Raw genomic sequence first — 143112 nt, 5'->3', positions numbered from 1 at the left:
CTTTTTCTTGTCATTCGGGTCTCAGTTCAAATGTCACTTCCTTCAGGCAGCCCTCCCTGACCAGCCAGCCCAAAACGGAGCTCCCCAACCTCCCTCCCCCAACCCCATCCTTTTGACCACTTGACCCAGATTTCTCTTCATGGTGCTGTCAATCTTGGGATGAACGAGGCATATTCATTATCTCACCCACAATATTCCACAGGAGCAGAGGCCACGTCTGCCTGCTGCCCCGTTCACTTACATCTCCGGTGCCTAGAACAGTGCCTGGCACACAGCAGGTGCTTGATAAAGACCTTCAACCTCTCCTTCGGCCAGAATGTGCTTCCAGAGGTGAGGTGGTCATTCTCAGATATCTCAAGAAAATGTTTATTTTTCTGACAAGGAAAATATTGTGTTTTCCATGGAAACGTTTTTTAAAATATAAGAAGAATTACCTAGTTGGATTCTCCCAGAAGCAGAACCTGACACAAGGATGAGCGAGCAAGGCCCTGGAACAGGGAAGGTAGGCGGAGACAGGGAGGAGCCAATTCAGCGTGCATTCATGAGCAGGTTACTGCTGTGGACAACTGGGGTGCAGTCCCACCAGGGACCTCCGGGAGCGAGGAAGCTAGGGTCCTAGTCACTACTGGTTGGGTGCGTGGTGGTAATGCCACCCATGAGGTCAAGCCCACTTCTGCAGAGCAAGGCCTCGCCAAGGAATCACAGGTACTAGCAGTGAGATGATGTCACAGGCAAGGTGAAAGCTAAGGGGATAGAGATGGGCACCAGCCAGCGGGGTCTGCCACTCAGAGTGTCTATCCAGTATAGGACCTTCTTGTCTCTTCTGGGAACCACCTGCCCACCACCCCATCTCCAGGTCACCAAGATGAAACCCTAGAAGCTTCATTTTGGGGACCACGGCCGGCCCATACATTTCCAGCCTATGTGCAAACTAGGACAAAGGGCAGCTTCGGAAAATTAATTTTTTTATTGAGATATCATTCACAGACCATTAAAGCCACTATTTTAAAGTGTACAAGTTCAGTGGTTTTAGTGTACTCACTATATTATATAACCATCACCACCACCGTCTAATTCCAGAACATTTTCATGACCCTTATAAGAACCTCCATGCTCATTAGCAGTCACTCCCAACTCGCCCCCTGCCCCCCAGCCCCTGGCAAATGCTAATCTACTTTTTGTCTATGGATTTGCCTATTCTGGACATTTCATAGAAAAGGGGTCATACCATATGTGGCCTTTTGTGTCTGATTTCTTTACCTTAATGTTTCCAAGTTTCATCTGCATTATAGCATGTATCGCTACTTCAATTTTTTTTAAATACATTTATTTATTTATTTATTTGTTTGTTTATTTATTTATTATTTTTGGCTGCATTGAGTCTTCACTGCTGCCCACGGGCTTTCTCTAGTTGCGGCGAGCGGGGGCTACGCTTCATTGCAGGCTTCAGTAATTGTGGCTCAAGGGCTCTAGAGCGCAGGCTCAGTGGTTGTGGCACACGGGCTTAGTTGCTCCGAGGCCTGTGGAATCTTCCGGGACCAGGGATCGAACCCGTGTCGCCTGCATTGGCGGGCAGATCCTTAACCACTGCGCCACCAGGGAAGTTCCCATTGTAGGACGTGGAGCAGCATCCCCCGCTAGCTGCCAGGAGCAGTGCTCCCCACACCGGTTATGACAACCAAAAATCTCTCCAGATTTTGTCCCGGGGAGGGGGCGGGGGGGAGGAGAGGGAAATCACCCGGGTTGGAAATCGCTGCTAAAGTTGGACTTCCCATTGACAAATAAAGGGTCCCAATCAGGAGGTGGGTCTTAGACTGTGCCCCGGGGACCCGCATCATCTGGGAACTTGTTAGGAATGAAAATTCTCAGGCACCTCTCCAGATATAAGAAATCGGAATCTCTAGGGGTGGGACCAGGTACGCTGGGTCTTAACAAGCCCTCAGGGGATGCTGATGCCCTCTCCAGTTTGGTAGGGGGCTGGGGATGAAGGTTTTAGAAATCAAAACAGTGTTTGAGGTGGGGAGGTCCCGCAATGCTTGTTTGTGGTTGCATTGTCATGAAGTTTTCCCCTCTGGCGCATCCGCAGCTGGTGTAGGCGATTAGGGCAAATTAGCTGAGTTCAGGTGTACTTTTGACTTAAATACCACCTTTCAGCTCCAGATTACCAAACACCCCTTATTTTTACCCCAGGGAGAGTCTGGGAGGCTCCAGAGCCAAAGACAAAACTAAGAATAGAAAGCAAATGGGTCAGCTGACTCTAGGCTCTAACCGCCACTTGGGTTTACCACTGCGTGTAAACCTTAGTTCTTTAAATAAAGAGTGTTTTGGTCTTTGCAGGTAATGAAGAACCACAGATTGCAAAGCCAAGCCAAGATGTGCAACTAGCAGTTACCTCTCACTCTTGTTATCATCGTGGACCTCAGGCTACCATGAATTCAGTTCAGAAATACTAGGGTTCATGAGTTTTCTTCCATGATTCCTAAATGGGGGCAAATCCCTGCCTACCATTGGAATCAAAGATCCTCTGGTCAATAGTGACAGCACTGCCCCATCCCAGGGAGTATTTTCCAGGGGGTTGGGGGCTGGGTTATCACAATGATAAGGACCTTTGGCATCTAGTGCCATGGTTGTTAACCATCTGTTAGAGTGCTCATGGGAACGTAAACTGGTGCAATCACTTCGCAAAATAATTCAAGAGTTTCTTTTAAAATTCAGCATACGTGGGACGTCCCTGGTGGTGCAATGGTTAAGAATCCGCCTGTCAGTGCAGGGGACATGGGTTTGATCCCTGGGCTGGGAAGACCCCACATGCCGTGGAGCAATTAAGCCCATGCGCCACAACTACTGAACCCAAGCACTGCAACTACTAAAGCCCGCCCGCCTAGAGCCGGTGCTCCACAAGAGAAGCCACTGCAATGAGAAGCCCACGCACCACAACGAAGAGTAGCCCCTGCTCGCCACAACTAGAGAAAACCTGCGCAGCAACAAAGACCCAACACCTAAAATAATAACATAAACTAATTTTTAAAAATAAAAAATAAAATAAAATTCAACATATACTTACGATTAAGACCCGGCCATTCCACTCCTAGATATTTATCAAAGAGAAAGGAAAGCCTATGTGCATATTTATACACCAACATTCATACCTGCTTTATTTGTAACAGCTAAAAATTGGAGCAAACCTGAATGTCCATTAACAGGTGAAAGAAGCATGGGCGGTGGTACATCCATATAGTGGACCCAGCGGTCCACAGCGATAAGAAGGATGGACTATCCTTATTCATCCGCGATACAACGTGGATGAATCGCAAAATAATTGTTCGGAGTGAAAGAAGCCAGACGAAAAAAACAAAAAAAGAGTATGTACTTTATGATTCATTTCCTTTATATAAAGTTATTTAAAAATGCAAGCTAATCTATAGTCACAGAAAACAGATCAAAGGTTGCTGGGGATGTGGGGGAGGGTGGGGAGGCATATGAGGGGAGGCATTGCAAAAGGGATCCCATTGTATTCCCCTTTGGGAAAGGAAACAGTTTGGGTGAAAATTATGTGAATTAACTGTCTGAGGGGCAGCTTGAGACCTGGCAGCTTGTTTCTTTCAGCAGAGGGAGAGAAATAAAGAGGGAGCTGTTCAAGATTTTTTTTAATACATCTTTATTGGAGTATAATTGCTTTACAATGTTGTGTTAGTTTCTGCTGTACGACAAAGTGACTTACCTGTATGTATGCATATATCCCCATATCCCCTCCCTTTTGAGCCTCCTTCCCACCCTCCCTATCCCACCCCTGTAGGTCATTACAAAGCACAGAGCTGATCTCCCCGTGCTCTGCAGTAGCTTCCCACTAGCTATCCATTTTACCTTGGGCAGTATATATAGGTGAATGCTACTTTCTCACTACGTCCCAGCCTCCCCTTCCCCCACTGTGTCTTCAAGTCAGTTCTCTACATCTGTGTCTTTATACCTGCCCTGCCACTAGGTTCATCGGTACCATTTTTCTAGATTCCATATATATGCATTAGCATACAGTATTTGTTTTTCTCTTTCTGGTGTACTTCACTCTGTATGACAGACCCTAGCTCCGTCCACCTCACTGCAAATAACTCAATTTCATTCCTTTTAATGGCTGAGTAATATTCCATTGTATATATATGTGCCACATGTTCTTTATCCATTCATCTGTCGATGGACATTTAGGTTGCTTCCATGTCCTGCCTATTGTAAATAGTGCTGCTATGAACATTGTGGTACATGTGTCATTTTGTTCCAGACTTTTGATAGAGCTGAAATCTCCAGCCACCCCACCCACTGCCTTCCTGGAGGTCAGTGGTTGGGGCTAAGAGTTCTAATCCTCCAATCACAGAAACTTTCCAGAGACCAGCCCATCCTGAGGCTGTCTAGGGGCCCCACTCTAAGCTGCCTCATTAGCATAAATTCAGGTGTGATTCTTGTGAATAATAGAAGACATCCCTGTCACTTAGGAAATTCCAACCATTTTAGAAGCTCTGAGCCAGGAACCAGGGATAAAGACCAAATATATTTCTTTTTTTAAAATAATTGTTTTAGTTAATTAATTAATTAATTGGTGGCGTTGGGTCTTCATTGCTGCACAGGCTTTCTCTAGTTGCAGCGAGCAGGGGCTACTCTTCATTGCAGTGCATGGGCTTCTCACTGCAGTGGCTTCTCTTGTTGTGGAGCACAGGCTCTAGGCATGTGGGGTTCAGTAGTTGTGGCTCAAGTGCTCTAGAGCACAGGCTCAGTAGTTGCTTAGTTGCTCCGAGGCATATGGAATCTTCTCGAACCAGGGGTTGGAACCCATGTCCCTTTCATTGGCAGGCGGATTCTTCACAACTATGCCACCAGGGAAGTCCCCAAATGTATCTCTTATTCTACAATAGAGGTTAAATGACTCATCCAAGCTCATGTGGCCATTGTGCTGGCTGTCCTCTGGCCACCCCTCCAGGTCCACTCTGCACCTTCTTCTCTCGGCTCCCAGCCCTGGGAAGGCTGACCTGTGTAGCCCCTGTCCACAGACTGGGATGCCTTCTCATCTCTGGTAGTCTAGCCAATGGGAACCAGTAAGAGAGCAGAGGGAGGGATATGAGTCAGGGTACTTATTCTCCCAGCTCCTTAGCTGTGGGGTTGCAGCAGGCTGGTCTGCCTGGACCCAAGCCATCTCCTTAGGGCTACCCATTCTGACTTCTGGTGACCACTCCCTCTCCTTGCCTTTCCAGGACAGGAAAGGTAACTCAGCTGTCATTGGCCCCAGAGTACAACATGATCCCCTGTACTGCTCTAGCGGCCACCTCTCTGGTGCAGGGACACTGGCTGATACAGAAAATAAGCAGTAGGGACTGTGGCAGTCCAGTGGTTTAGACTCTGTGCTTCCACCACAGGGGGGTGGGGGTGGGCCGAGGGTTCAATCCCTGGTCCCTGGTCATGGAACTGAGAACTAAGATTCTACATGCCTCACACTGTGGCAAAAAAAGGAAATAAAAAGAAAAAAAGCAGTAAAGCTGGAATTGGCCTAGTGTGATGATAGAATTGTCAGGTTTCTTTCTAAAGTGCACTTTGATGGCTAAATACATAGAAATCACATTATTCAACATAGTAAGTCAAAAATAACTTTAAGAATTAAACATAATTTTTTCTTAACACAAAATCAAAACATATTCATTGTAGGGAAATGTGAAAATACAAATAAATGGAAAGAAATCAAGCTCTTGGCCCACAACTTGGAAAACAAATGTAATATTTTCATATATATCCCTCCATTATTTTGTTTGCACACATACATATATACATTTGTTTTACAAAATTAGAATTTTCCTATCTACACTGTTTTTCATCTTTTTTTCCCACCATAAATAGTGATTAGCTACTCACACCTTTATATCCTTTTAAATGGTTGGTTGGCATTGGGTTGTGGGGTAATGTCATCGATCTCAAAGCTAATTTCCTAGTTGGGGCACTTAGGTTATTTTTAATTTTTGTTTCCTACAAATAATACCATACTGAGTTGGGCTGAGGTTTTTTGTTGGTTTTATTTTGGTCAAATCTTTGTGTGCGTATTTATTTTCTTCACATAAATTTCTAAACATAGAATTCATGGATTCAGGTGGCACATTTTAAAACTTTGAACGTGAAAAATCAAATTTCCTCCCCATCTCCACCCTGATTCCAGACAGCCTATGAAATGTCTGTTTCTCTACATCTCCAGCAACACTGGATATTAAATATTTGCTTAAAAATCTCTGCAAATCACTTGTATGACATTTTAATGTAATTAAATGTCTTCTATCTGGAAAAAATAAAAGATCTCTCTTTAAAGCATGAATTCAGATCAAAGAAGTTAAAACTAACCTTCCTTTCAATAGATCTATGTAGCAAAAATTGATATTAGAATTACAACCACACAGCCAAAGTGAAGAGGAAATTGATGCAACAGTCTATTAAAATTAGGGCACATTACAGTGTGGAAGTCTGACAGACACTATCTCCACCAGGTGATCAAAGTTCACATCAAGAATGAGAAATCATGGGACTTCCCTGGTAGCGCAGTGATTAAGAATCAGCCTGCCAGTGCAGGGGACACGGGTGCGAGCCCTGGTCTGGGAAGATCCCACATGCCGCGGAGCAACTAAGCCTGTGAGCCACAACCACTGAGCCTGCGCTCTACAGACTGTGAACCACAACTACTGAGCCCACATGCCACAACTACTGAAACCCATGTGCCTAGAACCCATGCTCTGCAACAAGACAAACCACTACAATAAAAAGCCCATGCACCACAGTGAAGAGTAGCCCCCACCTCTGCAACTAGAGAAAGCCTGTGCAGCAACAAAGACCTAACGCAGCCAATAATAAATAAATAAATACATTTTTTTAAAAAATGAGAAATCACACTGGTAGCAAACCCCATTGACGTGGGCAATGAGAAGGTACTTTACCGTCATGGTTTTCCTCCCCAGAACCCATAACTGTAGCATCATCATGAGAAACATATGAAGGACATTCTACAACATACCTAAGCGGTACTCCTGAAAATTGTTAAAATTGTATTTTTATATACAAAATACCTAAACTGTACTTCTAAGTGGTACTCCTTAAAATGATTAAGGAAAATCATAGCAGCCAAAAGTGAGTATGTCCATCATTGATAAATGGATAAACAAAATGTGCTATATCCATTCAGTGGAATATTATTCAGTCTTGAAAAGGGAAAAAAAGGGCTGATACCTGCTACAACACAGATGAACCTTGAAGACAACATGCTTAGTGAAAGAAGCCAGACACAGAAGGCCACCTGGCGCATGATTCCACTTATACGAAATTTCCAGAATAGGCAAATTCATAGAGACAAAAAGTAGATTAGTGGAGCTGGGGGTTGGGGCCGTGGGGAGTGAGTGCGACGTGGGTGTGTATTTTCTTACAGAGGTGACAGAAGCGTTGGGGGACTAGTAGTGATGACTGCACAATTTTTGAATATACTAAAACCCACTGAAGTGTACACTTTTAGAGAATGGATGTTGTAGTGTATGAATTACAACTCAACTGGAAAAAACAAAAAACCAAGAAAGTCTGAGAAACTGTCACAACAAACAGGCATCCAGGGAGCTATGATGCCTCCATGTAATCATGTGGTGTCCTGGGTGGGATTCTGGACCCAAAAAATGCATTTGGTAAAAACTAAGGAAATCTGAACACAGTATAGACATTAGTGAAAAATGTATCAATATTATTTCATTAATTGTAACATATATACGGAATAAGGAATAAGACATTTATCATGCAGGAAAATCATAGGGGAAAGTGGGTGTGGAGATATGGGAAATCTCTCTACTATCTCTGCAACTTTGCTGTAAATCTAAGAGTTGTAAAATTGAAAGTTTATTAAAAAAAAAAAAAAGGCATACCCAACGGTGATAATTTAGGCCACTTTAAAAAAAAACACAAGGGTTCTTGCCTCTGGCTTTGAGGACTCTGTATATTCTGATTTTGTCGTCAGGAAAACTGCCCGTTTTGGTAACTGAACCCAGCGCTGGCACATTGGATCACCAGGGAAGCTGTTGGCTGAGCTGAGGATAAACACCAGCGATTCTATTCTCAGTAAGTGGGTCTTACCACTAACCATCCTTCCTTCCCCTCTGGTTTGTCTGTATCATGTCCGGGCCTGAATTATCCTGTCGGGATAAGTCCTGATTCCGGGTGATTTTTGGTTTGAAAAATATTAGGAGATTTCAATGGATTTGCCTAAAAATAAAAAATCTTACCTTTTTTTTTTCTAAACAAGTGGCTAACTTTAACATTAATGCCAATGCTTATGACCAAGAAAGTCAGATGATGCAAAGCTAAGCAGAATTTTCAAATGACATGAGACTCTAGGTGACATCCAGCACACTGGTTTGCAAGAGTGCACTGGTGCACAGCCAGGAGAAGCAAGCTATTCGTGCAAAAACACCCAGGATATTGACATATTAAGTAGAAAATAACCACCCCAAACTTGGAAGTTAGGATCTTGTGAAAGTTTGTATTAGGAGGAATTATACTTGAAGAGCTTAAAACTCTAGGGAAAAACAGGGTGGTGGACCTCACATCAGTGAACATTCTGAGAAATCACATAAATTCACTAAAAATGGTATTTTAGCAGCAATAAAAATAGCCCTGGGTAACATTTTCTGCACATGCAGCAGTGCTATGTTTGTTCCCTTTTTAAAAGAAATCCTGTGACCTCTCTCTCCACAAAACCAAGTATTGAGGCTGCGGCCTGAAATATTCTAGATACACTCCTTGGAGAAGCTTGACCCAAACCAATTCAAAAAAAGAAAGCACCCAAGAGCCAAATTCTTGGCTTTTATGAGTTCCTAAGCAGGCTTTTGAAATTCATGGCAGAGACAATAATCTTGAAAGGCAAGGCTTTTTGATTTGCAAGATTTACAAAAGAGAGGCTTTTTTTTTTTAAAGGTCTCTAAACTTTGGTTGTGAGTATCAAAACTTTGGATTCAAAGGCAAATCCCTGAAGAAATTTTGGAATAAAGTTGATGCCATAACAAACAATACATTTGCAAGGGAATTGATGAAAGGTCAGATTATCCTGTCCTTGAGGCTGGAAAAAAAAAACAAAACAAAAACCAAACCCTGGGGAGGAGGAATTAAAAATCGCGGGGCTCTGGGGAGTGGGTAAAACTGGATCGACCATGATCTAATGAACTGATCATTGTTGAAATTATGTTCATTAGTCTCTTCCCTCTGGTTTTGTCTATTTTTTTGAAATTTTGCATAATAAAAATTTTGCTCTTGTGAGTTTTAATGTGGAGACCAGGAAGAAGTTTATTGATATACCTGAAACTAACACAACACTATTAATCAACTATACCCCGATATAAAATAAAAAATTTTTAAGAAGCAAGAAAAAATTTTTTTAAATAAATAAATAAATAATAAATAAAAAGAGGGACTTCCCTGGCTGCCCAGTGGTTAAGACTCCACACTTTCACTGCACACAGCACAGATTCGATCCCTGGTCAGGGAGCTGAGATCCTGCATGCTGCCTGGGGGAGCTAAAAATAATAATAAAAGTAAAAAATAAAAATAAAGAAGTTTATTGAAATTATGCAGGCAAGAGGTGGTGGTGCCTGGACTAGGGCAGCCACGATGGAGAGGAGGGAAGAGGCTGGAGAAGAGGAGTTTGGATTCAAAATATATCTGGTCTCACTGGATTATTGCAACATCTCATGCCTTAAATCCCCATGCATTTTCCCTCCTCCTTCACGTTGAGAGATTTCTGTCCTGGGCACTTGACTTTGAGGAGAAAAGATGCCTTGCGAGAAAAACAATATGGATGGGGTTAGCCATTGGGCTGGGTTCCTGAGAAGGTGCTCTGCCCTGGAATCCCATCTACAGCCTGAGGGACATCAGAAACATCCAGATGCCTGTAGGCTTCAGTCTAGGAGCTGTGGGAACCTCAAATAGTCTTCAATAGGCCATGGCCTGAGCTGATTTTAAAAGTCCCTCAACCCCAGCTACTGCATGGAGCAGTTTGGAGTGGGCTATCTGTGTAAATGGACCAGTTACAAAAAGCTGAAGCACTCCGAGTACTTCATATAAACATGCTCTTTCACTCCTACAAGCAACCTTGTGAAATGGGGATCATTATCCTCATTTTGAACACAGGAACTCCGAGATCAGAGAGGTTGAGTGATGTAACCATGGTCACACAGCGATTACTGTAAAGTTGCCAGATACAATACAACAAAACCTGGCATGGAACATAGTGATACTAAAAAATTATTCACTGTTTATCTGAAATTTAAATTTAACTGGGTGACCTATATTTTTATTTGCTAAATCTGGCAACCTTAATTACTTACCAAGCCAGGATTTAAATCCAGGATCTGGCTCAAAAATCCTGGTCCTTGCTTCAAACTACTGTGATTCTAGGGCAAGAATTTGCTCTGGTTCATCTCCATACTCTGCTCCTGGCCTCACTGGGGCCTGACCAACAGACACATACTCCCTGGCAAGTGTTTATTGAGTGAATATGTAGAAGGACATGTGATGTCAGAGAACTTGGAGGTTTTTCTGGACAATCAAAAATTCCAGTATAGTGAGTCTCCTATAGTGGGTAAGAGCATAGGTTCTGATATCAACTGTCTGGGTTCAGATCCTGCTACCATCATTTACCCACCAGCAGTGTGATTAGGGACAAGTCACTTAAGCCCTGGGCCTCAGTTTTCTCACCTGTAAAATGGGGGTGATAAAAATAGCACTAATAATAGTAAATACTTTGCTCAAAAGTCTGTTTTGAGAATTAAACGAACAAAGACAGTGTCATGCTTCACAGAGAGTAAGACCTCAGGAGATGTTGGCTATAAGTAGAGGTCAAGAGGAATGTAAGAAGTAAGGTAAAGGCTGCAAACCCTCCTCACACTGCCAGGAATACCTAGAGAGTTTTCTTTCAGGGTGAGGACTGTGTTTCCTTCCCTGTTGTCCTTGGCGTGGTCACAGAGCCCTGCTCCCGATAGGGGGCGCGGTAAATACTGATTCAATCAATAAATAGGCCAGGGGAGGAGTTCGTAAGGGGAACATAACTGACATCTAAAAATAACACAAAACTGCACAGGGAACTATATTCAATATCTTGTTATAACCTATAATGGAAAAGAATCTGAAGAAGATTATATATACATGTAATAGAATCACTTTGTTGTACACCTGAAACATTGCAAATAAACTATACTTCAGTTTAAAACAAAATTTAGGGACTTCCCTGGTGTTGCAGTGGTTAAGACTCCAAGTTCCCAATGCAGGGGGCCCAGGTTCAATCCCTGGTCAGGAAACTAGATCCCACATGCAGCAACTAAGAGTTTGCATGACACAACTAAGGAGCCCGTATGCCACAACTAAGGAGCACACCTGCCTCAACTAAGACTTGATATAACCAAATAAGTAAGTAAATAAATAAAATATTTAACAAAAATAAATTAAAAAATTAAAAACCCCAAAACCAAAAGAAAAAACCAAAAACTATATCAGAAGGAAATAATTTGAGGGACGATTCTAGAATGTGACAGTGAGTGAGTCAAAGCATCTATTATTGAAATGCTTGTATTTTGAGAGAAACATTTGATCACTCAGAAAAAGCAAAAATGGTTTGGGGGTGGCAAGCCACAGCAAATCCTGCCATTAGAGCAAAATTAGTGCAGGTCTTAAGTTCCAGCAGTTACAAAACAGCCTGGCTGAGGACAGCCATGCTTAATTATTGTGCCTAATAATTACCTTGACTAATTAGAGCAAAGGTTTTGGAGTACCTTTCTATTCCCAGACATTGAGTCATCAGTGACCCAGAATAAATCATTTCGCTCTATTTGCGTCTTGGATCATCCACACGGAAGCACCCTCGGCCAACCACTTAGGGTAATTCCAAAGGCTTCATTAATTAATATTTGGAAACAGTATAGTTTGTATATGTTGAGACTATAGAAATATGACATCAGTATGCTTTGTATGGTGGGTTCATTTATTTAATTACTCAGCTCTTATTAATCTTCTATTCTGAGCTAAGCCCTGAGGTAGGAACTAGGAGCGAAACAGTGAACAAGAGAGATGGACCCCTGTCCTCATGAAGCTGAGAGTCTAGTGGTGGAGACAGGTGATAACTCTGTAAAGCAACAAATAAAATAATTACAAACTGTTAGGTGCTATGAGGAGAGACTTCCCTGGTGCTGCAGTGGTGAAGAATCCGCCTGCCAATGCAGGAGACACAGATTTGAGCCCTGAGCTGGGAAGATCCCACATGCCGTGGAGCAACTAAGCCCGTGCGCCACAACCACTGAGCCTGCGCTATAGAGCCCATGGGCCACAACAACTGAGCCCGAGTGCCACAACTACTGAAGCGCACAAGCCTACAGCCCATGCTCTGCAACAAGAGAAACCACTGCAATGAGGAGCCCTTGCATCATAATGAAGCATAGCCCCCACTCGCAGCAACTAGAGAAAGCCCGCGTGCAGCAATGAAGACCCAATGTAGCCAAAAAAAAATTTTTTAATAAAATAAAAATTATTTTTTAAAAAAAAGCGCTATGAGGAAAACTAATAGAATTCCGCCATAGATAGCAGCAGGAGGGGTCAACTTTTGATGTATGGAAACCTTCTTAGAAGAGGTGATTCCCCAAGCTGAGACCAGCCAGGTCGAGTTGGTGCTCAGTATGCATGGAAGGCACGAAAGGAAACAAAACAGAGGGGGCAAGAGAAGTAAGTTGTCGTAACAAGCATAGGCTTTCTGGGTTTGATATTTGTAAGGCACGTGCATGTTTGCCCAGCCTGAAGCAAGCATCACACACGTAAGTGTCCCAGAGGCTGTGGATGCTCCTTACATCCTCTCCCTCAGCTGAGCTCACCTACACTCAGCGCTTCCCAACTCGGGGACCCGCATCTCTCCTCTTCTCCACCTGAGGGCGCTCTCCAGCTCAACCCAACACAGGCTCACTCTGGAAATGTGGGGGGAGTTAAAGTTCTGAGGGCTTCCCTCAACCAGAGAGCACAGACCGTGGTGGATAAATGCCTCAGGCTCTCTGCCCTCCATTGAAGTCACACTGACCTGCACCCCACACAGGTTCCCAGGGGAGCCCCAGGGAGCCAGCCCCTGTTGTCCAACATGGTACCCTGCCCATTCATGCAGGCCTTATTCATTCTCCTCCATTCCCTGTCTCACTTCTCTCCCTCTCAGTGCCTCCTGGCATCAGCTCCCAGGGCTGGGATGGGGCACACGATATGTCTAGACGGTAAAATGTAAGGGTGCAGTTAAACTGATGAAGGAATAAACACGTGTGTTCTATCCCTACAATGGAGTAATATTCTGCCATAAAAAGGGATGAAGTTCTGATGCACGCCACAATGTGCATGAACCTCAGAAACATCACAACAAGTGAAAGAAGCCAGACGCAACAGGTCACGTATTGCATGTTTCCATTTATATGCAATGTCTAGAAGAGTTCAATCTATAGAGACAGAGGCAAACTCATGGTTTTCAGGAGTTCAGGAGGAGGAGGAATGGGGAGTGAGTGCTTAGTGGGTACAGGGTTTCTTTGGGGTGCTGAAAAATGTCTTGGAACTAGATAGAGGTGATGGTTGCACAACACTGTGAATGCACTAAAAGTCACTGAATGGTTCACTTTTAAATGGTTGATGTGAATTTTACGCTGTGTGAACTTCGCCTCAATTAAAAACTACTACATTAAATGCTCACACACACACACACACACACACACACACACACACACACACACATACACTGAGCAGCTGTCCCCTCCACTTCCCCGGGCCTGGGAATCCTCAGCCCAGTTCTGGGACCCTGTGTGGGAATTGCCACCTGGCATCTCCTCCAGGGAGGGGAAGCCTCTTTAGTGCTGAGAACCGTGTGGTCCTTCCCTTCTAAAACTGCAAGAAGGGGAATTCATAGTTCTTCACTGAGGCCCTACTATGTACAGGGCCTGTGCTAGACCCTCTTGACCCTCTCTTACCTCAGCCATTTAATTTTTCTTATAACCAACTGATGTTACATTATATATACGTATTTTCTCATTGTTTTCTCCCATTAGGATGTAAGCTTCACAGGGGCAGGAAGTTTGTCTTGGTTATTACCCTATCCCTCTAGCTTGGCACATAGTAGGTGCCCAGTGAAAACCGATCAGGTGAAGGAACATAGCAAGACAGGCATTGGCAATTTGTCAAAAGCTCATGACTAGTAAGTAGCAGAGACTGAACTGGGGGCACAGCCCATGCGACAGGGAACTTTCCTACATTAGCTTCCTACGCGTGGCTGGGATGAGTTAGAAATCTGAAAATTAAAGGCGTCAAAGTGATGACTCATCTCTTAGGCAAAGAAATGGGGAATCGTGACCCGGAGCTGAGTCACTGTTTCCGCTTCCCTCTGTGCTGACTTGCTCATACCTCCAGTTCTTGGCCTCTCTGAGTTCACGGGGATGAGGCCAGGGGCCCAACATAGTCTGGGCCTCCATTCTCATCTTGCATCTGCCCTCTTGGCTGGGACTGTCTGACCCAGATGAAACCACAGATGTGGGCCCAGGCCAGCAGTCTCCATGCAGCTATGGCAAGCTCTGAACAACACTGGCAGTGATGAGACCTTGAAGTCATGCCCAGTATGAGGTTTTCTTGGATGGATGGCACCGGCTGTAACCCCTTCCATACCTGACATTTAAATCTAATTGTTAAAAAAGAAAATAAAGCTTAACGCGAGAAAGAGATGGGTTTGAAGCCAGATCTGCCATTTATTAGCTGTGTGACCTAGGGCTCACTACTTGCCCACTCTGTTCTTCAATTTTCTCATCTGGAAAATCATGTAATAATATTATCTGCTTCCAAGTGTTGGCAAGAGGATGGAACAGGACCTTTTTTGAGTGAGAGTGTTTGCAAAGCCTAAAGAAGGAGGAAAAGATGCTGAGGACTGAACACCCCATCAGGGATGGGAGTGGGGTGGAGTTGGGGCTAAACAAGGTTCTGGGTGTGGGCCCCAGGCTGACCAGTGAGTCAAAGGCTGAGATTGGCCAAGTGGCTTTACCTCTGGCAGCTTCCCCTTCTCCAACTGTACAACAGTGGGGGATGGGGGCTTCCCTGGTGGCATAGTGGTTAAGAATCAGCCTGCCAATGCAAGAGACAAGGCTTTGATCCCTGGGCCAGGAAGATCCCACACGCTGTGGAGCAACTAAGCCCGTGCACTGCAACTACTAAGCCTGTGCTCTTGAGCCCTCAAGCCACAACTACTTAGCCCACGAACCGCAACTACTGAAGCCCGTATGCCTAGAGCCTGTGCTCTGCAACAAGAGAAGCCACCACAATGAGGAACCCTCGCACCTCAACAAAGAGTAGCCCCCACCTGCCACAATTAGAGAAAGTCCATGCACAGTGACAAAGACCCAATGCAGCCAAAAATAAAATAAATAAATAATAAAATCTTAAAAAAAAAAAGAGTAAGGGATGGATCATGCTAAACCCTGCCCTGTCTTACACAGAATTAGAATGAGCTCACACAGAATGAGAACATTCCAGAAAAGGAAGAATGTTAATCAAGATCATGGTTGGGGACTTCAGGGTGGGGGAATATGGAAACTACTACCCTGGTAATCCATGAGTGTGTTTTTGTTGTGAAAGATTCTAACACTCCAGATCTGTGTAGAGCAGACTATGAAGTCCCTCTTCATCAGTTTCCACCATCAACAGTTTGGAGCACACCCTTATAGTCTCTTTTCTTTGCATTTATGTAGATACATGCATAGGGCTAATAGCTAACACTAACTGGGCACTTAACCACATATTGGGCACTGCCCCAAGCCATTTACACAGTTTAATATATTTAATCTTCACAACAACCACATGAGGCAAATTCTATTTTTTTTAATAAATTTATTTATTTATTTATTGGCTGTGTTGGGTCTTTGTTGATGTGGGTGGGCTTTCTCTAGTTGCTGAGAGTGGGGGCTACTCTGTTGTGGTGCGTGGGCTTCTCATTGTGGTGGTTTCTCTTGTTGCGGGGCATGGGATCTACACTTCAGTAGTTGTGGCATGTGGGCTCAGTAGTTGTGGCTCAAGGGCTGGAGAGTGCAGGCTCAGTAGTTGTGGCGCATGGGCTTAGTTGCTCTGTGGCATGTGGGATCTTCCAGGACCAAGGCTTGAACCCGTGCCCCCTGCATTGGCAGGCAGGTTCTTAACCACTTTGCCACCAGGGAAGCCCCAAGGCAAATTCTATTATCATCCCTCTTTTATGGAGGGAGACACTCAGACACAGAGAGGTGAAGTAACTTCCCCAAAGTCACACAGCTTTGGAGAGAAGGAGTTGGGATTCACACCCAAGCAGACTGGCCCCAGAGTCTATAACACGTGACCATGGCATTCTATTGTCTTTCATATATTTTCTTTTTTCCATAAATGGGGTCATACCTTGTGCATCTTTTGCATCTCATTTTTCACATTTGATATATTTTAGAGAGCATCCCACATCAGTTCACACAGGACTGCTCCTCTCACTTTAATGGTGGCACAGAACTCTGCGGTATTCCACAGCCAAAGGTGCTATATTTGTTGACTCCTTGTTGATGGACTGTTAGAGTGTTTCCACGCTCTCATTTTTACAAACAACACTCTTACCATCATCCCTTGAACATATACCTTTGGATCTTTGGGGTCTCATAGCTATTTCAAGAGATTTCTAGAAGTGAGGATTTAAATCTTCAGAAAATATTGTTAGATTGTCTTCCCAAAAGGATGCCCCAGTTTACACCCCATCATCAGTATATAAGTCCCTGATCCAAACACTCTTGCCAACACTGGATGGAAATATCTTTCATTTATTTTGCCACTGGATGGGGGAGGTGGGAAAGTCATGTCTCACTGGATGTTTTTCTTTGCGTTTCCCAGATTACCAGTGAGCTCAGCATCTTTCCTTTCTTTCTTACTTTCTTTTATTGAAGTATAGTTGATTTACAATGTTGTGTTAATTTCTTCTATATAGCAAAGTGACTCAGTTATACACATGTATACATTCTTTATAAGATGTTACAGAAAAACCCAAATGAAATTTTGCCAACCATATTTTTTTTCCATTATGGTTTATCCCAGGAGATTGGATATAGTTCCCTGCACTGTACAGTAGGACCTTGTTGCTTTCAGCATCTTTTCAAATGTGTATAATGACCATTTCTATATTACCTTCTGTGAACGCCCTGATAGAGTTGATAGGGCTGTGCATATTAATGTTTCTTTCTCTGTGTACCCCAACTCCACCCCGTAGTGGCTGTTTATGGCTATCCATCCTCTCCTCTTTCTTGTGATAACAGTCCCTGTGTCCCCCTTTGTGTGGTCAAATTCAGAGGCTTTGACCCAAAGGGAGCCAACAGGTCCATCCCCAGGTCATGGTGATTGGCTCAGGGCAGAGCTCATGGGCCAAGAAGGGCCAACCAGAGAAAACAAGGCTCCAACCTTGACTTCTTTTCCAGCTCTTGGACAGAGAAACTCTGTCTTCCTCTGCATTTGGTTCCGTGACATGGGGAATCTGAAAATACCAGGGAAACCCAAGAGAAGCCAGAAAATGAAGACATCACAGAGATGGCAAGTGAAGGAAGGCAGAGATTCTGAGTCTGGACGGTATTATTATCTAAGCCCCTGGATCCAGACTCATCTAAAGTCAAACCTGAACTTCCTGAGCTTCCTCGTTATGTAAGGGAATGCATTTCTTTGTTTTAACTTTTTTTTTTTTCAAACATCTTAGGTTGAGATTGTTGGACTTGGGGTTTTGTTTTGTTTTTTTTCATTTTCACCTTGCAGTGAGTCCTATTGGATCCACATGTCCAGAAGGAAGAAAACGCAGATTCATGTTGAAACGGAGCAGGACCCTGTGGTCCTTCCCTCCGTGTCCCCCACCTGCCTTTTGTCTCTGGAAGAACTTTAGCCAAAGAATAAGTTTAATCAGAGAAGTGGGGAAAATGCAGAAGCAAAGGAAAAGAGTCCAACAAGACTAAACAATAATAGTTAGTCATTAAGCAAAGTCAAGGATCTTTAGTTCCTCCTCAAGGGCTGTAGATAATATTCTGAGCCACGTCCTGTGAGCGGTCCTGTGGATTCTGAAACCCCCACTAGGTGGAAGACGTTAACTACATGATGACCAGGCTGTAGCCATGACATAAGCTGCCACAATTCTGAGAACTGGCCTCAAGAAATGGAAACAAACCAACCCTGGAACTGAAGAGTGACTGTACTTAATCAAGTGACACTAGTCAGACCACCGATGATGAATTTCAAGATGACTGTCAGAGCTGATTGTGCTGTTTCTGCATGTAGCCCCCTCCCCTCACCTATAAAAGCTCTTGCCCCCTGATTATCACAGGCAGGGAGGGGAGTCAGCCTTTGGACAGGCATCCACTCCCCCACCACCACCCTGTGGCCAGCATCCAAAACAAAGCAAACATTCCTTTCCACTAACCTTGCCTTTTTATTGGCGTTTGAGCAGCCGGACCCCACTCTCGGTTACACTATTCAGCCAAATTTGGCTCTGAAGCCTGAAGACCCTTAGATGTGCTTCTAGACCTGCCCAGGTGTTAAGTACTTTTTTTTTTTTTTTAATGCTAAAGCAAATGGAATTCATGAGCCCCACTGTTTTGGAAGGAAGCAAGGTAGGTACAGAAAAGACAATGCCTGGCCCTCAGATCCTGGGAGACTTTATTTAAAGAAGGAGGAGAAGGAGAAGAAGGAGAAGGAAGAAGGGGAGGAGACTTTGTGATCTGAGCAAACAGCACAGGCGGCAGGAGGGAACAGACGGTCTCATTACTTTTTGTTTGACTTCGGCTTTCTTGCATGCTTGTCGGGGGCGGGCAGGGGCGATAAGTGGGCTGGTGGTGCTCCTTTGTGGAAAGAACCACAGCTGTCACCAGGAGAGGCTTTTACACATTCTGTGAACAACTGTCTTTGAATTCTAATTTTTATTTTCCAAATAAAAATGGAAGCTCTTGAGATTACTCAGAGGTCCTCAGGCTGGGAGAGAGGAGGCTGCTAGCCACTGATAACACCGGCGTTTCACTAGATAGTGAGAGCGGGAGAAGGGCGGAGGGTGAGTGAAAAGAGCTTGGGACTCCCAGTGTCAAACCCTGACTCCCCCACTTACCAGCTGCTCCAGTTGCTATGACTGCAACACAAAGTACCCCCAAACTTAGCGGTGTAAAACAACCATTTACTTTGCTTACAGAGGCCATGCGCCAGAAATGCGGGCAGAGCACATCAGCTACAATGGTTTGTCTCTGCTTATCCTTATCTGGGGCCTCAGATGGAAGATCCAAGGCCAGGGGCTGGATCATCTGAAGGCCCCCTCCCTCACACATGTGGAGGTTCACGCTGGTCATAGGTTGGGCCTCTCCGCGTGGTTGGCTTGGGCTTCCTCACAGCATGGCTGCAGGGTTGCAGGGCCAAGCATTCTCAAATAGAGAGGCAGCTGGAAGTTTATCACCATTCACGACCTAGTTTTGGAAGTTACCTAGCATCACTTCCCGCACATCCCATTCATTGAGGCAGTCACGAGGTCCTGCCCAAGGTCAGATGGAAGAGAAATAGATTCTGCTTTTTGATGGGGAGCAACACGGTTCTGGAAAGGCACATGGGACTGGAAATATGGCTGTGAGCCCTTCTGGAAATTATAATCTGCTGCACTAACTGCATGAGGTACCTGGCAAGTTGATTCACCTCTCTGGGCCTCAGTTTCCTCATCAGTAAAATGGGGATAATGATAGTGTCTACAGTGTAGAGAGAGAATCACATGAAATAATGTCTGTAAAGTATTCAGCACAGTGCCTGCTACACGGCAAGTGGTCAGTGAGAATGAGAAGGTATTTCTAAGAAAGGTTACGACTGAACTTCGAGGCATCTTGGTATGTTGTGGGCTGAACTGTGTCCCCCAAAAAGATATATGTTCAGGTGTTGACCCTGATACCTGTGAATGTGACCTTATTTGGAAACTAGATTTTTGTAGATGTAATTAAGATGTAAATTAAGATGAGGTCATACTGGTTTAGGGTGGGCTCTAAATCCAATCATGGGGGTCCTTATTTAAAAAAAGGCAAAAAAAAAAAAAAGGGGAGGGTGGCCACACCCAGGGAGAAGGCCATGTAACAAGGCAGGAATTCAAGTGAAGCATCTGCAAGCCAAAGATCTCTAAGGATCACTGACAACCCCTAGAAGCCAGGAAGAAACAAGGAAGGATCCTTCCCAAGAGCCTTCAGAGAGAGAATGGCCCTGTGGACGCCTTGATTTCAGGCTTCGGTCCTCCAGAACTATGAGAGAATAAATTTCTGTTGTCTTAAGTCACTCAGTGTGTGGTACCTTATCACGGCAGCCCAAGGAAACTGACAGACTGGAAAGAAGCCCGGAGATTTAATCCCAGAGCTGCCTCTGATTAATAAGTGATGTTGGTGTCTTCTCTTCTGCTCTCTGATTCTGTTTCCTCATCTGTAAGATAAAGGCGCTGGATTTGCTGGTTTCTAACCTCCATTCCCTCTCCCGATGCTTTGATACATATATGTAACAAAACTTCAAAATCCATTGTCTTATGAATGTTCTGGGACTGTAATGCCCATATAAACATATGATAATTATGAAGCTTGATTTTTTTGCCTTTGGAACCTGAAGATGGTTCCCAAACCTTCTTTCTGCAGTTTCTCCCAACTAACTTTGTTTTCTGGTTAAACATTATTTCAAATTAACTTGACAAAAATAAAGTAGGGGTTATTGTTAAGACAAATGAACAAAAATACCAAAGAGCATAAGTTTAAAAAAAAAAAAGCAATCCCTTGGGAATTTCCTGGCGGTCTGGTGGTTAGGACTCCGAAGCTACACTGCCGAGGGTCTGGGTTCAATCCCCAGTCAGAGAACTAAGATCCCTCAAGCCTCATGGTGCCAGTCCCCCTCCCCCCCCCCAGAAAAAAAAGCAATCCCCTTGCAATGATTGATTCCACTGTAATGTGAGAAAGACCATTAACAGTTTGGTATATGTTCTTCTATATATTTCTATACATGTTTGGTAATTTGTACACAATATGTGTTCTACAAAATTGAATGCATGTATGTAGTGGGTGTGTTTTTCAACAGTGAGTTCACGTAGTACGAGCCCCTTTACTACCTGCGGTATCCAGTTAACATGTCTGAGAGATCAGATGAGGGCTGACAGGGCTGATGCCAGGACCACTGCCATGTGCAACTCCAGAGGGCATCTTTGTAGAGGACAGTGTGAATGGGCTGGAGTGGAAGAAGTGCAAAGGATGCCCAGGCCGTGAAGCTTCAGCACTGTGGACAGGGGCACAACTCTCCCCTCCACTCCTGGTAGGAAGCTTATGGTAGATGCAAAGATGACTAAGACGTAGATAGTGCCCTCAGGGAATTCACAGTCTTATGGGAGAGTCAGCTTTGTGGTTGAATATTAATTAAATAATAACCCATCAAGAAAAAAAATAGCAACAACGATAATCATTAATGTTCACTGAGTGCCCCCTGCTAAGCACTTTGTTTGTATCGTCTCAGTTAATGCTCATCACACTGTGATGGAGAGAACCGTGTGATCCTGTTTTAAGGCGAAGAAGCTGAAGCTCAGAAAGACGAATTGACAGGAATGAGTGGCCATGACCCTGCAAATGCACAGGGGAAAACTCTACACGTGGTATTTTGGTGGCAAAAGCCTGTGGCCCGGTATGGCATTCAGCTACCTGGCCCTGGGGGGTAAAGCACATGCTTGGAGAGGGTGTGCCTTGCTATCGGGCTATTTATTCGTGAGCTGCTGCTAAAGCTCAGTCACCTACTTACCATAGCACAGGAGCGGTAAACGTGTGTCTCCTGGCCAGACGTGGCTGTAATGTCCTAGGGGGCCACGGCCGCATCTTGTACGGGCTTTGTGTCTGTGGTAGCGTCTAGAACAGAACCCGCACGTGTTCAGAGGTGTCCCCCTGGCTTGCAGGTTCACGTCCCAGGCAGGACCTGTGCTGGCTCCCTCCCGCCCCCTGCTGTCTGCTTTCCGTACTACAGCCAGCCTCCTCTAACGAAAGCGTATCTGACCCTCCTCGGACGCCCCTTCGTGGATGCCCACCGTTTTTGGGGTGCGGTGAATGCCCTTTGACACGCACCTCGCGCCTGGTTTTCAGGCTCCCCTTTGGGCACGGACCCTGCTCGCCACCCCAGCTCCCTGTTTTGCTCTGATACGTGTACTTGACAGCGTGGCCATGCCAAGCGGCTGTGGGCATCCGCGCAGTCCTCGGGTCCGCCTGTCTCCTGGGACGGAGGCGTTCTCCACAGGAAGGAGGGCTGCTCTCTGCGGCTCCTGGCAGCCCTCCCGGCTCGTCACACGGGGGATCTCTCGTCATCATCACCATCCCTATCAATGGTGGTAGGACATTACTCTGTGGATGCTTTCCCAGAGCTACAAATTATTCCCCAGGAGGCTCTGAAACACAGCCTTGCTTCCTTTGCTGAATCAGTCCCTGGAGGAACTGTGGGAGTGGGGTCTCAGGACCCTGGAGATCCCAGTCTATCACTCCTTCCTTTCTTCTCCCCCTTGCAAAAGTGTCTCGCAACCTGTCTCTGCAGAGAAAGCCAATCCTTGGACAGCTCAGGCTTTTGGCCAGGGCCTGCAGTGTGGCTGTGAAGAACTGAGCCCAAGTCCAAGGTGGAGAAAACCACAGCAAATGCCAGACCTCTCCCTACCTAAGCAAGAAAACTAGTGGGGACAGAATTGGAACCATGTGCACCATCTTAATCTGTCCAGGCTCCTATAACAAAAATACCATAGACGGGGTGTTTAAACAACAATCATTTATTTCTCACAGTACTAGAGGCTGGAAGTCCAAGGTCAAGGTGTTAGCAGATCTGCTATCTGGTGAGGCCCTGCTTCCTGGTTTGCAGATGACTGTCTTCTCACTGTATCCTCACATGAGCAAGAATAGAGAATTCTCTGGGGTCTCTTTTTTTTTCCTTTTTAAAAAATATTTATTTATTTACTTCGTTGGGGCACATGGCCTCCTTAGTTGTGGCATTTGAACTCTTAGTTGTGGCATGCATGTGGGATCTAGTTCCCCCACCAGGGATCAAACCCAGGCCCCCTGCATTGGGAGTGTGGAGTCTTAACCACTGCGTTACCAGGGAAGTCCCTGGGGTCTCTTTAATAAGGGCACTAATCCCACTCAAATGCCCCATCTTCAAATGCCATCACGTTGTGGGGGAAGATTTCAACATACTAATCTGCAGGAGAGCGGGCTGGGCGGGGGAACACCAACATTCAGTCCCTACTAGGCACCTTGGAGGATCTCTCATCACTTTGTGGAAGACAAAGTCCTGTTTCTTGAAGAGACTTGTTAAACTCTGTCATCAAAAAGCTACAGTTAGATGCTCTACATCATCAGACATCAGGGAACTACAACCCAAAACTACGGTGAGATGCCACTTCACACCCACCAGGATGGCTATAATAAAAAATTTTTAGGGAATTCCTTGGTGGTCCAGTGGTTAGGACTTGGTGCTTTCACTGTCAAGGGCCCGGGTTCAATCCTGGTCCAGGAACTAAGATCCCGCAAGCCACGTGGCATGGTTAAAAAGAAAAAAAAAATTAATTGATTAAAGAACAGCTATTTTTAAGTGTATCATTTTAACATATACTTGGTTTTTTTAAAGTTATTAATGAGATATTTTATGGGTTTTTTTCACATCAAGTCTTGAAATCCTATGAGTATTTTATACCATCAGCACATCTTAAGTCAGGGGCCCCACACATTTTATTATTTATTTATTTTTATTTAAATTTGGGGGGCTGCACTTCACAGCACGTGGGATCTTGGTTCCCCGACCAGGGATCGAACCCCACTCTCCCTGCAGTGGAAGTGTGGAGCCTTAACTGCTGGACCAGCAGGGAAGTCCCCCCCACATATTTTAAAGCCCTACATTAACCACATGTAGCTGGAGGCTCCCATACTGGATAGCACTGCTCTAACATATTAGGCCTCGACAGGAAATTACCCCCACCCAGGGAAACATTTGGGAAATTTAAGGGGCTCTTTGTTTCCGCAATTGTTGGGGAGTTCCTGGAATTGAGTGGGCAACAGCCAGGCATGCTGCCTCTCCTGCCGTGCATGGGACAGAGATGCCAAGTGAAGAACTGTCCCATGTCACTTCTGTGACTTTCGAGTCTTCCAGTGAACAAAGGTGGTAAAACAAACCAACGGACAGAAAATCTACAGGCTCTGAGCCTACCTCTCTGTTTTATGTACAATCACAAACTGCCTTTTGTACTATTTTGTTATACACTGAATATGCCAAGAAGTTAGGTACCCTGTAAATCCTAGGAAGATCATGCTTTGTTTGGTTTGGAATTTTACCAAGAGTCATCTACCATCTGGGAAATTCACATCCCCAAATGTGATATCTGTGGGGCTACACAGCACAGCCCTTTCAGTTCACATCTGTAGCATCTGCCTGCTCCTTTACGTCTCCCAGAGCACTTGTGCCTAAGCATTTACCTATAGAAATGCATGTTATTTTATTATAAATGACTTCCTTTATATTGTTCCTTTTTAAAATACAGCTAGGGCATGGTGTTCATTTTTGCAAATTATACGTGGGAATAGGCTACACTGTCCATAAATTTTCTTTCAGGATCGTAAAGTGAGGTTATGAAATTTTTGTATTCAAAGGGAGCTTTGGGTGTAACGGTTTGTCTGCATGATTCAGCCCTGACCCAGCCCAGCTCTTGTGTCGCTCTGAGGGACTGAACTGTCTTTTCACCATCTGGGGTTTCTAGGGCATCTCCTGATGACACACGTTGACTGTGTGCCCCAAGCCCTGAAGGATCGGGGTAAAGTAGTGAGAACCAGATCAAGAAGGGCCTTGAATGCCATCCTAAGGGCTTTGAATTTAATCCTGAAGGCAAAGGAAGCCATTGAACCATGGCTATTTGTTCTTTGTTTTATTTCAAAACTTCCACACCCAAAGTAGCTCTTCAATTCCCACCCCCCCCCATATTTAATAAAGCCTTCATCTTGAAATAATTTTAGAGTTACAAGAGGTTGCAAACACAGCACAGAGAGCTCTCATCCACTTTTCACCTGGCTTCCCCTTATGATAACATCTTACATAAATAAATAGAGCCTATTATCAAAACCAGGAAATTAACATTGGTATAATGCTAACTCCAAACCTCATTCACTTTCTCCAGCTTTTACAGGTATTGTGTGAGTGTGTGTGTGTAATACTACGAAATGTTATTACATGTGTCCAGTTTGTGTAACCACCACCACAATCAGGATATAAAACAGTCCCAACACTACAATGTGTGTTTAACAACTGTGTCACAATTACTGTAAAGGTAATTGTGCATTATTTGGTAAGTATCCACAATGGATCACTGTATAGATTATGCAAACAAGGAAGGGGGGAAAATGACAGGACACTTCCCTTTTTATTTCCTTCCGACCATGAAATTGATCAGGTGTATTTTTTAAAGAGTTAGAGGTAAAGTTTCCACATTTTAGGTAGCTAATATTCCATTAACTGCTCAGTCATATAACCTTGTTTCATCAAAGTTTTTTATCTTTCTCAAAGGACTTCAAACTAGAAACCAAAACATGTGGGATGGCATGACCTATCCTCTTTGCTGTATCTTTTTTTAAAGGAATCTTAAGAATAATTTGTGAAATAATTTTAATAATGATTCAGTACTTAGACAGTGAATCTCAATCTCGACTGCAAATCAGAAATACAAGACTAGAAAGATTCGTACAAACATACAGAACAGACTGGTGGTTTCCAAGGGGGAAGGGGTTGGAGGTAGGATGGAGTGGGAGTTGGGGTTAGCAGATGTAAGCTTTTATATATAAAATGAATAAACAACAAGGTCCTACTGTAGAGCACAGAGAAGTATATTCAACATCGTATGATAAACCATAATAGAAAAGAATATTTTAAAAAAAGAATGTATATATAACTGAATCACTTTGATGTATAGCAGTAATTAACACAACATTGTAAATCAACTATACATCAATTTTAAAAAATTAAAGGGTTTCCCCAGTGGCACAGTGGTTAAAAATCTACCTGCCAATGCAGGGGACACTGGTTTGAGCCCTGGTCCCAGAAGATCCCACATGCCGCGGAGCAACTGAGCCCGTGCGCCATAACTACTGAAGTCCCCGTGCCTAGCGCCTGAGCTCCGCAATAAGAGAAGCCACCACAATGAGAAGCCTGCGCTCCACAACTACAGAAAGCCTGCGTGCAGCAACAAAGACCCAACGCAGCAGATAAAAATAATAAATAAATAAATAAATAAATAAATAAAAATTAATTAGAAAGAAAAAGACTAGAGGGGAATTCACTGGTGGTCCAGTGGTTAGGACTCTGTGCTTTCACTGCCAAGGCCCAGGTTCGATACCTGGTCAGGGAAATAAGACCCCGCACATCTCACTGCATGGCAAAAAAACCCCAAAAAACAAAAAACAAAATCCTTCATCCCGGCTTTATTTTAGACCAATCAAATCAGAATCTATTAGGATAGGGTACAGGCATCAGTCCTTTTTTTAAACTTTTAATTTTGAGATTATTTAAGATTTATAGAAAAGTTGTAAAAATAGCCCAAAGAGTTCCTATATACCCCTTATAACCATAGGGCAATAAGGTTATATGTTATGGAGCCACAAACAACTAATATATGTGCCTACCTCTTAGTTTCGTAAAGATTAAATTTAATAATGTATGTAAGGGCTTAGCATAGCACCTTATATAAGTGCTTGTTAATGTGCGTAAAAAAATGATATACACACATGCGCAGAGATTACAGACTGATAGAGATCCCTTGGACAGCAGCAAGGGGATGGGGTCATCAGAATGTCTTGAGGAGAGGAAAATACAGTGGCTATTGCTCAACATCTAGAGATACTGCTCAGGAAAGGACTGCAAAGTGGTGGCCTGAAATCAGGATTTAGTCCAGGAATGTGTTTTTGTTTGGCTGGGGGAAAAAAATGCTTTATTAAAAAAAATCAAGGTACTATATGAAACTCAAAAAATTGTTTTAACTTCAAATTCCACATTTCCAGTTTCTCTTGAAAACTCCTAAGCTATGGAAACACTGTGCCGATACTTCCCAAGGCAACAAGCAGCTGGAATTCAGTAGTAGCTGCCCCTTTAAAAAGGGAAGGGTTGGGATTCCAATTTGCCACAGTCCCCACTCCTCCCTGTTGCCCTCCAGCTCTGAGGCTGGAATCCAAACACATTTATCATTTGAGCAATTGAGTCGCTGTTTTTCTTTCCGCAGAGCACTATTTCTCAGTACATACTTCTCTATCAAAAATGGGAAATAAAGTTAGAGAGAAGACATTTTGGCATTTGAAAAGTAAACCGATGTACCATATTATGCAAAGAAAGATTACTCAAGGCTTCCTGGCATTTAGTTGCATGAACTTACCCTTTTGAACTTTAGATTCTTGCTAACAGCCGTCAGAAGCTGACAAGCTGAGCTCCGAGGGGGCCGGGTGTGGTGGGGCGGGGGATGGAGAACACAGGAGTTTCTAAGGCTCAATTTGCACCATTGCTACAATTTCAAACGTTAAGGAATGAAAGAGAGCTTTGGGAGGCTCTGAAAAACAGGAGATGGACAAACTGCTGTTTTCTTCAAATCCCCAAACAGCCAGCATTCTTGGCATGCACTGAATTGTATGAGACCAGAGAAGGAATTTCTCAGCAATGGGCATTAAAATCTAACTGCATATTTGATTCAGAGCATTTTCCCCTCTCCAATAAGAAGTTGTTGTGTTAATACTCCTAAGAATTATTGGATTGAAAGGTATATTTTTAAAGAAGAAAGAATGAGTAAGGAGGATGAGGTTAATCATTTATCTGATCACCTAATGTGCCATGTGCTTTAACATACTCTAGGTTTTCTCCCTGTATCTTTCCCTTCCTCTTCCCTGCATTCACACTGAAGTCAGCCTAGTGCTCATTTCCTCAGAGGAGAGACGTAGTGGGGATAAAGTAGGAATAATCTGTGGGGCTTTTGTTTTCAAAAGTCAGAAGCATGTTTTGTGGAATAATATCCAAGATATATTGTGATGTGAAGAAGATGCAGAATGCCTTGATTCATTTGCTAAAGTTTCTGTGTTGGGAAAAAAAGAAAGCAAGAAAGCTGTGTAACCCTAGTGCCAAGAAGGCTTGTTGGAGAAATGGTGGATTTTAGATCTGGAGCAGGAAATGTACAAGGTGAGCATGGCAGCTATCAAAGACTACTAGGGGGACTTCCCTGGTGGCGCAGTGGTTAAGAATCCATCTGCCAATACAGGGGATACAGGTTCAATCCCTCGTCCGGGAAGATCTCGCATGCCGCAGAGCAACTAAACCCATAAGCCACAACTACTGAGCCCACATGCTGCAACTACTGAAGCCGGTGCACCTAGAGCCCATGCTCCACAAGAGAAGCCACCGCAAAGAGAAGCCCCCAACTGCCACAACTAGAGAAAGCTTGCACACAGCAATAAAGACCCAATGCAGCCAAAAAATAAATAAATTAATTAATTAATTTAAAAAAAAAGACTGGTAGGGTCATATCAAGTGGTGTCAGGTGTCAAGTTTAAGACTCTCCTGTAGGCCAAAGAGGGGACAGTTTCAGTATCAATAAGGATAACTGAAATATGTAGAAATATAACAAATATATTTAAATCTATAAATTCATTATCATACTTAAAAAAAAAAGTCTCACCTTGGAGGATGCTAATGAACTGAACTGTCTTGAAATCTGGTAAACAAAAGGAAAGAAACAAGCATCTGTTCTGCCTTCCTTCTCTGAATGGTACCTCAGGATAACCAAAGAGTTGATTTAGGGAAGATTCCAACTAATACAGGAAGAAAGATTAGATTGAATCAGAACCTTGCCACTTTGCAACTTTTAATAAATTAATAATCAAGGCAATGAGCATTACTGGCCTCCAACATGACAAAAAGAGAGACAACCTGAGATTGTGTGCCTCCCAATAGAAATACACACACTACCCTGATGAAGTAGTCTTGCCAAAAAAAATGGAATCTGATACTAAAGGAATAAGAAGAGACTGGGTATTAGGGGACAGTTAGTGGTCTCTGCCACAAGCAAGAGGAAGAACATCGCAGGCAGAGGGAACTGGATGTGGACACAAAGGCTTTCAGAGTGAATGATACTTGAGCTGGGTGTTAAAGACTGAGTAGGCGTGAGCCCGTCAGAGACGACAGCCTGGGTAGAAGCATGGAGCCCTGAGAGATGTCAGCCTTGGGGGACATGATGTCCAGGATGGCTGGAGAATTAAGAGCAAGAGAAGTGTCCAGAAAGGAGGCAGCTGTGTTACACCCTCCCTGTGTTACAGGCAATTAAAGATCAGGGAGGTTAGGAAATTTGGCCAGGGTCAGAGTTTGTGAAGTCAGGACTCAAACCCAGGTTTATAGGATGCTTCCAGGCTTAAAGTTTCCATTTGCTTGGTAGGATTTTTGTTTGTGTTTGTTTTCTTCTGTTCATTAAATCCAGGGCATGAAGTCCAGGCATCAGTTTTTTGTTTGTTCTGTTTTTTTTTTTTTTTTTTAAAGCTTCCAGTTAATTCCAACATGCAGTCAGGACTGAGAACAACTGGGTGGGATGATCCTCCTATATCCCAGCACACTTTCCACTGACTCTAAATTCCCTATTCCTCCTGTCCTGATGGATGTGATTTCATCATACCTGCTTTATTGTGAGCATCAGAAGCTTCTCAAAGGGGACTTCCCCGGAGGTCCAGTGGTTAGGGCTCCGTGCTTCCACTGGAGGGGTCACCCAGGAACTAAGATTCCGCATGCCACGTGGAGCGGCAGGGAAAAAAAAAGTTTCTGGAAGGTGGGGGGTGGTGGTGATGCAGAAGCCAAAGCATATCAGCTGGGCTAGGTCCTCAAGAGAACAAGGCCTGGGCGACTTATTCCCACATCTCTGCATCCCGTCTGCAAGAAAAAGAGCTGAGAGTATTTTCCCTCCTGTTGTTGTTTGGAGTTTTGTTGTTGTTGTTGTTCTTTTGTTTTTTCCACCACCACTCCCACCAGGTGAGAAACAGGAGTCCCTCTTGGCTGAGCAGGGAGGCAGGCAGCTGCTGAGGCCGCCTGCTCCCCGGAATCAGCGCCCAATCCTGACTCTGAAGTAGTCCCGCGCCGACACCACCCACCCCCGAGGCGGCTGCAGGGCGTGGAGCAGATGGAGCGCCGCCTCCGCACGCCGCCCGCAGCCGGCCCTCGGCGGCTGGGAGGGGAAGGGGGGTGGGGCGAGAGGGGGAGCCTGCGAACCTGCTCTCAGCTGCCGTGTGCGCACGCGCCTAATTCCGCACCTTAGGGAGCGCAGGTGGCCCCAAGCGCTCTCCTCTTCTGGACTCAATTCTTCCTTTTAACATCCGAATAAGGATGTCCCCATCTCAGGCAATATGGGGCTCCCGTCTGAAATCTGAGGTTTAGCGAGCTGCAGCCAGCTTCTTCAGGAGCTAATGCCCCTTCTCACGCCCCCAGGACCTCATCTCTCTCTTTTCATTCCCACATCACACGGTAAACCCAAGTTGACTGCGTGGAGCAGAATGTTACGCTGGCTTTGAGAGTGATCGGAGGTAATGGCGACCCAGGGCAGGAAACTTCCTGTTTAAGGCAAGCACCCTTAAGCAGTCTTTCCCTTCTGCGTGAAACCCATCTGAAACGGGCTTAAGTTAAGAGGGAAGCGATTAATTCCCATCACGGGAAAGTCCAGGAGGCGATTTCAGGTCTGGCTGGATTCAGCTCCTGTGCGAGGCTTGGTGCCTTTCCTCTCCCGTCTCTTCCCTCTTCTCTTGTCTCATTTTGTGTCCCCTCTCTTCCCTTTTCTAGCTACAGCTGTGCTCCTCCTCCTCTCCATCTCTCTCTCCATCCTCCCTCGCCCTCCATCACGTCCTCTACCCACTAGAAACCAAGAGCACACACACACAGCAGTTGTGACAACCCAAAATGTATGTAAACATTGCCAAAATGTGTGTGTGTGTGTGTGTGTGTGTGTATCACCCCTCCCCTGACTCATTTGAGAACCACTGGCCTAAAGGGAGAAACCTTAAGCTGCGAGATAATTATGGGCTGGAGCAGTGAGGAAAGGGTACCCGTGGGTCCTGAATCTGGTTTTCTATGAAGATAATATTCCCACTGCCATGTCTTAAGCTGATTTGGTGACAGCCTGCCTGCATGAAATCGCTTATTATCAGTCCCTGAAGCTTTCTGGGTCTGTGTCATTGTTGGTTGTTTATATTTTAATGCTGTGAGACTAAAAGAGATATTTATTTGAAAATGTAAAGCATGGCACAAAACTGACAAGTTTATTTTAAGGTCAAACAAACCAGTCATAAGAGCAGGGTTTGATTGCCACTTCTGCATCAAGTTAGTGGCCTTTAAAGATGCATTAAATTGTCCCTTTGATCTAATAATTGCTTTTTGCTATGGTGATGCCTCCCAGCTGGAACCAAGAGCCACTGCTAACTCCTCCAACCTAAAGAAAAACGTGATTTTCTCAGAGCTGAAGTTTAGGAGATGACAACTCACCCAGAGTGGACCATTTTCTTCCCAGATTTGGGCTGAGGATGACATCTGGCTTCCCTTCTAAACTTAGTTCCTTTTATCTGGCAGCAATAAGCTTACACTCTGTGTTTCCCTTTTCACCCCAGAGTCCTGGAAACAACTAAACATAAGTACAGCACAACTATCAAGTTCATTGACTGTCTCCTCCCTGGCTCCCAATGCAGTCAGCCTGTCTTCCTTTTAAGTGGTTAGAGGTAACTCTTTTTTCTTCATTTTAACGTTTTTGCTTGCTCTGGGTCATAATATTTCAGGAAGGAACCCCTGTGTATCTCACTGGGGAAATGAATAAGTAAATATGTGAATTGCTGGATTTTAATCTCAACCATATAAAGTTGACTTTTTGTGACTCAAAAATAGCTGAATATCAACAATTTCAGATGCTACAATCTAGTATTTATGGGACCCTGGAAAAACCACGGAAGGAAAAATGCACCCAGATTTGGGACACAGATGGTTAGGAGACAGCAACCCCTGGAAGGGGTGTGGTGGTCTAGACCCACAGCTACCTGTAGCAGCCAATTCAGGTGTGTCTTACATTCTTCCTTACAGAACGCAGTTATCAGTGGTTGCTTGGAGATAGGAAGTGGGGGGAGGGAGGAAAGAGTGGGAGGAACACAGAGGGATCCCAGGAAACTTTTGGGGGTGATGGGGATGGATGGTCACTATCTTGATTGTAGTAAAGGTTTTACAGACATATATATATATATATATACACAAATTCTAAATCAAAATGTACACTTAAAATATATGTGCCATTTATTATATGAGGGTGAGTCAAACATTATCTGCACTCTGGTTATACTAAAACTTCTGTAAATTCTATAGCCAGCATGCGGATAATTTTTGGCTCACCTCGTATGTCAATCGTCCTTCCAAAAGGTCATAACCTTCTGCACATTTGAAACAAGTTATAACATTTGAAACAAATCAAAGATTATGTATCACTTTTAAAATATTATAAAATGATTTTGTCACACCCATCAGGATGGCCACCGTCAGAAGAACAGAAAATAACAGCTGCCAGCAAGGATGCGGGGGAGTTGGAACCCTCACGCACTGTTGGTGGGAATGAAAAATAGTGCAGCCACCACAGAAAATAGTATGGAGGTCCCTCAAAAATTTAAAAATATAATTATCCTAAGTTCCAGCAACCTCGCTTCTGGGCATATATCCGAAAGAATTCAAAGCAGGATCGTGAAGAGATATTTGCACACTTATGTTCATAGCACTGTTATTCACAGTAGCCAAGAGATGGGAGCAACACAGACGTCCACTGACAGATGGATGGATAAGGAAAAAGTGATACATGCATACAATGAAATATTATGCAGCCTTGAAAAATAAGGAAATATTATCCCATGTGACAATATGGATGAACCTCGAAGACATTATATTAAGCTACATAAGCCAGTCACAAAAGGACAAATACTGTATTAGTCCACTCATATGAAGTATCTGAAGTAGTCAAAAATCCTAGAAACAGAAAGTAGAAAGGTGGTTACCAAGAGCTTGGGGGAGAGGGATTAGCATTTAATGGGAACAGAGTTTGTGTTGTAAGATGAAAAAGTTCTAGAGATCTATTGCCCAACAATGTGAATACACCACTCAAGCGTAAATTTAAAAATACTATGCATGCATTTAGGTTTACGGCAAGCCCAGCCCCCGGGGCCTCTCACCGTGTCCCATGCTGGAGCAAACTGGCCCCGCACCATTGCCTGGCCTCTGCCCGTAGACTGCAGGCACTGAAGCCAGTTGCACAGTGGGAAAAAAAAAAGAAAAAAAAAAAGAAAAAGGAGGATCTCCCTGGTGGCGCAGTGGTTAAGAATCCACTTGCCAATGCAGGGGACACACTTTCAGTCCCTGGTCCAGGAGGATCCCACATGCCATGGAGCAACTAAGTCCGTGCGCCACAACTACTGAGCCTGCTCTCTAGAGCCCGGAAGCCACAGCTATTGACCCATGTGCCACAACTACTGAAGCCCTCGTGCCTAGAGCCTGTGCTCCACGACAAGAACAGCCACCGCATTGAGAGGCCCGTGCACCACAACGGAGAGTAGCCCCCACTCGCCACAACTAGAGAAAGGCCCCCCACAGCCAATAAATAAGTTAATTAATTAATTTTTTAAAAAAGACAAAAAATAAATAGTTAAGGGACTTCCCTGGTGGTCCAGGGGTTAAGACTCGTGCTTCCATTGCAGGGGGAGTGGGTTCAATCCCCGGCTGGGGAACTAAGATCCCACATGCTGTGCAGTGGGATCTTACTTTGCCCCACAATATATACGCACATATATATAATAAAAATATAAAATAATAAAAATAGTTAAAATGGTAAATTCAATATTGTGTATTTTTTGCCACAATAAAAAAATGAATTTTTAAAATAATCTCAAACTGGAAAGAACACAAATGTTCACCATCAGGAGAATGGGTAAATAAATCGTGGCACACCCATGGAAAAGAATGCTGCTCAGTGCGATGGGTGATGCCTTAGAGGGCCAGGGGAGGGAGGGTGGGAAAGAGTCGCGGGAGGGAGGGGATATGGGGATATATGTGTAAATACAGCTGATTCACTGTGGTGTACCTCAAAAACTGGTACAAGAGTGTAAAGCAATTATATTCCAATAAAGAGCTTAAAATAAATAAATAAATAAATAAAAAGAATACTACTCAGTAATAAAAGTGAATGAACTATTGAGACATGCAACAGCTTGGCAGAATCTCAAAATCATTATGCTGAAGAGAAGCAGCCAGACCACCCAAAGATCGATAGTATGATTCCTCTTATAGAAAAGTTTAAAATAAGCAGATGAATCGGGGCTTCCCAGGTCGTGCAGTGGTTAAGAATCCGCCTGGCAATGCAGGGGACGCGGGAAGATCCCACATGCCGTGGAGCAGCTAAGCCCATGCACCACAACTACTGAGCCTGTGCTGTAGAGCCCGTGAGCCACAACTACTGAGTCCGAGTGCCACAATTACTGAAGCCCACACACCTAGAGCCTGTCCTCCTCAATGAGAGAAGCCACTGCAATGAGAAGTCCGTGCACCACAACGAGTAGCCTCTGCTCTCTGCAACCAGAGAAAGCCCACATACAGCAACGAAGACCCAGTGCAGCCAAAAATAAATATAAATAAATTTATTTTTTTAAAAAAGCAGATGACTCTACAATGACAGAAAGCAGATCAGTGGTCACCTGCAGATGGGGCGAAAAGGGGAATGAGAGGAAGGGGGGATCACAAAAGCCACCAGGAAACATTTGGGGGTGATGGAGAGGTTCACTGTCCTGATGGCCATGATGGTGTTACAGGTGTATAGATATGTCAGACTAGTCAAAATGGACACAAAACTGTGCCATTTACTACAGGTTAATTATCCTTCAAAAAAGCTATGATGGAATAACTACCACTTTTTCAATGCTCATCAAGCACTGTTGTCATTGCTTTATATACAGTGTCGATTAACTCTTACTGCAGCTCCACTTTTCAGATAGAAAGACTGAGGCACAGGAAAGTGGAGGGACTGCCGAGGGCCACACAGCTGATAGTAGGTCTGTCTGGCTTCCAAGTTCATTCTCTTTCTGCTCTCATCACCAAGCACGGTCCTCTGCCATACATATTACAGCTAATCTTCATTATCGCTCACCACAAGAAACAAGCCATCTCAGCAACACACTGATGTGATGGAGGAAAGCAGTGAGCACTGTGGAGGTGAGATGAGGGACCTCTAACCCTTTGCTGCTCCAAGTGTGGTCCAGGGACCAGCAGCATCCGCATCACCTGGGCAGGTGTTAGAAATGTAGAATCCCAGGTCCCACCCCAGACCTACTGAACGGGAACCTGCATTTTAACACCCCCCCCCGCCATGATTTGAATGTGAATTAAAGTTTGAGAAGCATTAATCTAACCTAATCAGGGGTGAGGCAGGCTGAGGGGTACGTGGGGATCAGAGAAGGCTGCCTGGAGGAGACCACACCTGAGCTGGACAAATGAGTAGGAGTCACCCAGGTGTGGCAGAGATGGGCTGGCTGTTCTCCAAACTGCTTCTTCCTTTCAGGCAGGTCCACATTCCAGGGCCTTACAGTTCCGTGGGGGCCACGTGACCGGGTTCAGGCCGGCGGAAGGTGAAGAGAGGCCTTCCGCACCATTTGCAAGCCTGGCCCAGGGAAGCCTCCAATGTCTGATCACCCTGCTCTTTCTCTGTTCACCAACCAAATGGAGAGGACATTGAGGAGACCAGAGCCATAGGATGGACCGAGCCTGGGTCCCTGACTGATGGGCTGGCTCTCTAGCCAGGACCTCCCACAAATAAAGTTCTATTGTGTTAAGCCCCTGAGATGTTGTGTTGATTTACAGCAGTTACACTATCCCCACTAACACAGCAGTTAAAAGGGAGGGTGAGCTTTTTTTGTTTGTTTGTTTTTATTTTTTGGAAAGTGGACAGAGGTGGGAACAGGCTAGATCATGAGGGTGGTTGAGGCCGTGCTAAGGAACAAGGATTTTCAGTGATTCACAAGTTTTTGGGGGTGTTTGGAGTCAGACACCCCCTTAGTAGCTGACCACAGTTATAGACCCTCTTTCTTCCCAAATACACACCATCAAACAGATTCTCTTTCTGAAGCCTGTAAGTGGAGACTCAAGTGGTCTGTGGGTTCCAGATTAAGAAGTGCTTCAGATGATGGGGAATCATTTTAAAAAAAAGACAGTCATTGGGGATTCCCTGGTTGTCCAGTGGTTAGGGCACCTTGCACTTTCTGCCGGGGGCCTGGCTTTCCTGGAGGGCCTGGGTTCCTGGTCAGGGAACTAAAAGCCCACAAGCCATGATGGTGCAGCCAAAAAACGAAAAACAAAAAAAACAAACCACAAAAAATGAAAGAAAGAAAAGTATTTCTGGTAGTCAACTAAGGATTTTTTTCCTTACTCACGGGAGTCCATCTGCAATTCTGTATGAAAAACAATAATCCAACAATGAGATACCACTACACCCCTATTAGAATGGCCAAAATCTAGAACACTGACAACACCAAACGCTGGTGAGGATGTGGAGACACAGGAACTCTCACACATTGCTGGTGGGAGTGCAAAATGGTACAGCCACTTTGGGAAACAGTTTGGTGGTTTCTTACAAAACTGAACATACTCTTACCGTATGATCCAGCAATCTCACTCCATGGTATTTACCCAAAAAAGCTGAAAACTTAAGTCCACACAAAAACTTGCATACAGATTTTTATTTTTTTTTATTTTTTAAATCTTTATTGCAGTATTATTGCTTTATAGTATTGTGTCAGTTTCTGCTGTACAACAAAGTGAAAGAGTCACATGTATATGTATATCCCCATATCCCCTCCCTCTTGAGCCTCCCTCGCAACCTACCTATCCCACCCCTTTAGGTCTTCACAAAGCATCAAGCTGATCTCCCTGTGCTCTGGAGTAGCTTCCCAGTAGCCATCCATTTTACATTTGGTAGCGCACACAGGTTTTTATAGCAGCTTTATTTGTAAGTGCCGAAATTTAGAAGCAACCAAGACGTCTGTCCTTCAGTAGGTGAGTGGATAAATACTATTCCAGGCAATGCAATATTATTCAGCACCAAAAAGAAATGAGCTATCAAGCCATGAAAAACCATGGAGGAAAATAAATAAGCTGCAAGAATATATTGTAGAGCACAGGGAATAGAGCCAATAATTTATAATAAGTTTAAGTAGAATATAATCTATACAATTATTGAATCACTATGATGTACACCTGAAACTTTTATAATATTGTAAATCAACTGTACTTCAATAAAAAATAATAAAAAGAAAAATTTTGAAAAGACATGGAGGAAACTTAAATGAATATTATTAGGTGAAAGAAGCCAGTCTGAAAAGGCTACATACTGTATGGTTCCAACTATATGATGTTCTGGAAAAGGCAAAACTATAGAGGTGAAGAAGTTGCCAGGGATCGGGAGGGAGGGATGAGTAGGCAGAACACAGAGGATGTTTCAGGCAGTGAAAGTACGTTCAATGATACTATAATTATGGACACATGTCATGAAACATTTGCCCAGACCCATAGAAAGTACAAGTGAACCATAATGTAAAGAATGGACTTTGGGTGATGATAATGTGTTCATGTCACTTCAAATGTAACAAATGTACCACTCTGGGAGGAGGGGGTGGGGTGGGTAGGGAGGGAGGCTGGTCTGGATAGTGGGAGAGGCCATGCATATGCAACAGGCCATGCATATAAACAAGGGGGTATACGGGAAATCCCCATACCTTCCCCTCAATTTTGCTGTGAACTTTTTTTTTTTGCTATGAACTTTAAATGGCTCTAAAACACAATAAAGTCTTTTTTTTTTTTAATGAGAAAACAAGATTCCTTTTATAGCTAACATGGCTGGGACACATTTATTGGATAAAGTCACCCATGGACTTCTGCGTTTTTTCAGCGCCTTCTACTTTTTTAATTAATTTTTATTGGAGTATAGTTGATTTACAGTGTTGTGTTCATTTCTGCTGTACATCAAACTGAATCAGTTATATATGTACACACATCCACTCTTTTTTAGATTCTTTTCCCACATAGATCATTACAGAGTATTGAGCAGAGTTCCCTGTGCGATACAATAGGTCCTGGTTATCTATTTTATATATGGTAGTTTGTACATGTCAGTTGCAATCTCCCAAGTTATCCTCCCCTCCCCCCCCGCCCCCGCCGTCATTCTTTCAAAGGAGACGTCTGGCTGGGATCCATTCTTCTGAGTTGTCTCTTTTATTTACCTGGTAGTGCAAGGACAGGAGAGTCTGAGTTTTCTGCACTCGCTGGGACCCAGCTCCCAAATCTCTGCTGAGAGGCCAAGCGGCTCTTTTCTCCCCATGGCCACTAGAGGGCGCAAGGATCCCGAGCAGCGGCTGAACCTCGGCACAGCCCAGGCAGCTGGGGTCAGCGCGGCAGCTAGTGATGCCGCCCCGGAGCCCCTCTCCGCCCGCAGGGGGCACGAACAGCAGGCTCGCCAAAGCCCCGGGACTGCAGGTAACACCCCCACCCCTCTCCCGCGTTAGAGCTTCTCTTGGCGTCTAATCCAGCCATGCTGGTGGCAGCCTGGGGTGGCAGTGCGAGGAGACACAGAGGAACACCTTCGGGGGGCGGGGGTGGGGGGAGGTTCGCTCCCCCTCCCTGAATTCTGCGTTCCTGAGCCTTGACCCCACGGAGCAGCCACAGGGCAGCTTGAAACCGTCCCAGCCCCTCTCCAGACGGTCGGGCTGTGTCTGAGAGCACACAGGTACATCCCAGGCTAGAATATCCCTGTAGTGAGTCAGGCTGCGCTTCCAGAACAAATCTTGGTTTTCACTTACTGTAAGTGATCCTGCTTCTCCGATGAGACTTGAGAGCAAGAGGAGGGAAAGGGCCGGAGTGGAGCCATGAGGTTGCTTCAACCAACAGGACGGCCTCCGATGGCGGCCACAGCAGCAGCAGCAGGGACCGACCTAGGCCTCTGAGTACAATCTAAGGCGCCTTGAGGACACGTGGCACTGGGAAGTGCAAAGGGCCTGGGGCTCCGGAGTCAGACTTCAGTTCAAGCTCAGCTCCCTCATCTACCAGCAGCTCTACTTACCTTCCCTCTCAGGGCCTCCGTTTCTTCCTTTTGAAAATGGAGGTAACATTCAAGACAGTGATATGGGGTAATGATTCCCTACCACCCATCCCATTCATTTCAAAATGTCTTGGCTACTTTTTTTTTCTTTTTTTTCCAGCCATGCCGCACGTGGCATGCGGGGTTCTATTTCCCCAACCAGGGATCAAACCCATGCCCCCTGCAGTGAAAGCACGAGGTCTTAACCACTGGGCCACCAGGGAAGTCACTATCTTTGTCTACTTTTGGACAACAATGGCAGAGCTGACTAGTTGCAAGAAAAAACATGGCCAACAAAGCCAAAAAATATGTCCTGTCTGGCCCTTTGTAGAATAGTTTGCTGACCCTGGTGTAAGTCAATGGTTCTCAACCCTGGCTGTACATTTGGAATCATTTGGAGAAGATGCCCAGAGCCCTGGGACCCACTCAAAGGCCTTGTCATTTAACTGATCTGTGGGTGGACTCAGGGCATCCGTATTGATTGAAAGCTACCCAGGCAGTTCTGTTGGGCAGCTAAGATTGAGAACCACTGGTCCAAGGCAGTCATGGAAATTCTGTTCTCCTTTAACAGGAATCGACTTGGGGATGGGAACCAGCTCTGGCCAATGAAACATAATGGGAAGTCCACTGGGGGTGGGCGGGCGGGGGTTTGGGAAATCTTTCCCACCCCGACATAAAGATGAGCGTAAGTGGCTCTATTTGCTGCTGACTCTCCCTTCCTGCTGTGGATGCTGCTGTGTAAGGGCCCGTGGAGATAATTTATTTTAATATCGGAAGAAAAACGTGAGTAGAATCCTGTCTGCCTGTGTTTGCCTTTGTACCAAATATCGCAAAATAGCTTTTTTTAATGAAAGAAGGTCCCACGAAAGTTATAAGGTGACCCTGACAGTGCCTGACACAGAATAAGCCTCAATGAATGTGAGTTGTTTTTATCATCCTCAGGATTGTTTTTATTATTGGCAACAGTGGGCGTGGTCATCAGACCAGCCTAGCCAGACGGAAGGGTAAATACAGCCAAAGTAATACCATGGACCCACAGTGCTGAGTGCTGGGCGGTGAGTGTACCCACCCCGCTTTGTCCGGAAGACAATCATTGTCTCCTCTTATCCACCCAACATCCCTATCAGATGGGTATTATTATCCCCATTCTGCAGATGAGGAAATGGAGACCAGAGCAGTTAAGTAATTTGCCCAGGGGACTTCCCTGGTGGTGCAATGGTTAAGAATCCACCTGCCGATGCAGGGCACACAGGTTCGGTCCTTGGTCCTGGAAGATCCCACGTGCTGCAGAGCAACTAAGCCGGTGCACCACAATCACTGAGCCTGTGCTCTAGAGCCCATGAGCCACAACTACTGAGCCCACATGCCTGGAGCCTGTGTGCCACAACAAGGGAAGCCACCGCACTGAGAAGCCTGCACACCACAACTAGAGAAAGCCCACACGCAAGGAACAGAGACCCAATGCAGAAAAAAAATTTTTTTTTGCCCAGGATTACATAGCTAGAGGGGAGGCAGGATTTGAGCCCAGGTCTGTGAGATGCCACAGCGCATATCCTCTATGTGCTAATCAGAAAAGAGAGAAATCCTCAATGACAGTTACGGGCATTTGGGTTGGATCAAACAGCTGACAACACTGGGAGGTTTTTGGAAAGGAGCGAATGGCATTTCGGGAGCTGGATTTGGCAGTAGTGCTTAGGGGCTTGGTGGGCTGTCATATTAATTCCAGGGAACGTTTGACGCGGTGTCTGAGATTGTTCAAGGCCCTAGCCACCCGAAGGGTTCATTCTTTCTGGAAACAGTCCATCTGGGTCATACACTGGTTTAGTATTAAAAGGAAGTTAGGGACTTCCCTGGTGGCACAGTGGTTAAGAATCCACCTGCCAATGCAGGGGACATGGGTTCGATCCCTGGTCTGGGAAGATCCCACATGCTACAGAGCAACTAAGCCTGTGCGCCACAACTACTGAGCCTGCGCTTTAGAGCCCGTGCTCCACAACAAGAGAAGCCACCGCAATGAGAAGCCCGTGCACCGCAATGAAAAGTAGCCCCCACTATCCACAACTAGAGAAAGCCTGCACAGCAATGAAAACCCAACGCAGGCAATAAATAAAGAAATTTTTAAAAAATGAAGTTAGAGGTGCTGCCAGCCCAACGATGATCTGGAACTATCTCTTTTAGTACCTTGACTTCGTGATGGGAAAAAAATGCTACAAACCCCACTCATTACCTGCATGATGGCTTTGTTCGAAATGATTTGGCGCTAACAAACATTGATCTATTAAACAGACACTTACTACATGCCTAGTTTTTGCCAGTAGTCCACCAGGTAGTGGGAGAAAAGACTTACAAGTCTCTGCCCTCTCAGAGCTTATATCTGAAGAAAGGAGTATGTCCCCAAAGAAACAGATAAGCAACTCAAATAATATTGATAACAGATTATGACCAGTTCTGGGAAATAAAGAAGAGGTTGCTTTTTGGAGAAGGAACAGGGGTGACTCGTTGTCCTCCCATAGTTCTTGTTTCTTTTAAAGTCATAGATCCCCCAGTCTGTAGCTGGTCACGTGGCCATGCAGCATTTCCCGGGCTCCCTTGCAGCAGGCATGGCCATGTGACTGAGTCCCGGCCAATGGGATGGAAGCTGAAGCGATGTTTGCACCTTACAGGAAATGCCCTGAAAGAAGGGGTGGGTGGGAGAATGCTGGAGCACCTGTCTTCACCATATAATGAAGGTCACGCACAACAGAGCAACAAGGTAGAAGGAGTCTGGGTTCCAGATGCCATGAAGCCCCAGCCCAGCCCAGCCCAGCACGGCCCACTTTCAGGCTTTTAGGTGACAGAGACGTAAATGCCTGTGCTTAGAACCCAGCTAAGGGGAGAGGACTTACCCTGGGTGGGGTGGTTCAGGAAGGCTTCCTGGAAGACAGGGCATTAGATGGAGGCCATCCAATACAAACATAATGCAAGCCATACATGTGATTTCTAATTTTCTTTTTTTCTCTGTTTACCATAATTTATTTAACCAGAACCTTCCTTGTATCCTTGTGGTGAGTTCCTATATCTTGCTCTTATACACAATGACGCAATGAATAATCTTTAAAAAATATTTGTCTCCAAGTTTTTCCCAGTTTTATTGAGGTGTAACTGACATATAAGATTTCTAATTTTCTATTAGCCACAGTTTCAGAATAAGAAGAAAAAGGTGAAAATAAAAAATATTGCTTTTTCTTTATTTTTTTTAATGCTAAGTCTTGGAAATCGAGTGTCCACTTGATACTTACGGCACCTCTCAATTCAGACTGGCCCCATTTCAAGCGCTCAGTAGCCACGTGTGACTGGCTCTTGAAAGAGTCAAGGAGAAAGGCTGCAAAAAGCATTTTATGCTAAAGAAACCAGGCTGAGTACAAAAGATCAGGGTGGGGAAGATCAGATCTGAGAAATATAAGTTCTCCCTTGATACAGTCTTCAGCAAACACAAGATTGGCTCAGTAGGGGGCTGGCACACTTTAACTAAAACCTTTTTTTTTTTTTCCACTCTATTTCCCCCAACACTTAAAAAAAATTTATTGAAGTATAGTTGATTTACAATGTCTTGTTATTACCAGGTGTACAGCACAGTGATTTAGATAGATAGATAGATAGATAGATAGATAGATAGATAAATTTTCTCTTTCAGATTCTTTTCCCTTATAGGTTATTGCAAAATATTGAGTAGAGTTCCCTGTGCTGTACAGCAGGTCCTGTGGGTTATCTGTTTTATTAACTAATATCTTGAAAGTGTCTTGATACCAGCTTTCCCTTCTTCCCCTAGTGAGTGTAATGCCAGGGTCTTCCACAGTGAGTGATGAGTCAGACTTTTTATGTTCAAATCTTTGCTCTGTTTCATACTGCTGTGTGACCTTCGCAAATTATTTAATCTCTCTGTGCCTCAGTTTTTTTCATCCCTAAAGGGTGGATGATAATAATAGGACTTGCCTCAGAGGTTGTTGCCAGGAGTGTATGTTAGGCACTTGAAACAGTGCGGGGCCTGTGGTGGGCGTCCTTTAGACACTGGCTGTACACTTGGAATGGATTTCAGCTCCTAAGTTAATGCTGTGCAAGAAGAAACAAGTAGGAGATGAACCTATTGCCAGCTGGGTTTCCTGAGTTTCAGATAGGAGAGGAGCGAAGGGAGGTGAATGTTCCAAGAATGCAATTCATTTAAAGTCACAACATAAGGAAGTGGGTGGTGGTGTAGATACAAAAGCAAGCTGGAAAAAGTTAGCCAGCAAGAAAAATAAGCCAGGAAATAAATGGGCACAGAAAAATAATGGCCACTGTTTTTTGCCTCCCTGCTATGCCCCAAGGTTTGGAAGCTCTAATGCCTAAAGGAGCTAGGCTGACTTTGCAAAGAAGTGGAGCAGCCTGAGTGTAAGATGATAGAATATGGTGAGGTCTATGGCAATAAGTTTCTAGGCTCAGCCGACTGAAGTCGGTACTAAGGTGCCTTTTCTCTATTTGACAGAGTGAGTATTTACAGTTGATACTTTATCAAATTGCTTGGACAAGTTGCTTGGACAAATAAAAGAGCATTTACAGTTGAAACTTCATCAACTTGCTTGGACAAGTTGCTTCAACCTTCCGTGCCTCAATTTCCTCATCTGTTAAATGGGGACAATTGTAACTATTTACGAGAATGAACACAGGTGAATCTGAACAGTACTTGATATGTAGTATTAGACATTCAACAAGTGTTATAGACCATCATTATTGTTGCCATTGTCATTAGTTGCATTGCAGAAGCCGGGTGGTGGGGCATGGGTGCCCTAGCCAATCCTTTCACGGTGTGGTTAAAGGCATTAGCATGGAAGTGAGACCAGACCCAGATCGGCCACTTACTAGCTGAGTGACTCATTTACATTACAGAACATCTTTGAATTCAGTTCTCTCAAATGTAAAACGAAGGTAAACATTTACATGCATCAGCGAGATGTTTTTGGCTGTAAGGAACAGAAATTTATACCAACCATAAGGAAATGTAACATCTCACAAAGCAAAGAGCCCAGAGGTAGGGGGGTCTTCAGAAATGGTTAATCCGGAAGCTGAATCTGGTATCTTTTGAGGACCCAGAAACTTTCCATCTTTTTATCTGGGGTTCAGCTTCAGGCTAAGGTTGAGTTTCTTTTGTGGCTACTGGATGGCTTCCGGCTTCTCGTGGTAATTGAGGCCACGTGCTTCGTTGTTCATATCCAATGAGCAGTAGCGAGGCACCCCCGATCACCGAATAAAATTCCTTCCTTTTGGTCTAATTGGTCCAATTTAAGACTGAGAACCCATGGGGGGGGAGGGGAGCCTGAAGCTCATTGGCTTAGGCCTGGATATCTGAACCAATCACAGGCAGTGAAATGGGATTACCAAGTTTAGGCCAATCAGAGCCCACTCCCGGAGCTGGGGATGGGATTGGCTGGCCCTCAGTCAGGTGAGCTACATGGATTGCTGGATTTCAAGAAAAGCCAGACTGGATGCCGAGTAGGCAATGAGCAGTGCCCCCCGCACTGCCTCCCAGGGTTATCAAGAAGATTAAATAAGAAAATGTCTTTCAAATACTTAGCACGGTGCCTCACACCTATTATTAAACTCATCTGTGTTGTTAGTGAGAGCTGAGTTGAGTGCAGGGAATTGCTAAATTGGTTTCCAAAGGAGAGAACAGAGAGTACTGGCAGGATTGATTTTTTTTTTTCTTTGTACAGTTAAAAGAGAAACAGTATAAATATTCTTAACCATTTGCCAGCTGTCAGGTGCCTTGTAGACAGACTCCGAGACCAATGCAGTCATGAGGTGGTGCTTGAGTTTAATCTGATATAACATCCTTTGACTTCCTAGGTGGCGCAGTGGTAAAGAATCTGCCTGCCAATGCAAGGGACACGGGTTCGAGCCCTGCCCTGGGAAGATTCCACATGCCACGGAGCAACTAAGCCCGTGCGCCTTAAAAAAAAAAAGAAAAAATAAACTACTGATATAACATCCTGGAAATAAAAAATAGATGCAAACACATGAAATGACTGGTCTTAAGTGAGTCTGCAGGTCATGAGCTTGAGTTTTGGGGGCCCTTACTTATCCCTTCCTAAGCCCTAAGTGTAAGATGAAACAATGTTTTAGGTGTTGCGTTTACAAGTCATCCCTTTTTTTTTTTTTAATTTGTTTATTTATTTATTGACTGCATTGGGTCTTCATTGCTGCTCGTGGGCTTTCTCTAGTTGTGGCGAGCGGGGGCTACTCCTCGTTGTGGTGCGTGGGCTTCTCATTGCAGAGCATGGGCTCTAGGTGTGTGGGCTTCAGTAGTTGTGGCACACAGGCTCAATAGTTGTGGCTCACAGGTTCTAGAGTGCAGGCTCGCTAGTTGCGTGTGGCACACGGGCTTACCTGCTCTGCGGCCTGTGGGATCTTCCCAGACCAGGGATTGAACCCGTGTCCCCTGCATTGGCAGGCGGATTCTCAACCATTGCACCACCAGGGAAGTCCCAAGTCATCCCTTTTTGATACATTAGATCAGCATGTACTTCCCTGGAGGTCCAGTGGTTAAGAATCCACTTTCACTGCAGGGGGTGTGGGTTCCATCCCAGGTCAAGGAACTAAGATCCTGCAAGCTGCATGGTGCCGCCAAAAGCAAAACAAAACAAAAACAAAAAAATTGTGTGTTCGCAAACTATAGCACTTGAGGCAAATCTGGCCTGCTGTTTGCTTCCTAACAATCTTATAATCATAATTAAACTTTTTTTTCCTTAAGGAGGGCCACTCCAGAATCACATAAACTGGTGGCCCCATGAAATGTGGCTTTCTCCTTTGAATACAAACCCAAACTTATACAACTCAGCTTGAAGGTAGTTGATGGGTAAAAATCACTGGGAACTTCAGAGGTGGGTAAGAGCTCTCTCTTTCTCTTTCCTTTTCTCTCTCTCTCTCTGTTCTGTGAGTTGCTGCCTGGCTTTGTTTTGCATGGGTGTTCTTGCCATATAGCAGAAACAATGACCTCTTGTGGCTTCAGACCCCCGGTTGAGCAGGCCCATTAAGAAAACTTGCCTCTAACATCTGTCAATCCATCCTAGGGAAGATTCTGATTGGCCCAGCATGGGTCACATGCCTATGTCATGAGCCAATCCAATGGCCAGGGGAATGGTCTATTCTAATCAGCCTGAGCCACCCGCAGAGAAGGAAGGGAGGGCATCCCAGAACCACATGAAGTTCTCCCAGAGGAACTGGGAGAAAGGGAGCTGGACACATATAAGGGTTAACCACCCAGTGTTACACTGAGGAACTGCGACCATTCACTGCATCCCCATCATGTTGTTACTGTGGGTAGTGACCCAGAGAAGGGACACTTCAGTTTACACAAGGTTACCCTGTATTTGCACAGCAGATCAATCAGTATTATGAAATCACAGACTTGATATAAAATAATCCTACTCCCACATGCCCTGGGGGTGTTGGGCAGGGGAGGGAGAAAGTGCCACGTTTATCGTCCCTGGATATGGACTCATCATCTTGGGCTTTATGACCCAGAAAAATGGGAGAGGCCTGGAGTCAGACTGTCTAGCAGGACTCTTTTAGGGCTCATCAAAGGGATTTCTTTTAATATACCCACAGAGGCTCCTCCTTGTGGAAGCTTCTCTCCGTGTTGCCAGAGCTGCTTTCCTAGAATAGCTACAGTTCAGGGGGTGGAGGTGGGTATATTCTCATCCATCAACTGCAGAGAATCCAACGTCATTTTTCATCACTACCTCCAGGGACTCCAGCACCTCCACACCACTCGCCTTTGTAAACTGGGGATCATCGGAATCTCACTTCCCAGAGGTGTGTGGCAAAAATGTCTCCCTGTCAACTCAGGAGAATGACAGCTGTAACCAAAGGCTTCCTCCGTTGTCAGGAGTCGGCTGGGGCAGGAATGCAACCAGCTTGAGCAAAAGGGAGGGCTTGCTAGAAGGATATGGAGCGCCTCGCAGAACCTAAAGGCCCAGGAGGGTCCAGAAATGGAAAGCCATCAGAAATGCAGACCGGGTTTGCATTTCAAGAGCCTCTTGGCTCGGTTTCTCTCTGCAGGTTGCATTCATTCTTTCTCTCTCTAGCCTGACTTCCTCTGCTCCTGGGCCCCTCCAGGGACTGTGGCAGCTTCAGAACTCAGTCCTAGCCAGTGTCTTTCTCTCAATCTCTCTATGTGGCTGGTAGAGGAGATAGGGTGGCCACAGATGGTTAGGCAGGTTCCGCACTGCACAAGGGCCCCTGAGCAATGAAGCACCTGGAGGGTGAACCCCAGTCCCTCCTGTGTTCATCAAGCCATTCGTCCAGGCTGAGGGCTGCATCCACTCACAGGGAAGGTCTTTTCTAATTCTGCAAAGCTGTTGGATGGATTAGTGATGTCCAGAGCAAACTATTACCTGGGCTCATCCTCCAACTGAAGCCCTCAATTTCCCTTCAAGGAACTTCTCTTTCTCGGCCACTTGCAGCTTGGCTGGGTTGTTGATCAAGGTACTAAAGGGTAAGAATATGCGGGAACTCGACCTGTCTTGGAATCTGAATCTTTTAGCCTGCTCACCCTGCAGCAGTGTCTGGAGAGACTGTTGGATTCTGCTTCCTGGATCCCAGGGCTGCTCTTGTCCCTTACTGGGGTCTGTGATGTTCAGCTTTTCCTTTGATTCTCTGATCTATCCTCTCTCCTTCCAACAAATGTCTATGTTTTGCTTAAGATAGTCAGAGTGAAGTTGTATGTTGTCTAGAACAGAAGAACCCTAACTTATAACAATAAGAAACATATATTGAGCACTTACTATGTGCCAGGCACTGTGCAAAGCACCTTATGTGTAAATTCATTTTCTCACTACAATGGCCTGTGAGGTAGGTACTATTGTAATTATTCCCATTTCATAGATGTGAAAACTGAGGCCCAGGGAGGGGCAATAACTTGCTCAGGACCACTCAGGTGTTAAGGAGTGGAGCTTGGATTTGGATTCAGGCAGCCTGGCTTCAGAATCCACATTCTTATTTAGTCCCAATTCCAAATTGGGAGAGAATTCCAGAGAAAGGATTCCCCTTTGCCCAAGATGAGTCAGATATACAACCCTAGGCCAATAAATGGTGCAGGGTGCATGCTGCACACAGGGCTGCCAGAGACTCTTTGCTAAGGGTGAGAAGGGTGGCATGAAGGTGGTTGGTGATGTTGTCCAAGTATTCCCCGTTCCCCTTTCCGGGGCACATGGTGGGGTGGCACTTCCTGCCCCCTAGTGGGTATGTGGGGCTCTGCAATTTGCCTGGCCAATGAGTCGTGAGTGGAAATGACTGTTTTCTGTTTGTTTGTTTGTCTGTTTTTTAATATTTATTTATTTGACTGCATCGGGTCTTAGTTGCGGCATGTGGGATCTTTTGTTGTGGTATGTGTGTTTCTCTCTAGTTGCGGGGTGCGGGCTTAGTTGCCCCACTGGCATGTGGGATCTTAGTTCCCTGATCAGGGATCGAACCTTCATCTCCTGCATTGGAAGGTGGATTCTTAACCACTGGACCACCAGGGAAGCCCTATGACTGTTCTTTTAGCAGCTCCCATTCTCTTCGGCACTGAATCCAGCCGTGTTAACCCGGGCCCCTGAGTCCAAGGAATAGAGTTTCCAATACCTGACAATGGGTGTGTAGCATGAGTAGGATGTAGACCTTTCTTATTTTAGGCCACTGGAGTCACTGGGCTCTGGAGGTCTCTTACTGCAGCGGTGCCCAACCTATCCTGACTTCAAGGAGTCAGCTTCAAAAGATGCTTAACTGTGCGAGTCATCACGCTCAGCATCAATGCTCTGTGCCAGTATTAGTTTCCAATGGCTGCTGTAACAAATTACCAAAAACTTAGTGGCTTCAACAACACAAAATTATTATATTGCAGCTCTACAGGTCAGAAGTCTGACATGGGTCTCTTAAGCTAAAACAAAGTTGTCAGCAGGGCCATGTGCCTTTCGGGGGGCTCTAGAGGAGAATCTGTTCTCTTGCCTTTTCCAGCATTTCTCAGAGCCTGCACCTGTTCCTTGGCTCAGGGCCCCTTTTCACGGGTCCAGTAATTCTCACCATGTCACATCTCCAGTCCTGACTCTTCTGCTTCCCTTTTCCTTCTTTTAAGGACTGTGATTACATTGGTCCCACCTAGATAATCCAGGATACTAATCCCTATATTATCTATCTATTATTTATTTATTTATTTATTATTTTTGGCCACATGCTTGCTGGATCTTAAGTTCTCTGAGGAATCGAACGTGGGCTCTAGCAGTGAAACCACGGAGTCCTAACCACTGGACACCAGGGGATTCCCCCTAATCCCTATTTAAAAATGTTTTCTATTTAGGCCTTTAAAAAAATAACATACCTAAGCATCTATTTCTGGCTCTATAGACTTTAGCCAGCACCTCCTGGTGTCTGCTGCCCTAGATGGGAAAACAGAGCCTCAACACTTTCCGACAACCTTCTCCCCTGCCCCCTTGTCTCTCACCCCCTTCAGGGTCCCTGAGTGGGGAGGCCCCGCCCACCTCCTGCCTCTCTGCCTCCACCAACGCCAGCTTGAGAAGGGCCTCTGTTAATATCCTCAGCATGGTGGTCTCAAGCTGGGGTGCACCTGGGTACATGTGAAGACTTCAAGGAGAGAGAGACGTATAGTTTGAAGGAAATCAATTTCTTTCCTCTAGTTGATCTCCCTAATCTGTATTTTAAAGTCACCTGATTAGCAACCTCAATTCTCTCTTGGCATGTAAGGTAACAGATTCATAGATTCCAGGGATCAAGATAAGGACAATGTTGAGCGGTCATGATCCCGCCTACTTCCTTCTGAGGAAATCACCAGCGGGTCAGGTACACATCAGATCTCCTCCTTTCTGTTGGTTTCAGACAGAGTCCAGGCTTTGTTGGCTGCCATGAGCCCCGCCACATGGAGTGCGTGTGGCCGTCACAAACTGGAAGAGACGAAGGTAGGTATGACCGCTCTGAGACGTCTCTGACTCCTGCAGAGGAGAGAGGGGCCACCAGGCAGCAGTGCTGCTGCCACATTTCCTCCCACCCAGGCCAACCGGATCTATGTGTCTGAATCCTTACAGCAGGAAATCTGCCCTCCTCTGGGTGGCGCCATGCTGAAAACAAACATGGTACGTGTTGGCTCCACACCATGGTCCTGACCACCCCAGCCCCTCCCTGCTGTCAACAGCATCCTTGGAGTGGAAGGGACATCTGATAGAGGTCTCTGTTTGCAGCTGGAGGAAAAGGCAAATGAGGTCTCCATGCCAGCTCCACGGCCTGGGGTGAAGGGTGGGGAGCAGGATGGACTTCCTGTTCATGGTGCATTCTGGAACCTGCTACCTATTCAGGGCATCTGGTGTATGAAGCCAGCATGGATGTGAGGCACTCAGACAGGCTTGAGTTCAAATCCCAGCTCTGCCTCTTACTACCTGTGTCACTTTGGGTGAGTTATTTTGTTTCCTCCTCTGAAAAATGGGGATGATAATTATAGTACTGTCTCCTGGGAGTGTAAGGAGGGTAAACATGCAAATGTGGATGCAAACATCATGTAAATTTTCCTAGTAGGTCCTAAATAAACGTGTGCTGTTGCATTTACTATTATCTCAACAGGAATGATAAGAAATGAAGAGCTCATACATTTTCCAGACCCAGGTGATCCCATCATCTGTTACAGACTGAATAAAAAGAGAGAAAAATTTGCCCTGAAGCTATTTATTTTTAGTTTATTCTGGTTTTTTTTTTGGCTGAGCCCAGCAGCTTGTGGGGTCTTATTTCCCCGACCCGAGGATCAAACCAGTGCCCCTGCAGTGGAAGCTCAGGGTCCTAACGACTGGACCACCAGGGAATTCCATAGCTATCCTCATTTAAAATAAAAATACCATATTGTTTCCCTAGGGTTTCCCTAGGGGTGGTCCAAAACTCAGCTCTATCAGAGTCATTGTGTGTGTGTGTGTGTGTGTGTGTGTGTGTGTGTGTGTGTGTGTGTGTGCGCGCGTGTGTGTGTTTGTCTGTAAGGGGCTGGTGGAAACTGAAGATGCTCAGGCCCCAGCCCAGCCTGACTGAAAGTGAGACCTAGCAATCTGCATCTTTAAAAAAACACTCCAGAGACTTCCTTGGTGGCATGGTGGTTAAGAATCCGCCTGCCAATGCAGGTCAGTCCCTGGTCTGGGAAGATCCCATGTGCCGCGGAGCAGCTAAGCCCGTGAGTCACAACTACTGAGCCTGCATGCCTAGAGCCCGTGCTCTGCGACAAGAAGCCATCACACTGAGAAGCCCTCACACAGCAACAAAGACCCAGCACAGCCAAATAAATAAATAAGAAATCTTTTAAAAAAATAAAAATAAAAAATAAAGAACATAAAAATTTAAAAACACCCCAGGAATTCTTGTGCTTATTACATTGAAAACTGCCCTCTCTTTGTAGAGAGCCTCTGGAGGGAGAAGAAAATTGCAGTCTGTTGTTTGGGATGTCGTGAGCATCTTAGCATAAGGCAGGCCGGTGGAGACGGGCATGCCTGCTCTCTTTCCTTTCTGGCAGCGCTGCCGCCTGGCATCCCTCTGATGGCAGGTGTGCGGAGCAGAAGCTGAGCACTGGGTGTGAATCCACTCCTGGCCTGCCCAGGAGTAAATGGGTGCTTCGTGGTTTCTACTCTGGCAGTTCAGCCCATCAAAGTCACAGCTGGTCCCTCTGGCCCTGGTGAAAAGGCTGACCTGTCATCAGGCTAAAAAGATGACAGCTATGGAGAAGCATCAAAGAGAAGGCGGGCAGAAGGAGCAAGCATCCGCCCTACTTTCCTGCAAGCAGCAGGCTTGTGTCACCTACAGGTGGCAACTGGAGTGAGGGAAAACCCTGCCCCAGTTTCTCCTTATGAAATTTTTATTCCTTGCCCCACCCTTCTTCTGGGAAAACATCGATTGCTCTGGCTTCACCTGAGTTTGGCATTGCATGGAGGTCAAGAGTGTAGACTCTGGAGCCAGGTTCAGTCCCTGGTTCTGCTGTGTGACATTGGGCAAGTTACTGAACTGCTCTGTTCCCTCAGTTTTCTCATCTGTAAGATGGGGATCACAGAGCCTGCATTCCTTGGATCAAGGTGAGAATTGAATGAGTTAACGTATGTCAGGGGCCCAGAGCACTAGCTGCCTGTGATACAGCAAATGAGAAGTAAGAGTCTCTTGGTACCATTGTCAATACTACTGCTAATCATAATTAATAATGTTCTCCAGGCACTTCCCAAAGGCATGAGCCTGTGTGACAGCTTTAGGTGCACGATACGACCTTCATAAAAACTCAGTAGAGGGAGGGAATACAGGGATATGTGTGTAAAAACAGATGATTGAACTTGGTGTACCCCCCAAAAAATAATAAATAAATAAAATCTAAAAATCAAACAAACAAACAAACAAAAAACTCAGTAGGGCCAAGTGGGGAAAGCAGGGGGGCTTGGGGGGAATGAATTGGGAGATTGGGATTGCCATATATACATTACTAATAAGAAAAAAAAATCAAACTATATACTTTAAATATATGCAGTTTATTGTATGTCAATTGTATCTCAATAAAAGTTCTTAACGGAAAAAGCAAAACAAAACAAAACAAAAACTCAATAGGGAACTTCCTTGGTGGTCTAGTGGCTAAGACTCTGTGCTCCCAATGCAGGGAGTCTGGGTTTGATCCGTGGTGACGGAACTAGAGCCCACATGCCGCGACTAAGACCTGACGCAGCCAGATAGATAGATAGATAGATAGATAGATAGATAGATAGATAGATAGATAGATAGATAGATAGATAGATAAATGAATATTTTTAAAGAATAGGTTCTGGAACAATCAGATAGAGGTAATGGTTGTACAACGTTGTGAATGTGTTTAGGGCCAGCAAATTGTGAATGGTGCACTTTCTTTCTTTCTTTCTTTCTTTGTAGATTTTACTTTATTTATTTATTTATTTATTTATTGGCTGCGTTGGGTCTTCGTTGCTGCACACGGGCTTTCTCTAGTTGTGGTGAGTGGGGGCTACTCTTCATTGTGGTGTGCAGGTTCCTCATTGCAGTGGCTTCTCTTGTTGTGGAGCATGGGCTCTAGGCACACAGGCTTCAGTAGTTGCAGCACATGGGCTCAATAGTTATGGCCCACAGGCTTAGTTGTTCCACAGCATGCGAAATCTTCCTGGCCCAGGGATTGAACCTGTGTCCCTGCATTGGCAATTGGATTCTTAACCACTGCGCCACCTGGGAAGTCTGAATGGTGCACTTTCAAATGGTTAAAATGGTAAATTTTTATGTTATATAAGATAACATGGGAGCTATTGTGATCACTCTTTTACTACAAACGAGAAAAACTGAGGTCAAAGAGCCCATGTGCTCACCCTGGGGTCCCAGAGCTGGGAGTGGCTCAGCCTGGATTTTACCCCAGGCTGCCGGGCACTGCTGTGGACACAAACACCCTCTGGGCTGTGCCATTTCCTCCCCCTTGTCCCTTCTTCCTCCCCTCCTTTTATTCTTTCATTCAACAAACATGAATTGTACCCCTACTATGTGCGAGGTCCGTTACCAAGTGCTGTGGATTCAGCACACGGCAAGGGAGACGGTCCTCAAACACTCTCCTAAAGGAATGTGCGTTTACCACCTGGGCTAGTGCTGAGAAGGAAAGTACTGGGAGAGAAGATGATAACTGGTCAGGGGAGCTTGGGGATGTCATCTTGGAGGAAGTGACTGAGTCAGGAGTGAGAGACGAATAGGAGTCCTTGAAGGGAAGTAGGAGAAGAACCTTCTCAGCAGGGGAAGCAGCCACGTGCGCAAAGGCCCTGGGGCCCGTGTGGCTGGTAGGGAGAGGGTGGGAGAGATGGAAGAAGCCAAGGGTGGAGAGGACCATAGGGGCCCAGACACACAGGCCGCCCCTGGGGAAGTTTCGCCTTTGTCCTAAGACTAATAGGGGCCTTTGAGGGGTTGAAGTCAGGGAACGTGATCTGATTGGCCACGCCCAGGAAAGCCCGCCTCTCCCCAGCCTTGACATCCACCAGCAGCCATGAGGAGCCCCAGCAGTCCTCCTGCAGGCCCCCTCCACGCCCTCGTCCCTCACACCATACAGGGCCTTGCCTCCCCTGCAGCCCTCTAACTGTCCTCTCCCCTAGCCTGCCCTCCTCCTGGCTTTATTCCTGCCATGACTCTGTGTATTTCACTTCTCAACTTGTCTCTCCCCCAAGGAATGAAGGATCCTCAAGGACTTTTGTCTCCACGGTGCCCCCCGCACCCCAAAAGAGCCAGGCATACAGTAGGTGCTCAATAATCAGGCACCCAATCACTGCAAGGAATCCTAATGCCACGTGCAGATGGGACAGGAGCAATAGTGGCGGGCCAGTGGGGATCGGCTGCGGGAGTCTGGGCGGGGGTCCCGGTGCCTGGGCTGCAGAAAGAATGGGAACATTGCAGAGCGGTCGGGAGCACCCCTAGAAAGGCTTCTGAAGATCGTCTTGGCCCAGGAGAGGAGGACAGGTTTCCTTCTCAGAGGAGAGATGGCCCAAGGTCAGCCTGGGTTTGAGAGGAGCACTGAGATTAGAAGCCTAATCCAGTCTCCACCCAGCAGGCCAAATCTGATCGCATCCCCGCACCCAGACCTCTCTTGTCTTCGGGCTGCTCAGAAAGAGCCAGAAGCCAGCCTCCAGGTCTCTGCCCTCAGGGTCTTTCCTGGCTGAATGCAGAGTCTCTGCCTTCTCCCCCATCTTGGTCTAGCTTCAAGGCTCAGCGTCAATGCCAAGTCCTCCCAAAAGTGGGGGCGGGGGAGGGGCGGAGGGGAGATAGTGGAGGGGAAGGGAGAGGAGAGCAGCTGATCCTGATTATATGGTCAAAACACCAGAATGGGACTTCCTAGGTGGCGCAGTGGGTAAGAATCCGCCTGCCAATGCAGGGGACACGGGTTCGAGCCCTGCCTCAGGAAGATACCACATGCCGCAGAGCAACTAAGCCTGTGTACTGCAGCTATTGAGCCTGTGCTCTAGAGCCCATGAGCCACAACTATTGAGCCCATGTGCCGCAACTACTGAAGCCCATGCGCCTAGAGACCGTGCTCTGCAACAAGAAAGGCCACCGCAATGAGAAGCCTATGCACCACAATGAAGAGTATCCCCCGCTTGCCACAACTAGAGAAAGCCCGTGTGCAGCAACGAAGACCCAACACAGCCAATTAAATAAAAAACAAACAAACAAACAAAAAAAACACCAGAATGCTTTAGATTCATTCATTCACCAAACTGCTTTTGAGCCCCAATCACATGCAGGCTTGGGGAGATGGAAAGGAGGCAGAGGAAGTTCTTTCTGCTTCGTGGAGCTGACAGTCGAGGGGGGAGATAGACATGACCTATCAGATTATAACAATTATGATTACTACTATGATTAGTATTCTTCTGGGCAGTCTATATAGAGGTGAGCTGACCTCACTTGACGTCAGAGTCTGAAGGAGATGTCACAGTCCCAAGGAAACATCCTAGAAACACAGGGCTCCCTGCCCGGCCAGTGTCCTTGTGACAGTGACAGCCAGCACTCGGGTGCTCTGTGCATTGCTTTGTTTCATCGGCAGAGTGACCCCAGGGGCTGGCATCCCTATCTCCACTGCTCAGAATCCAAACACGAAGGCACAGTGGGGCCTCCCCCTGACAGAGAGCGGGGCTGGCGGCCAGAGAAACCAGGGCTGTTGAATGCTTGCCTCTTACGGCCCCTCCTTAGAAGGTGCTCCCAGACCACCATCTCTTACCCTGCCTTCCTTCTCTTCCTGGCACGTAGCCACGGATCTATTTTTTAATCCGTCTCCTCCACAAGAATGTAGGGCCAAAGGAAGCTTGCCGATGACTCAGCCCCTGCTGGTGCACACACCCGAAAATAATTGGATCTAGAAAGAAATGAGTTCGGTTGACTTTGATTAGCCCTTTAAAATCATATCAGTTCCGGGATCTCGGCTATGGACAGAAGTCCTTGCTAGACTTACTTATTCACATGCTTGTTCCCAGGGCTGAGCACAGTGCCAGGCACATAGTAGGTGCTCAGTAAAGGCCTGTTGCGGAAATGAATGGATGAGTGAAAGCATTGGGGTCTTTCCTTTCGCTGCTAAATTATACCCTCACTGTCCACCTTCTCCTCCTCTCTCTCCTTCCCTCCTGCCTTCTTGATCTCCACAAATTTCAGGTCCCTATTAAATGTCATGCACTTATGTGGAGCCTCAGATGAGAAACTAAGAGTGACACGAAGTTCACAATAGTGGGTTCAATAGGCACATTATTAAAAATTCCCTTTAAGATCATGTACCAGGGAATTCACTGATTGTCCAGTGATTGGGACTCCACGCTTCCTATGCAGGGGGCGTGGTTGCATCCCTGGTCCAGGAATTAGGATCCCACATGCCGCACAGAGCAGCCAAAAAAAAAAAAAAAAGGTACTAAACACTATTTTGTTTAATTAATGTATTTTTCCCTTTTAAAAAACATTTATTTACTTTTATTTGTTTGGTTGCGCTGGGTCTTTGTCACGGCTCACGGCCTCCTTAGTTGTGGCATACAAGTCTTAGTTGCGGTGTGCGTGTGGGATCTACTTCTCTGACCAGGGATTGAACCCCAGCTCCCTGCATTGGGAGTGCGGAGTCTTAACCACTGAGCCACCAGGGAAGTCCCTAATTTATTTTTCTATCCATTGTTTTTTTTCCAGCTTTGGTACACTTAATATACAAAAATTGCACATATTTATTGTATACGTTTTGGTGAATTTAGACACACACATGTACCCGTGATGCCATTGCCACAGTTAAGGGACCAAGCACATCCATCACCCCTCGAAGATGTCTTGTGTTCCTTGCTTTTCTTTTTCTTTTCTCTTCTTTTGTAGTAAAAACACTTAACCTGAGATCTACCCTCTCAACAAGTTTTTAAGTGCATGACACTGCAGTGTTATCTATAGAACCTAGGTTATACAGCAGATGTCTGGAACGTTCTCATCTTGGAGTTATACCAAAGCTGGAGCGAGGAATAATCAATTCTTTAGGGGTGGTGGGGGGGGTGATGGGGTAGAGCCTGGAGAGTGGGGTCAGTGGAGAAGGCTTCAGAAAGACCAGAAGGCTGAGGAAGTCTCTGAGGGACTTCCCTGGTGGTACAGTGGAGTTCCTCGTGCAGGGGGCCCAGGTTCGATCCCTGGTCAGGGAACTAGATGCCACATACATGCTGCAACTAGGAGTTTGCATGCCACAACTAAGGAGCCCACCTGCAGCAACTAAGACCTGGAGAAACCAAATAAATATTTAAAAAAAAAAAAAAAAAAGACTGAAAAATGTCCAGAATTTCATCTCCCGTGGGCCATGGAAATTGCTGGAACAAAAGTCTAGAGGTAGAGAGAGACAAATACTGTATATTATCACTTACGTGTGGAATCTAAAACACACAACAAACTCACAGATAAAGAGAACAAATTAGTGGTTGGCAGGGGGTATGGGGGTTGAGGCAGTGAGAGGTACAAGTGTTGGGTGTAAGATAGGCTCAAGGATGTATTGTGCAATACGGATGACATAGCCAGTATTTTATAACTGTAAGTGGAAAGTAACCTTTCAAAATTGTTTTGTTTGTTTGTTGTCTGTTTGTTTGTTTGCCATAAGATATGTGGGATCTTAGTTCCCAGACCAGGGGTCAAAGCCATACCCTCTGCACTGGAAGCACAGAGTCTTAACCACTGGATTGCTAGGGAAGTCCCTGTATAAAACTTTAAAAATAATAATAATAAAAAAAAAATGCAAAAAGAAAGTACAGAGGTGACTAACATCAGAGGAACCCCAAGGACCTGAGGTAGCTAAGTGTGAGGGATTTTGCAGGGAGTAGCAGTTTGTCAGGCCGGTGAGTCCTTTTTAAAGTACTTACAACTCAAGTAGCTGCCTATTTAACTAATGGTTATATCTGCAGCGGATTTTACATCAACATTAGAAGGGTTTTATTTTTTACTTTTATTGAGGCATAATTTACACATCATAAAATTAACCCATTTAAAGTGCACAATCCAATGATTTTTAGTAAGTTTACCAGCCTTCACTGTAATCTAATTTTAGAACCTTTCCATCACTCTCAAAGGATCCCTTGGGTCCGTTTACAGTTAATCCCCTTTGCTCCATCAGCCCCAGGCAACCGCTAATCCACTTTCTGTCTCAATGCCTTTGCTTATTCTGGGCATTTCATGTAATTGGAATCCTACTCTATGTGGCCTTTGGCATCTGGCTTCTTTCACTGAGCATCAAGTTTTCAAGGTTCATCCGTATTGTAGCCTGTGTCCGTACCTCATTCCTTTTTATGGCTGAATAATATTCTGTGATATGGCTAGTTTTATTTATCCATCCAGCTGATGGACATTCACTTCTTCCCGTCTTGGGCTATTGTGAATAACGGGCCTAGAACTGCTGACCCAAAGATCCATATGGCTGCATGTTCTCAGGTCCTTTGGGTAGATACCTAGGAGTGCACTGGCAGGTTGGATGTTAAATTTGTGCTTGTTAAAAAACTGCCAGTACTGGGACTTCCCTGATGGTCCAGTGGGTAAGACTCCACCCTCCCAATGCAGCGGGCCTGGGTTCCATCCCTGGTCAAGGAACTAGATCCTAAATGCTACAACTAAGACCTGCTTCAGCCTAAATTAAAAAATAAATAAAATAAATAAATAAATAAATATTTTTTAAATGCCAGTACTGGGACTTCCCTGGTGGTCCAGTGGTTAAGACTCTGTGCTTCCACTGCAGGGGTGGGGTCTAAGATCACGAATGCAGCATAGCACAGCCAAAAAAACCCCCCAAAACAAAAACAAAAAACAAAAACAAAACCTGCCAGTACTGTTTGAGAAGTGTTTTTTTAAAAAGTTTTGCAGGGCTTCCCTGGTGGCACAGTGGTTAAGAATCCCCCTGCCAATGCAGGGGACACAGTTTCGATTCCTGGGCTGGGAAGATCCCACATGCCGCAGAGCAACTAAACCCCTGTGCCACAACTACTGAGCCAACAAGCCGCAACTACTGAAGCTCGCACGCCTAGAGCCCATGCTCTGCAATAAGAGAAGCCACTGCAATGAGAAGCCTGCGCACCACAATGAAGAGTAGCCCCCACTCTCCACAACTACAGAAAGCCCATGTGCAGCAATGAAGACACAGTGCAGCCAATTAAAAAATATTTAAAAATAAATAAATAAAAAATAAAAGGATGGAGAGGGTGTCTTGCCCAGGCGAGAAGGCCTCCCAGCTAGATGGTAGTGGAATCAGGACTACAGTGAAGCCGTCAGCCTGTGGAGACCATATCCTTAACCACACACTCACTCTCAGAAGCCCTTTGTTCATTTCAAAACTTGAAATCAACCCTCAGTCACACCCTTCTGGAAAAATCCCAGGCAATGAAATCTTTTCCCATTAAGCAGACTCTTTTTTCCCTTGTATTTCTTTTATTTTTTTAACCTTCTTTTGATGTTTATCTTTGTTTGTTTAGTTGAAGTATAGTTGATTTCAATGTTATGTTAGTTTCAGGTGGACAGCAAGGTGATTCAGTTGTGCACACACACATATATATGTATACATTCTTTTTCAGATTCTTTTCCTTTATAGGTTCTTACAAAATACTGAGTAGAGTTCCCCAGAATGTCTCTTTTAAAAGAACAGCCTCAGGAAGTGTTGAAAGAAATGACTAAAGTTTGCAAAAACCTCCTTTGTCATCTGGTACTAAAATTAAGGTTAACTGGAGTTGGAAGAAAGAGCCCATTGGATACCAATTTTGATCAGCCTGTATATTAGCCATTTAATATTTTGGAGCATTTTTCATATTTTGTATAGAACATATAATGTGGTTAGTAGATTTTTTTTTTTTTTTAAAGAAAGCAAATGGTTTCAGATTGGTAGTTTGAACTAAGACGGTGCGATCGTGACAAGTTGTCTCTCTGCCCACCACCTGTCCCTGTATTAGAACTATTCACGACAAATAGTCATTGGGTGTCACCTATACACATAAAATTAGGCTAGAAGCTAAGCAAGGCGGCGATTGAAAACCTTTCACGTCTGTATTCAGAGAACTTATTTTTCAGGGTCCTGCATACAGCAGGTGCTCAATCAATGCTTGTGGGATGAGCAAACGCACGCATGAAAGTGTGAGAATTTAGCCCCTAGTAGTATCGATCTTTGGCCTTTGCTGAGGCCACCCTTCGCATCAGGCGTTGTGCTAGGCACTGGCTATAAACCCAAACAGGTACCCTCCCGGCCCCCGGGGGGCCCTCAGGCTAATGTGGGGCAGCCTAGGCCTCTTGTTAAAAAATTATGAAGGATTTCAAGTTAGCAACCAGTGTGGAGGCCTTCTGGGCACCAGCCCATGCGCAACCACACAGGCTGTATGACCCTGAAGGCAGCCCTGTGTGAGGTTTATCTACACGTGCAAACCTCTGAAAGGACTCACCAGAAATGTTTCCTGCTGTCTAGGACTTCCCCGGTGGTCCAGTGGTAAAGAATCCACCTTCCAATGCAGGGGATGTGGGTTCGATCCCTGGTCAAGGAACGAAGATCCCACATCCCAACTAAGCCTGTCCACCACAACTATTGAGCTTGCCCACCTCAGTGAGAGACCCCACTTGCCACAAGCTACAGAGCCCACAGCACTCTGGAGACCTCTGTGCCACAAGTAGAGAGAAGCCTGAGCACCACGACGAAAGATCTCACATGCCTCAACGAAGATCCCACGTGCCACAACTAAGACCTGACACAGCCATAAATTAAAAAATTAAAAAAAAAAAAAATTAAAAAAAAAAGAAATGGTTCGTGCTGCTTGAAGGGGCCCAGACAATGTCACTTCCATGCTCAAAAATTCTTTGTTGAAAAAAAAAATTCTTTGTTGATACCCTGTGTCACTCAGAGTAATAGCCCAGGTCCTGACCCCCAGCTGCCAGCACACCCCACTCCCTACTTCTTGGCTCTCATTTACTCTCCTAGCTCTCTCCACTCACACTGTGCCTCCTTGCACTGTTTTGTCCAGTAAACCGTGCACAGACCTGCCCCAGGGCCTTTGCACTTACGGTTCTCCCCGCAGCCTCCTGGCTGGCTCCCTTTGTGAGGTCATCTCCTAGCATTCCTAGCTGCTCTGGTTAAAGCTGCCACTCCCTCTAATGCTCTACCCCCCTCCCCAGACCCCCTAGTCCCCTAATCTCCTTTCTGTTTCTCTATAGTACCTGCTACCTTCTAATAGACTTAACGATGGACCTGTTTTGTTTCATCTTGCCCCCCCCCCCACATTAAAATGCAAGCTCCTTGAGGGGAGGGACTTGTGTGTGTTTGTGTCTTTTTACTCTCTGCTATGGCCCCAGCGCCTGCAACAGCACCTGGGCTATAACAGGTGTTCAATAACTGTTTATTGAGGGAAGGAAGACAGACTTCCCACGTACAGGCAGATGCCACAGATCAAGCCTTTGAATTAAATACTGTGATTGGTCCCATATGAAGAAACGGAGGCATGTCAGGGAGGCCTACTGTCAAGCCAGCTGGGATAACCACTGTAAGCAACCTTGGGATTGCAGGGGAAGCTTTTGCTTTTCTTTTGATGCCTTTCTAGACTATTAGCACTTTGATTTTTTTACCATGTGTCCATATACTTTCCATTTAAGAAAAAAATCTAAAATATATGTATGACAAAAATAAAGAAAAAAGAAAAGAAAAAGAAAAAATCTACAGTTTTGTAAAGGGGTTGCACTCAAGAGCCTGTTGTTAATTTCCTGGAATTCTGTCACTGATTTCATGGGGTGGTGCCTTGGCATACAGGAGGCCCTCAATACATGTCTGTGGTGTGAATGGAGACAGATTGCATACTCAGCAGAGGGAGAAAAGGATAGACACAGATTTAAGAACAGTTCTGGCAACCAGTTAAGTGTAGTCATGAAAATGTAGCAGATAGCACATTTTCTGATGGAGAGAGCATACACACTATTTTCTTAAAACTTTTTCATTGAATTATAAAATAGTCTGTCCTCATCATTCATGCATTCTGTGTTTGTGAATTCACTTATTCACTAAAATATGTTTGTAACCCCTAAATGCATACTCACGGTGTTTCTGAGGTCATTGACAAATATCTGAGTGGCCCAACAAGCACATCCCCAGCTGAAGTCAAACAAGGCAACTAACACCCTGCTTTTTGTTTTAGCTCTGATACTGAGAACCAGTGTCCTTTCACGTCTATGTAATGCCACGTTTTTTGCACATTTGTGCTTTTTGTGGGTTTTACTGTTTAACCTGGCCCCTGAGCGTCATGCCGAGGTGCTCCCTATGTTCCTAAGTGCAAGGTGTGATGTGACTTGAGGAGAAAGCACACGTGTTAGAAAATCTCCATCAGGCACAAACTGTAGCGCTTGCGGCTGGCCCTGCATTCAGTGTACGTGACACAACAGTGTATGTTAAAGAAGGTGCCTTTAAAAAATAATAATAATAATGACAGTGCCTTGAAACAGAAACACACAATTTGGCTGAAGCTCCATGAAACCGTTAGATCTAAGTAGATGAATAGAGCTGTGCACCTGTTTTGAAAGTTTAAAAAACAAAACAACAACAGCAACATAACCCAGAAGCACACATAAAACAAGGTTATGTATTGATTGCTTGACGAAGATGAGACCAGAGGCTTCCAGGAACCCAGCCCTGAATTTTCCCCAGGAGCAATGGTTCAGTTTTACCAATTCAGTGTTTGTGGTGATGTTCTTTACAGAACATAACTATCGAGAACAGTTGGAATCCATTTACATACAATCCCCTCATCTTAAGTGTACTGCTTGATGACTTTTTTTTTTTTAATGACTTTTTACATATGGACCCATCCTGCAACCACCATGGAGACCAACATCAACTAATAGAACATTTCCAGCACCCCAAATGTCCCCCCCATGGCCCTTCCCCACTCCCCAGCCAGTGGTAACCATGATGCCAAGTTCTAGCGCCATTGATTAGGTTTGCCCCCTCTTGTAGTTCACGTAAATAAAATGATACATGTTTGTGAGAGTCAGTCACGCTGTCACATCTCAATAATTTGGTTTTTCTTTTTTAATATGTATTTATTTACTTTGGCCGTCCCAGGTCTTAGTTGCAGCACACAAGATCTTCATTGCAGCACACAGGATCTTCATTGCAGCAGGCAGACTTTTTAGCTGAGGCATGCATGCGGGATCTAGTTCCCAGACCAGGGATTGAACCCGTGCCCCCTGCATTGGGAACTTGGAGTCTTACCCACTGGACCACCAGGGAAGTCCTAAAGGTTTTAATTTTAATTTTATTTTTTTTTGCCACGCCACAGAGCATCTTAATTTCCCAACCAGGGATCGAACCCTGTTCTTTTTTATGGCTCTACAGTATTCCATGATATGATTATACTAAAAATAATTTAACCATTCTCCTGTTGATGACCACTTGAGTTATTTCTACGGCTTTTGTTGTTGGTGTTAGTATATCCTGTTGGTGTTAGTATACCCATTCCCAGCTAAATAAGATGTTCCCAAAATGCATTATTAAAATATTCCCAGGGACTTCCCTGGTGGTACAGTGGCTAAGAATCCACCTGCCAATCAATTCAGGGGACACAGGTTCAATCCCTGGTCCAGGGGGATCCCACATGCCACAGAGCAACTAAGTCTGTGCACCATAACCACTAAGCCTGCACTCTAGAGCCCACAAGCCACAACTGTTGAGCCCCTGTGCCACAACTACTGAGACCCATGTGCCTGGAGCCTGTGCTCTGCAACAAGAGAAGCCACTGCATTGAGAAGCCCATGCACTGCAAAGAAGAGTAGCCCTGCTTACCGCGGCAACTAGAGAAAGCCCGTGTGCAGCAATGAAGACCCAATGCAGCCCAAAATAAATAAATAAATAAATTTATTATAAATAAATAAATAAGTAAACAAATCTATAAAAATATTCCCAAACACCTGTATGACAACTTCATAAGGATTTCTGCAAAATATAAAACTTTTAAAATTACCTGATTATTTCACATTAATGAACTCATTAACGGGAGCTTTGTGAAGTATGCATCAATATTGCACAGTATGTGTGGCATGTACTCATATTATATAAAAGTATGTTTCCTTTATGCAAAGAACTGTAATGTAATTACACTATAATGTAATTAAACAATGAAATAATGTGTTCAGGCTATAGGGATATTATCTAAAGTGGGCCTGATTCTGTAGCCCCCAACGTACTCAGCAGAAGCCAACTCTGGGACCCATGAAGGGCTAAGCCTTCAGGGAAAGAATGGATGAGGTGAAATGCAGTGTTTATTTATTCATTTTAATTTATTTTATTGAAGTATCATTGAGGTACAGTGTTGTGTTAATTTCTGCTGTACAGCAAAGTGACTCAGTTATGCATATACATATATATATTCTTTTTCATACTCTTTTCCATTATGGTTTATCACAGGATATTGAATATAGTTCCCTGTACTATAAAGTAGGACCTTGTTGTTTATCCATTCTATCAATATGAATAATAGTTTGTATCTACTAAGCCCATACTCCCAATCCATCCCTTCCCCTCCCCCCAACCCCTTGGCAACCACAAGTCTGTTCTCTATGTCTGTGAATCTGTTTCTGTTTCGTAGATAAGAGCGTCTGTGAAATTCACAGTGTTTAAACAGTAGACACTGGTTTGGACCATTACTAAATTGATTCTATCATCTATCTTATCTGTCTATATCTACCTAGCTGACAAAATGTCATATCGAATATTTGGAGTGAAAGTCCAAATATGAAAGGGTTTTACACTGTAATTCAATACCAGGTAGAGACTTCAAAATTACTTTAGAGTAGTCCTTCTTTTGTTCCGGAACCACACCTTGGGTAAACCTTTAAGTTATGCAAATGAGCAAAGATTCCAGACCCTGCCTTCGGATGAGCTAGGGGTGGGGAAGGGGTGGTGGTGAGAGGAAGCCTATAATAGGCTGGAGACTGAGAAGGGTAGGACCAGATAGGTCTCTTTCCCTTCACTGTTGGCTCTCCCAAGCTCAGGAGGCTCTTCATGTTCCCAGAGAACTTACTTTCTAGAGATTTGCCATGCCATCTACATCAAGGCCACCTCAGAAACGGAAACGGAATCCTGTGTATAGCCGGAGGGCCAAAGGGACATACATCCCCCAATTCCTGAGAGAACTTCCCCAGAACACCCCCAGCACCAGCTTGGCCTGCAGATGGTTCCTGGATGCCTGGAGGGACACAAGACAAAAACAAGGTACATTTTCTAGAATCACGTTTTCCTACTTGATTGTCGGTTCACAAGAAAGCTGTTGATTTCAGGGAGGTAGATCTTGCTGTGGGTCACCTTATAGACAACTGCATTGCCTTCCATAGCTGGTTAGTTTCTTCTCCAGGGGGTTTTAGGAGAAGCGTGTGATTTGCAAATAAGTCTTTGACCTTCTCCTTTGCAGCTGAGCCTGTGTCTCATTCTCTTGCTTTTTTTGGTGTTGTTCCTTTGGAAGTTGATTGAATTGACCAAAATGGGGTTGGGTCTTTGAGCAGCTAGTGGAAGGATGGGTAGGGGGGCAGAGATTAACGGCAGGGTGGAGAGCAAAGGGGGAGCTTTATCATCTAACCAGAATGATGGCTTAAAAGCACTCCTCCACAGAACCCAGGCTCCAAGATGGGCACAGATGCCCAAGTGTAGTCATAATTACCTCTGAAAATCCCTTAAGTCCCTTTTGCTACCTTTTTAAATCCAATTATCTTCCAAGGTAGGAACGAGATTACCTTATTGAGTACAGCTGAATTTACTGTTGTATTTAGAAATGTCATAACATTTCCCCCCTTCAAAAAAAAAAACCTTCAAATCTGGAATCACACCAGTCCAGAGGTGAAGTCACATAACTTAACATGAAAATATTGAGCATTTGTTCTGCCTCCACAAACTTGTAAGATCCTTTTCCTCCCTTGGCTTCACCTGAAGCTCCCATCCCTTTGTAATCGACATTCCGAACCACATTTAAACACTCTCGTCAGCTTCCTTCTACGTGTTTTTTGTGGTTCCCCATGCATTGGATGCCCTTCCTTGCTTTACCTGCACAGAGAATTCAACCCACAGACAGCGAGAGGGTAGTGTGCTGAGTGTGTGGTTGAAGTTGGGAACATTGGAGGAAGGTGCAGGGTTTCACCTTAGCTGGTGGGGCAGCTACAAAGCTCTGGCTAGTTCCCACAGCTGCCACAGACATCCGGGCTCTGAGAAATCTACAAACCCTATGAATGAATCCGTTTGTTCCTTTAGGCAATATTTGAGTCTTTCCTGTGGATTCTAACTTGAATGAGGTAAGGGCAGTTACTGCCTTATGGAGGATACATTCCGGTGGAGGAGGCAGTTTTTTAAATTTATTTTTTGGACACACCATGCAGCATGCTGGATCTTAGTTCCCAGACCAGGGATGGGAACTAAGATCCAGTGCCCCCTGCAGTGGGAGTACCGAGTCTTAACCACTGGACCTCTAGGGAAGTCTCAGACTTTTTTTGGAGGGGGTTAATCTACATTAAAAAAAAAAAAAATTTCAGCTCACATTTATTGAGCACTTATGTGAACCCGGCCCTGGGGATGGGGCCCTGCCTCATCGAAGAAACTCACATCTGGTAGGAAAGAGGCAAAACACATAACATGTGTTGTTGTCAGCACTTTTAATCAAACTGCAACAATGGCTGTGAAGGAGAAGTGTAAGGTACAGTGATGTGGTGCTACAGGGGACCTTAAGAAAGTGAATGAAGTCACCTGGGGCAAAAGTTGTTGGAGGCAAAAGGATTGGGCACCTCCAGAAAGGCCCGGAGGCCTTCAGATTCAAGGTGGGGTGGGAAGGCTGGCAGGGAGGGACCAGGTGAAGCAAGGCGGGGTTTTGAAGTTACTTAAGGGAGTGATCCCATTAAACTGCATTTTGAAAGGATGACACTGGCTGCTGGGTGGAGGAATGGCTTAGTGGAGAGTGCCTGGATGGGCCTGGGGATGTCCTGGGGAAACTGGGATCACCTTTGGAGGGTGGAGAGGGAAGACAACAAAAGAAAAGGACAGGAGGGTGAGAAGAAACATTGGCCTGAACTTGGGCAGACAGGGATGGACAGAGGCGGGGGGGACTCGTGTAGGAGCTCTTAGGAGGCGGGATAGAGTTACAAGTGGGCAGAGAGAATAAGGCCTGATGGACAGACATGGGCTTGGCCCAGCCAGGAAGACAGCTACTTGGAGGGCGCCCCAATGAAACACCTGCACGGTATCCAGCACTCTATTGCAAGCCGGACAGGCACAGTGCTAACTGAGCCCTTACGTCCATCAGTTCAGTTAATCCTCATAATAAGCCTCTAACACGGTGCTGCCAGCAAAACTTGCTGCCGTGATGGAAATATTCTAGACCGGGGTTGCCCAAGACTGCAGCCGGCAGCCACCAGTCCCACATGGCAATTGGGCCTTTGAAATACAAAGGACTGAGGAGCTGAACCTCTAATCAAATTTTCAAATTTAATTTTAATTAATTCAGGTTTAAAAAGTGATGCTTGATTCTGTAACTGGAAAACTTTTATGTGGGTTTGAAATGACTTGAATATGTGGTTCTACTTTTTTAAAAAAATTAATATATTATCTTCAAAGGAAATTTGAAAATACACAGAAGTAACCGTTTAAACAGCTCCTGATAACATTTTGACTCTACTTTTTCAAAGGCAAATTTCTTGAAATCTAAGTGGAGATCAAGTATTTCCCAACAAAATTTTAACATCTAAGTTGAGATAAGTTGTAAACGCGAAATATATGCAGATTTCAAAGCTTTAGTAAGAAAAATGATGTAAAATGTCTCTTTATTAGTCCTTTATGTCAATTACCTATTGAAATAAGCTTGGATAAATTGGGTTAAATGAAGTACATTATGGAAATTATCACCAGTTTGGTTTTTTTTTTTAATTTTTTAAATATATTTTTAATTGAGATATAACTCAAACCCATTATTCACCCTTTTAAGGTGCATATTCACACCCTAAAATCTACATTTAAAAAAATTACAAAGTTGTGCAACCACAGTTCTAATCCCAGGATATTTTCATCGCCCCTAAAAGAAACCCAGACCCAATAGTGGTCACTTCCTATTCCCCTTCCCCCAACCCCTGGGAACCATAATCTACTTCCTGTCTGTGGATTTGCCTGTTCTGGACATTTCATATAAATGGAATCATACAATATATTGTCTTTTGTAACTGGCTTCTTTCGCGGCATATAATGTTTCCAAAGTTCATCCACTTTGTAGCATGTGTCAGTGCTTCTTCATTCCTTCTTATGGCTGAATAATAGGATAGAGACCACACTTTGTTGGTCCTTTCAAGAGTTGACAGATATTTGGGCCACTTCCACTTTTGTTGTGAGTAAAGCTGTTGTGAACATTTTATTTTATCTTTAATTTTTATTTTTTGGCTGCATTGGATCTTCATTACCTCATGCAGGCTTTCTCTAGCTGTGGCGAGCAAAGGCTACTCTTCGTTGTGATGCGTGGGCTTCTCATTGCAATGGCTTCTCTTGTTGCGGAGCACAGGGTCTAGGCACACAGGCTTCAGTAGTTGCAGCACATGGACGCAGTAGCTGTGGTGCATGGGCTTACTTGCTCTGAGGCATGTGGGATCTTCCCGGGCCAGGGATCGAACCCGTGACCCCTGCATTGGCAGGCAGATTCTTAACCACTGCACCACCAGGGAAGCCCTGATGTGAACATTTATGTACAAGATTTTGTGTGGACCTACGTTTCCAGTTCTCTTGGATGTATATGTAGTAGAATATTTGGGTTATATGGTAACTGTTTAACTTTTTGAGGAACTGCTTTTGAACTTTTTGAAATGTGACTTATAGAAATGTAAAAATTGCATATATAGCTCATATAATCCTACAACCGGCTTAGAAAGTCCCAAGCATTGTGATGAAAGGTTGGAAAGAATTTACACTGAAGGGTGTGATGGGGAGGAAAAGGCAATGCTGGGCAGAGGATACCCTTCTGTAACTTTTATATTTTACTTTATATACCTTCATCATCTCTCTTGATGATATGTGCCAAAGCCTGTTAACTGGTCTCCCTGCTCCAGGGCCAAATCTCCATCCAGCAGCCAGAGATATTTTTAAAAGTGTAAATCTGATTATGCTATTCCCTGTTTTAAAATGCTTCAATGGCCTCCCTGTGTCAGTTATATCAAATGTAAATTCTTTCCCATGGCCTGGCACTCATTTGTTGCTCAGGAAATATTTGTTGAACAAAGAATGGAAAATATTTTGTCTTTTTTTTGTTTGTTTCAAATCTATATTTTTTTTAATTTAAAGACATTTCAAATTGAAAAAGGTAAAACACTGAAAAACTTATTTTTCAGGGCAACATCCCATGTGCAGTATAAGTCCATTTTCCTGTATCTTCTCCATCACTGGGTATTCATCTTTTTAATTTTTAACTATTGGACAATTTGCTGGGTGAAAAAGTATCTTGCTTTTAATTTGGATATCTTTGTTGATAACTGGGTCGAGGAAATTCCTCGGTGGCGCAGTGGTTAAGAATCTGCCTGCCAATGCAGGGGACACAGGTTTGATCCCTGGTCCAGGAAGATCCCACATGCCATAGAGCAACTAAGGCCATGGGCCACAACTATTGAGCCTGTGCTCTAGAGCCTGTGAGCCACAACTATTGAGCCCATGTGCCACAACTACTGAAGCCCATGCGCCTAGAGCCCGTGCTCTGCAACAAGACAGAAGCCACCACAATGAGAAGCCTGCGCACTGCAATGAAGAGTAGCCCCCCCCCACCGCTCACCAGAACTAGAGAAAGCCCACGCACAGCAACGAAGACCCAATGCAGCCAATAAATAAATAAATAAAAATAAACATTAAAAAAAAAAGAATCAACCTAGGCTTTAAAAAAAAACATAACTAGGTCGAGCATCTTATGTTTGTTTATGGTTTGTTATTTGGCTTTATGACCAAATTAATGATTATAAGGTTACTTTTTTTTTTAAGTCTCTGTTGAATTTGTTATAATGCTGCTCCTGTTTTTTTGGTTTTTTGGCTGTGAGGCATGTGGGATCTTAGTTCCCTGACCAGGGATTGAACCTGCACCCCCTGCCTTGGAGGCCAAAGTCTTAACCACTGAACAACCAGGGAAGTCCCAAGCTTACTTTGTTTTTATCTAAAAAGTATTCTTTCCCACATAAAGGATCTCCATCCTTTGTCTATGCATGAGTATTTTTTTCCCTATTTGTCATTTGTTGGGTTAACAACAATAGATTTTTTTTTTTAATTTAGCCATGCCACTCAGCTTGCGGGTGGGATTGAACCCGTGCTCTCAGCAGTGAAAGTGTGGAGTCCTAACCACTGGACTGCCAGGGAATTCCCAACAATAGATATTAAAAAAAAAAATCTGCTAGAAGAAAATGCGTGCTTGCAAATAAAACTAATTTAAAATACAGGTTAAAAAAAAGATCGGTGTGTTTGTTAGGAACATGGTTAATAAAGAAGGATAAATAGTAGCTGCTAGTTATATGGCAAGTGCTATTTTACCCAGAGCATCCTTTAGTCCCTGGGGTCGGCAGTCTTTCTTTTGGTAAAGGTTCAGATAGTAAATAGTTTGGACCATATAGTCTGTCCCAACTAGTCCACTCTGCTGCTATAAGAGCCATAGACAATAAATGAATGGGGGTAGCCCTATTCCAATAAACCTTATTAATGGATACTGAAGTGTGAAATTTCGTAACTTTCACACACCACGAAATACTATTCACTGCTTTTTTTTTCCAACCATTGAAAAAATGTAAAAACCATTCTTAGTTCTTGGGCTATACAAAAACAGGAAGTAAAGCAGACAAATGTGGCCCACAGGGTATAGTTTGCCAACCCCTGCTTTATCCCTTTTGAACTTGACTATAGCTCCGTGAGGTGGACAGGGAGGCACGATTCTCCACTTTCAGTACATGCAGGGGCAGGTTCAGGGAAATGAGGGCATGGAGCTCAGGCAGTCTGGCTGGGTCCCGCCCCATCACACACGGATGCTCAAAGGAAAAATCAACGAGAGCAAACAATTTGATGGACGCCAAAAGCTTTTATTCAAATCCAAATGGTTATAGGTTTTAGAAACTCAAGATTTTAATGAATTTAAGTTTTAATGACTCTACTCTAGACCAAATACTTTGAAAAAGGAATACCATGTCCCTGTGAGAGTAGCTATTTCAACACACTTTCCTTGCCTGAGTGGATCCCATCAGTGCTACCAACCTTAAACACAGAGGGTGGGATTTTAAACAACCAGGATAATTGGAGGGCCGTGGAGCCCCAGGTTCAGAGTGTAGACAGACTTGGAATCCTGGTCCTATCACTTATTTGCTGTGTGACTTTGGACAAGTTGCCAACCTCTCCTTAAAAAGATCATCATCTAGGCTTGTCATTTTCAGTGCAAATTTGAATCAATGCCATGAAAATAGGGGTTGTCTCAGTTTTTGTCTGAACGTGAAATAAGACCCCCCTCAGGCCTCCAACATTAATTTAAGGCTCCAGTAAACTCAAGGCGCATAGGACCAAGAGGCCTGAAGCACCCACAGTTTGTCTAGACTCTGACCACTAGGGCAACCCCACCTGAGTAGGTAAACAGAAATACCCGCCCTCCATTGTCAAGGGTAGTCTTGAATGATTAGCTTTAAATGTTGCCAAGTCTTCAGGAACACAACTTGCTCAGAAAACATGGAAGCCTGGAATCCATCCTACCCGGCTGTGTAAAAAGTGGAGTTAAAATCAGGAAAGTAGCTGGCACAGAGTGGACCAGGCAAAACAATGGTTATTTGTATTAGTTCAGTGGCAGAGTATTAATTTAGGAATTTCTTGGATGTGGGTTTTGAAATATTGACAGGCCTGCCTTGGTGAGGGCAACCTGGTGTGAGTTTTTTTTTTAACCATTTATTTTCTTAAATTAAATTAATTTAAATTTTTGGGGGGCTATGTTGGGTCTGCTCACGGACTTTCTCTAGTTGGGGGGGGCTACTCTGTTGTGGTGCATGGGCTTCTCATTGCGGTGGCTTCTCTGGTTGTGAAGCACAGACTCTAGGCTCTCGGGCTTCAGTAGTTGTGGCACATGGGCTCAGTAGTTGTGGCGCACAGGTTTAGTTGCTCTGCAGCATGTGGGATCTTCCCAGACCAGGGATTGAACCCATGTCCCCTGCATTGGCAGGCGAATTCTTAACCGCTGCGCCACCACGGAAGTCCCTGCTGTGACTCTTAAGACCTCCTGTGGAGTGGTGTTGAGTGAGGCTGCCAGAGTGGAAGTCTTTTTTTTTTTTTTTTAATAACAGCTGTAGTGAGATATAATTCACATCCTACACAACTGCTAGGTGCATAATTAACTCCGGGGTTTGTAGTGTGTTCAGAGTTATGCAACCATCACCATGGCCAATTTTGAACATTTTCATTTCTCCCCCCCAAATCCCATATCCACTAACGGTCCCTATTCCCTGTCCCTACAGCCACTGGCAACCACTAATCTACCTTCTGTCTCTATGGATTTACCTATTCTAGACATTTCATGTAAATGGAATCAGACAACATGTGGCCTTTTGTGTCTGGCTCCTTTCACTCAGCATACTGGGTTTTTTTTAAATTAATTAATATACTTATTTATTTTTGGCTGCGTCGGGTCTTCGTTGCTGTGCACGGGCTTTCTCTAGTTGTGGTGAGCGGGGGCTCCTCTTCGTTGCGGTGCTCAGGCTTCTCACTGCAGTGGCTGCACCACCAGGATAGTCCCTCTAACGCTATCGTTTTGATGTGTGTTTCCTCCAAATATTATTATTACAGTATTATATGCACATGATTTAAAAAAAATTCAAACAGTTCAGCAGGAATCAACAAACTTTCCATTAAGGGCCAGATAGTAAGTCCTTTTGGCTTTGTGGGCCATATGACCTCTGGTCTCTCTTGCAACTACTAACTCTGCCTTCGTAGGGTGAAAGCAGCCACAGACAATACGTATATGGGTGAATGCTGTGTTCCAATGAAACTTACTTTCTTTAATGTGAAAAATTAAAAAACAACTCTATTGGCATATAGTTGATTTACAATGTTGTGTTAGTTTCAGGTGTACAGCGAAGTGAATCAGTTACACCTACACACATGAGGGTGAGTCAGAAATTATCTGCACTCTAGCTGTAGAGTTAGCCAGAGTGTGGATAATTCTGGACTCATTCACCCTCATGCAGCCACTCTTTTTTAGATTCTTTTCCCCTATAGGCCGTTACAGAGCATTGAGTAGAGTTCCCTGTGCTGTACAGTGGGTCTTTACTAGTTATCTACTTTATATACAGTAGTGTGTATATATGTCAACCCCAGTCTCCCAATTTATCCCTCCCCCTGCCTTACCCCTTGCAATAAAACTTATTTTTGAAAACAAGTGCTTGCATATTTGGCCCATAGTTCACTAATTCCTGCGGAAAAGTAAAGTAAAAAGTAGACATGGAATCCCCCCCAATTCCTCCGAAGAAACTACCGGTGATTTTCTTGTGCGTAGCAATATGGCTAAAAGCACAAAAGTCAAGTTGTTATGTAAAGGCGAAATAAAACAAGCCAGGTAACGTCATAATTTCTGGTGAAACCAAAAAAGCCCAAACGGCTATCCACGCTCTTGAGTGCCTTGAATGTAACAGAGATACAAACATATTTGGTTTTGAATTAATAAAGCGAATCAGAGTCGCTAAGTAACAATAGAAGTGACCTAACATAAATGGCTCCTACGTTTAGGGTAATGACCAATTAATAGGTGTTTCAAAAATGTTTGTTGCATCATTCAATTAAAAAACAAACAAACAAAAACCAAAAAACAAAAACAAAAACAAAACGCCTGAATGACAGTCATTCCCCTAGGGAATCGGAGCAGTTCAATTTAAATTTGGCCCAGCTAATTAAATGCAACATTTGAAGCAGGGCTTTAGCAATCATGTCGATGTATTAATTGCAGATTTGTTTTCTTTGTCCTCTTCTTTTCAATTTCTACTCTTAGAGTATCTAAGAATTTAATTCTGTATTAGTTGTATTTTACCACCGCCCTCTTGCATTCGCTTTCTTGAGAAGTCACTTCAAGTCAATAGCAGAATTAACCCCCGAATAATAATAAGTAAAAAAAAAAGTACAGAGTGGTTAAATTAGGACTCGGCTAACAAGGTCACTCTTTCTCTAGGACTCGATTTTTCTAATTGTGAGGAAAAAAAATCTCAATAACACCAAATCCTAAAACACATTGTTCTCTGCCATTTAAAGATACTGTTGTTGTTTAAAGAAATTTAGAAGGCTCTCTCAAAATGTAGATACTTGAAGTATAGACAAGAATTTCCTTTCTGCTTTACTTTGGTAGAATGGTGGGGAGGAGCAGAGATTATTTGTGAACAAAAACTACCCTCTAAAGAAATATGGCAGTTATTAATATAGGATATGATCTTTCTGTGTTGTCTTTGGAAGTTCTGGACAATTAAAAAAAAAAAAAAAAGGTAGAACACTCACCAGGGTGCCTGACATATAGTAAATGTTTAATAAACGTTGTCCCTTTTTTGTGTGGAATTTTCTTTAACACAAAAGGGGCCTCGGTGTTCTTAAGCTGGTTTGCTGCCCTCAGAACCTGAGACTTTCCCTATCAACCTTGATATCAGATGCCATTATTTTAATTAATTTAAATTCCCTGAGTTCCCACCTGGTAGATAAAATCCAGTTGCTGCTTGCAACAGTCACTGCACTCCTAAGAGTGGTGCATGAAATCTGCCTGTTGCCAGCATGTGTTGATTCAATCAAAAATATTTCCTGAGCAAGAGCCATGGGAGGAAGGACCTACTTCCTGACCGGTGGTAGAGCCCAGTAGCTTAGCTGTGTCCCGTGTCTAAGTGTCCTAAGATGGGAGAGACGGGTTCCGAGAAAGGGCATTTCCAGCTGGAAGGACCAACCAGCCTCACCCACCAGGGGACCTAGGTCGCTGCCTTAAAGCAAGGTTTCTTTTTATCTGCCTCAGTCCAGACCTTGAGTATGGGATCCAGGAGAGGCCCTCCTCTGAAATTTGTTGAATGAATAAATGACCTTATGTGAGGGTAAATGAATTTTACATTTAACACACAGATACCCTCCGCCCTCATTTTCAAATGTCTTTGAAAATAATTTTCCAGGTCAGCAGTTTGTTTTTAGGCTTATTGGTAGAAAAGTAAGTTGAGTCATTGAAAAACACAGTGCCAGTTCTGGAGGCATTTTTGTTTGTCACAGCTGCTCCAGGCCTCCGGTGGGTAGACCAGGGATGCAGTTAACCATCCTACAGCGCACAGGACATCCCTAAATGGCCGTGGTGCTGAACCCACCCAGAGCCAGGCACTCCCTGTACTTGGGGGGCAGCTCACAGACTTGACTTCTGTGACGGGTAGAGCCAAGCGTGAATTCCATTTCCACCATCTTCTAGCCATGCCTCAGTTTCCCCATCTGTAAAATGAGAATAATAACGCTTTCCACCAGAATGTAAAGCATGGCATAGCAGTTAGAGGCATATGATATGGGAAGAGAGGATACCCTGGTTCCAATCTTTACCTTGTTATTTTTTTTTTTATTATAGTAAAGTACACAGTATAAAATTTACCATTAATGGCATTTCATCCATTCACCATGTTATGCAATCATCACCGCTATTTCTGGAACATTTTCATTACCTGGCCCCCAAAGCCCCATTGCCATTAGGTAGCCACGCCCTCCACCCCCATATCAGCCCCTGGCAACCACTAATCTGTTTTCTGTCTCTGGATTTGACCATTCTGGATATTCCATATAAATGGAATCATACAATATGTGGCCTTTTCTGGCTGGCTTCTTTCACTCAGTGTAATTTTTTCAAGGTTTATTGGTGTTGTAGCATTTATCCGTGCTTCCTTTTAATAAATTTATTTATTTATTTATTTATTTATTTATTTATTGGCTGCATTGGGTCTTCATTGCTGCACACGGGCTTTCTCTAGTTGTGGTGAGTGGGGGCTACTCTTCATTGCGGTGTGCAGTCTCCTCATTGCGGTGGCTTCTCCTGTTGCGGAGCATGGGCTCTAGGTGCGTGGGCTTCAGTAGTTGTTGCACATGGGCTCAATAGTTGTGGCTCACAGGCTTAGTTGCTCTGTGGCATGTGGTATCTTCCTGGGGCAGGGATTGAATCCGTATCCCCTGCATTGGCAGGTAGATTCTTATCCCCTGTGTCACCTAGGAAGTTCCCCTGGCTTCCTTTTTAATGGCTGAGTAATATTCCATTGCAGGATATACCCCCTTTTGTTAATCTATTCATCTGTCCATGGACATTTGAGTTTTCACCTTTTGGCTATTGTGTTTTGTGCTGCTATGAACATTTGTTTTTTATTGCCAAGTAATATTCCATCATGTGGATGTACTAATTTGCGTAGCTAGTTGCCTGTTGATACACATTTGGGCTGTTTCCAGTTTTGGGCTATTTATTACAAATAAAGTTGCTATGAACATTCACATACATGTCTTTTTTTTAATTAATTGATTTATTTTATTGGCTGTGTTGGGTCTTTTTTGCTGTATGCAGGCTTTCTTTTAGTTGCGGTGAGTGGGGGCTACTCTTTGTTGTGGTGCGCGGGCTCCTCACTGCCGTAGCTTCTCTTGTTGCAGAGCAAGGGCTCTAGGCGCATGGGCTTCAGTAGTTGCAGCACATGGGCTCAATAGTTGTGGCTCACGGGCTCTAAAGCACAGGCTCAGTAGTTGTGGCGCACGGGCTTAGTTGCTCCGCGGCATGTGGGATCTTCCTAGAGTAGGGATTGAACCCATGTCCCCTGCATTGGCAGGTGGATTCTCACCCACTGCGCCACCTAGGAAGCCCTGCTATGAACATTTGTGTACAAGTTTTTGAGAACCTATTTTCCATTCTGTTGGGGGTCATCCCCACGAGTGGCATAGCTGGGTCACTCCTATGCTAAGTCTATGCTTAACCTACATTAAGAAACCCTTCCCTTGTTTCTTATTACCTCTGAGACTCTGAGCACCTTCCTTCTTTGCGCCTTGGTTTCCTCTCCTGTGAAGAGGGGTGCATGACAGTTTTATTTCACAGGGTGGTGGAGAGGATCAAACAAATGAGTTGCTGTAAGCCCTTGGCAGGGTGCCTGGCCCGCAGAAGCACTCAATAAACACGAGCAATTACTATTGCTCTTACCTGGTGGGGGGGATTAAGATACTCAAACACAAAGCATGTTACCTTGCTCTTTGAGGAGTTACTTATTACTTGGTTTACAACTCGTGCTAAGAAAATTCTGTCAAGAATGTGTATAGTGTGACAAACTTCTAGACTGATGTTGACCAAATACAGAGTTGGTTGCCTTTTATTTGTTTATTTATTTTATAAATTTATTTTATTGGCTGTGTTGGGTCTTTTTTTTTTTTTTTGCTGTGCACAGGCTTTCTTTTTAGTTGCGGTGAGTGGGGGCTACTCTTCATTGTGGTGTGCGGACTCCTCATTGCTGTGGCTTCTCTTGTTGCGGAGCATGGGCTCTAGGCACGTGAGCTTCAGTAGTTGCAGCACATGGGCTCAACAGTTGTGGTGCACGGGCTTAATTGCTCCGCGGCATGTGGGATCTTCCTGGAGCAGGGATCAAACCTGTGTCCCCTGCATTAGCAGGTGGATTCTCAACCACTGCGCCACCTAGGAAGCCCCAGAGTTGGTTGCCTTTTAAAACAAAGGATGGTTCCTGAAGATTCTGCATGATCAGTGCCTCTGAAAGGTGGCCTGTGTGTTTTCAGCTAACGTGGGTGAGAAGAGAGTGTAAACACAGTCATAAAATTCTGAGATTCCTGGGACTTCCTTGGTGGTCCAGTGGTTGGGACTCCAGGCTTCCAATGCAGGGGCTGCGGGTTTGATCCCTCATTGGGGCACTAAGGTCCCACATGCCACAGGGCATGGCCAAAAATTAACAAAAAAAAATTATGAGATTACTGACGCATGCTTTAAGTGGGGGAGGGGCATTTCACACTGCGGGTGCCAAGTGAGTCTCTTATTAACATTTTTCTATTGTGGTATTTCAAGCCAGACTGCTTGGGTTCAAATTTGGGCTTCTCTGTTACCAGCTGTGTGACCTTGAGCCAGTGACTTAAACTGGAGCCTCAGTGACCTCCTCCATAAAATTGTTATCAGAGCACCTGCCTCATAGGGTTGCAGTAACAATTACATGTGTTGGGTAACATGTGAAATGCTTTAAAAAGCCCCCACCTGACAGTAACTGCTGTTTAACTGAGCACTTAAATTTTTTTCCCCAAAATCACGTAATTGAAAACATCCTGGGGCTTCCTAGGTGGGGCAGTGGTTAAGAATCCGCCTGCCAATGCGGAGGACATGGGTTCAATCCCTGCTCCAGGAAGATCCCATATGCCGCTGAGCAACTAAGCCCGTGTGCCCAAAAAAAAAAAGAAAATATCCTATTGTTCCATAGTCTTACCTTTTAAGAGGGTCTGACCAAGATGGGTAGCAGTAGTTTGTCTAACTTTCCTAAAGAACAAACAAGCAAACAAACAAAAACAGGAAATGAACGCACCCAGGTTCTCACTGCCTCTCATTACTGCATCTTTATTTGTTATTTATTTATTTGTTTGTTTATTTATTGGCTGTGTTGGGTCTTCATTGCTGTGTGCAGGCTTTCTCTATTCGCGGCGAGTGGGGGCTACTCTTCTTTGCAGTGCACGGGCTTAGTGTGGAGGCTTTAGGTGCGTGGGCTTCAGTAGGTGTGGCACACGGGCTTAGTTGCTCCTCGGCATGTGGGATCTTCCTGGACCAGGGATCAAACCTGTGTCTCCTGCCTTGACAGGCAGATTCTTAACCACTGTGCCACCAGGGACATCCCTGCATCTTTGTTTTTAAACTTTGAGGCAACCCAGTCATACTAGCAGAGCATCTTTTGTGAGCTGTTTTAAAAAAGTAAACAAGACCCCAGTATCTACAGCACACCTGGCCAACCACGAGTAGTCATTCAAGAAAAGAGCCTGCTTTAAGGGCATTAAGGTTTTGCCGGCTCACAGCCCAGAAGAATGTTGACCACGTGACTTAATTGGCCACCCCCGTGGTCATTTTTGCCATTTGTTTAACCTCGGGCAGCCCTGTCCCTGGCACTTAGTGGGTACTCAGCCTGTGAATAGTTTTGGGTGAAAGGATGGGGGTCAGGAATGAGGAAGGCCTGGGGTCTCATCTCACTCACTCTCTCTTGCGAGAACCATTTCACAATTTCTGGATGGGAAAGTAGTTCCTTAACAGCCACTTTTAGTAGAAACTGCCCTCCCCATTCCCCTGATAAGAACCTTGAGTTCAAAGAGGTGAAGTCAATTTCCCAAGTTCAAGTTTGCAGGACCCCTCCCTGCCCACCCCCCATGGAACCTGGATCATCTGGTTTGCATCCTAAAGTCCCTTACCCTCCCCAACTGCTTACAGCTGCTCGACCTTGGCCAAATGTGTTATCTCTAAGCCCACATCCTCACTAACCTTGATGTTGCGGGGTTATGTTGTCTTTCCAGGTATGGCGTATAGCTTAGTTTTACTGAAAAAAAAAAAAAAAAAAAAAAAGAGTGCCTGTTATTTCCCATTTCTTCTTTGACATTTCCATTAAATTATTGTAGACCCTGACCAAAATACAGCTTCCAGGTAGAAAAATATTTTGGGTCTCAAGAAGAAAAACCGACCAGCTGTTTATATGCCAAGTCATGTCACGGGCCTTGGGAGCAGCAAAATATGTTTTGCTCAGAGAGTAATGATAGGGTGGCCCCTCCCTACTTGGCTCTACCTAATGACAAGGCAGCTGGTCCAGCGGTTCCTGTCTCCCCGGTTTTCTGTCTCTTCCTCTGGTCACTGGTTTCAGAACCAGGGTAGGGGTTGTGAAATTTTTAAAACTTGGCAGTGATTAGAAATAGTGCCCTAAATCCTCTTGCCCTTTGGAGTTCTCCAAACAGAACCTCTGAGGCATCTTGGCATTAAACCTCCCAGGAAGCAAGCATTACGCAGTTGATTCGCTTCTTCTGCAGAGTTCTTCCCCAAGTACCCCTTCGGCGTGCAAATGGGTTTTATAATTCCACCAGGGGAAGAAGAAAATGGGCTAGTACAACCCTCTGGAATAACTGAGTCTGGGTCTTATTGGTAGGCCTCAAAGTGCACTGGTCTTGCCTTTTTTTTTTTTTTCCCCTTTGGCACCCAGCTTGTGGGATCCTAGTTCCTTGGCAAGGGATAGAACCCAGGACCCTCGGCAGTAAAAGCACAGATTCGCAACCACTGGACTGCCAGGGGATTCCCGGTCCTGCTTTTCTAGTAGCTGTGGTGGCCTAGGAATGACTTCTCCACTGTCATTCACTCTTCTGTGAGAGATGGGCAAGGCAGGAAAAGAGCAAATAAGTGCCGTGTGTTTGTTTTTTATTGCTGTGCAATCAGTTATCACAAACTTAGAGGTGGAAAACAGCACCCGTGTATGATCTCATAGTTTGCTAGATCAGAAGACAAGGCCAGCTCCAGTGGGCTCTCCTCTTGGGTTTCACCAGGCCAAAGCCAAGGAGTGGGCTCTCTGACAGATCTGGGGAAGGACCACCTCATTCAGGCTGGCAGAATTTAGTTCCAAGGCCCTGTTTTCAGGCTGGTGGCTGGGGCCGCCCCCTTAGCCTGCAGTGGTTACTCTCAGGTCCTTCCCATGTGGCCTCCTACAGCTCACTAACAGAGAACCTCCTCTCACCTCTCACATCTCTGCCTTCCTCTTCTGCCACCAGAGAAAACTCTGCTATTAAAGGGCCAGTATGATTAGGTTGGGCCAAACTAGGTGGTCTCTCTACTCAAACTCAACTGATTAGCAACCTTAATTTCATTAGTGTGATAGAACACAGTCCTAGGAGTAGCATCTAGGTTGAAGGTCATAGGACCTGCGTAGAACTCTACATACCATGCTATGTAAACAATTATTGAAAATGCTAGTGGGAATTCTCTGGCAGTCCAGTGGTTAGGATCAAAAGGTGCTTTTGCTGCCAGGGGTCCGGTTCAATCCCTGGTCAGGGAACTAAAATCCCACAAACTGCACAGCACAGCCAAAAGAAAAAAAAGAGAGAGAGAGAGAGAGAGAGAGAGAAAAAGAAAATGCTGGTAAGTACTATGTAAAAGTAAACCAGGTCCTGGGATGGAGTGAGTGGGTGGATGGGTGAGGAGCCTACTTGAGACAGTCTGCTTTGCTGGTCTCTCTTTGTATCAGCCTCTGACTATGGCCCAAATCTGTTCTATCCCCACCTCCCTAAGTGGCCTCCAGGCTCTCGTACCATCTCCACACATGTCTACCTCTAGCCCAGACTCCTGTTGGACAAACTCCTTACCACCTCCATATGGCATATGTCTAACAGGCATCTCAAACGTAACACAGCCAAAAAAAAAAAGCAAGCAAACATAAAAATAAAAACAACCCCACCCCCCGACTCCCTAAAACAAAGCCAAAAGAACCTTACTCTTAATTTTACTTCCAAACCTGTGCCCCCTCCAAACTTCTCCCCCACGTCAGGAACTGGCATCATCATTCACCCAGTTGCTCACGCCAGAAATCTGAGAGTGATGCTGGATTCTTCTCTTATCCCTCCCACCCAACTCCCGGTTATCAGCAATTTGACCTGCCAACATACTAACCTGTTTTCTCCATCCCCACTGCCACCCCTCCCCACCCCCAGTCCACTCCATCTCCATCTCTCATCTAGACTATGCACAGCTTCCACTTTGGTCTTCCTCACTCATGCTCATCTTTTGGAAGATACCCTTTCAGAAAAAATTAGTTTTGTTGAGATCTCACCAATACCATATAATTTACCCGCTCAAAGTGCACGATTCAGTAGCTTTTAGTATATTCGCAGAGTTGTGCAACCATCACCAGAATCAGATTTAGGATATTTTCATCACCCTGGAAAGAACTCTTGTACTTATTAGCAGTCACTCCCCAAATTCCTTAACTGTCCAGTCCTTGATCTATCTCCCGTGTCTATATGTTGATTTTCCTGCTCTGGACATTTCCTGTGATTGGAATCGTACACTATAAGATCTTTTCTCTCTGGCTTCTTTCACTCAGCACAGTGTTTTCAAGCTTCATCCATTCTTCTTTATTGCCAAATAGTACTTTATTGTATGGGTATACCACCTTTAATTTATCCATCGTGCAAGGTATTTATTTTACTCCTGTGTTTTTTAATTCCCTGGTTGGTTTTGAATCCAGAGAGGAAGATAAGGTTGGCCAGTGTGGAACCTGATAGGCACCTTTATCACTCCCTGCCACCCTTTCCTCTGCCAGAGCGGTCCTTTCTGCCCTCCCCCAAGTCTCTAGAGAGCTGGAGAGAAGGATTCCTTTGCATCTGAGAACTGTTCATTAGCATTTGTGAGAATTTGTGTGAATAACAACACCTCTTCAGAATCTGGGGATGACCCAGGGGCTGGGAGTGATTCCTGGTGAAGTGGCTCCTTCCCTCTTGTCTGCTCACTGCTTGGGTCCAGCAAGAAATTCACTGGTGGGAAACCTTCAAGTGTATGAAATGCCTGGGGGGGGGAGGGGGGGGCGAGGGGGCGGAATCTAGTCACATTTGAATCATACATTCGTTCAACAAATATGTATTGAGTACTTGCTATGTCCCAGGCATTTGGGATACCGCAGTGAACACTCTCTTCTGGGTGGGCGGGTGCACAGTGAATAAAGTGGAGAAAACTGGAGGAAAATGCAGGGACAGGAGACAGAGAGAGAGAAAGTGGGACAGGAATCACAATTTCTCGGTCATTTGAGGGCAAAATTATATCCTCCCTTGAGACGGTCCCTTAGAGGTACAGATACGTAGAGATGTGTATCCTTTTCCTCCATTCTCTTTTTCATTCGCGGTTCTCATCAAAAAAGTTGACAGCCGAATCACCGGTCTCTCAAGGATCGGGAATGACGGAGGCCCTGGGTGAAGGATCTTAGCCAGATTGGGGTGACAGGAAGGGAATAAATTAATGCCAAATGAAGAGCTATTTGGGTTGGTTTTGAGGGACCGAAACCTGGTTTCTGCTGTGGGCTAAAGTGAGAAAAGAAGTTCTCGCACGCGAGGTACCGGGTGAGTAAATTACAGATCTGTTACAGGGGGTAAAGAGTAACAGTGCCAGCAGGCGCTGATCCGCGCCGGCCGCTCGCTCCGATCGCCGCCCTCTTCCCCGGTCCACCGGCCGTATCAGCTACCGGCCCGGCGTCACCCGGCTGCGGGCAGGGTTTCGGCCCCTACCCCCGACGGCCGCTGGGGCTCTCTGGGTGACCAAACGCCCGGATGGGGCACCTGCCGGGCCACTAGCCCCGCTAGGGCTGGGGCACCCAGCCTCCCACATCCGAGCGACCCGGGGCCCGGACCGCGAGGCTCCGGGCGGGGACCGAGGACGGGCACCCGGCGAGAGGCCGAGGCGGGCCGGGCGCGGGGCGCGGGGGGCGCGGCGCCGCGGGCCGCGGGCGGGCGGGCGGACCCAGGCGGCGGCGGCTGCGGCGGGCGGGCCGCTCCCTGCTCCGCCTCCCCGCTCCGCCCTCCCGCTCCCGCTCCGCCCTCCGGCTCGGCGCCCGCCCGCCTGCTCCCTGCGCCGCCCGCCCGCTCTCCTCGCTCGCTCGCTCTCGGGCCCCCCATGCGGATGTGACATTTCACGCCGCCGCCATTTTGAGAGCGAGCCGAGCCGAGCCGCCGGGCGCCGCGTCCGCTGCCGGAGCCCCGACGACGACGCCGAGGAGGCGGAGGCAGCAGCGCCCCGAGCGCGGCCGGCCCGTCGCCCGCCCGCGCCGCCGCCGCCGCTCCCGCCGGCCCCAGGCCCCGCAGGCCCGCCGCGGCCGGCCAGGCCTCCCGCCCGCCGCGCCCGGCCTGAGGCGGGGCTGACTCCGCGGCCCCCGCCCGGCCGCCCTCCGCCCCCGGCCGGCCCGCGGCCCCGCAGCCCCGGCCCCGGCGGCGGGAGGCGGGCCCCGCGGCGGCGGCGGCGGCGGCGGCGGCGGCCGCCGCAGCGAGCGACGAGGCCGCCCGGCCCGGCCTGCCGGCCGCCCGCCCGCCTCGGCGCCGAGATTGGGCGAATCGCGAGCAAGTACGTGCGCGTCTCCCTGCCGCCGCCGCCGCCCGCCGCGGGCCGCCCCGGGGCCGCCGCCGCCGCCGCCGACGACGCGCGGGAGGAGGAGGAGGAGGCCGCCCCGCCGCCGCCGCCGCCGCCGCCGCCCCGGCTCTCCGCCGCCGCCCGCCCGCCGGGCCCGCAGCCCCGGCCCCCGGCCGCAGGGGAGGCCCAGGCCGCGGCCGACATGAACCACCAGCAGCAGCAGCAGCAGCAGCAGAAAGCGGGCGAGCAGCAGCTGAGCGAGCCCGAGGACATGGAGATGGAAGGTGAGGCCCGCGGGCCGGCCGCGGCGGGGCCGGGGGGCGCCTTCCATTGTGGCCGGGGGGAGCCGCGGGAGCCACGCGAGGGGCTCGCCATCTTTAACCAGGCCCCGGGCGGCCGCGGGCCTCGGCCTGGCCGCCCCGACCCGGCCGGCCCGGCCCGGCCCGCGCGAGGCTGCACCGTCATGCCGGGCCCGCGGGCGGGGGGCGGCCGGCGGTCTCCCGCCCGGCGCATTGTCCGGCCCGCGGGACCCGGGCGGCCTCGCCGGCACAAAGCGCCCGGAGCCCGGAGTTGTAAATCAGGGCGCCCCGGCCGCGGGGGGACGCGGGCGTCTCCGGGCTGCCGGCGGCCGCCGCGCGCCCGGGTGGGGAGCCGGGCCCCGGGGACCGTCCCCCCGGCGGGGCGTCTCGGGGGCCTGGCTCTGGCCGCGCGGGTCGGGGAACCGGAGACCTCCTGGGGCTCGGGGCTCGCCCGCACCTGCTCCCGCGGGCTCCCCCGGAGAGCCCGCCGGGGCTTCGCAGCGGGCCCCCCGGTCGCTCCGTAACAGCACTTGCTGGCGTCGGGCTTCATTTGGAAACACCTGCAAGGGGCGCAGATGTTCTCAGCCTGTGGACACAGGCCCGGAGTTCGGAGCCAGGCGCTCTTCGTTTCGGAGTTAGAAGTTTCTTGGGCAGCTTGGTACCTGGCCGTGTGCGGTGCGGTCAGCCTCTGGCCAGGTGTGTGTTTGAAACTACGTGAAAGCTCCCCCGCCCCCCCGCTACCTACCTCGAATCCAGCCTGACTCCAAAGGTAACTTAATTTTCTGCCCATGTGCCAGCAGTTTTCTAGGGTATCCTGCTTCGAGATACAAGGGCTTGGTAATAGAGGTTTGAGGTAGAAGCACTGGACGCGAAAGAGTCTTGGGCTTACGCAGCTCAAGCGGACTTGGTGGTTGGGAGACATCTTTTATTTTTAGTGGCCCCAAGTACGTAAAAGGGCAAAGTTGAAGGAGTCTTAAAAAAGAGAGTCCTTACCTGTATCGAGGGGGGAAGGACAAGTAGGAGTCCAAAGAGGGCCCCTGAATGAACGGGGCATCAAACGTTCTGTCCTTGTTTTGCTTTTAGCCAGAGTTCTTAGGGTGCAGAAATGAATGCGGGTGCTAAGGAAGCTCAGGTGAAGCACTTGTCCTGTGGGGTGGCTACACGTGTGGGGTGCTGCACCATGGTTGGTAGGAGCTCTTAGTTACCGTGCCTGGTCCTCCCCTGTGAATAACATACTGCCGGTAATTGGATGTGCCCTGAAAAAAAATGGCCCGCAAGATAGCAAAAGGCAAAGTGGTAGAGATGCCTGCAGAGAGCACTTCCCACTGGTACTGAAGTGGCCAGGAACAGGGGATGGGAGAGCCCAGTCCACGCCAAGGACCTGGCTCCTGTCTCACTTTGCCCCCGCCAAGGCAGTAACTTCATAGAGCTTTTTTCATGTGTCATTAAACCAACTAGTTGAAGGAATACGTTGCTAAGAGAATTTTGTATGTTCCTTTTATGCCACGTAAAAAGGGACTGCTTTTCAGTTTCCTTTTCAGATATCACCCAGTTAAGACAAAAAATCCAACAGTGCCAGCATGTCCGTGTCCCACTTATGTTGCCTTAGCACTTTTTAAGCATTTTGAACACTGGTGAGAGCTGATCAGCCCGGACCCCACTGCGGAGTGTATTTCTGGTACAGTATTGAGTCTCTGGGGAAATAGTCACGTCCACAGGTTCCAAGGGCTTTTCTGTAAGACTGGAGAGCATTGAGTGGGGGAAGAGTTTTCAGAAGTCATGCATGCTTTCAAGACTGCTTTATTTTCTCAAGGAGTTTTGTTCTCATATCCAAGTTTTTGTTGGAAAAGTCGCCCATAAAATCATTAATCTTGCAAATTTACTGGCATCTAAAACTGGATGGCAAAGGTTGTAGTTTATTACTGCCAGTTCTGTAAACTTGTTTCTTTTTTATGGGCCTCTGTCCCAGATTCATTATGGGCTTTTTGGTTGTTGACACCGTTTTTAAACCCACAGGTGCGTGGTTTAAAAAGCTGCCCATGTCTTAGGCAATCTTTTTCAGCCTTTCTTAGCCTTCCCACTCCTGAAATGTGGCGCTAGGTTTATATATTGTAGTTTAGGATCAGAAAGAGCAAAAGAATCCTTCCCATTAGAGAGCGAGAAAGGCGGGATTTAGTGACTGTCAGCTCTGCTTGGCTTACCATGCTGGGCTCTGCCAGTGACTCTCACCGGTTTGGTGTTCGCCTTGTTGCCTGTAGGCTCAGCAGCTGGAAGCTGTCAGGGCTCTGATCAGCTTGAGGAAGGGAACCTCTGTGGTGAGGAGCATCTTGCCCGCCCCTTCCGAGCAGGGTGGTTTCGAAGGAGCCAGGGAGACTGGTTTGGTTGGCGGTTTTTCCTATTAGGTCTGTTAGTTTGCTCTCCTGCTCTGCTTTATAAGGGTCACATTTGCTTTCGACTTAACTCTGTGTGGCCCTTGCCTATCTGCTGGAGAATAACGGTGCTCAGGAGTAGTTATTTTTAAAATGTTTTGAGCAGTTAGGAAAGTTATGAAGGGTGAACAGCAGAGAGGGAAAAGATGGGGGGGGGGGTATGGTGGCAGTTCAGTGGGGTCGAGACCACATGCTTCCTTCCTGTGAGGCCTGTGCATGTTTTCAGGTTGGGAGGCAAATAGCACCGTGGAGGTGGTGGCCTTCTTCCGCCAGGAATGAATTTGCTAGGCAGTTTATTCACCCTCTAACTCGGAGGCAGTACAGGCCGAGGGGCTGCGGGAGGGACCTGCACTGGCCTTTGCCCTCTTGGGTACTTGAGAGGTGATAATCTGGTCTGTTATGCCCCCTCCAAATCAACAGGAAGTTTTCCCGAGGCCTGGCTTCTGCTGCCTAGGCTGGCTGCACAAGTGTCAGTACCTCAGTGTGTGTTCCCTGGTGTGGTTCTGCCGCCTGTGTGAGCAGTCTCTGTTCCAGAGTGTAATCTTTGAGACTAATGGGGACAGACAGTTTTGTTTGACTTTTGTACAGCACTCAGACCACTGCCATCAGGACATCAAGCTGGGGGCAAATCAGTGAGTCGCCTGCAGTTTCTGAAAAGAATGGATCCCTGACTTCTGTGTTTTTTGTTTGGGGGGCAGCAGTGGTAGATTTCTTTTTCTTTCAAACTTGTGTGGGTAGATGGGGTTTCAAGTTACTTTTCTGCTAGAGCAGGTTTGGGAGTGGAAAGTGAGTTCTCTTGTACACGTGCACCCAAATAAACCACACCTGGGCATTTTATTGTATCTAAAACATGTTTGCTTTCCACATAGCACTGCAACAAGACAAAAGTCAAGTAACATGAGAATATTGATTTTCCTCTCACATCAGCTTTGGTTGGTAAAAACTCTACAAAGTGAACATAACTTGGAGAACCCAGAAAAAATAGATGCATAGAAGAAATTAGGCCAAACCTAGAAACCTCTGACTCTGATGTGAGCCTGTCAGGTTTTGATGGGATTGGAAGTTACTCTCCACAGGCATCCGCCCTCCTGATTCTTCCAGGCTGCTGATTTTGATTATCTGTAAACAAAGGATTGATAACAGCACATAGGAAAAAAGTGTATTCCTTCACCTTGGGTTTCTTTTGGGGGGGTGGGGCACGCCGGGGGATCAGTTTTGTGGAAAGGGAAACAAGCCATTGAGTTAACTCCTGGTGCGGCAGTGCAGTGAGGGGAGAGTACAGGCTTAGCACCAGGCCTGAGTCTTTGCCATTTAGTTGGTGTGACCTCCTGCAGGTCGCTTAAACTCTCAGTGCCTCAGTTTCTGCATCCTTGAAAAGGAGGTCTGTGGTATCCTGCAAGGTCATTGTGAGGGTGGAGGCACGAAGCATGTATGAAGTGCTGGGCACAGTTGGGAGCATGAGTGTTCAGTCATGGGGTTGCACCTGGGGCAGGGATGGGTACAGGTTAGTCAAGCATGGCGCACACAGGTGGGGCAGGTTGGCTTTCCGTGGTTCTGCAGTAATTATATCCTAACATGGATTAGGAAGAAAACTGACCAGCCTCAACCTAAGCAGCATTGCTTATGAAATCCTAGGCTTGATGTGCCTACGTAGATATTCAAGGTTACTGGTATAATGTTTTAAGAAAACTTTAGTGGGTAATAAAGGAGTGGATAGTAGGTTTGGTGTGTTGTGACACTGCTGCTGAAGCCTGGTCAGCTTGGTGGCCTTCTGATGAGTGTTCTTGCTCTTGCACGAGTGTTAGAGCATCTAGTCATGAATTTGATGAGGTTGCCATTCAGGTTGTAGCAGGGAAACCAGGTCACACGAACCTCCAGTCTTTGGGAGTCGGCCCTGAATTCTTGTCTCTAAATCCCACATCCTGTTACCAAGCCCTTTTGGTTTTCCACCCGCCACCCTAAACGAGGCCCCTGTTGCCTCATGCTGGAACTTTGCAATAGCCTTCTTACTGGTCTCTGCTTCCACTCTTCCTGGACCCCGCAAGGCTGCCTTGTCACTGCCCTGCTTAGAAGGACTCAGGTGTGCTGCCTTCCTCGGGCTCCTCAGCCTGCTTTGTGCTTCAGGCTCGGAGCACACACCACACTTGTGCTGCATGGGGTACAAGTCCAGCTTTTGGGCCCTGTGCTTGCATAGGTAGTGTCTGCTTCTCCTTGAATGCAGACAGGGCAGAGACCCCAGGAAAGTGGTTTAGAAGCCGCTCAGATGCCAGCTTCGCCCTGCACTTTCTGGTGGCCTCAGCCACCTGCCTTGCCCCACGTGCTCCCCGTGGGGTTGCCGCTGTGCATGCCTCTTCCTCACCGCTGGGCTGTCTGTGCTGAAGGTGCCCATCTATGTTCCTTTTTTGTTAAATGTATTTGTGGGAGACACTCATTCAGGAAACAGCAGTTCTAAGGCAAAACAGTAGTACAGGAGGTGGCCGGCTGGCAGAGTGGCGTGTGAAAGAGAATGCCGAAGCCATAAACCAACATCGCTTTGATAGCTGCTCATTCAGTTTTATTGCTTTTAACGTAAGTTGCTCCAAGTGGCATTTTTGACCCTTTTGCAAGGAAAAGTTCCTTTTCCAGGCAAGGGAGTTGATGGACCTTACTGAAGTTTTCTTTTGAGTATTTTAAAATTTGTTATTGTTTCTGGTTTTTTGCATGAATAGTATGTAGCCTGGATATTTCTGCTTGATTTCCAAGGCAAAGGCATTTTACTCTGGGGACCGAACTGTAACAAGATATTTCTTGACATGTACTGTGACAGTTAAATGTTAAAATGTCACCTGCTTCATAAACTTCTTGTTCTGAATTAATTTGGACTTAGGAAAGTCGGAGGAAGCAGGATTTTAAGTGTCATGCGTAGGCAAGAAAGTCAGTTATGCCATTTTGGTAGTAAGTTAACACATGGCTCAGCTAATGAGAAGTCAGATGTGTTGAAATTCTCTTGAAGAGACGCAGGCCTACTTCTGAGCGTTGGTGATTTAAACTTGGAAGTTGGCAGTGGAGGTAGTTAGAAAGTTTGTTCTACAGAGAAATACAGTGGCCCGGACAAGAGTGGATGCTTCCAGAACTTAATGATGACACTAGTGCGCACTAGCAAGAGCCAGGGAGTGGGGAGGAGGCTCTGCTGCGGGGGGTGGGGGTGGGGCACGCTTTGGGGAGAGGTGTCATTGTCTGTGGTGTTGGGCCCAGCAGACCACACCAGGGGTGACGGGACTGGAGGACTTGCTGTACAGGCTGAGCACGTGCTGTGTTGTCGCCAGCACAGTGGCTGGGACCACTGTTGTGCGGGCACAGCTGTTAATATTCAGAGATGCCCAGGTATCCTGCCAAGGAGCCCAAGTCAGCAGATCGACCGGGGCTTTATCTTACCAAATGTGAGTGCTGTATCAGAGTCTCAAGGTGGTGGTCCTCCCTTCTTTTTGAGTCCCTTGACAATCTGAAAGATAAAGAGAAGGAGGTTCCATCATGTGACCACAACAGTTCCACGTGATTATCCTGCCTAGCATAGAATATTTGAAACCCAGACCCTCCCTTGGTTTTGATTCCATGCCAGTGACTAATTGGTTTCCCTGACATCCTGATACTGGGAGGACAGTGTCCTGTATGAGGTGCCAGCCCCCAAAATATCGACCAGGGGAAGGTCTAGCTCTTGCAATAAGTTGTTGGGCTGCCCTCTGCTTTGGAAAGGGGTTGTATGAGATTGTCAGGGTGACCTGGAATGCAGAGCCTGATCACACCCAGGGTGTGGCCACCGGTGTCTGGGTGGCCATCTGCCTTCTTGACTCCCTCCTGCCACCCCCTTCATGATACTTTCAGAAAGAGTGAGGGGGCTTTTCTCTAGGGCTGAGCAAACTAGGCTTATTCACCTAGCGTTGCAAGTATATTTCATCAATATGACTTTGGGGAATAAATTACATTTCAAGGCTCTTAATTGACCCTGTGCAGTTGCTGTTTTCAAACAAGCACACGTAATGCTCCTTAGCCTGCTTACATGGTTATACATAGTCCAGCTCCTCTAAAATAGTGTAGGGCAGGTAATTTCTTTTTTCTTATTGAAGTATAGTTGATGGATAGGTAATCTTGCTTTCTTAGAGATGGTCGTTTATGTCAGCTCCGAGGAGAAATTATTCAGTCAAGTTGTGGGTGAGCACTCCGCCAAGAGTCTCATACTTTTCCTTTCTGTCTGTAACTTGTAAGGACAAGAGGGAGAACGCAGATAGGGGCTGGAATGCCTGGCCTGCAGAAGGTCCTCAGGAGGAGCTGGTGGAGTGAGGTTGCTGAGCCCTCACCCCGCTCCCCGTGGTGGCCAAGGGGCTGCTGCTCCTCCTCTGTGTGACGTCCTGCCTGTGCTAGCCAGAGGACTGCCCCCTTCTCAGGAGCGCTCCGGCTCGCCTGCTGCTGCTGCTGCTGAGAACACACTGAGTCTGTTTTCCCGCTGAGACCTGTATTGCTTGGGGAGGCCAACCCGTTTTCTTACGGGGGCAGGGGAGAGGACGTGTGGGGTGGGAGGTGCTAGGGGCTTACCCTGCACTGTGCAGTAAGGTAGCCACCAGCCACATGGTGGCAATCGCATTCCTTAAGTGACGAGCCACGTTTCAAGTGCTCGGTTGCTGCCCGTGGCTGCCTCCCTGACCAGCAGATACAGTGCATGTCCGTCAGGGCAGAAAGTGATAGTGGCCGGAGTTCACCTAAACAATCTGGTTGGATCCTTAGCTAGAGGGTGTTTCTGGTAGCATTAGTGTCACATTGGATGCTGGAAAGATACAGCATGTCCTGGAAAAGCTAAATTAAAATGAGTGAATAAACAGTTCCTGGGCAAATGCTACAGAGCAGGCTTTCTTCGGTTATTTGTAATGAAGAACCATTTGTGTTTTTTTTCCTTTAATTTCCAGTCCATTGTGTACAGTTTCTTTCTGTATTTTGTAGAAATGCAGTGTAAACAAATTATTTAAGAAATGAAGTAAAATACACATAAAAAATACAAGCCCCAGGTTGTTATTAAATTAAAGTCAAATTTCAACAGTTATTACTTAGAACAAACATAGAAAGATTTGCAGAAACTGTACATGTTCATTGAAAGTGTGTGTAGGCCATTCATGTAAGGAAATGTGCTGTTGCACTTGTAACTGTCATTCCACGTGGTAACTGACCAGTTTGGGTGAAATAGCATCCCCCATAGTGAAAAGCTTACCTGCACGCTTGGAAAGAATGCAGCATGCAGAGGTTTTTAAAGTAACAAATAATCTTGCTTCCTGGTTAGGTGGGTGGCATCCCTGCTCCTCATAGAGAATGTTTATCCAAGTCATTTCAATGTTTGTTTTACTAATATGCACTTGAGCCCAGTGCTGCAGAGAGATATCCCTGAGATTGGGAGCGATCTTAAAGCAGTTTTCCAAAATGTATCTGTAAACAGTTCCAACTCTATCCTATAAACTAACATCTAAATTATGTTTCATTGAAAGAAATGGGTTCTGGGTTATATTGATGTGGGTTGCAGTTACCCAGCTAACCCTAAAATCTTACAGACTGTACCAGGGTCCTGTGGGACATGTGGCACCACACTCCAGCTTGACGGCGCACAAACTGGTCCGTGCTAGGGTGTTGCAGGAAAGCCGGCTCTTCATTTCGGTGAGGTCCACAGAGCACACCTGCTCGCTGGCTCTGCTCAGGCACCTTTGGTTTTGCACCAGGCCTCACGGCTCACTTCTGACTCCACTGCACCCTCATGGCAGCAGGGCTGTGCTTCCTGTACACTCGCAGAGCCTGGTGCAGGGAGGGCTTCTGTTCATCAGATAGACATTTATGAGAACCCTCCCGACTGGCAGGTGCAGTGCTGGCGCCCCCTGCACTTGAGTGAAGGCTCTTGGTAAACACATGCAGGGGAGGGCTGTGATGGAGCGGTGGAGGGGGTGGGAGTAGGCGCTGTGCCACTGAGGAAGGTGAGGACTGGCCTGCCGTGGGAAAGGGGTGGGTTATCAGAGGCTTCACGGAGGAGGTGACACAGCGAAGTTTGAAAAGAGGGAGCGGTGGTGTGCTCAGAGGCAGGAGGTGTAGGACAGCGTCGTGGGCTTGGGATCTAGGGGGAGAGGATCTGTGATCCCCAGAATAATGGCCCACAGAGATGTCTGTCCTAATCCCTTGGAGGCTGTGACTGTGTTACTTACCTGGCAGGGGACTTGGCAGGTGTGATTAAGTTCAGGCTCCCTAGACAGGGAGATTATCCAGGTGGACCCAGTGTAATCACAAGGTCCTTAACCTGAGAAAGAGGGAGGTTGGAGTGGTGTGATGTGAGAGGGCCGGTGCTGGCATTGAAGATGAAGCTCAAAAAGGCCAGGAGGCAGATTCTCCCCTCCAACCTCCAGAAGGAGCCCTGCTGACGTTGATTTCAGCCCAGTGAGGCTCATTTTGGACTTCTGACCTCCAAAAATATAAAAGAATAAGTGTGTTGTTGAAGCCAATAAGTTTGTGCTAATTTGTTCAGCAGCCAACAAAACTAATAAGCAGCAGGTGGGTGTCCAGTAAACTGGCCTTGAACCTTAGCTGCACAGAGACTGGAAGAGCATGGCAGCTACCCCTGGGCCAGGCCACTGGACATGAGGGTGTGCCGGTATCAACTCCTTGGCTCCTTATCCCAACTCTGAAAGAGATGTAGCATCACCCCATTTTATAGCCTAGCAAAACAAGACACTGAACAAATTAAATAACCTACCCAGGGTTGGTGGCAGCAGTGGGATTTGAACCCAAGCCATCGGGCTTCACAGAAATTTGCATCTCATCATAGTCAGTAGACACTATTGGTCATGAAAGTTACTGCTTTTTTTATTTAAACCCCGCTGCTGCCTTCTCCCATGGTTCTTAGCACCCAAAGTGGCAAGCTGCAGTTGGGCTCCTTAGCCTGCAGGGTTTTGTGTGGTTCACCACATGCTTTGAATATAGAAGGTAGCTCACTGCCGAAATCAGACAGGGCCACCTTCCACTTTGGCAAGTGGAATATGGTGGCAGAAGCAAAATAGAGATGTTTTGAAAGGTAGATGCTTGCCTCCCTCCTTTGAGAATCAGGTATTCAGTAACATGATCCTGAGCTGAAATGAATCATCCCTAAAGCAAACCTTTTAGGGCTCTGGGCGTATGGAGAGATTTAAACTTGAGAAGGCTCAGGCTTTGTCGGTCAGGGCTCAGGGCGCAAGCATGCTGCATTTCAGGGGCCCCAAGTTCTGTGGAGCTACAGGGTTAGACCTCAAGGCACCTCGTCCACTCAGGTCCTCTGGTCACCTCACCCCCACAACCCTGCCTCTGCACGTGAGCAAAGTGAGGCTCCTGCAGACCAACACAGATGCACCAAGCTGGCTGTACCCCTGCTCTGTCTTGAAGCCCCGACCAGCTGCATTCCTCTCCTCCTCGTGTCCTAAATCATCTGTTTCCTTCTTAAGACAGCAGCTTTCACAAGGTGGAAGGCAAACAGGGTCAGAGGTGCCAGAGCCTGGGATTCCTCCACCTGGGGTAGGGGTTGGAAAAAAATGAGGTGTCCTGAGAGGCCAGCCAGTCTCCTGGCTCCGCTGACTTCTAGCGAGCTGTGTGGAGCTGTTTCTGTAGCACATCCTGAAAAGCTTTCTCATGGGCCTCTTTCCCTGACAGTGAGTTTTAAAACATGAGATAGATACACACACACACAGCTTTAACAAACTGCTAATGCATTCATCGCTGGGTTGGTGAAATTGAGACCTTTAAGTGAGTGGCTTTGGGGGGTGTCTGGAGAAGATGTAAATAAGTGAGGTAACTCGTGGGCATCCTGGTGGCGGGGGCAGGGGGGCAGAATGCAAATGACTCACAGAGGTGACTGATTCAGCTTCAAGATGTGTGGCGGCCAGTCACACAGATTCAGACACTGCCATGCGGCGTAAGGACAGGCGGTCGTGGTGGTGTCTGCGGTGGCTGGGGACTCCTGCAGGAGGCCCAGGTCGTGGGGATTGTAATGTTACCAGCATGGTCCCTGGGAGCTGTTAAAAGTGTTCAGGATTACTCTCAAATTGTTCATTAATTACCTTGGGGGCTAGGCTATGGGGAAGAGGGAGAATTAGTATTACAAATCTGCAAGTTTTCTGTTATGGCCAGTATTTCCTTGGGAATCAGAGGCTATTATTTAAAATCTTGAAATTTCTATTTTGATGAAGTTAAGTCCTATACTTTTGAAAGCCTTTTGTTCTTAAAATATTGGTTTCATTTGGGGTATGTTATCAGAGGGCTTTTGGTCATGTACTTTTGTTTTAGAGCAGAAAGTGACTATTGTATGCCCTCCTCTGCAGGCCAAGAGACCAAGTCTCTGGGGGAGATGAAGTGATTTAAGTAAGATGAAGTGAACACTCAAGTCCTCCGTCTCACCAGCCTGATTTCAGGGCCTCGATAGCCACCTGTGGCTCGTGGCTTGCCTTTTGAGCTGCGCAGCTGTAGAAGTCTCCATGTCACAGAAAGTTCTAGCGGCCAGTTGCTGCTCTAGACCTAGCCTGTGAACTGGATTTAGCTTTGCCTTTCTAGGAGGCGCCTTGGAGACAATTGTGTAGAATAACAGAAAACCAGACATTTTCTTCTGTGAAAACCTAGGAAGAAGGTTTCCCAAACTGGCTCTGCGCAGTGCATACTCGCCCTCACCTCAAATCCTCGCCCTCACCTCAAATCCTCGCCCTCACCTCAAATCGCTGCTTCAGGTGCTGGGCGGGGGTTACAGAGATGCTGAGGTGATAGGTGGCTTTGCAGAGGAGAGTCAGCAGGATGCAGAGGGGTCCCCTGAGCATGTAATTCATGCAGGATGGAAAGTGACGAATGCCGAAAGAGGTGCAGAGAGGGAGAGGGCTCTGAAAGTGGGGAAAGCCGTCACATCTGGCGGTGGGTGGAGGGGGTGGTTAGGATTTGAATTCTGGGGGATCTGAGGTGAGAGTGACAGAGGTAAGGCTTTGGGTAGATGAGAATAGAGGCCCCTTTTCTGATTTCTGCCCATGTGCTTGGATTGTCATTATAATTAACACTGAGCTGTGTTTCTTTGCTCTCCTCCCCTTTAGACTTTGAGGCCGGGGTGTGTTCTATTCTCTACACCCTGAACAGCAGTTTCTACCAGATAATTGACTGCATTGCATTTTTATATTTTAGTTTCAATAGGACTGAAACATGCCACTATATGTTTAGTGCCCACTAACCTTAATTTTACCTGCTTTGGTAACCGTTATAGTGTTAGATTGGCATCTGTGCTTGTCTAATAAGTCTTTGTGAAAAAATGTTAGTAGCCACCATGAATTTTTAAATAGCAACTAACATTGAGATGATTCACATACATCACAATTTATTATTTTTTTAACCTATAACTACTGTTAAATTTTTATTGAATCAATATGCTGTACACCTTAAACTTGCACAACATATATCACAATTTAAATCAGCCATTTACAGCATACAATTCACTGGATTTTATTATATTTACAGTTGAACATTGTCCTTACCCCAGAAAAGAAATCCTCTGTTCATATTAGGGTCACTGCCCGTCTCCCCCAGCGCTCGGCAACCACCAGACTACCCTCTCTTGGCCTGTTCTGGACATTGCATCTAAATGGTCACCCAGTATGTGGCCTCTTGTGTCTGGCTCCTTTCTTTCTGTAGTGTGTATCAGTGCTTCATCCCTTTTTATTGCGGAGTAGTATTCCATCCTGTGGAACTTCACCATAGTTTATATTGGATCAAAAAGATGCGCAAGTCCTCCTGATGCTGTGATGTGTAGTAGGTTTTATTCAGTATTGTTGAAAGGGACTTGGAACTTTGTTGTGAATGTGATTCTCCACCAGAGTAAATGCACTGGGTGGAGCAGGGTGGAGCGGCTGAGGCGCAGTAGAGAGCAGAGCTGGGTAGAGGTGTGTGTTAGATTTTCACCACGCACAGCTCCCAGAGTTGCTGACAGTCCGGTGTCTCGGAGTCTGGAGCTGGAGCTGAAGGCCATCTGGCACGTGGGCTGCAAGGGAAGATGAGTGGCAAGTGGGGTAAGCAAGGCTAGACTGTATCCCCACGGGCTTCTCTCCAGTTCCAGGTGCCCATCCTCACAGATCTAAGGGGCCAGAAGGCAGAGAGACCCCCGGGCATAAAGGGACGTGGGGCTTCTTTTCCCCACCCTCCTAATTGCTGGCAGACTGTCTCCTGACTGGGAGCTCCGTGGCGAGGGGCCTGTGACTCCAGCCTAGCTCAGGTGGCACAGAACTACCAATTGGCCTGGCCTTTAGACTGTCACACTTCTTGTTGTCAGGATCCTGGGACAGTTTTGAAATTGGTGAGAGCCCCAAAGAGCTTCTGGGTAGGTGGGTTATAGCTATCATTATTTGCCCAATTAGAAATTAGAACAATCATAGTTATTCATTTAAAAATAATAAACCAGTACATGGTAACACATTTAACATACTTTTTTTTTTTGGCTGCGCCGCTTGCGGGATCTTAGTTCCTCGACCAGGGATCAAACCCAGGCCCCCAGCAGTGAAAGCACTGAGTGCTAACCACTGGACCACTAAGAAAGTCCCAATTTTAACGTACTTTTTATAGGAAATATTTTCTAAAACAGAAATTTAATGAGGAATGGCATTGTTCATAACATTTTGCAGATTTCTTTCTTCTCTGGCTTGATAGAAGACAGCTGGATTCTCATATCTGCTTCTGCTGTTAGTTGCAATGTAAATTTGCTGGAAATAGAGAGAAAACCCAGTCTTAAGAGGTATATACTTAACAGAGGAATAGCCTTTTCAGGTAATTGTGGCAATTCTTTCATACTACATCAAAATTTGGTAGCTTCTTAAGGTTGATTACAGCATGCAGTTTGAAACCCTGTGAATGAACTTTTCATGCTCTAGGACATTGAAATTCATTGGTTCGTCTTGTACTTTGAATGGAGCATTTCTAATACCACTTGGTCATTTGGAAAATACACCTCTTGTAAACGTTGGCATATTTCATTATATAGTTACATTAAAAAGTCCTTAAAACATCACATTCATGTGTGTAACAGCCTACAGCTGTTACCTAACTGGGGACAGGGTTGTAGTTATAACTCCAGAAAGGTCACTGGCACAAAGGGACCAGTGACCTTTATTCTGTATGTATGAGTCTTACTTACTACTTGGCAGAGGGTGAAGATGGTTGGATGATAATTAGCAAGTGGCAGCCTAGTTGTCCTAGTTGTCCACAGCAGCTAATGCCATGGGGACGGGCAGCAGGCAGTGTTGGGTGGCCCTCTGCAATGGGACATTGTACTGTGGTCTCCCTCACACTTACAGGTGTATAGAAGATGGTCCTATTAAGATGAGTAACAGATACTTTGTGAGAATTCAAGGAGAGAATACTTAAACCAGAGGTAATTTGTGATTTTGATTATTTTGCTTTCTACTCCTCCATCATGGCCAGCATTCTACTTATTTATTCTGTTTGTATCTTTCCCCCCATTTTCTCCATTTTCCAATAACTTGTGTGGAACAGTTGGAACTCAGGCATCTGTCTGAATTTAAATGTAGCTTACAAAACAGCACACCTTATTTATATACGTGAGCTTACTGGAGCAGAGTGTGTGTCTGACCTCCCATTTTCCTGGGTTTTTGATGTTTTGACTCCCTCTCCGCCCAAAGAAAAGGAGCTATGATGCAGACATTTGTGTGCAAGACCACCCAAAGGTCCTGGGGCAGAAAGACTCAGACCTGTATCTTTTATGCTGTCTCAGTTCTCTTTTTCCAAATGGTGAAAGAGCTGAACCCATATCCCAAGGGAGTGCTTATTTCAAGTGTCTGTAAATCACTTTTTATTCTTCTCCCTGCCCTACGGCTGTTTTTTCCCTTTGGTTTTACATACACTAAACTTGCCTTTGGAGTGAGCGACTCTTTCAGCACAGGTGTAGGTCTGTGTAACCACTGCCCCAGCCAGGACCCAGAACAGTGCCTCACGCGGTGCTGGTCGTGTCTCCACCACGGCCATGCTCTCCATCCCATACAGGCTTGTCATTTTGCAGATGTAAATGGAATCGTACAGTGTGTAACCTAATCAGTAGTTGCTTTTTTTTTTTTTTTTTTTATTACTGGGTTCTATTCCACGGAGAGACATCTGGGTTGTCTCCAGTTTTTGGCAGTTACAAATGAAGCCACTATGAATACCCATGTTCAGGTTTTTGTGTGAACACAAGTTTTCATTTCTCTAGAAGAAGGTTGGGTGAGGTGTGCTGTGTAGGAAACTGCCCACCTACTTCCCAGGGTGCCCGTGCCCTCTCCCACCGTCCCGCTGTCCTCATCCTCACTAGCACTTGAGTGTCAGCAGTTTTCACTGTAGTCATCCTAGTAGGTGGTAGTGATTTTAATTTGCAGATCTCTAATAGCTCATAGTCACACCTTTTTATATATGTTTATTTGCCATCTCTATACCCTCTGTGAAGAGTCTGTTCAAGTATTGGGGTTTTCTTTTGTTTTCTGTCAGTAACAGTAAGCTCTTTATATATTTGATGTAAGTCCTTTGTCAGATAGGTGATTTGCAAATATTTTCTCCCAATCTGTAGCTTGTCTGTTTATTCTCTTAACACTGTCTTTTCGGAGAAGTCCAATTTATCAATTTTCTTTTATGGATCTCGCTTTCAGTGTTATGTCTAAGAATTCTTTGCCATGTCGCATATGATTACTTCTAAAAGTTTTAAAGTTTAAATGTGTATTCACCTGTGGTCCATTATGAGTTCGTATTTGTATAAGGTGTGAGGTTGAAATTCCTTTTTTTTTTGGCCTATGGATGTCCAACTGTTTCTTTACTGTTTGTTGAAAAGACTGTCCCGTTTCCATTGAATTACTTATGCCTTTGTCAAAAATCAAGTAGTAATGTTTACGTGGGCCTGTTTGCAGACTGTCCTGTTCCCTTGATCTTGGTCTATACCCCTTTGCTAACACAGCACCATCTTTTTTTTTTTTTTTAATGGAATGGAAGGTAAGAGTTATTTTTTAAATTAACTATTTCATTTTTATTTTATTTTTGGCTATGGTGGGTCTTCGTTGCCGTGTGGGGGCTTTCTCTAGTTGTGATGAGTGGGGGCTACTCTTCGTTGCAGTGCACAGGCTTCTCATTGTGGTAGCTTCTCTTGTTGTGGCACATGGGCTCAGTAGTTGTGGCTTGCGGGCTCTAGAGTGCAGGCTCAGTAGTTGTGGAGCATGGGCTTAGTTGCTCCATGGCATGTGGAATCTTCCCAGACCAGGGATTGAACCCGTGTCCCTTGTATTGATTGGCAGGTGGATTCTTAACCACTGCGCTACCAGGGAAGTCCAACGCAGCACCATCTTGATTACTGAAGCTTTATAATGAGTCTCAAAATTCCTCAAACTGCGTTCTTTTCAAAATTGTTTCACTTACTCTGCTGGGATTTTGATTGGAATTGTGTTCAAACATACCAGTTAATTTGGGGAAAACTGATACCTCACTATGCCCTCCAGCCCTTGAACGCTATATGTCTCCTGCTCCTGTGACTTTACCTGGGAAACTAGTCTTCCTCCCAGGAACTTTCAAGCACTTTCTTTTAGAAGGTCTTGAATGTAGGTGTTCCTTGATAGTCCGGGTGGGTCCCCTCAAAAGGAGGGTAAGGCCTGAGTGGTGGTCTGCTGGGGAAAAAACATCAACCAGAAGTAACTTGGTCCTCTGTCTTAGGCTGTTCTGTTTGTGGCTTTGCACAAATAAAGGAACTCATTCAAAATTGGCTATGCTTGACTAGTTTTTAAAAGTTTTGATTAGCACAGAGTATGTTTAAAATCTCTTCTCTACTTCTGACCCCAATCCTCAGCCTCCAAATTTCCTTGTCTCTGTAAGTAGTACTAAAGAAAATCCAGGCATTTAAGAGAGGATGCTGCGATTTGCCAAGGTGTGAAAGGACCTTTAAAGTCACAAACCTTTGTTGTGGGACTGTTTGAGGATTCCCACTCCCTGCAGCTCCCAAACAGGCAGCTGCCGCACCCTCCTACTTCTGGTACAAGTTTTTGTTTTTTAAGTCTTGAGTTTGTTACAATATTGCTTCTGTTCTGTGTTTTGGGTTTTTTGGCCCAGAGGCATCTGGGATCCTAGGATCCCAGCTCCCCATACCCCCTGCATTGGAAGACAGTCTCAACCACTGGGAAGTGCCTGCTGTACAACCTTTATGGGCTGTTTGAGGTGATGTAAGGACTTAGGCAGTACTTTGGTTGTACATTTTTGTATCATGATTTGCTTTGCTTTGCATTTATGTGTGGTTTTACCTTTATTATAAAGGCAATATATAGGACTTCCCTGGTGATGCAGTGGTTAAGAATCCACCTGCCAGTCAGTGCAGGGGACAGGGGTTTGATCCCTGGTCTGGGAAGATCCCACATGCTACAGAGCAGCTAAGCCTGTGCACCACAACTACTGAGCCTGCACTCTAGAGCCCACGAGCCACAACTGTTGAGCCCACGTGCCACAACTGCTGAGCCTGGTCTCTACAGCCCGTGCTGCACAACAAGATAATCCCCAGCTCCCCACAACTAGAGAAGGCCCTCATGCAGCAAAGAAGACCCAACACAGCCAAAAAATAAAGCATAAATAAAATTTTAAAATTAAAAAATATATATTAAAAAAAATTCAAAAAGGCCTACCAACCATTGTGCCTCTTTTAAAAGGGAGGGGGCAGGTAATATATATTCACATTAAAACAACAGGAAAGGGGCTTCCTAGGTGGCGCAGTGGTTAAGAATCCGCCTGTCAATGCAGGGGACATGGGTTCGATCCCTGCTCCAGGAAGATCCCACGTGCCATGCAGCAGCTAAGCCCGTGCGCCACAACTATTGAGCCTGCGCTTTAGAGCCCGTGAGCCACAACTATTGAGCCCAGGTACTGCAACTACTGAAGCCCATGCGCCTAGAACCCGTGCTCCGCAACAAGAGAAGCCACGGCAATGAGGAGCCCGTGCACCACAATGAAGAGCAGCCCCCACTCACCGCAACTAAAAAAAAAGGAAGACCGCGCACAGCAAAAAAAAGACCCAACACAGCCAATGAAATAAAAAAAATTTTTAAAAGTAAAAAAAAAAATAAAAAACAAAGTGGAAGCAAGAGGGCAAGAAAGACTCCATCCCTTGGTGAACAAACACTGATGATGGGTTCTGTCCTGTCCACGTGTATAGCTTCTTTCATTCTGTAAGGACATCCTGCTAATTGATTCCTCTCTTGGTGGACGTTCTCCCTTAACATAGTTTTATTTTCTTTAAAACTACATGAATTTATACACATAAGTAAATTTTGTAGATAAATTGATTTTTCAAACACCAAAATGTTTAATATTTTTTGAGAAATACTGCAGAAAATGGAACACTAACACCTGCCTCCATCGTTTGGTGTACACACCATTTACTATGCAGAGCCCTCAGACAGCTGTGATTTGTGGAACTATTTATCCCCACTCAAAATGGCCCATTTCTATCCAGTTCTTGTCCCCCCTCCCCCAAATATGGCTTTATTGAGATTTCATATACCCTGGATTTCGCTCATACAATTCAATAGCTTTTAATAAATACGTTCCCCAGTCACTGCAGTCAGTGTGTCACGCCACAAGCAAACCCCGCCCTCCTTAGCCATCACCCTTCCAGTCTCCCTGCCAGCTCTAGGCAGCCGCTGAGCTGCCCTCTGTCTCTGTGCTTGTGTCTGCTGTGGACACTGTTTATGAGTAAATGGAGCCATGCAATCATAAAGCCCTTAGAATTAAGGGGCATTTACATTTTAAGTTTTTCTCTGTAAAAAATGGTGCTTCAGTGTAAGAAATATGCTTGTGTACATCTTTGGGGGCATGTATGCTTATTTTCTTGGAATGGATATCTAGAAATGGCATTTTGAGTGGAAAAATATTTCCAGTATTTCAAAATATTGGCATTTCCAGTATTTTTCACTGTTAATCTGGTAGATGAGAAGTGGTATCGTGTTAATTAGGGAAGTTGAGCAAATTTGTTATTTGTATTTCTTAAGAATTTCTCCTTCGTTGTGGTTGCACTGCCCCTTCCTGGTTTTAGGATCCGTGTGTTCTGTGTGCTGATCCTTTGGCTGCTGTGGGTTGCTGATACTTTCTGCCTCCATCCTGTAGCCTCCATGCAGCTCCGTCTCTCCTGGGCTTGCTAGCACTTGTTTTTCTTTCCCACGAGTGGGCTGCCCTACACAATATAGCAGATGAGCTCGGACGTGTAAGAAAGCAGCACGGACATGATTCCAAGCTCCTCAGTTGTGCGGGGTGTACACCCCTCTCCGCGCCCGGCCAGTGTTCACACCAGTCATGGTTTGTGGGACAGACGTGATGGCAGTTAACATGATCCTCTAGGGTACAGATGATTTTTACATAATGAAGCCAAACTGAAAGCCCCAAACAAATAGTTTTATTTAAGGAACACAGATTTATACGTGGCCTTCCTTGGGGCTTTATTTTCATATAACTAATTTAAATCAGGATTATTTAAGAGTATAGAGCTAACTGTTAGGTTTCAACACAGTGAGTCTACTTTGAACCTTCAGACTCTCCCCAAGGCAGGGCCCAAGCAGTCCTGGTTTGGCAGGGCAGGACCACCACCCACAAGTGGGCTTTCAGCTCTCTTCATGGGGCAGGCTTGGAGCCAATTCGTTTAAGAATCAAAATAAAACCAGAACACAGTTGTGGTATTGATTAAGTCACAGTTTCATTGTTAATATGACCAAAGGTATTCATAGAGTTACCGGAGGCAGCCCTGCCAACGTGGCAGGGGCAAGAGAACACAAAACCACACGTCACCCACATCCCGCAGAGGACAGCAAAGGAGCTTCTGATGAGACCCTGCTGCCTGTGATGATTAGGACAGACTTGATCAGATGGGTGCCTGGGGCTGGCAGCCAGGGTCCAAGCACCAGGACCATCTCAGTTCTGGCCCACCTGTTTTTGACTGTCACAGTGCCTTCAGGGCTGCAGGTAGTTTCCTCTTTGGTGGGACACATGCTTGTTGTGAATATTGGGGGAGTTTTAAGGCCCTGCCCACCCACTGCCTGGGTCTCATTTCCCACCTCCTCGCTTGTCCATTGCCTTGTTCCTGGTCACTCTGGAACACTCTGGAATGTGCTTCTCCAGGACCTCTGCCCGGCTGGCTCCCTTCACTCTCTGGTCCTGGCCCGGATGTCCAAGGCCTGTGGCTCTGTTGTCCCCTCTGTTGCATTAGCCTCTTGTCTGAGGGCTGCTTATCTGTTCCCTCCTGAAGCCCAGGTGCAGCCTGCTCTTGAGACATCAGGACATTTGGCAAGTTGGGGGACTCACTTCTGTGAGAAGAGGGCACCCAGGGCTTCCCTCTGGCGCAGTGGTTAAGAATCTGCCTGCCAATGCAGGGGACACGGGTTCGAGCCCAGGTCCGGGAAGATCCCACATGCTGTGGAACAACTAAGCCCATGCGTCACAACTACTGAGGCTGTGCTCTTGAGCCCATGTGCCACAACTACTGAAGCCCGCACACCTAGAACCCGTGCTCCACAACGAAGAGTAGCCCCCGATCTCCACAACTAGAGAAAGCCCGTGCGCTGCAATGAAAATCCAATGCAGTCAATAAATAAGTAAATATTTTTTAAAAAAAGTGGACTTGAAAAAAGTGTAATTCAAAAAGCATTAAAACTTAAAGAGGGCACCCAGCGTCAGCTTCTGCCTCCCAAGTCAGTCGCGTGTGGAGACCAGTGTTAGGAAAGTAGTCATTAGAACGTTGCCCTCGTTACAGTAATTGTGGGCAAGTAGGGTGTGCCTCTGGGGCGGCGGGGCGTGAAAGCCTTGTAATGTGATAATGGGTCCGAAATGATTTTTTTGAAGCATAGTTGCTGTTTTCCACTTCTCAGAAGTTTACAGAGGGAGTGAGGGCTGGAGAGCATTTGGGCCTTCCCTCATGGCCCACGGGCATCGTGGTCCTTGTTTGGCGGTGGGGGGTGGGGGCGGGCTGCGCTTGTTGGCACACGGGCCCTACTGCCTGGTCCACACCTCCTCCTTTACACCCAGCGGCTGCCAAGGGTGGTAAACCTGGGCAAAAGCAGAGACAGCCAGACCTGCGATTTCGCTCCGCGCCTCTGTATCCTAGGTTACGTCCAGCTTCTGCGCAAGGACTGGATCTCATCCCCAGCCTGTGTGAGGCCCGGCTTTGCCTGAGAATCTCCCAGAGGGGCCTGGGGTTGACACAGAGCCATTGAGTTCTCCCACAGAGAACTGGGGGCATCCAGAGTTGTTTCCCAGTGCCCACGTGGTTTTGCTTTCTTGGGGGCAGCTGACACCTGTGGGTCCCTGCTTTTGTGGAAGCCTTCCCAGTCCCCCACCGCCCCCTCCCTCCCTCTCTCCTTCTAACCAGCTCAGCTTCTCAGCAGGGCTTAGTAGAAGCGGTGCGTCTTCTGTCTCGAGTTGTTAGCTGTCTCTTGGCTTCTTTGAGCTTAGAGCCAGGTTTTTTGGGGATCAGAACATTGGGAAATCAATTGTATCTGAATTCTTGAAAATAAGTGATGGTGCTGGAAGAGTTCTCTTGAGCAGCGTGAGAACTTGGTGCAGGAGGTTCTGCAGGGCCACTTGGTAGTGGCTTTGTTTTGGTTGTGTGTGTGTGTGTGTGTTGATTTTTTATTTACTATTTATTTTTTGGCTGCATGGAATCTTATTGCAGCACGCGGACTTCTCTATAGAGTGCACAGGCTTAGGTGTCCCACAGCATGTGGGATCTTAGTTCCCTGACCAGGGATCAAACCCACGTCCCCTGCATTGGAACGTGGATTCTTAACCATTGGACCACCAGGGGAGTCCCGGTAATGGCTTTGGATGTGATGTTGTTCTTTGCCCCTGGGAAAGAGCACTACTGGTGGGGGCTCAGTGTGTCTGAGAAAGATGACCTGGTTATGCAGTGTGCCACAGGACAAAATCATAGTACAGTTATTTGCGTGTAGTCACTCAGGTGGCCCAAAAGGGGGGTGGTGGTGGCTGGGAAGAGTCACCTAAAGGGGGGCTGGTTGAGAAGATCGTGACATGTGGTATGTAGTGCTATTTAAAGTCAAATCCACGTACACATACCTATGTGGATCCTGAATGGGGGTAGCTGTCCTTTATGTAGATGTTGTGAGTAGTAAGGTGCTTGTACCTTGTGCATGTGTATATACACGAACATTGGGAATGGCTTCATTCTGCTGAGGCTCTGAGGCAGGGAGGTCATTATTTCCCTTTATTCATTGCTGTACCCCTTGCCTTGCTTCTGTGAGCATTTCATTCATTCTGTAAAATCCTGAAATAAAAATACCTGCCTCTTTGCTCAGGACCTGTACAAAAGTGTTTACAGTCGCTTTGTTCGTAACACCTCCAGACTGGAAGCAGCCCGGATGTTAGCAGGTGAGGGGTCAGATGGTGGTATGTCCTTGCCGCAGAGCCCTGCTCAGCAGGATAAAGAGATGAATTGTTGACATGAGTCTCAAGGGAATTATACTGAGCGTCAGAAGGTGCTCCATAAGATCACACACCATGTGTCCTTTCCTGTAACATTCTTGCAGTGGCAGATTGTGGCTGTGGAGCAAACTGGTCATTGCCGGGGTTTGGGGCGGGCACAGAAGGGAGGTGGGTGTGGCTGTAAAAGAGCCACCCGAGGGCGCTTGTGCTGGAGTTCGATATCTTGACTGGGGAACACACAGACCTCACATCAAGAAATGCACGCAGGTGAGTAGGAGGCGCAGTGTATTGTCACTCTCCTGGCTGTGATAGTGCACTGTAATTCTGCAAAATGGTGAGAGTAGGCTTTTTTTTTTTTTTTTTTTTTTTTGGCATTTTAAAAGTATTTGTGGCTAAAGAACTTTTCACAGCATTGTGCCTCTTTGCTCAGGACTTCCTTCTTTATTTCTTCCTGACTAGGGCCTCTGGATTCATTCAGGAGCGCCATCTAACTTGTACTTTCTCCCAGTGGGAGCATTCTTCCTTAGGAAAGAGCCACTCCTGTCTTATGGAGGAAAAGTAGAGAGTAGCCACTCCAGAGCCTTACAGGCCCGGATTCCTCCCGTGGCAACATCCCTCCCAGTCCAGCCGGAACCCTGGGTGCATCTGTAAACACCCCCACTCTGCCTGATCCCGGGCTCTGATCACTGCCTGAGAATGTTTATGTAGCACCCAGCACTTAATAGGGGCCAGTGTTGGGAGCAAGCGCTCACTCCTTCTCACAAACCCAGTGCTGCGCCTGCTGCTCCTCCCCCAGCACAGACCCAAGCCCTCTCTGCCTGCCCCCTCCCCCCCAAGAGTTCTGCTCTGTGCACCTGCCCAGCGTCTGTGTGGGAGACTTTCTTTCATGTCTCAGCTCTAAACTGCCTTTCTCTCTGCCTTTACTTACGTGAGAATTTCAGACATGCTTGTGTGGATGCTTCATGTTGACAATTTTCATGTATCAGTTTAATATCAGCTATATTCCTTGCCTCTTAGGCTTGAGGGTTTCTTATGATGTCTTTTTTAAAATAAAAGGGTTAATTTTTAGATTTACAGGAAAGTTAGTAAAGTGTGTTCCCATGCACCCCTCACCCGGTTTCCCCCCCAGCAACTTACATCAACACGTAAGGGAACTAGTAACTCTTCTTCCCCCACACAGATACTCTCTGTTTCTGGACCATTTGCGTTTTGAAGGTGATCGCCTAAACATCTTATATGTTTCTGGCCCTAATTTTGTGGGGAGCTTTAAAAAAAAAAAAAAAAAAAAAGAATGCTGAGGGAGAGCTTCTGGAGATTCTCTGCAGTCACTCTGATGTGACTGAGAGAACCTGCACGCCGCCCCCACCCCCGCCCCCCGAAGCAGACTCTGCTGCAGAGCCATGCACGCATGGCGGGGAACCACAGGCTTGGACAAGAAGGTGACTCAGGAGCTCCAAGTGGGGGCCTTATGCCGCTGACGATTTCCAGAACCAATATCGCCGTTTCTAAACCGTCCTTCTGCAGTGTATTTGGACTTGCAGAAAAATACCAGTGTTCTGTTTTACCTTGATAACCACTATTTTATGTAGCATTCTTTACAATGGGCTCAACGCCAGGAGAGAGGAGAGGAGGAGAACCGAGCAGAAGCCCATGGGTTTTGACTTGGAGGTCAGGGTAAACGGGTAGAGTGGGGTTTAAGATGTGCTGGTAAGGCTCTGCCTGACCAATGCAGGGACCAAGTGCTGGCCTGTGGCCTCTGTGGTAGTCGTGTGTTCTGCCCTTTTAACCGAGCGCTGGTTTTGCTCACTGGCTTGTATCACTAGCTGGGAATCTTGAGGAGAAATCTGGGGGGGGACTGAGTGGAGAGTGACTCTTAGGCATGGGTGGATCCTCCTGGCCCAGCTACCTCCTGGTGGCAGCATATGGACTCTTAGTTGGAAGACCATGAGGTAGGTTTTGTTGGGGTTGTTTGGTCCCCTCTACCCTGCCTTTTGGGGAGAGGTTTGAGAAATCTTTGTGAAGTGACATAAAACACCAAGGCCAGCAAATTGGAATTTTCTGTTTTTCTCATCCAGGAGTGAGATTCAGGTGCCAAATCAGCACTACATCATTTCTATAGCAATTGGCCAGTGTTCTCTGGGTCAGGGGTTCTGAGTTGTGACATCACAAACAGAAGTCTATGGGAAGAAAAGCTGGATGTAAGCACAGGCATCCTCAGTAAAAGGGGAGGAAATACAGGCTTTGTAACTAAACAAGGGAGCCTTTTGTGTTTCTAAAGTCACTCTTTAAAAAAAGGTATTTTGTGCCATATATGTATGTATTAAAATATGCCTCTCATACTTATCACAAGGTTGTTGTCAAAAGGCTTACCAATCATGAGTAATGGAATTGATCTTCTATTGTATTTCTGGGTGTCATGTATATATTTCAGAATGATAATTGCTTTCCTCCCCTCCTTGACATTTAAGTATATCAGAGACTTTTTTGTCTGAGTGTTTGAGGCATTCCATATTGTCATTGGTGTTTGCAACCATTGTGTGACAAAAAAAATTAGTGTTGTAGTTCATATTTGGCCAAATGAGAGTTAATACTTCTGGGAAAATTCCAACTAGGCAAGATATAAAATTCAGGAACAGGATCACTTTATATAGAGTGATAAATATATGTACATGCCAATCTTGCACTTCTTCCTTGATGATAAAGACAGCCTTATCATTTAGAGTATTTCTAGTGCAGAAATACTAGTACAGACTGTGGTATCAGGCACTTTCATCATTTAATTCTGGTCCAGGGATTTACCTTGTCTTAATTAAATTTTTAATCCTCTTGTTGAACTAATTCATTTATGAGGAGCTTTTTTTAACTGGATATTCAGTCCCTTAGGAGCTAGACTTGAGTTGCCAACTTTTTCTTCAAAGGTCCCGTGGCAGCTGGTTGGGAGGCCCTGTTGCTGGACAGGTTCCTCATATATATGGGCCAGTCAGGGGCTTTCTGCATGCAGTTTCACAGCCACCGGCCTGGACCACTGTCTCCATGCCTGTGATGGGTGGGAAATTGGTCAGCCCAGCAGGAGTGTGTACCCATCGTGTGTAAAAGGTGGGACGTTGCTCTGGAGAATCTGGTTCAACTGTAGATCTACCTGCCTTGCCATTTAGAGCCAACTACAGAGAACCCTTTGTGATTTGTGCATTTGTGTGTTATAAACCATGTTTTACAGCTCTTGGCTGTAGGTTGGATTTGAACTGAGGAACTAAATTAAAAGTACCAGGACTACGTCAAGCAAATTAAGATGTATAGTGCATTCATGTGATGTGTGTGTGTCTGTAGTGAAGAATTACTCTACTCCGGAACCTCTTACTAGTTTGTGTTCTCCCAGTGTCTATTTATTGGTGTGAAGGGAAATAAGAGTTTATATAGTCTTATTCCAGCATACTCTCTTTTATAGCAAGAGTTGCCTATGATATCTATTGGTTGGTATCTTAATTCTTAAAAATTTAATGTAACTCAGGACATTTCTTATAGGTACACTGAAAACCTTTAAAAAAAAAAACTGCTGCGTAATATTCCAGTGGTGAAATGTGCTTTTTATTTCATAGGCCTTCATGGGGGTTTTCCTCATAAAATACTTTATATGATGGTTTGAGGTGGTTAATATATATTTTTATATATTTATATATACATGCATACGTTCACATGTGTGTGTGTGTGGGGGGGGGGTTTGGCCACACTGCACAGCTTGTGGGATATCTTAGTTCCCCGACCAGGGACTGAACCTGGTCCCTTGGCAGTGAAAATGCAGGGTCCTAACCACTGGATTGCCAGGGAATTCTCTGAGGTGGTTAATTTAGGAGGATAAATGTGGAAATTTCTGTCAAAGCACCTTGATGTTTCATTTTGCTTTCTAAGTATCTAAGTTTTAGAGCTTAGAGTTCAAGCTAGCTACGCAACAGGAAAAGGAATTTTTCCTTTCCCTACTTCCCTCCCCCGGTTTTTCTGTCAGTATGTCACAGTTGAAGGGTCAGTTTAAAATTTTATGTTTTCATAAACAGCTTTTAACACAGTTAATTAAGTTTGTATTTAATAAAACAAAAAATATCAAGATGGACAGTACTCTAAATTTGGTAATGCCTGTTTCTTGGCTTCCAAGGATTTCTGAGGTGTGTTTTGAGATGCTTAAGAGGGAAAAAAGGATGGTTTATATTCAGGAATTATTTGAGAAATGTAACCTGACAGTTGGGAGTTTTGGAGCTTGGCGGGGTTGGGGGGTGCTATCCATGGTGCTGAAGCAGACCGACGGCTGGTCCAAATGGTGTAAAAGCTCTGCATATTGGAGTCCAAGGACATGTCTATGTAGTTATTTAGAAAACCACATCTCCTGTTTGTAGCTGAGACCCTTAATTTCTGTTGGAGTGTCCGATTTGCCATGGGAAACCTGACTGTGCAGGCAAATGCGGAGCAGCATTAGTTGCAATGAACTGTTTTGAGATGTCGGAAGGACAGGATTTAAATGTGCAGTATGGCCATTTTGGCCATTAGAGGCTACTTAAATCCTAAGTCCTGCCAAAGGCTTTTTAAAATTTTTCTTTTAAACCACGGTACTATGTCTGTAGGAAGATTGTTCTTAATGAATAAAGAGGGGTGAGAATGTTACAGTTGGAATTTACACCTTATATTTGCCAGTCATTGGTTAAATGTTTTGAATCCCTGCTTCTGATTATATGTAAATGTTTTTCGAGCCAGATTTCAACATGCATTTTGCTAGTTTCTTGATCCTTTCCAGGATCGTTGTCCATGCCAGTCCTCCCAGGGACCCCTTTTCTACCTTCCCCCAACCCTCGAAATGCCATTCCTGATTTTTGTTGTGGATTCAACTTCAGTCATACAGTTAGTGTCTGGTAACACTTTGAGAATGAGTTTGTTTTAAGGCACATATATCCATCGTGAGAGGTTCTAATGTACACTGTTTTGTGTCTATTTAGTAAACCCTAAACAATATTTTCTCTAGGATTGAGTTTTAATGAGTAGGAAACTTATTTCAGAATAAATATCGGGACTTCCTAGGTGGCATAGTGGTTAAGAATCCGCCTGCCAATGCAGGGCACACGGGTTCGATCCCTGGTCTAGGAAGATCCCACATGCCATGGAGCAACTAAGCCCATGCACCACAACTATTGAGCCCATGTGCCACAACTACTGGAGCCCATGTGCCACAACTACTGAAGCACATGTGCCTAGAGCCTGTGCTCCGCAACAAGAGAAGCCACCGCAATGAGGAGCCCACGCACCACAACAAAGAGTAGCCCCTGCTCTCCGCAACTAGAGAAAGCCCATGTGTAGCAATGAAGACCCAGTGCAGCCAATAAATAAATAAATAAATAGTAGAATCATGATATCTATGTAAAAATAAAATACACAAAATAAATAAATATTGTGAATGGGGCAGATTGTTGTGAGATATAATGTGTTTTCAAGTCCCATTTAGCATTTTGAAAGGAACAAAAGTTTATATTTAGTAAACATACTAGTAAATGCCTTTTGGGTTATACAGTACAATTATTTTGGCACAATTGGAACTTACTAGTGACTGGAAATCATCAAAGTACAAATATATTTTTGTTTGTTTAATCCAAGCCATGAAGGTGAAAATCATGAAATTTCTTTGTTTTCTTTACAGCTGGAGATACAGATGACCCACCAAGAATTACTCAGAACCCTGTTATCAACGGGAATGTAGCCATGAGTGACGGTCACAACAACACAGAGGAAGACATGGAGGACGGTGAGTACTGGGGCTGTGTTGGCTCGTGTTGGGAAACAGGCATTTCTTCCTTGAACACTTCTGAGTTTCTTAAGAGTAGCTAGTTTTCAGGAGGTTGTATCCGAGGAAAATTTAGGAGCCTCTTTTGGTTTTGAATTTCAAGATTGCCTACAAATTTCAAGGTAAGTTGGTTCTCCCCAGCCTAGGAGAGAAGGTTGAAATACAGAAGGTTGTAATAGACAGGTATTTGCTAAGGCCTGCAGTTAATTTTCCAGCCACTCGTAGTATTCAGAACACAAGTATATCTTACTGTCCTTTCCTTTTCATCTACAGCACAGTACTTCTAGGTGCTAAAAGGTGGCTTTCCATTGCATTCTTATTGTAGCAAGTATGTCAGTTGTTTGTAGGTGATAATCCCTCCTTGCTTGGGTTAGGTGCGAAACCAGAATCGAGCTTTGGGCTTCATCCCCCAGACTGACTTTTGGTCTTTCTCTTCTCTGTGGAAAGTGTATGCATTTGTACGTGCATGGACATTTTGTGCCTAGGAAAGCACTTTCTTTCGAGGTTATTTCTTCATTATAACTTATCAGACTATGTGACCTGTGCCTTTGCCAGGTCAAAATCATGAGAAGGTAGCAGCCAGTAATCACTGTGCAGCCCCTGGAATCTTGCAGTATAATATGAAACCATGTTCTGTCAAAAGCATGTCCATCAATCCTCATGAGGGTTGTGTCCTTCCCAGGGGTGTAACGGGGCAGTTGAAAGAAACCATCAGTCACGGGCTGCACCACCAGAAGGACTGCTGTTCAGACCTCCTGCCAAAAGTTCAGCCTCCATGAGAAACTGCAGCCGTAGTTGAGAGTTCTCTCACAGTGCGGTTTATCCCTGGCAGCTGGCTGAGGCAATATCTGAGGAAGGTAAAGAGGCGTGGTCTGACCCGCTGCTTTGTTACCTGTGGAGTGCGCTTTCCACTGCAGAGGAGGGCAACGGTGTGGGTGTGGTCTCCCGGTTGCTGGGCTCTCGGTTTTATTCAGAGTGCAGTTGGGAAGGCATGACCAGGTCTGATGTTCCAGGCACGCGTCAGGGATCGATTCTAGTCTCTCCTGGAGCAGTGTGGCCCAACCCAATCAGAGGCGTCCCATCTGGTTTCCACAGAGCAATTTCATACTCATATTTCCCCAGGTGCTTTTTGGAAGGGGTTGTCTTGTGCCTCGTTGGATGCCAGTGTGACCCATCACCCCCCCTCCAGTCGTGACAACCAGACATGTCACTGACCATGGTTGGAGGTCTCTCGCGGGTCCCAGATAGCCTCATTTGAGAACCAGTGTAAGGAGATCCCAAGGTACATAAAATCCCTTTCCTTTTGAGGCAAATTTTACTAAATTATTAGTAGTAAATAATGGTGCTATAGAACCTAAAAGTGGAAATGCTCCTACTGCGAATTACCAGATGGAAAAACATGTTACAGGAGAAAGTAGAAATGGTCTTCAGTAAGCTTCATTCCTGGCCTTTTGAAAGGCCCAGGGGCAGGAGAGTGACAAGATCGTATCTATGGCGAGGGGGACGGGGGGAGATGGTTCTGGTTCTAGGAGTAGAAGCCTTCGTTTGCGGCAGCGTTTTCCCAGCAGTGATAGGTACACTTAATGAGACGCTTGATGGCAGGATATGTGTGTTGTGGAGAGTGTTCAGAGTGCTGAGCAGTGCTGGGTGGAGCAGGTTTCTTTCAGTACTTCTGAGCTGTCAGCCTCCTAACGTATTTCTCCAGAAGACTTCTTGTGTTAAAGATTCCCCAAGCCTCTGAATATTAGAACTTTTTACTGAATCTCCTTTTAACATCTTAATGTAGGGAGGGCACACGGTATGGAATCTAGGGGTTACAGAGAGGCCTTCGTACTGCAGGGAGTTTTTTACACAGTAGCTGAGTGGCTCACAACACAGGTTGGGAGAATGTGGAGTTGAGGTAGAGAGCTATTGTTGTGGATCTAGAGTGTTGGTACCCGTGAAACAAAAGTTCTCTCTGGGGATTAACTAGGATTTGCAAAGACTTGTATTAGAACAAATAATTGAGGTTTGATACAATTACTGGAAGAGCGCCATTTGGGGAACCCACTTTTCTGTTTAAGAGACCTAAAGGTGGTGGGTTATCAAGTTTTCTGACAGGTGTGAGGGCAGCAGGTAGCACAAACTCACCAGCCTGTCGTTTACCATAAGATGCTGGAGTAGGTAAGTCAGGGCTCTGTGGTGTTCAGGCAGGTTAGAGTCTGTTTGGATGAAACACTGATCCTGCAGGATACGAGGTATCCTTCATGAGCCCAAGTGTACTACTTTTACCAAAAAAATGTTTTGTTTTGAAGCAATTATAGATACAGAGGAAGTTGCACAAGTAGTACATGGGATCCTGAGTACCTTCCACCCATTTTTTCATGTAACTCCTTAAGGGAGGGTCACCAGGCTGGCCCTATCTGCCAGAGATGGGCTTCCTGTCTGCTTCTCTTGTATAGACCCTCCTGTCTTGACCTGGTATTTAATATAGGTTTTCAATTGTGCAGTTAGTATGAAGAGTTTGGAAGCAGCTGTGCTCACCTCTGTACTACCAGCACCGTACAGTATGAAGAGCTTGGAGCCATGGGGTGGTGACATTTTTATTCATATGAAATCTTATGTTAAACTTCCTAATTAGCATATTTTGGGAGATAATCCTGTGCCTTGAATGCCAGGCAGAATCTCACATGTAGTGTGTGATTCAACAAGAGTGAACTGCACACAGGGGCCAGTGTGGCGCCAGGCTCAGGACCTGGAGCCTCTGCCTTGCAGGGCTGGCGTGCTCCTGGATGCATGCCACGCTGGGCTCACCGGCATGTGGCCCTGTGTAATGTTAAGATTAATTGAGGAATTCGACTAAAGTGTCGGGAGGAATTTATAATGTGTATCATTTTTTTTGTCTGTATACAACTCTAATCCTCCGAAGTCCTGCATGGTGACTGACAGTCAAGTAGGTGAGTTAGGAGAGAGGTGGGGCCTTGTGACATGATGTCTTTATTAGGTCCCGGGAGTGTATCCTGTCATCCCTGTACAGCAGGCTGGTTTTATTGGAATCTGTGTTTGGTCACCTAAATTCTAGGATGGCATTTTACAAACTAGAGACAGGGTCACTGTGCTTAGTGTCCACAGATCTTGGGGACTGAGACACCTGGTGCTCACTTAGTAACACTTTGGATGAGATAAGCCACTTAACCTCAACAAGCCTCAGTTTCTTCATCTGTACAGTGGGGATTAAGTAACACCTGCCCTTGCCTGCCTTGTGGGGTTTAGATGCTGCTCAGATCTGACCTGTGTGGCTGTGGAGGAATGGCCCACTTTTCTCCTCAGCCATCCTGGACCTCATTCTCTGCAACAAGTTTCTTCCCTTTTCCACGGACTCATCTCTGCAAGGGATGCGGGTAATAACTGCCCCTTGAGGAGGCTTGAGTGCACAGCGCCCCCATCCAGCTGCTCTTCCTTTGAGGGCCTCTCTGCTAACAGCTGAGCCGGATTAAGGGCAGTAAAAAAAAAGGTGGGCATGGAGAGCCTTTAAATGAAGATAAAAGCGCTGTTACGCATCCTTTTGGGCTATATTTCTCTGGTAAAGAATACTACCCTCTCATGAGGACTGATGGACATGTTTTCTTAAGAACAAATTCAGCCACAGTGGAGGCAGTTCTGTGTGTGGAGAAGTGTGCACCGCAGTGACGAGAGTGAAGCGTGGAGACACGGGTGGAGGGTCAGGGATGTCAAGTAGCACCTGCTTCTCGGCCAGGAAAGGCCTTCCTGTTATTCTGCAGGCCAGGTATGGCCCTTGGCCCCTGGGCCTGTGAACTGTCCCCAGTCTGCCATGAGATAGGCACAGAGAGAGGAAGCGCTTACAAACTTGTAGCCGTTTGGCCTTCCTGCAGCAGTTTTATTATGTTTTATAGAAATGCTGGCCCGTAACAGGTTGGCTGGGTGGTCGTGGGCTGGCTGCTCCTTCCTGGGGAGAGCTGGAGAAGCGTGGACACTGCTGGGTTTGACCCAAAGCCTGGGTCACTTGAATAGTCACCAACAGAAAAAGCTGGAATTCCGAGTGTGACTTTTAGTTGAATTCTTATCAGTGCTTTGCCTTTTATTGGAGGAAACTTTGATTTCTTAAATTGGCCTTTGGTCTTGCTGAGTAAATTTAACAGTTCATTCTATTCATGTCAAAAGGAATACCAGTTTCTTCATTCTTTTTTTCAAATAATTCCCCTTAGAGAATCTAGCCTGGTATTTCACCAAAATTGTGACCTAATGAAGTTAACGTGTATTTTTAGCTCACTTCCTAGGCATCTTCTTATCTCTAAACAGTGCCACGCTTCCCGGGAATGGCCATCACCCACTCCTCGGAAGTTCTTGTTTGCCTGCAAATTCATGTCTCTTCTTCACACTGAGCCCAAGTCTCAGGCCCTTTTCTTTTCTTCCTCAAGTCCTGTCCTTGAACAGGTGTGACGTGAGACGTTTTATTCCTCTTCTCCAGTCTCTCCACTCACTGCGGATGGCTTGGGAATTGAATAGAGTAGACATTCTTCACCACACTGAGCTCTGGTGGGGAACGCAGGTGTGTGTTGCTAGCCCTCTGAGTTTGGGACTTCATTTACACAAACTGTGTGTCATCTCACAGCTTTAGATTGTTACTGAATTGGAAATGCTATCCTTGCCCCAAAGGGTTAGGTTTTAGCAGTTGAGTTGCCGTTGTCTAGAACGTTTATCCCAGGTTCGTGCTGCTTTCAGTGTTGTCTGACGATGGCCTGGGCTCTGTAATTGACAAAGCGTTTTCTTGCAGACACGAGTTGGCGCTCCGAGGCAACCTTTCAGTTCACTGTCGAGCGCTTCAGCAGACTGAGTGAGTCGGTCCTTAGCCCTCCGTGTTTTGTGCGAAATCTGCCATGGAAGATTATGGTGATGCCACGCTTTTATCCAGACAGACCACACCAAAAAAGCGTAGGATTCTTTCTCCAGTGCAATGCTGAATCTGATTCCACGTAAGACAGTTTAAATGATGCAATTACAAATCCACAAATACTTATATAATACATTATTGGAAGCCAAATTGGCCTCTTTGAATTTTGGATTTCTCTTTGAATTTCCTTACTGCCTCTACTTAGTCATTTGATTTTAAATTAGATTAAATACATTTTCCTCTTTAAAATTCACTGGTAGGTATTATATCTAAACTAGGAAAGGTGTATATTTTTCTTGCAAATAAAAAACTGATCTTTGTGTGTTAGAATCTACCTGCCTGTGGAACATGGAGTTAGGGCCTGTCTGGACCTAGCTGAGTGCTGAATTACCAGGTTTAATTCTTATTCTACCAGTAACTACCAGAGATGAAAATTGTAGTTAAGAAAAATTCTTCAGGCAGACATTCCCACTGTGTGTTAACCAGTTTCTGTGGGTTATTCAGAAAGTTAAACTTAAAAACCAAACTATGTATTTCCATCAGAAGCACGATTGAGAGATTGTTTCAAGGGATCCCAGATCACTCTGTCACCCTTTCTCATTCCACATGCACGAACCCGCGGGAAAGCTGCCTCCTTTGACCACGTCTCCCTGCCACCCGATTGTGGCTCTTTGCACCCTCGATGACAATGTTCCCCAAAGGACCCTGGCTCCAGCTGTTCTGCCGAAGCTCCAGGGAACCCAGCTACTTTCACTTTCCTCTTTACTTGAGTGTTTAAGAAGCCAATTTTACGGAGCAGTCAGGGCCTTAGCTATATTTTTCCTCCCTGTGTTCTGTTCACATTATGATCTGATCTGATGAGTATTGGGGCTCGATGGATTTTAGTCTGACAGGTGACTTGAGCCTGAAGGGTAGTTTGGGAAACAGCCCGCAGCCCACATCCAGTTCAGGCATCCTGAGCAAGCAGCAGCCCTGCAGGGACAGCCCTGCCCTTGCCTTCGTTCTGATGAGTCTGCAGTCATTTCAGAGTTCATCCGAAACATTCCTTTATAAAAGCTCCACTTTAAGTTGGTTTCTAAACATTTTACACGTTGATTCAGAGGCCCATTTGGGGTCTGCCCCAAGCGACCGCACCTGCAGTCCTTCTCGGGTGGTGGTGTCCTTGCTTGGAGCCCCCTCTGCAGCCCGGCCCGGGAGCCTCATGGCACCTGAGGGGGCAGGCATGATGGCACTTAGTCGTAGAGCCTAGAGCTTTAGGTCTGTTCACCTGAAAAATAGCTTTATCATCACTCTTCTATTCAAGTAATAGCCATGTTAAGGTGCTAGAAGTATCGTCTGACCAAAGAGCTATCGTCTCTTGTGAAATCTAAGAACAGCATTTAAAGTTCAAACACGTGTATTCACTCCAGACTACATAGGGGCACACCCAGGCCCTCTTCACTTCTTTCTCCACTAAAGATAATATGCGTCCCCTATTCCATCTAAAAAAAATAGAAGGGGAAAATATGGGCCGTTTGGTGTGCTGTTTTAAAAATTGTGTGAACGTCAGGTAAACCTGTCAACTGAGGCTTAGCTTGTCCTCCCTGCACAGGTCTTGGTCGTGTCACGCACAGGCGGTGCTGAAGATCATAAATTACAGAGATGACGAGAAGTCATTCAGCCGGCGCATCAGTCACTTGTTCTTCCATAAAGAGAACGACTGGGGGTTTTCCAATTTCATGGCCTGGAGTGTAAGTAACAGTGTGCTTAGGCTGGATAATCCACATGTTGGTCCTTGTTCCTAATTCTTGATTCTTTGAATCCATCTGTTCATTTTAGAATCAGAATGTTTGCTTTGTGAGTTGGGTAGGTAACCGTGAAAATGTGTTTTCTCCGGTTTCCTAGCTCAGGTTCTTAGCAGCCAGCAGGACTCAGGTCTCAATGTTTTGGTCAAACATTGTGAGGTAGTTTGTAGCTTTCCTGATAGGCTAGATGTCCTTTAAAATAAATAATACCAAGGCAGGTATAGTGCGGGGTGCTTTCCTGTAGCTCGTGAGTTCTCCGGTCAGCTCGTTTGGGCTGCTTCTGCAGGGGCAGGAGCCCGTGCGGCTTCGGAACACCCTGCTCAGCTCTCAGCGGGCCTCTGGGACCCTGCGTGCCCAGTGGACACTGAGGCCCAACACCTCCCGTTCCTCCTGGAGGCATCCGGACTTTCGCTATTTTTATTCAGAGAACATTGTTTAAAACAAACCAGAGCACTGCAAAACTGGAAGCACAATTTAGGTGTTTTGAAAAAGTAGCGTTTTAATCTATTATGTGCAGGGCACTAGGGTAATTGTTTGGAATAAAGAGAGCATTCGTGTGTTCTTATGCAAGTTGGATATTCTTTTTTTTTTTTTATAGGAAGTGACTGATCCTGAGAAAGGATTTATAGATGATGACAAAGTTACTTTTGAAGTCTTTGTACAGGCGGATGCCCCCCATGGAGTTGCGTAAGTTTTCCTTTAATTGGGTGCTGTTAAGAGATGTCCTGTGCTGTAGTGAAAGGAACAGAGGTGCATATAGTCAACAGATGAGCGTCCTCTTTGTGCTCGCCCGTTGGCACACGGACCAGATCAGCGGACATGTGTGCTAGCCTCACGTTCGTGCCTTGTGTACAGGCACATTTCTACGTGCCAGACACTCTGCTGGGCTCCAGGAATAGAATTGTGAACAAGGCAGCCACGGTTTTCTGTCCTCAAAGAACTTTGAGACTGGTTGGGCAGAGGAGTTAGTAATAGTAACCACAGCAGCAGAGGCACTTGTTATTGGGGGTGGGGGGGTCGACCTGGGAGGAGAGGTCTCTGTCCCTGGGTCTGGAAGGGAGGTCTGTGTGCAAGAGCACAGCTTTGGCCTTGAGGAATATGTGGGATGTCCTTGGTTGATAAGGAGGGACAGGGGAACTGGAGGTGGGGAGAAGGGCGTGAGTAAGGACCCCGGCAGGGAAGTTTGGGATGGGCGGGACACCAGGAAGGTGTGAGGAAGGCACTGGTGGCTGAGACAGTGTGTTGGGACCAGGTTGTAGACGAACAGGCCTCTTAAGGCCGAGGAGTGAGAAGTAAAGTGCAGTCTAGGTAGGAAGGAGCCATGTACAGGCACCACTGTCTGCTCATGTTTTTTCTTTTCTCATGTGGCCCTACTCTGGCAAGAGTGTGAAGGCTGACCTGGGTGGGATGGGCAGTGGGCAGCCCAGAAGGGCGGTTACTCAGTCCAGGTCCTGGCTAAGGTGGCCTGTGTGTGGCACTGGGAGTTTTTAAAACAAATAAGACTCATTAGTTTTCATTTTAATTGGGTTGATGTCAGAGAAACCTGACTTTTCTTGAGTAGCCTTTTTGAGACATATACTTGAACTGTATTCAGATATCAGGAGTGGGGGGCAAAAAGATGGTATTCCTAGTTAAATTTTTTGTGGTTTATTTCCCGTCATTTAAAAAATGTTCTCTTATGCTTATGATACATCTCTTGACTAAAAAAGTAGATTGGGTTTCTCAGACTTACCAGTCAAAACAGGTATCTTGGTTCATTCTTACTCACAAAAACCTATTATCCCTGGCATCAGGGTCTTGCTGGCCTGACCTCACAGTAAATGTCTAGCATTGGTCACACACACATTGGCACTGTGCATAGCAGGAAGGGCATGGCTCTGGGAAGGGCTGTTCTGCTTCCTGTTACTTTTGGGGGTGAGGGGGTACAGACAGTTAACTCTCCTGAGCAACCACCTATGTAACAGACTAAAGAGAAAGGGCTCTAGGAGGTGAGGTCTGGACCTGCCGGTAAGCATGCCTGTCCTTTCTCGTTGTGTGATGCTGCAGAAAAGAGGGGTTTCGGCTGTTCCCGTCTTGTGCCGGCTACATGTGTGACCTAAACGTGTGTGTGAGGCAGCCGCGCCGGGACTCTGTTCGATAGAAGTAGCCTTTGATTATCTGGGCGTGCTGCTCTGGGTAGACTGTGGCGCTGTCAGCAGGCAGCGCTGAGGCTGCCTCTCCAGCGCCAGGCTCAGTTCGCACTGGTCCACGTGCTTGAGCAGACAAAACTGATGGCCGTTGGAGGGAGCTGTGTGATTAGAACTGCTGGCCTGGCGAGGACTTACTCACTTGGAGGCGGGTGCTCAGAGGTCAGCCCGTGTCAGGATGGTGGGAAGGAGGTGGTGGTGCAGAGCAGTGAGGTGCCGGCCCCCAGCTCCATCACCCACACACGCTGCTGAAGCAAGGAGGTGTCCGGTGCAGTTTTCCCTCAACCTCAAACTGATCTTGTAGGTGGGATTCAAAGAAGCACACGGGCTATGTCGGTTTAAAGAATCAGGGAGCGACTTGTTACATGAACAGCCTGCTGCAGACTTTATTTTTCACAAACCAACTACGAAAGGTAAATGGATGGCATTTCTCTCCCTCAACCTTCCACCCACCCTGTTCTCTCACGTATTAAGGGGCCAGCACAGCCCCCTCGCCAGACTTGTCTCCTGCTGCGTCTCCAGGGAGGGCCCTGCTTTACGCTTATACATAGCTTTGTTCCTCAGTGCTTGGACACTTGTGAAGCTAACTTGGGTGATAAAAAGTTTCCTACAGCCAACAAACCTAACTTTACTGGGCTAAAAATAATAAAGCTTTTTTTTAAAATGTGAAAGTCATTAGCAGCAACATTTGAAAAGTTTTATATTAAGATTGGTTAGTTGAAAAACTACTGGCCGGGAATCTAATTTTTCACTTATTATAAAACTTATAAAAAAATATATAAAATCTAACGGAGGATAGTTATTTGTACTTTAGGAATGTCGTGTGAGCAGGGGAGCAGTGCAGGTAGCGCACACTCCTGGTTGTGGGGAGACCGCTGGCTGGTCTGCTGGCATGTCCTTTTTGCACTGTTCTTCCAGGCAGCGCTAATTACCGTGGTAGGATTATATCACGGGGATAGCTGAGTGTGAATAATTTTAGTAGCATTGAAGTTTCATCAACTCTTGTGTTCACAAGTCATGGTAACTTAAAAAATGTTGCTCTAAGAAGTATGAAATAAAGTGGTTCTCATTGGATGGTGAGCTATAAGTAACTTTTAAAATTCTTTTTTCACTTTCTTGTAACTTCTAGATTGTCTCTAAAGACTTTCATGATTCTTAAAAGAACTCTCTGATCCTTTGGGGGGATAGTTATAAAAGCCCTACCCAACTACCATAGTCATTGCGGTGTTAGAAATGATACTTTCACATAAAATTCCATTTTTATTTCTGAATCAATTCTTTTAGGCTGTGTACATGATGCCAACAGAGGGCGACGATTCATCCAAAAGCGTCCCTTTAGCATTACAAAGAGTGTTCTACGAATTACAGCACAGTGATAAGCCCGTAGGAACAAAGAAGCTGACCAAGTCCTTCGGGTATGTATTGGGAGACCTTTCCATTCTGCTGCTCAGAGGCTGAGTTAGTGGACGGTGAAGGGTTGAGAGCAGAGTGCAGGCACTTCATATCCCTTGGTTGACCTCTTTGGAAATGGGGGCTTCTAGAATTTTGCTTGAGAAATAATTCACCGCTTAGGTTTACCTGTTAAGAAAAGGGTACGTGTGGTCTCCAAGCTTCTGTACATTTACTTGCAAACACGACCTCCCCTTACAGTAAGATGTTCAGAACAAGATAAACTTGGGAACATTTTGGTGTCTGGATAGAATGCAATTTGTCTTTGAATTATAATCTTCTAAAAAGTTAAGAAAAACGACTGATTATATGGTTAGGTTTTTTTTTTTTTTTTTTTTTTTTTTTTAAGTCTGAGTTGCTTGTTCATTTACTCTGGTTTGAAATGTGGAAGTTTAACTATAAATTCATTTTCTCTTTCCAAGGTGGGAAACGTTAGATAGCTTCATGCAGCATGATGTTCAAGAGCTCTGTCGAGTGGTGAGTTTCCCACCTTAATTGTTCACTACTTACATGTCATATTTTGAAGCACTGTCAGAAGTTGTTAGCAAGTAAAACCTCAGACCTGCTTCAGTCACTGTCATTCCAGGTACGCCCATCTCTGTTCAGGACCAGAACTAGGCTAGAGAGAAAAGGCAGCATGTATCTAGTTTAAAAGCCAGAAAAACTGAAAAATCACGTGGTCGGGAAATGTGAGGGGAAACGTGGATGTGCATAGTAGTGGGTACTGTGCTTTTAGCTTGTGAAATCAGCGTAATCTGCCAGATTTATTAATCCAAGAAACAACAGATTGGCTTGAGTAGCTGTCCTGGTGATCCCACTTCACTTTAGAAGAGCGACTTCCATTCTTGCTCTGTAGCACCGACCCCTCCTTGGCATGGAAGTCCTGGCCGAGGCAGACCTCTGTGAGGGTGACCCTCCCCCAAACCATCTCTCGTCACTAGCAAGTGCCCACTCTTCCAGTTGTGATGGAAGACTCACAAACACACACACACACAACATGGAATGGCTATTCAAGGTGATTGGCTGGGCAAGGTGTGTTTTCTTTTTTGCAGCACTAGCTGGATTGAATCCAGTTCATTAAATATCCATGGACAAACCAGTCAATCCTGTTGACAGGCTCAACCTCATTAATCTCTTGGTATGGACCAATACGCGTTAAGTTTAGTGCTCAATTTACATGCTTTTCCACAGAGGTAAAATGAATATTAAAAAAATGCTTCTAAAGGCACTACAGATTACTAATTCATTCCAAAGGCTATATAGAAGGTTAATCTCAACTGTTGCATGTAGATATTTTTGTAAATATCCAACCAAGGAAGGAGATTTTGTATATTTTTGATAATTGCATGCTAAAGGTCATAATATTTATAGTCTAGAATTTCGTTGACCATTGAAATTTCCTAGTCACATTTCAAATTACTGTATATTAATTAAGCATAACATTTTCTGAAAGCCAAAACTTTCTCTTCCAGTTGCTTGATAATGTGGAAAATAAGATGAAAGGCACGTGTGTAGAAGGCACCATACCTAAATTATTCAGAGGCAAGATGGTGGTATGTGATTGCCAGCTTTAAAGAATGATTTTAAAAGATTTTAAAATGCTAATATTTTGATGGTTAATGCTTAAGGCATCTTCTTTTCCTTATTTGTAGTCTTACATCCAGTGTAAAGAAGTAGACTACCGATCTGATAGAAGAGAAGATTATTATGATATCCAGCTAAGTATAAAAGGAAAGAAAAATAGTAAGTGCTGTGTACATAATGGCACAACCTGTTCATAATTCGTTTTGGTATAATGCTTCATTTACACAAGTGGTTTTTATTGAAGTACAGTGTAGGGAAAATTGCCCAAAATATTGACTACCGAGTGATCACAGGCTGGTGACCCCACTCAGGTCAAGAAACAAAACATTTGCAAAGCAAGATGTTGGCCCTTCTTGGTCACTGCCTCCCCCTCCCCTCCTCACAGGAAATCACCATTTGGGCTTCTAACATCCTTTCCTAGGTTATTTTTGTGTGTTTTTTCGATATCTGCATAGATGGGATCAGGTAGGATATAATGTCTAATTTTCTGTTTTCTTTTTCTCAGCATTGCCTCTGTGCACTTCAGCAATAACCTGATCATTTTCATTGCTTTATAGTAGTCTACTTGAGTAATGTAACACAAGTTTTTGGAAACCATTCTTTTCTCTATGAGTGTTTGGGTTGTTTTCATTGTGAGGCTGGTAGGCGTGAGGCTCGTTGGCAGGTCTCGTGCGCCCCATTTACGGTGCATTTACGGTGACTGGAGTGCTGGCTCGGAGGGCCTGCCCTGTATGCTGAGCTCAGCAGGTACAGGCGTTTATCCCTGTCTGCTCCACCAGCAGGGTGCGAGCATTGTTCCGCCTCCACTCCAGAGCTCTCAGTTTGGGGGTGTGGTGCTATCTTGGATTTAATTTGCATTGCTCTGGAAATCAGGGAGGTTTCACCTTTTCAGGTGCTTATTGGCAATTTGGACGTCTTCCTGAATGTATGGAATGTAGTTCATGATAACTTTACGTCCTGGTCTACTAATGCTGCGATTTCTAGATCTGTTTCTGTTGATTCACAGCTACATGTCATCATGGGCTGTAACTTACATTCCAGCTTCTTTGCCTGTGCAGTCATCTTTTATTGGATGCTACCTGTTGTGATTTTTATCTTGTTGGCTGTTGGATATTCTTAACTTTTGTTCTGGGGCACATTTCAGTTATTTGGAGATAGTTTGTTCTTTTGAGGCCTGTTTAAGCTTGATCACGTGCAGGATAGTGGGATTTAATTGTCGTCCCCACCATCAAGGCAGCATCTTGCCTGAGGACCTGTCTCTTATGAAGCTTTCTCACTGTGACTGGGGGGAGCAGCCGCTGTAAGCTCTGGGGACCATCCCTCACTAGTCAGTGCTCACCAGAGACTCCAGGAGACGCCTCTGCACATCACCGGGGCTCTCCCGCCCTGCTCTCTCCTGGGCCCTCTGTCCTGCGGATGCCAGCTGCCTCAGTCCTTAAAATTCCCACACTCTCTCAGGGAGATTCTGGGGCCCATTGGGGTCTCTCTTCCCTGCACTGCAGCCTAGAAGGTCCAGGTCGTGAGCTGGGATGTTGCAGGGCCCTCAGGGGTCACGTCCTGCGCTGCCCACTGTCCAGCGTATGAAAGCGGCGTTGGCCTTGTGATAGAGTCCAGTGCAGGGGAGGGAGGCTGTTTCCTGTTGCTCCCTCACGACCACAGCCCGAGAAGTTCCTTATGGGCTCTGCACACTGGTGTTGGGCTGGGTTTCAGGCTCTCCGCACAGCGTGGGGCTCACCTTTTCACTCTTGCAGTGCAGTTATTTGTTTAATCCATTATATCAATCTTTGCTTTTTTGTGTCTAAGAACACCTGCCCTGAAGTCCTAAGGTAATTCTCTTATTTGTTACTCTTTCATCTTTTCTGTTTATCTACAGTCCACCCAGAATAGTTTTTCTGCTGTGGTCAGAGCAGACCAGAGGTGCTCTGCTGCCCCTTTGTAGACCTGTTTCTAGACTCTTCCTTCTGGTCTGTTGGCTATCGTCCATGGACAGAGTCTACATTCTTCCTTTTCAGCTTTATTGGGGTTTAATTGACAGAATCGTAAGGTGTTCAAGATGTTCATCATGGTTATTTGATATGAAGGGATATTGTGAAAGGATCATTTCCTTGTAGTCAGTGAACTCATCCATTATCTCACTACCTTTTATGTTTTAAATTTAAATTTTGGGGGATGAGGTCACTCAAGTTCTGCTCTCAACGAACTTGAGTTACACGTTGCAGCATTGTCAGCCGTGTCCCAGTGCCGTCTCTTCCTCTCTCACAGCAGAAGCTCGTGTCTCCTTCCAGCCTCGTCTCCCCTCATCCCAGCCCCCACATGCCTGCTCTTTCTCCACAGACTTCGGAATAAGCATTTTGGTTAAAATTTGTACTTTAATGTTACTTAAAGTTATTAGAACATCTGCCCCACATCGACATTTGTAACACCCTCAGTGTCCTTAAGAGTTTACACCTTCGCTGGATGAGTGAAGGTGCAGACCCGGGAGTTCATGCTCACAGCTACAGTTACTTCCGTTCCCCCGGCGCGCCTGCCTTGATGGGTGGTTGTGTTATAATGGAAGTTATAGTGGTGAGTTTGGCTGACTTCTTTCTCTTTCTCTCTTGAAAGTATTTGAATCATTTGTGGATTACGTGGCAGTGGAACAGCTAGACGGTGACAATAAGTACGATGCCGGGGAGCATGGCCTGCAGGTAACGTGGGGGTTGGGCTGGTGTCCCGCTGGTGTCCTCTTCGTTTTCAGATCTTTCCCTTAACTGTGAACTAAAAGTTCACTTGCATCTTCTCATATGTTGCTGGTGTTTAGAACTCAAAAGGGTTTTATTTCCCAGTTCGGGCATTATAGTAGAGAGCTCTGATCGTGCCGCTGGTGTAGTTGACAGGCAGAGGTGGGGAGGGGGTCGGCAGGAGAGTGACGTGACCACCGGAGGCAGGACCGTCACCTGACACGTCGCGACGCCCCCCACAGTGTGTGAAGACGTTTTCTCCATTCCGTCCATGACTCTGCCCCAGTGTCTGTGCCAGAGCTTTCCTCAGTTTCTCCAGGTTGCAATAGACTGACCTGGTCACTGGGACTCTGGTTTTGGCTGCTGGTGGTGATGGTGGTTTGCTTTTTTCTTTTTTCCCTAATGGAGTGTCAGTTTTCTGAAGATCCCGCCTTCCCGAATGAGGAATGCATTTTCTGTGATTGTTCCACATATGCTCGGTGTGCCCGCTTGTTTTCCACATGGCTCTGCGGGAGCTCTGGGCCTCTGGCAGAGCAGCGAGTATGGTGAACAGGCGGCAGTCCGTGGTGGATTAGAGGGCCGTGGGCTGTGGTCTGTGCGGGCCGCCTGTCTTCATGGGTCCTGCTATCTGGGGTCCGTGTTACAGCCTCATAACCTTGAGTCACTGGCTCAAGTAATTTGATTTTGTTCAGACCGTCCTGTGTCTACCACGCTTGCTGATTTATAATTCAGGGTGCTAGTGAACCCATTTTGCAGTGGGTCACGGACCTGGTATCCTTCTGCTTGGTCAGGCCACTGATTTGTAAATTAGGAAGTCACTTTGCAGATGCACCACTGGATTTGCTTAGGAAGCACTGAGTCGGCTCACAAGAATCACCCTCATCCACAACTGGCTGTTTCTGGTTCTGGGTGGATAAGTATTTGAGAATCAGGGTCTCAGTGGACAGTGGCTAAGAGACTGGATTCTTTGATTATTCTTTCAAAGTGTACTAAAACCATGCCCTTCCTTTGCGTGGCAGTAGGTTCCTGCATTTTTGTTTTCCTTCCCAGAACTACCTGGTTCTCTTAAACATGCTAATGTACATCAGAGAATATTGCCACATAGGTGTGGCTGGTCACGGACACTAGTTCCTCCAGGTGGGCGTTTTCTAGCAGGTATTAGAAATAAGGTTTACAGCCCAGAAGGGAAGGGCTGAATAGGAAATACAGCCCTGCTGAGGGCCACTGATAGCCTGATGGTGGTTGGATTTGACAAAGGCTTATTTTAGTGAGGAAAGAGCTGGCGGAGGTGGAGAGAGGAGGAAGGCTGGGCCTCTCCCTCGAAGGCCCTGTTGAGAAGTTGGGGGCTGTCCTTTGCCCTGGAGGCAGGTGACAGCTGGGCAGAGACTGTGACGGTGGTCAGAGGGCCTTGCTGACACCGTGTCAGAGTGGTTTTCAGCAGCGGGAGTGAACGGTCAGCACCGGATGTGCTTCGGGGGCAGGACGGTGGTCACGGGCAGTCCTCCCGACCCCTGACCTTGCTCATCCCTTGTTCCATTCCGCGTCCGCAGGCTCGCCGCGTTCGCACAGTCATCTGCCTCTCCGTTTGCTCTTCCTGGGTCTCTCCAGAATTTTCATAGTGTTTAATAGCTGTATTAATAGGACAGCAAGTGACTGAGCCTTAATTTTCTTGCCTGTTCCCCTGTCGCTGGATATGGAGATAGAGTACAGCGCACACTGAGAGGAGATCTCACACACGGAGCATTTAAAGGCACCCCGCACCCGCCTCCCCGCCGCAGTCCCCCCGTGTGTTCCAGCCTTGCTGTGAAACGCTGTTGCTTTTGTTGCTTCGAGACATGAGTAGAGGGAAACTAAATCTGCCTTTCTTTTCCAATGTCCAGGAAGCAGAGAAAGGCGTGAAATTCCTAACATTGCCACCAGTGTTACATCTACAGCTGATGCGATTTATGTATGACCCTCAGACGGACCAAAATATCAAGATCAACGATAGGTAATCTAGAGTGGGGAGCGAGTTAACGTTTTTCCCATCATCCTGATTTAGGGGGTTAGTCTCAGTGCTCTGTTTAGTCTTTCTGTTTTCGGTCTCATCTCTGATTTACTTAGGTTTCCCCTCTGCCGAGGTGTCCCAAGAGCTGTGCTTTTAAAGGGATAATTTCAGGGGCTGCTTCCTCCATGTCTCCTCCGCAGGGAGCCCCTCTGTCTACACTGTGGCAGATCGAAGCCCCTGAGGAGAGGGTGCTTTCTGCTGCATAGGCTTTGCCTTCCCCAGAAGTGGGATTTGATATTATTGCTCTATTGGTTTACATAGGACTCTGTAATATCTTGTTCTCTCTCAGTTGGTATAGACTTATAGAATGTGCTAGAATTCAAGAATGCTGGCGTAGGTGGGTGTGCTCCCCATTGGAGGTGTTTTCTAGATCCTTGAAGTGCCACTTGAAAGGTCGCTGCACACACTGCTTGGTCTGGCTCAGGAGACAGTGCTTGCACCCTGATGGGTGGAGCAGTAACTTTATATTCCTTGGTCAGGGGATACAGCCTGACAATAACCAGGGGGAGAGTGTGACTCGACCACACTACCTGCCACCAGCCAGGCGTGCTCATCTGTTCTTGCCTTTCCCATGGGGTCTCTTGAGACAGCAGACCTCACAGACCAGCGACCTGCAAGCCAGACCCAGCCTGCTGGTGTGTGTGGTTGGGTCCTCAGCTTGGGTTTCTTTCTATCTTTCTTTCTTTTTTTTTTTTTTTAAGCTCTTTATTGGAATATAATTGCTTTACACTCTTGTACCAGCTTATGAGGTACACCAAAGTGAATCAGCTGTATTTATACACATATCCCCATATCCCCTCCCTCCCGCGACTTTTCTATTTTAATGGAATTCGTTGCCAACATTTTTTTTTCAAATTCATGAGATTTTACATAAATGTCCAGATTTCTGGCATCTGGTGTTCAGAACCCTCGGCAGTGCTGGGCCTAGTTCCCGAGAGCAGGGCTGGACGGCAGCTGTCCCTTTGGGCCCAGGCTCTGCTCTGCTGGGCACCACGGTCCTCGTCCACCCGCCTCCCGCTCTTCCTGCCTCTCAAGGCACCCCCTCGTTCGTTAAAACATTTGGAAGTATCCACATCCTAGAAAAGTCAGTATGTTTTTGTCACAAGACTGTTATGTAATATCCTGGAATTTAAAATTCTGTTAGTTGAATCAGTGCTTTATAGCCATTTTTCTCAAATCAAGCTTCAAATTTTGTTGATGTGTGAATAATTTGTTGTAATGAGTAGGAGCTGCCTCAGAGGCCAAATTCCCTGCCCTTTCCAAATAAAGAGGAGCCAGTGAATTAAAAGGTCTAGCAATGAATAAAGCCTAAGGGTGAAATATTTTACGAGTAAATGAAACCTGGATTTCTCTTTAAAATTTTTTTTTTTTTAAATAGGTTTGAGTTCCCCGAACAGTTACCACTTGATGAATTTTTGCAAAAAACGGATCCTAAAGACCCAGCAAATTATATTCTTCATGCCGTCCTGGTTCATAGTGGAGATAATCACGGTGGACATTATGTGGTTTATCTAAACCCCAAAGGGGATGGCAAAGTAAGTGCTGGGCGGGGGTGGGGTGGACGGGGTGCCCTGTAGGGTATTCGGTGATGCTCAGCTTCAGACCTGGCCTTTTTAGCGAAGGATTTCTTCTTGGCCTCTGATACGTTTAAAGGTGGATAGTAGGTTGTGATGCTACTTTATATGTGCATCTCGTTACTCGTACTGAATGTTGGACCTTACAGGAGCCCTTTACATCTAACATGAGGCACTTAGTTCCGCGTAGAAGAGTCATCTCTGGCCTGCCTGCGTGGGGCCGCGTAGGTTGCGTGTTACTGCGCCTGCCCCGTTGTCCGCGCCGTGTGATGCGCCGCCTCTGCCGGGTGCATGTGGGTCCCATCACGTGCTCTTCATCAGGGGGAGCAGATGAGGGTCTTGGGGTCTGTGTCCAGGGCCACAGGGCCGGTGAGGAGCAGAGCAGAGTCGAGCCCGCCTAGCACGTGCTGCGGGGATTTGATGGAGGGACCCCGGCACCAGGTGAGGGAGCTGCCCCTGTGGGAGTCAGTGCCATCTGAAATGACCCCGTCCACGGTGGGCAGGGGTGGAGCCTCAGCTGAAGCTGGGCTCTTTGAGTACATTACGAAATTACCCACGGTCGGATGTTAGCAGTCTCCACGGAGTGGGCGGTGAGGACGGCAGAAATGCCGGCGGGTGTTGGGAGCGTCACCTGAGGCAGGTCACGTCTTTTAGGAAAACACTGCCTTTTACTCTGTGTGCTTCTCAACGCGCTTTCTCTCTGCTGCTGCCTGTCGCAGTGGTGTAAGTTTGACGACGACGTGGTGTCCAGGTGTACGAAAGAGGAGGCCATCGAGCACAACTATGGGGGCCACGACGACGACCTCTCCGTGCGGCACTGCACCAACGCCTACATGCTGGTCTACATCCGGGAGTCGAAGCTCAGTGAGTGCAGCGGGTGTGTGGCGCCCGCCAGGGCGCCCCGCGCCACGTCACAGGGGCCCTAAGCTAGAGCCGTCGGTCCAGGCTCTTCCGCGTGTGCTGCCTCGCTCACAGCATCATGGAGGAGCAGCCGGGTGGGGCGCGTGGGTTTGGATGTGAACCCAGGGTGCCAGTTAAAACCCACGTTAGAGGACGGCTTTATTTGTGGTGATGTGACACACAGAGGGGTGAGGAAAGATGCGTTTGTCCTGCAGGTGAGGTTTTACAAGCTGTTACCGACCATGACATCCCTCAGCAGCTGGTGGAACGATTACAAGAAGAGAAAAGGATTGAGGCTCAGAAGCGGAAGGAGCGGCAGGAAGCCCACCTCTACATGCAAGTGCAGGTCAGACTCCGGGGCATGAAACTGCTCTGCGGGCCTGGCGGCCCCTGGGGCATGCGACCCAGTGAGCGCTCGGGCCAGCTCGCTGAGCGTCGGGAATGTGCTTTCTAGTTCAGGGTACTGGCTTAGACGTGAGAGGTGCTCAGGCTGCCAGACAGAGCCAGGCTGTGTTAGTGTTTATACAATGTGGGGGGGACCAGAGGAGGGAGGGCGAGCAGAGCCCGGGTGAGGCTGGGAAGGGAGAACCTGGGGGCGGAGGGGGGGGGCTTTGAACTGCCAGCTGGTTTTGGTTCATGATGTAGTTGGGATTAGGAAACAGGCATGTGTTCACAAGCTGCCTGACTCCCTGGAGACACAGGTGCAGTGCATGCTGGCCCCGTAGCGTGTGGGGATCACCACCCAGGTGGCGCTGATGCTGGTGGATGAGCTTCGAACAGCTGCGCGGACATGTGGGGCTTCGTCTCCTGTAAATGGACACCTGATTTAGTCCTCAGGTGTCCTGGTGTTTTTCTGCTTGGGTCTTCTGAAGAAGGTTTATTAAAGCAAAAGACTAGCTGTTTTTATTTTTAGCTTTTGAACCTTGGTTTTGACCAGCGTGACCTGGTTCTGTTTTGTCTGTTGTCAACTCCATTCTGCACCTTCATGCCTATTTGCAGATCGTTGCAGAGGACCAGTTTTGTGGCCATCAAGGAAATGATATGTACGATGAAGAAAAAGTGAAATACACTGTGTTCAAAGTGTTGAAAAACTCCTCACTTGCGGAGTTTGTCCAGAACCTCTCTCAGACCATGGTGAGTGCCCGTCCCGTCGCTGGTTCTCTCTTCTCCCTCAGGGGCAGGCGCTGTGTCCAGCGCCGCCTGCGCGTGAGCTTGGGACCTGAGCTCCTTCCTTCCGGATGGTGCCCTCCAGCCTCCCTCGCTGCACCCTCCCCCCACCCCTCTCCACCCTTGGTAGAATGGGCTTGAAGCCCCGGGACGCCAGTGATCACGAAGGCCAGGTCGCTGTTACCCACATCAGCGGGGAGAACTGGAGTCATCATCTTGTCCCCTTGTAATCATAGAATCATTGTCTTGATACGGGATTAAAATGTAAGCTGATGTTGCCTCGATTAATTTAATTGTAATTATTTCCAGGGATTTCCACAAGATCAGATTCGATTATGGCCCATGCAGGCCAGGAGCAATGGCACCAAACGGCCAGCCATGCTGGATAATGAGGCCGACGGCAGCAAGACGGTGAGCGCGGCTGGGGGTCTGGCGGGTGCGGGGTGCACGGCAGGCACCGTGTGCCCTGCCGTCTCGCCTGTGGTCCAGTTACATAGAATCGGACCTTGTCTTCGGGACTTGAGCATAGTTCTTCACTCTTACTTAGCCGTTAAAATCTTCTAAACCCAGCTTCTCTTTTGGAAATAGATGATTGAACTCAGCGATAATGAAAACCCTTGGACGATATTCCTGGAAACAGTTGATCCGGAGCTGGCTGCTAGTGGAGCAACGCTCCCCAAGTTTGATAAAGATCGTAAGTGCCTCCCCCACTCAGCACCTCCAGAGAGTGGAGTTGGATTCCTGGACTCACGTTCTAAACACACAGGGTTAAGTGTTCTTCCCTCGCAAGGAAATCTTGTTAATCCTCCAAAATGCTCATTAAATGTCCACTGTGTTCAAGGCTTCTTGATGAAGTCAAACCAGGTGGTGGGTTGTGGCATCCCGGCAGGTGAGGAGAGGTGGCGGCAGCATGGAGTCCATCACGTTCCGTGTTTTGCTCACCACGCTGGCCTTGTGTACACTTGACAGGTGGTGTAGAGCAGGGGTCACTGTCGGGCCAGATAGTCAACATTTCACGCTTTGTGGGCCACACGGCCTCTGCCTGCCATTGTTGTCGCTGCTAAGCAGCCGCAGAGAGTAGGTAGTAGAACTGTATTGCAGCACAGCGTATCTATCGGTACAAAGCAGGTGGTTCCAAGGTTGCTCCAAGTGGTCCCTTCTCAGGCAGAGATGCAGACACAGCCATTAACGGGTGTTCGTGGTAAAGAACACGGCCAGCTAATGAGTGCCGGGTCTTGAAATGAGGTTCCCTAAGTGCTCCGCGTGTATTCTCATGTTTACTGCAGTGTTTCCCATGGGTTGGGTGTCTGGAATGGTGCTGCAGACCTAGGATCAGCCTCTTAACAAGCCTCACTGCACACAGGGACTCCTAGGTGCCCTCGGCAGTCGCTTCCGCTGCTGCTGGGGTTCCTGTTAACACTGGTTAGCGTTGCACTGGCTAGAGGATCCTCACAGAGCCTGTTGTTAACCTTGTAGATGACGTGATGTTATTTTTGAAGATGTACGATCCCAAAACACGGAGCTTGAATTACTGTGGGCATATCTACACACCAATATCCTGTAAAATACGTAAGTCTGACTGCACTCACCTTCTGAGTTGACTTTGCCAAAGTCTTGGTGTATCACAGCTTTAGATTCTTCATTTTTCTTGAACCCAGGTGACTTGCTCCCGGTTATGTGTGACAGAGCAGGATTTATCCAAGATACTAGCCTTATCCTCTATGAGGTTTGGATCCTTCTTTTTCTGTTATCAGCACATTGCTTGTGGTTTGGGGAGGACTGTTCCTGTTTGCTTTGCTAGCTGTGAATTTGTTATGTAAAGACCATGGCTGCGTGGGGCCTCGGGTGATCTTGAGTCAGGATCCTGTCTGCACACTTCTGATTTTTCCCTCTTTTTGGTCAGTGACTATTACATCCTTATTATTAATATTTCCCGCTAGCATTTTTATTAAAAACGTAGGGCCGATGGAATTGGGTGTATATACAGTGTGTGGCCGTATTAAACACTGGACAGACGTTGCATTGTAACCATGTCCTTTCTTTTACTGTAGGAAGTTAAACCGAATTTAACAGAGAGAATTCAGGACTATGACGTGTCTCTTGATAAAGCCCTTGATGAGCTAATGGATGGTGACATCATAGTGTTTCAGAAGTATGTACTTTTTGAAGGGTTTTCTCTCTTTGTACTAATATCAGAAGTCCTAGAACCAGGAGAGACAGATCGTCTCTAAACTCTGAGTCACGTCTTGTTTGACGTTGACAGAATGTTGACAGCATGTGGCCGTCTCTGGGGTTTGGAATTAGGGGTGGCGAGCATTGTCCTCATTGAATGCTTTTATTTCCTAAAAATGTTTCCAGTGAGCATAAAAACTATTAGCGGGGGACAGATGTCTTTATGGAATAGCAAGATTGTTTTCTTTCCCTGAAAACATGAAATTCCTTAAAATGCACCTACTCGGGTATTCCCATAAAGCTGTCTACGGAAGCCTGCGGGTGTGCGGTCTTCGTGTCTGAAGGCAGCCTGATGGCGTACTTGGCCTTTTCCTTGCTCTTGAAGCCGTCTTGCCGGGGCAGGGCAGCCCTGAACACCAGCCGCTGGCAGGCTGCGGGGCACAGTGGCCAAGAGCAAGACTTCATGTTTAAGGGCCAGGCAGTAAATGTTTTAGGTTTAGCGATGACCCGGCCCTGCTACCTCTGCAGGAAGGTGATAGCCTGCCAAGTCCTGGTGGAGGAGTGGACTCCGCACAGTCAGCTGGGTGGGCCCACAGTGCATCCTGAGTCCTTCCCCTTCTGTAGAGTGAGAGGGCACCATTCTGTTTCGGTAGCGAGGTCAGAAACGGAAAGCAGCCAGCCCTGTGCGAGGCTCAGCGCACACCTTCTGGTCCCACACGATCACCATTCCCTGCTGTCCAGCTCACAGAGGTAGCTGGCCAGGCCCCCAGCAGCCAGAAGTGCTAGCCTGAGTTTAGATCCACACCGCTTGGTGTTGCTGTCGCTTGGGAGATGGTGCCTTTTGCTTGCTTTCTTTTTTTTTAAACCAACCACCCCTGGCCTGGACTTTAAATTATCTGTATTTTCCACTCCTAGGGATGACCCAGAAAACGATAACAGTGAATTACCCACCGCAAAGGAATATTTCAGAGACCTCTACCACCGTGTGGATGTGATCTTCTGTGATAAAACAATCCCCAATGATCCTGGATTTGTGGTTACATTATCCAATAGAATGAATTATTTTCAGGTATTTGATAAAATGCACTTTTCCCTTCACATTCCACATCAGAAAGACCAAGTTCTTTTTTAAAATGCTTGTTGATGAGGCTGTGTAATGGATTTGGTTCTGGAGGATGGGTAGCAGGCCACTCTCTGAGGAAGTTCTTGATCCAAGTGGGTTGGTGTTGATGTTGCCAGGGAATTGGAAGCTCTTCCCCCCTCACTCCCCTACCTCCATCTACCGCCATGTATTCTTCTTCGAAATCTCTATCCCTAGCATAAGTTGGTTTCAGAGATCATAGTTTTAATAGCAACTTTGCTTCAGTTAGGACATGCCAAGTGTGAACCATTTAAAGGAAAGAAAAAAAAAAAGTCTTCAGAAAACAATCGATAGACCTCCCCATTAAAAGTGAAAACCACTTTCAAGGTTTTCTTCCTCAGATACGCTGCTCCCATGGTTATATGCTAAAGAATATGGCTTATTCCTATTAGATAGTAGATTTCTGGCGCATTTAAATTCAGGCTGCTTTTAACATGTGTCTTTAAGGACATTGAGCAAATAGTCGGTGATAAAGTGTCTCAGCAAGTTTCAGTTTGTTCCCTGGCTGTGAACCTTGCTCTCTGTCTCTGGCCCTCCTTCCCCAGGTGGCAAAGACGGTTGCTCAGAGGCTCAACACCGACCCGATGCTGCTGCAGTTCTTCAAGTCTCAAGGGTGAGCCACACTCACAGATGCCCGGTGTTTGGTCTTGACCTCATGCTTTCCATAGTTCCTCCAGACATCTCCCAACTAATTTATCAAGTAGCTGGCCACCTCAGCTGACATGCCATTTCTTGCTTAGTTTCAGATATAGAATTGTCACCACTCACATCTTGACCACACTGCTCTAAGATGTAGAAATAATTGGCAACCTCATCTAAAGCCAGACTTACTTTAGAGACCTCATCCACACACCTCCCTCCCTTGTGTCTGGCTGGGCCTGTCCTGTCCAGGCTTCTGTGGGCTGTCACCCTTGCAGAGAGCGTTCAGGTGTGACAGACGCGGGACTTAGGACCGGGGAACAGGAGTATTCAGGGTCAAAATTTCAAGTCTAGGTGTCAGGCCAGAGGTTTGCTTTTATGCTCACTCACGGATTTTGTTTTAGGCAAATAAACAAGTCTTTTATTTATAGGCCGTTTTCTTGTGTAGTTACAGGGATGGCCCAGGTAACCCTCTTAGACATAATTATGAAGGTACTTTAAGAGATCTTCTACAATTCTTCAAGCCTAGACAACCTAAGAAACTTTACTATCAGCAGGTATGAGTCCAAATTAATGTAACTGTGGGTAATAAAGAGAAGGCTTGGGTTTCTGTAGAAGCGTGTCTAAAATGAGTCTCTTTTCTTAATAGCTTAAGATGAAAATCACAGACTTTGAGAACAGGCGAAGTTTTAAGTGTATATGGTTAAACAGCCAATTTAGGGAAGAGGTAAGTTTCTTTTATGGTATGCGTTTGTATTTGTATTGCAGCTTGTTTGTTTCTCCCCAGATCTTAAAAACTAAAACAACCAAAGAAAGCTCAGTAAGCGGGAGCGTGTATTCTAGGCCCCAGCCCCAGAGTTTGAGAACCCGGGCAGGGGGTGCTGGGGGCGAGCTCTGTCCACCCCGCCCCTGCCGCCTCCTCCCTTGGAGGCTGCAGGCAGAGGGACAGTGTCAGGGACCCTTTCTCACTGATGGGGGCCTTGCTGCCTGGCCTTGGAGCCGACAGCGACTCCGCCGGGCACTTGGCAGACAACACAGCCAGACGTTGGGTGGCTCTTCTGGAAAGTGCGCCTACTTGGACCTCAAGTCATTCACCTCTGTAGCTCCGCCCGCCCCGTATTGAGAGGAGATCTGAGACACGTGCCATCCATGCTGTCACCCAAGTGCAGCTGTCAGGCTGAAACAACACAGTCCACCCTGGTCCTTGTCCTGTGTCTCGCCATGCTGAGACTTGGACAGGCTCTTAGTGACCTTTCCGGGGGAGAAACTCCTGAGAAACTGTCCTGGGAATGGCGAGCTTTTTCCTCAAAGTGGCATTTCTTAGACAGTGCGGGGCGGGTCCCAGGCGTGGGCCGATGGTAGACTGCCAGTTGGTAGGGAGGTTGCCAAGCGGGCGGGGCTGAGGTGCCCCTGCCGGCCCTGCGTAGGTCCTGTTCCCTGTAAAGCCTTGACCTTGTCATTTCTTAGGAAATAACACTATATCCTGACAAGCACGGGTGTGTCCGGGACCTGTTAGAGGAATGTAAAAAGGCCGTGGAGCTCGGCGAGAAGGCATCAGGGAAACTTAGGCGAGTATTCCCCGAAGGGAGAGGCGGGCAGCCCCGAGCCAGCCCCAGCGTTGCCACACTCATCTCTCAGCCCATCCTTTGCAGCAGTTTATTCACATGTTTCACAATGAAGCCTTTTTTTGCCCTCTTCCCTCCCTCTGTCTCCTGATATTAATTAGCAGTAGTGCAAAAGGGAGACTCAGGTAGAAAGCCAAGCTGAGGAAGAGCAGTTCCAGCAGAGTGATCAGCTGAAACTGGAAAATGCGGGCCTTGATCGTGTGTGAGAAATTGGGTCACTTCTCATCTGTTTCGCCAGTGTTCAGGCTGCAGAAAGAAGCCCCAGATGTGATGATCAGTTTATATTTCAGAGAGTTGGGTGCTGTTCTTATCACCTTGTCTTACGGTCAGCTCGTAGGATGAAACAGCCCTTGGAGCTGCTTGGTTCCTAGAATGTTTTCTTTGCAAAATTAAGGAAAGAATGAGGCCTTTATTATCTAAAGAGTCAGAAAAATGTCACAAGCCCTGCCTGTTTTGGAACCATTGCGGGAAGAATTTATACAGGTCCGGGAGCCTCGGTTTAACTCCATCCCTAGGCCCCAGCCAGGCCCTAAACAGAGGGGCCCCTTCAGACTGTCTCCGAGGGGGCCCCAGCCAGTGTCCTGTGTGCTCCCCACAGATAGCTGCTTTTAACCTTTCCAGTCTCCATAAGAAGACAAGCAAATCTTCATACCTTTATAATAAAAACTATCCGTCTGTCATTTTTTTTACTGGAATTTATATAGTTCCTTTTCTTCCTTGTTTTGCACAGGCTGCTAGAAATTGTAAGCTACAAAATTATTGGTGTGCATCAAGAAGATGAACTATTAGAATGTTTATCTCCTGCCACGAGTCGAACGTTTCGAATAGAGGTAAGTGTCCCTCTGCTGCACCAGGGTGGGTTCCTGAGCCCCGGCGGGTCGGGTGGCCACCCCGCAGCTGGTTCAGGTATGACAGCGACTCCCAGAAGATGAAGTGTAACCTGGGGTTAATTTAATTCTTTCAGACTTTGAAAAATTGTTTTGTTATAAATAGACCTCCCCTAAACTTCACAGTTTACAGTGTACCGTTGGGTGCCAGGAGCACACTCTTGTTGGACAGTCATCGCCGGCGTGCGTGTGCTCCACCGAGGCCCCCGCACCAGCTCCTGCAGCCACCTTCCTACTCTGGGCTCTGAATACCTCACTTCCTTGTCTTTAGAGATCAATTTAAATACAGATCACCGAGCACATCTAGTCAGAAACTGGGTCGCTGTTGATTTTAAAGCTGCTAGGATTTCCACAGTAACTGGGACAATTCATTACTTGGTCCCTTAAAACCCAGAGTTTTCCTTTAAGCTCAGACATGTCTTCTGGCTCTAAACGCAAACGCTCATCATTCTCACAAGACCCAAATAGGACATTTCGGCAAAACTCTGACCTGACGTCCTTGTTGGAGGAGCGAATCAGAACTCAGGAGTCAGATGCGGCGCTGTGTTTGCAGTAACTTGCTTTCTCAGCTCCTCCTTTGTGAACTGTGTGTCCCCAGGAAATACCTTTGGACCAGGTGGACATAGATAAGGAAAACGAGATGCTGATCACGGTGGCGCATTTCCACAAAGAGGTGTTTGGGACATTCGGGATCCCGTTCTTGCTGAGGATACACCAGGTGAGGCGGCCTCCTGCCGGGAGGCTGGGCGCCTCGGGTCGGGCCCTGGGCTCTGGGCTCTGGGTGGGTGCTGCTCCGTCTGGCTCTGTGCCCAGGTGGCGACCGCGCAGCCCGGGCAGGCGTGAGCTGCGTGAGCACAGACGCCCTTTGTCATTCACAGGGCGAGCATTTCAGAGAAGTGATGAAGCGGATTCAGAGTCTGCTAGACATCCAGGAAAAGGAGTTTGAAAAGGTATATGCGCTTTCTGGAGACTCGCGAGGGGTCTGTCGGGCGGGTGCTAAAATCTTGGCCTTTTTTTGCCGGAGGTGGGTTTTGCTGGTATTTGGAATTAAAGGCGTTTTCGATTTTTGTCTCTCAGTTTAAATTTGCCATCGTGATGATGGGCCGACACCAGTACATAAATGAAGATGAGTATGAAGTAAACTTGAAAGACTTTGAACCTCAGCCCGGTGAGAGCCCTCCCACAGAGGAGAGGCGAGCGGCGATGGCCGGGAGGCGGGCAGCCCCGGGTGCTGGTTCTCCAGCCGGGAGAGACCTCCGGCCTGTTTCCCTCATCTGTAGAGCAGGGGCAACAGCAGTCTGTAACCCGTGAACGCTTTTAAGGATCAGAGATCCCCAGGGAGACGGTGGTGGCGGCCCTGCTGGCGTCCCCTCGGGAGCCCCTGAGACCTGGGTGGGGGTGTGGGGGCCCCGGCGCTGGGCCTGCGGTCTGAGTTGTTTTCTCTCCCCGCCAGGTAACATGTCTCACCCTCGGCCCTGGCTTGGGCTCGACCACTTCAACAAAGCCCCAAAGAGGAGTCGCTACACCTACCTTGAAAAGGCCATTAAAATCCATAACTGACCTCCTCCCCGGCGGGCGGGCGTGGCGGACCGCGGTGGGTGTGCCCTTACCAACAGCGAGAACTCTGGTGCGCGAGCACCGTCCCACGTCTTCAGCAAGAGGATTTGCTGCTGGTGTTAATTTTATTTTGTTGAGGCTGTTCAGTTTGGCTTCTCTGTATCTATTGATTGCCCTTTTTGAGCAAAATGAAGGTGTTTTTATAAAGCTTGGATGCCAATGAGAGTTATTTTATGGTAACCACGATGCAAGGCGCTGTCGGCGTGGCGGAGAGCGGCCGGCGGGCGCGGCGCTGGACGGGCTCGGCTGTCCCCCCGGGGCCCGGCCGCCAGCCCCGCAGCTAGTAAGTCTTCTGTTTAGGCTCGTCTGACGTCTTTCCCTCAGTTATACTTTCAATGACCTTTTGTGCATCTGTAAAGGCAAAACAGAGAAACTCACAACCTAATAAATAGCGCTCTTTCCTTCACTCGTGTATTGTCGCCCCTTCCTCGGTCTCCCGGCTGCCTGGGTCTTTTTAATAAACACGTCTCCCTTCCGTCAGCCACCGCTGTCCTGCAGCCCGTTTGCAGAGTGGATGCACTGAATACAGGCCTGACAGACACTTCGGGGTCTTTTTATTCAATTGAGAACACTGTTCAATACAATTAAGGTGTACTCTGCTGCCTCTCGGCAGACCTGATGGTCTCAAGAGGTCATTCGAGCAGGTGAAAAAATTATAAATAGACTTGTCTCCTTAAAATGGAACAGACGGAACCAAGAAAGGAGGGCCTTTTAGCAAAGAGGGCATGCCCACTGGTGTTAGCAAGCTGTTGACTTTGTATAAAAAAGCTAAATAAAAAAGAAAAAAAAAAAGGAAAAATGAAATTGTATATTTAATGAATGAACATGTACAATTTACCACTGGGAGGAGGTGGCATTTTGTCGGGTGAATCTAAGTGACTTTCACTGATGTTGATATTCATTGTGTGTAGTTTTCTTTCAGTCCGGCCTTTTTCTTTGGAGCTGACGCCAGCTGCGTGTCTAGTTTTGAGTGCAGTAAAATAGAATCAGCAGATCACACTTATTTTTCATCCTTTTCCAGTATTTTTTGTTTGTTTCTGTAGCAGCAGTGTACACCAACTCTTCCTGTATATTGCCTTTTTGCTGGAAAATGTTGTATGTTGAATAAAATTTTCTATAAAAATTATAGTTCAGTGAGTGACGTGGAAGCTGAGGGAGATTTCTGCTCTCCCTGCAAATAGGCCTGGGGAAGCTTTTCCTTTATAACAAGGTTTGGGAGGGGGGGTTGTTTTTGCCTCTTAATCATCCCATTTAAGCTTAAGAAATGAAAAAGTCTTCCAGGCGGGAACCAAGTACAAGAAAATGACCCGACATATTGAAACGGGGGAAGGCGTAGTCCAGCAGAGGGGGCCTCGCACCCCGTGCCTGGCGGCCGGATCCCTGGGCTGCGCTCCCCCCGGGGGCACCTCCTGCCCGGGTCCCCACCGTGACTATGACAGCACCGCCCGCGCCACCCTCCTGCGGGACGTCATTCTGGGTGCACAACGTTGAACGTTAAAGTATTTCTTCTAGGTTTTGGTTTTGGCAGAGGGTGTTCAGTTATTATTGCATGGCGTTTCCCAAAGGCCTTTTCCTGATGCGGACAGTTGGCACCCACTGCATGCGATTCACTCTTCCATTGCCTCCCATTAAAACGGCCTTGAGTCCGAGTTCATAAAACTGATGGTGGGGCGGGGGAGGGCTGGAGCCTGAGAAGGACTGCCTTTCAGCACAGCCTGCTCCGCACCCTGAGGAGACGGCATCCTTCCCTCGGGTCCCCAGAACCACAGTGTAACATGGAAGAGGGGCTTGGAGGAGTCGCTGTGACTGTACCAGAAGCAGAGATCTGGGAGGAAGGGTCTCATTTTTTTAAAAATAAAAGAGCAAACTGTGTTTGCAAACATGCATTTCAAATGTCAAGGTCGAACCGTAGATCCCCCGTTTTGGGGGTGGGTGTATACTGTGGCATTTCTGCCTTTTTGTGCTGACTGCTCACTGCCCAATAGAATGTCTGCTGTGTGGGGCCGGGCGGGGAGCGGTGCTCCGTCGGCCCTGCCCAACAAGGGGGCTGCAAGCCCCTCAGGTGTCCACTGAGCACCTGAAGTGCAACTAAAGTAGCAGAGTTTCCACTGGTGGAGTTTTTTTAAGTTGCCACACGCAGTTCAGACGTTTTAAGCACATTTTCCTCGCTTTCCTCGCTTTGTGTTGCCGTGATCAGCTCCCTTGAGCTGCCCAGTTAACATATGAAACACTCGCTTGTGTATGGAGTTACAGGAAGCCTTCCGGGCGTCCACGGGCGGGGTGGGCCTCAAGTGAAAGAAGGACCCAGTTC

The 143112-nt window shown here is 46.3% G+C and overlaps 1 protein-coding gene, 1 long non-coding RNA gene and 1 other non-coding gene across 5 annotated transcripts; 2 read left to right on the top strand and 1 right to left on the bottom strand.

Moving 5' to 3' along the window:
- Positions 1–33280: 33280 nt before the first annotated feature.
- Positions 33281–33412, top strand: LOC130829560 (small nucleolar RNA SNORA42/SNORA80 family). Its single transcript, XR_009047584.1, has one exon. It is a non-coding gene; the product is annotated as a small nucleolar RNA SNORA42/SNORA80 family (small nucleolar RNA).
- Positions 33413–79828: 46416 nt separating this feature from the next.
- On the bottom strand, positions 79829–86992 carry LOC130860369 (uncharacterized). Its single transcript, XR_009055428.1, has 3 exons — positions 86891–86992; positions 85683–85910; positions 79829–79843 (listed from the first exon to the last, which is right to left on the bottom strand). It is a non-coding gene; the product is annotated as an uncharacterized LOC130860369 (long non-coding RNA).
- Positions 84339–141207, top strand: USP7 (ubiquitin specific peptidase 7). Of its 3 annotated transcripts, none has more exons than XM_057748464.1 (31): positions 84339–84674; positions 112275–112379; positions 117193–117391; positions 118901–119039; positions 119692–119780; positions 121584–121692; positions 122564–122694; positions 123151–123205; positions 124201–124281; positions 124381–124471; positions 126917–126999; positions 128913–129022; positions 130458–130614; positions 131373–131517; positions 131769–131899; positions 132553–132687; positions 133030–133131; positions 133309–133414; positions 134197–134289; positions 134379–134446; positions 134772–134872; positions 135808–135961; positions 136579–136646; positions 137121–137229; positions 137322–137399; positions 138140–138240; positions 139028–139127; positions 139783–139902; positions 140063–140134; positions 140262–140352; positions 140638–141207. In XM_057748464.1, the coding sequence occupies exons 1-31, from the start codon at positions 84593–84595 to the stop codon at positions 140742–140744; spliced, it is 3312 nt and encodes a 1103-aa protein (XP_057604447.1). In that variant the 5' UTR covers positions 84339–84592; the 3' UTR covers positions 140745–141207. The 3 variants fall into 3 exon arrangements, with proteins under 3 accessions (XP_057604447.1, XP_057604448.1, XP_057604449.1); XM_057748465.1 differs by lacking the exon at positions 84339–84674 and adding an exon at positions 113101–113275; XM_057748466.1 differs by lacking the exons at positions 84339–84674; positions 117193–117391 and having other exon boundaries at positions 112276–112379.
- The last annotated feature ends 1905 nt before the right edge of the window (positions 141208–143112 follow it).

The sequence above is a fragment of the Hippopotamus amphibius genome, chromosome 9 (genome assembly GCF_030028045.1).
Source record: "Hippopotamus amphibius kiboko isolate mHipAmp2 chromosome 9, mHipAmp2.hap2, whole genome shotgun sequence".
NCBI classification, from domain to species: Eukaryota; Metazoa; Chordata; class Mammalia; order Artiodactyla; family Hippopotamidae; genus Hippopotamus; species Hippopotamus amphibius.
The sequence above is the reverse complement of the archived record's forward strand: the minus strand, read 5'-3'. Positions and strand labels throughout refer to the sequence as shown.

Bases quoted from the DNA above. Each gene is read 5' to 3' on its own strand.
- USP7 (XM_057748464.1), top strand. From the start codon at position 84,593: ATGAACCACCAGCAGCAGCAGCAGCAGCAGCAGAAAGCGGGCGAGCAG. The intron at 124,472-126,916 runs GTAAGTGCTGTG...CTCTCTTGAAAG, and splicing joins TATAAAAGGAAAGAAAAATA to TATTTGAATCATTTGTGGAT. The intron at 133,415-134,196 runs GTAAGTGCCTCC...TTAACCTTGTAG, and splicing joins CCCCAAGTTTGATAAAGATC to ATGACGTGATGTTATTTTTG.